We start from the raw sequence: 144,179 nt of genomic DNA on the forward strand, positions 1-144,179 counted from the left end.
AAGAAGGTTTGGGGTTTTTTTGTCTGCCTGTGTTTTAAGGAATGCTTCCACTGATTTTTCTGAAGCAATGCCTGGTAAGGACACCTCGCTAAAAGTTGCCCCCTCTCCTAAATGTGAAGAGAAGAAATATGTGATGTTCCTATGCAGGGAACTAGGGGGGTGCACTCAATCTTCATAATGAAGAAGGGGGAAACCACCTGAAACGTAAAACATGTCAGCTCAGAGGTGGCCACTATCTAGCCAACAGAGTAACCACGGATGGCCTACAGAAACCTTTTTTTCATATCAGTGGTCATTTCCCTAGGGTTTCCCAGTCTAAACATATTGTGTAATGGACACAAGGCTTGTACTTCACGTTGGATCAACTGACTCCTTGGAAGAACATATATTAAGATATCTTTCACTATGTCTCAGATGCACAGCTTCACATTGCTATGGTTATACTGAGAGCAGACTACCAGAGCCACCGGGCTGGTGTAGCCCAGTGGCTGGGAATAAAACGCACTTTTTGCTGGAGTGTGGTAAACTCCACAGAGAGGTGCAGCAGACGGCTGGGAGCACTACCTGCTGAAGTTGTTCCAGCATGAGTCACCACAGGTTTCCTGGTGGCACCCTACTTTTAAGGCAACTTTACGCAGTTCGCTTGCTGTTGTTCATGAGGAAAACAGCCTTTTGCTTAACTCTCTTCTGAGGATTAAGCTAGCATTAAAGAGCCTGAGGCTTGGTCTCCAGCATTTCATGTGGCAAACAAATGGTATGTGGGATGATCTGGACAATCAAATCGCCTTCACACAGTGATCATGTGTATTTTCTTACCTTCTGCGTTGTTCTCTTTCAGGGCCTTACCAGCACAGTAGCCCTAATGAATCCTCTTCCTGAGAAGGTTGGTGTGTTCACATAAGAAGACCAGTAGTGTAAAAGGTCTGTTTCTTAGTAAATTGCCGAAAAATAAGGCACAGAACAAACCAGACATTTTCTAGAGGCTCTCATCTAGTTCATCTTCCCTGGCAATTTAATCCATCCTGTTCATATACTACCTTTCCCAGTAAGAGATGTTACCTGAATTGCCAATCTACTCTTAAGTCTAGACTGTAAAAATCCATTCTGACTCGTCTAAGGTTACACTTAGAACCAAACTGTATACCTATTAAATTTGTCAAAAAAATCTGTCATCGTTTAGATGGGTGTCAGCCCTTAGGCCAAGATAATTCAAACTGCTTTTTCTGTACCAGTTTAAGTATGTCCTACATAAAAGCTCCAACCTCTAGCAAAAGCAGAGGGTGGATCTTGCACGCTAACTGTGGTATGTGTTTTAGGATCTCCACACAGTCACATGATGTCCATTTGATCCTGTTCTTGCCATTGAAAATGTAGAGGGATGACAAGTGAACTGTAGCGTTTAAAGAGGTTGTCACCTGTAGCTGTTTGGTCCTCCACCCCTTCTTTTTCCCCTGACCGAGGTTACAACTGTCTCAGGAGACCGACAGTACAGAATGTGTGAATGATCATCAGCCAGTTTACAGCAGAGTCAGTGAGCTCAGCATAAATTTTTGATACGGGTGAACTTAATAAACTGTTAGGATTTGGACTGACATGGTAACATGTGGACTTGTATTTGATCCACCTAACTCCTGGCTGGGAGATGGTTTTCTGTCTGAGCAGTTGTTGCACAGGTCGCGACACTGCTTATAATGGGCTATGTTTTGCAAACAGCAGCATGCTCTGATAATGTGTTAATCTCCTAGATCCTCAATATCCTCTCAGGAGAGGCACCCCCCTGTTCTCCCCCATTACCTCCTTTAATCTTTCTTAGGTAAAACTGGCTTGGTGAACACAACCTGCCAATACATGGCTATGGGTGATAGTAATTTCAGACACCACAGACAGACCTGGAAGAGGATGCATGTCCACAAGTTAAGGTCTTAAACTGGGGAACAATAGTGACCGACACTGGGCAAGATAGAGCATTTCCCAGATGCAGTTCTCTGTTCCCACCTTTACTGTGGGGTGATTAAGTTACGAATGAAGTTGTTAATGGCCATGAATTAAAGAACCATGTATCAATGCTGGTTTATTCTGACAGGCCTAAAAACTTTGGGGTTATGGCTGCTTCCCAAAAAGCCTAGCCCATCTTGCAGTAGAGTGAGTAAACTCAAAAGAGGGGAGAAAGCTAGACCAAAATAGATGACTGTGAGAGGGAAACATTACAGCCACACCAGCATAAGCCATTCTTGCTCCTGAGTCAGAGTCCTGTGTGAGCATGAGTCAAATCCCTTAACTGTGGCAGCATAACCACAGATTTCTAGCTATAGCACTTTATTGGGGTTCCTAAGCAAAGTCTAAAGAAGGAAAAAACCCTGTATTTAAAAATTCAACAGCTGACAGAATTGAACCTTTTCGAACAGGAGTAAAATCAGGTTCACATCTAGAAAAACTCTTACCTTACAGGTATGCTTTAGTGAGGAAAACTATCTGAAGACATTTGTTCAAAAACAGTCACCTGTATGTAACTGTATGTAACACCTGTATTTAACCTTTTTTACTTTCCCATACTTCATGATGCTGGAAAATTCCTAAGTTCTTTAAAAAAAAAAAAGCATCAGAATGTGCCTGGATACTTGTCACTCAGTGATAGTAGTCGTTTCAGACATACGCACACACAGAGAATTGCATATGTAAAAATCTACTCAATCTAGTATGATGAGCAGAAAACCAAAAAAGAATGGTGTGAAAAAACAGGGACGGCAGAAATGTAGTGATTTTAGTAGGCATGCACTGACTGCGTATTTTCTGTAAAATATGAAGGGAGAAACAGCCATTTTTTTTGGCGACTGTGGGTCACCTAAACTTGAATGAGTTTTTCATATTCTTGTGATTCTGCTTTCCATATGCAAAACTGACAGTTCTTTAAATATATGTAAATAAGTGTTGTTTACAAAGACAGTCTGGTCATAGATGTAATGAATCCAAATAGATTTAGCCTTAGCTCAGTTCAGTGTTATTTTCCAAGCTCCTCTCTTCACATGCAAGAGTCTTGCATTTAGAACAGGCTGCCTGAGGTCATAGACAGGATTTAACGAGTGCAAGCCTGCTTAAGGAGGCCGATTTGAACTGAGTGGATACAGAGCCTTATTTATGACACAAACATAATCTGAATGAAATTGGTTTATGTCTTGTTCGTGTTTAAGAGTACTGTGCTACCCTTATGCAATATTTGCATTGGAAAATAAGAGATTTGCATGGGAGTGAATCACTAAAATTATTCACAAGGCATTACAGGATTTTACAGTGGATCTTTCATAGGGGAATCAGGATGGATACTGTGGCATTGACTTCAATATAAAATTTGGATGCTATATGTGAAATGTTGTTAATTTCTTTTAGTAAAAAGACTGTCTCACCATAATTTTGAATTTAAAATATAAAATATCTTACCTTTTAAATAGTACCTTTTGCTTCGGAACACTTGCAACCTATGTGTCTGCATCATGGTGTTAGTGCAGGCATTGAACATGGATAAACGATTTAGGCAGAATGAGAAAGCAGTGTTTGGAGCACATAAGGTCATCTCTTGAATAGGAGGATTTTCTGCTAGCAGCTGCCACTGCTGAATCTGACCAGTGACTGGAAGGCATCATGCCAGAAGCTAGGACTTAAAAAGATCTTCAGGCTGGGGAGCGCAAAATTGAAATGGAGAGGAGCTGATCAGCTTTTTTTCTAGTTTTAAAGATAGGTCAGGGAGGTGAGTGAGGCAATGATTGATGGGGTTGGCACTTCTGGGTTTGTCTACAGGGGAAAGCTGCACTGAGGTAAATTTAATTAGCTTTGAAGCCAGTATAGTTACTGTAGTGCCTGCCCATGTTATGTACCTTCTCAGTATAGGAGGATGTTTTTCATTTTCAACCTGTCAGTAATATATTCAAGATAAATGGGAAAATCACTCTTACTCTGTCATAGAAGTGTACACATGAAAGTTTGCTCTGGCACAAAGTTAGGGCCAAATCCATGCCAGGAAAGATTTGTCAGAATAGCCTTCCCAGCAAGCCTTCTTAAGACAGAGAGAGCCTGTATGAGAAAGAAGAGTGCTTTACCTATGTAACATAGGCCAGTGCAAAAGTGCAAAATAAGCTGTATGACTTTTGTGTCATGATAAGTGGGTTTCCCCTCAGGTTTTTACCAGTATAAAAAGGATGGAAGACAAAGCACCTCACTGGTCATTTGTACAGCTGCCAAGGGTACTTCTTACACCAACCTCTATGTCTGTTTAAATTCACACCATCTACTTTATTTTATAATATGCCATTCTCAAGACTAGTCCTGCATAAAGCCACCACCAGCCACACTAATGCAATGTTGTGTCTACGCTATGGTTACTAATCATGTTCTAATGCAATAGTGAACACATAGAAAAACACAGGTAACACATGGTTTGCAGAGATACCCTAATGGAGATGACCCTATTGATTTGGACTTTAACCTCAGAGAAACCAACATGCGTCAGCTCTCCTGTGTTAAAAACATAGTCAAGATAAGGTGCTTTAATTTTGCACTGAGGTGAATTTTCCAAGGTCAGTCCCAGGCAAGAGGACAGAGCTGACCTTGCTGAATTAACCTTGTGGTAAAATTAAAGTATCCAGCACTTGGCTGTGTTTCCAGTTTTGTATATCTGACATATATTACTGACTTTTATGCAAAAATACTGTATCTTTTTTTTTAGCAGAAAAGACCTAGTCTTTATAATCTGCTTTTGTGTTACCTCAGAAGCAATTCTGTAGTCCACCCTCCACACAGCACAAAGCTTATTAGAGACCTAAATTCTACATACAACTGAAGTTCACTGTGGACATCTATATATATGACAAGTCTTCTGAAAGAGGTAGCAGTATGTCAGATGTTTCATTACCCTTGGTGATGCAATTTGCGTTTGGAATAATCATGTCTACACAGCTGTTACAACACTGCTGCTTTGCATTCTTGGAAGATTCCGTGGTTTATTGCTTTGGCCCTCTGGTTTTTTCCATGCTGCTCATTGTGAAAGATCCCACCAGAAGGTACTGGAGTATTTCCCATGATTTCTCTCATTTCATCACAATATTCTAAGTGAGCTCCATTTTCAAAGGACTGTTGGACATCATGCAAGAAGCCTTGAAGACCACTGGGAGGTTCCTGGTGCTATTTGTGTATCTTTAGGGACAGGGACAGCTGAAGTTGAGCAGAGACAACTGACTGAACTAATGCATGAAATGGTAAGGCTCAGCAGTGATGCAGAACAGGGACAGGCAGCAATTTCAACAGGGTTTGGGAATATTAACTTTCAAGAGCCTTAAATGGAGAAATTGCCCTGCAACTGTAAGAATGGAACATCTCATAAGAATTTCTCTTGGCACAGTGAAATATACTCATCCGTTTTCATCTGAAGGCTCGCCATTCTCATTTGGTAAATATTTCTGTGGAGAGAAATTCACAGGAAAAATGGACAGGATTATTGTGAAGGAGCTATGTACAACAATTAAAAAACTTATATGAGTTGGCAATGAACAGGCATTTATTGATGAGTTTAAGTATTTGAAGGTAGCTAATTGTGTTTAGGTCATTAATGTGACCAATAAGGCTATTCTCACTTCAGATCATACCTAACAGAAGGCAGCATTTTTCTATGATGTAGCAAAGACAGATGATCACCATGGGAGGCTTACTAATATTAGAATGATGTGATGAGTAGGTCCAAGAAACCTACCTTTTTTAGAAACGTTGGGCTATTTAATACAACTTTTTTTCTTTAAGAGCAAATATGTAAAAAAATAGTGCTATGATTATTCTTATCTGTCTGAAAAACTTAGCATACCCATACACCCATGTTTCCCCTGTTTATGAAGCCTTCCACTGGATACTTAACTAAAGAAAGGATCATTTATGCAGAACCAAGTGGGTAATTTTAGATTGTGCATTAACAATACTCAAAAACTGGGTGCTTGATTGGCAATATCTGCCTCACATGAGAATTATTTCCTCTGTGTTATGCAGATTCTTTCACAGCAAAATAAACAGAGAAACACTGAGACATTTTGAGTAGTAAAAAAAATAGTGATGGTGCATTCCTCCATCTGATCAGGAAGACAACAGTCAGGGATGCCCTACAATTCAAGTGTGAAATTAATGCAGATTTGTGAACAAAATGGATGCCCTCTCAGGGCAGGAGTAGGGAAATTCGTATACATGAAGCGTTTTAATATATCATATCCAAGGATTTTATTGAATTCTGAAATGCTTTTTATATAATCAAACAATGTTACAAAAATCATTTCAGAAGATATAAGTTAGGGCAAAAGAGCAGCAGAAAATATTCTGCGGAACTGTAGAAATACACTATCCCTTCGGGCAGGTGAATGAGTTTATGGGGTCTCACACTATGCACATTCCATTTGTTGCTTTGCAATGTGGAATGTGGAAGGACAAATCTGTACCTGAAAACTGCTGTTAAAAGATGCATTGTCAGAGAAAGGCTGACAGACACAGAGAGCAGGGCTTTGTCTTTGAAAAAAGCATATTTAGACTTACCTGCTCTCTGTTTCCTGCAAAAGCTTTCTGAAGGGTCATGTCCATTTTCCTCTACTCTCTCTCCTCTTAATCATGCTAAATTTAACTTTCTTTCCATTTCTCTATCTTTTTATCACTCTGTTGTGTTGTGTACACAAAATCAGTAAACATGCCATCCCTTCATTTCTTTTCCTTCTTGCGTAGATTGGACAGGTGTTCATCCAGTGTAGGCACCTGCGGCCATGGTTGCTGCAATGTGGCATGGGTGGGAAAGATAAAAAGGAACAGGTAGTCATTGCCGAAGAAATAGCCCCTGTGCCAAGAATAATAAAATATTGTTCTTTCCTTAATTGCGCAATATCCATTCCAAAATAGAGTAATATCTTGAAGTACTCCTGAAGATTTATTTTCTAATTGCCATAGGTCAGTATAAATTCATCTGTTAAATAAACAGAATTCTGCAGTCACCAAGGATAAAAAATGTTCAGAATCTCTGTAGTTATTAAATATTTGTGTAGTCAGAGTTGGGTGATTTATTTTGTAACAACTCAGTCGAAAGCTGAAGGCATAATGAAAATGAGCCAGAAAATTTATTCTAACATTTTCTATTATCCTGTACCTGCTGTTACAGTAAACTTGCCTTTTATTCATTAGGCCACACAGGGCTGACCCAGTGGGTATGTATGACTCTGAGGTAAATGGTAGAATGGGAGAGAAAGGTAACAATGATGAAGGGATGTTCAGCAAACTTCATCTGAGAGTTGTTTAACATTCACAAGAACTGGGACTGAGGTCTTGTACATTGAGGCACTTTAGTGTTCAACTCCAAAGTTAAGTGCTTTGCTTCTATTGTGGGTTCTTCAGAAAAAAAAAAATAAATATCAGTGTCAACTTTCATTAACCAATAGTGAAGTTAGACACTAGCTATTCAAGGAAGATGACATTAGTATGGAGGCCATATGTGTTACAGAGTCAGAAATGGATGGGCATCTTGTTATCCATCAGGAGACATAAATTCAAGAACCGCTGTGAATTTGTGGTGAAGTCTACCCACAGTCAACTCAGTTAGGAATATGTAATCTGAGTCAAGGAACCAACCATGATGCACATAATACCCCTTGAATGCTCCTACCTATGGAAGACAGGAGCACTCCAGCTAATTCTGGAGGCCGCAGAGATGTGCAAAAGTCTTCTTGAAGACTGTGTAAAATGGTGATGCATATGTATTTTGTAACCTTTGACAAAGCGTCTATTATGATAGAAATGTTGTGTATTAGATATAAATGAAAGTGTCTTTATAAGGCATGGCATGCATTAATTCTTAAATGTATTAGTTCTTACCATACTCACTGGAAGAGACAGTGTGATCATAACCAGATTAGCACAGGAAGGCTCCAGTCTAAGTACCACCAATACTGAGAGAATCAGGAGTCAGTAGCTAGCTGTATAAACAAAAGAATTCTATACTTTATAAGTGCATCAACAAAATCAATTACGTTTGATATCTACACCACTCAGATAGGTGGGTAGCCCTTGGCATAATGCTTTATGCTTCAGAAGATATCAGAGGTATTCAAGCATTTGGCACAGCTGCATAATTTGTAACAAATGATACATGTCATAAGATTTGTTGCTTGCTTCAAGTCCTTGGTTGTTAGAGATACACTTGCAACAAGAACCTCTGATGCTGTGCATGTTTAAGCCTTTGGGGCATTCATTTAAAGGCCTGCATGCCATGATTTCCTATATATGGTGATAGAAAGTGAGAAAGTTTCGGCTTGTCCACAGGTTTTGTTGGCACAGCCTGCATAAAAAGAGTGAAACTGGTCAATATTGCAAATGACTTACATAAATTATTTTATTTGAAATGTTTTTCAAACCCTAGAGCAAACAAGCAAATATCATCGACAGGAAAAGTATTTTCTAACACTGGAATTTCACTTACAGATTGTTTGTAATGTATTGTTATTTCTAGAGGTCTCCTACTTTATGATCCAGGAAGAATACTCTCTGTTCAAATTACAGGCTTAATAGCTGCATTGATGATTATCAAAAGTATTTCAGTGAGCCCAAGAGTGAATTTAAAAACCTGCATTGCAAAAACCAGTTTCTTTTCAGGATTTCCTGTCTTTTCGTCACTAGAGCAGAATTCTCAAATGTAAAAGAAATTCTTCACCCACTAGGCAAAGTCTTTTTGAAGCAATCTGTGTACCCAGCTAGCTATTTGCACCAACTCAGCATGTTGAAATCTTTTACCAAATTGGTAGGTTAAGACAAGTTATTTGAAATCAGCTTCAACATATCCCTTCAGATAGCTTTCTTATGGATCATCCATGCCATTATAGCTTTATTGTAGTATGAAACAAATTCATTTTAAGCTTTAAGTTTTGAACACATTTTAAATCCTTAAAAACTTAAAGATTAACATTTTCAAGTGTAGTAAAAATAAAAAATAATACTTAGGTAAAGCAAAGAAAAAGAGATTAAATGAATTTAATTAATAGTTACCTGAATTAGAGAATGATGTCTTGATTTATTTAGTGTGATTCATTTGACGTACAGTAACCTTAAATATCTACTTATAATCGTTACTTCAATGTAAAGCTGTTTAGTTAAGAACTTTAAGTTCTTTCATCAAATTTAACTAAAAATAATAAAAAACCTTCTTAGAATCATAGTCTGGCTTGCAATTTTTGTAAAGCAAATGAATGGTTTGAAGTAATTTTTGTATCTTGAAGATTCAGAGGCTCAGCTGCTTCTTTTCCTCATGATTATATAACAAACTATTTTTTTTTTTTTCAGTTAGGAAAGAAAAATGCAGTATGGATGGCCAGATGTAGAAGTCTGCAGTGCAAAGAACTGTATCAGAACTAATCAACTTGGGCTCCTTTTATTGTCTGTGGGGAAAAAAAAAAAAGGAAAAGGGAAAAAAGAAGAGAAGAGAGAAAAAGCACTTTAAGGCATGATTCATACCACCGTAATGTAGGCATCTAAACTAGGTCAGATTCATTGAGCTCTAAAATGTCTGTTTTTCTCTATGGACAGAGGCATGGTCACCCTAGGGAATGACTAGCTTAGATGTGGATATCTATGTTATCAAGTAAGGTGATATGATTTCCACCCCACGTAACTTTTGTGACCAAGAACAAATATCTATAAAGAAAGAAACACTGCCTCTATAAAAAGGCTTCTAATACAATGATATGTGCTAAAGCTCTTGTTCCATATTCCCTACAATGCCCTAGGTCCTCTAAAACTTAAAGACTGAAAATTCTATCACAAAGGAAAACATGTTATAATACTGCATTATCCTTCATTCTGACTCGTGAAAGTGATTGCTCACTAAACTCAAAACTAACACTTGTCAAGAAGTACATAGCAATGATATAATTAAAGATGTGCATGCAGAATTCAGTGCTGATTAGTATGTGTATTATAATTACTGCATACAGCAGTACATTAGTATATTCATGTATATATACATATATGTGTGTATACACATACTAATAGAATGCTTAAATTATAGATAATAATTGTAGCTAAGAAAAACTGAAAGACAACAGTCAGTCATATAAATGAATAAATTTCATACATTAATAAATGCAGTATATTGGTATGCAAACTAAATATATCTATGAAAATGTAGGGATAAAAACAATAAGAACATGTCTTTGTTTTATTATGAATTTCTGTAGGACTATTCAGGACAATAGAAATACTAGTGATGATATAGTTTCATTGCTAGCTGTGGAAAAGAAAAAGCACTCATTGAAGATTTCTGGTTTGCATTTAGAAAGGAAAATAGACTCTGCATTGCCAAAGTATCATCTATTCTGACATTCTCCTAAGTGGATGGTAAAGAGCATCTATTAATTTTTTTTAACTGGCAGGACCAGATAACTTGATTTAAAGCTTTTGAAAGGAATCTTGTATTGCTGCTCATTGGCAAAAAGCTTTGGCATACTGGAGAAGTCCAACAGGCCTGGAAAAATCTAATGCCGTGTTGATATTTCAACAGCGTAAACAGGATGACCAGGGTAACTGTAGATGAGTTAATTTGACCTTGGTTCCGTGTGAAAGAATGGAACAGCTGATATGGGACCCTGTCCATAAGGAAATAAAACATGGTAACATAATTACTGCTAGTCAACATGACTTTATGTAAAACAGGTTAAGTTAAACAAACTGCATAGTACTTTTATGAGATAAGAATTTTGATTATTTGATTTGTTTAATAAAGGTAACTATGTTGACAAAACCATGTCTTTCAGACTTCTGTTAAGCATTGATACCACATGACACCCTGATTAAAATATTAGCACCAGAACAAACCCAAGAAAACATATTAAATGAGACTAAACTGTATAACTTGGAAATTTAATGTGTAACTGTTAACTGAAACTTACCAAGTAGTGCCAGCGTGGTGCTACAGGGATCCTTTCATGTCTGGGACACTGTTATTCAATGCTTTTACCTATGGCACGAGAAAAAAACCCCCTAAACTAAACTCTAGTAATGCCTCTAAATTATGCAAATTACAAAAGGAGAGAAATTATGAGGACAGATTACAAGCAGGAAGTAATTTTAACTTTCTAGCAAAGCAGAAACAATATAGGTGTTAATATTGCCAATTAAAGGCCATCTTCTTTGGGATGAGGACATATAGATTATGCTTGCAGGACTGAGGGGAGTAATGGCTCTAAAAAAATGGGAAGGCAATGGTGGATGATCAATTTTTAGTGTAAAGTAACATGAAGTTGGCTAATGGGATCCACAGTTTTATTCTGGAAGGGGTCAGAGATGGTCTTCTAATGGGTATGGTGGTCAGACCAAATTAAACTCCCCATAAAGAAAGGCAAAACCAATGAAAGCTATCACCCTACAAACACATATTATTCTGTTTAGGACTATACAAACAGAGCAATTTCTCTGGGATATATTGCAAACACAGTGGATGGAGAAATGGTTAGCGGCGGTTATGTACATCTGCATAAATAAGGCACAGAAGAACAGCAGGGAGTTTTTCATCGCTGTGTTTGGGGAAACAAGACATTGGCTACATTATTTGTAAATAAGATTGCACAACTTTGCTAGCCCTTGTGGTGTTTTTGTTTAGGGGTTTTGGATTTTAGTAAGCACAAAGCAAGCCTCAGAGTGAATCAAGAACCTGAGACAGTGCTGAAATTTTTGAGATGTTTAATGGAAAACCCATCATGACACTGTCCTGCTTATTTCCCTTTCTCCTGGTCCCCCAGGATTTGCTGTGTGAGAGGTGGATTGCTCCCCTGGTCCCTTTTGGGGCAGTCATCATTGGCATGGGAGGACACAGCTGTTCCCCAGCCCTCAATTCCCCCTTCTTCCTCCAGTCTCCCTTTTCCAGGAGCATCAGAGAAAGACACTAATTTTCCACTCCTTTTTCCCTTCCTGTGGTGCTTTAAAAAAGAATGATGATAAAGAATCTCTGTAAGTCTCACCCCACTTTTGTAGTTTGGAAAGGAGAAAGCATATACAAAAACACTTTGATGCTGATTTGATGCCTTTCCTCTCTGATCTGACACATGATCTTCTATCTGAGCAGAAAAACCAGAGGTTTGTCAATCAGCTGCATCTAGTACATCAGTTCATGAAACAGAAGAGCCTACAGCAAAAATGGGTGAGATGTTGGCCAAATGGAGAGAAGTGTCAGGCAGGAGCAAGTATACTAATCTCATGGTTAATGCATGAGATCTGGCAGACTGGGAATGGAGAGGCAAATGTAGGGCAGGAGAGATATCAGGGCTGGGAGACTGCAGGAGTCAAAAAATCACCTAGTCTAATAATCACTGACATTTGTATGGAATGTGATGATCAATGTAGATGAAAAGGGATCAAATAGACAGGTTATAAGTAAAGACTGATGAATAACATCCTCGTCCCTCAGCATGTTCACCACCACACTAAGGATACTGTAGGCTTCTGTTTTTAATCCCTCTTCTAAATAGCCTGTAATTCTGCCCTTTCTGAAACAATGATCCAACAGCTGGTGTCTTCCTTTTTTCTCTGCCATCATCAACAGACCGTCTGCAAGGAGGGAGAAGGGAAAAATGAAATGTCTCCATTTTGCTCCCCCATGGCTTCCCTTGCTGGCTAAGCGTCTGTCCCACAGCTGTCACACAGCACTCGGAGAGCAATGAGCAACTTTAAAGTACAAATGTCTTCCAGTTTTCTGATTTTTAGCAAAATCATCAGGGTTTTGCCCCATAATGCCTAAAATGTTTCTGCAAGTTTTCCGATAAATTCCAAAGTGGTCACATTGTATCCAGACAGGCAAGCAACCAAATGCGTATATTCATCTTGATCATCTAAAAGAGAGGGGCAAGTGTAAGCTAGTTCTCCAGAGCCCCTTTACAGCAAATGGAGAGGGACCATTATTGTCTAACGGAAATATGTCATACCTTTTTTAGGCCATTGTTTTGTGATCATTAATACCAAAGCTTCACACAAATGAACATAACAGATATTAAACATATCTTGAACACTTCTTTTAAAATAAGTTGAATGTTCCTGTTAAATGAGCAGAGCATACATTATTGAGTCCATGCTGGCATTAGGGTTTAATGCTGCCTATTGAAGCTCTAAAGATGCCCTAACTGGCATGAAGGTGAGGGCTGAGAGCAGGTGGCATCCGACCAGGTATAAACTTCCCAGTACAAAGTTAATTCTTTGTAAAAAATTTGAATTACTAGTTGCAATTGTTCAAATGAATACCTACAGCATATGGCTACATATTATCTCCTCCAATATTAACAGAAACGTATACCCAGATTCACTATATTGTGAATATACTCACTGTTAGACTTCAGCTCTACCTGACGAAAGGATGAATAATTCTCCCTTCGTCACTTTGCAGGAACTCTAGATGCTAAAATGCATTAGTCATCCAACTTTTAGACAGCTATGGTTAGCTGAGATGAACACCACCTCACCAAATATGCAGGGAGATTCAATCCAGCTGAGTTAACAGCATCTCTTCACTTATCCCATTACTTATGCATATAACTTAATGGCTACTTGAGGCCTGTATAGGAAGACTTTAATATTATAATGCAGCTCAATCACAAGTTGTGCTGCAGAGAACATCAGATCACTGAACCCTACAGTTTGCTTTAAAATCCATGCTGCTATAACAAATACAACTTGGATTGTGAATATCTATTCTTAAGTGACTCGTTAAGCCTAAGAAAAAGTATAAAATTTATCCAAGAAAACCAAAATAGAATGTGCTTGTTGAGAGAAAATGGGTCTTGTGGACTGTGATGGTTTTCTACAGATATAACATCACTTCTGGAAATGCAGAGTACATTCCTCAGAGTACACATTCTTCATGGGTTGGTGTTGGGGCCACTGTTGTTTACATCTTTGTTGGTGACATGGACAGTGGGACTGAGTGCACCCTCAGCAAGTTCACCGATGACACCAAGCTGTGTGGTGCAGTCAACACACTGGAGGAAAGGGATGCCATCCAGAGGGATTTTGACAGGCTTGAGAGGTAGGCCTGTGCAAACCTCATGAAGTTCAACAAGGCCAAGTGCAAGGTCCCGCACATAGGTCAGGGCAATCCCATGCACGGATACAGGCTGGACGATGGGTGGATTGAGAGCAGCCCTGAGGAGAAGGACTTGGGAGTAGTAGTGAATGGAAAACTGACTATGACCCAGCAATGTGCACTCGCAGCCATGAAAGCCAACCGCATCCTGGACTGCATCAAGAGAAGTGTGGCCAGCAGGTCAAGCGAAGTGATTCTCCCCCTCTATTCTGCTCTTGTGAGACCCTACCTGGAGTACTGTGTCCAGCTCTGGGGCCCCCAGTATAAGAAAGACATGGACCTGCTCAAGTGGGTCCAGAGAAGGGCCACGAAGATGATCAGGGGGCTGGAGCACCTCCCTTATGAGGACAGGCTGAGAGAGTTGGGGTTGTTCAGCCTGGAGGAGAGAAGACTCTGGGCAGACCTAATAGTGATCTTCCAGTACTTAAAGGGGGCCTAAAGGAAAGATGCAGAGGGACTCTTTATCATGAAGTATAGGGATAGAACAAGGGGTAACGTTTTTAAACTGAAAGAGGGTAGATACAGATTAGATGTAAGGAACAAATTCTTCACTGGAACAGGTTGCCCAGAGAAGCTGTGGCTGCCCCCTCCCTGGAAGTGTTCAAGGCCAGGTTGGACGGGGCTTTGAGCAACCTGGTGTAGTGGAAGGTGTCCCTGCCCATAGCAGGGGGGTTAGAACTAGATTGTCTTTAAGACCTCTTCCAACCCAAACCATTCTGTGATTCTATCATTTATGTAAAACACCCCTGGTTTGTACAGTACTAAAAAATTTATAATGAGGGACAGAGATTAATTTACTGAAACTAATGAACTTGAGATAAAATATTGTCAGTTCTGTCAGGTTTTCAAAAAGAAGGGAGCCTCATCAAGTGTTGTGCATTTCTGAGTCTTGCTGAAGCAATTCAGAGGGAGTGGTTTGTAAGATTTTAAGATTTTTTAAATTATTGAAATCCAACTGGAAGCAAGATATCTGTTTAAAATAATACGTTAATTTGATGTATGTGTGCAGAGTGGTTACAAAGTTGAACCTGCACATGGAAAAAGCAAATCAAAATTAATTATAGACAGCCTTCGAAAGTGAGAAACTGAACAACCTTTTTTTTTCCCCAACTGAAAGTAAAAAAGCAATTAAAATCAACAACTCACTGAATTGGGTTGTAAAATTATTTCAGTATTATCAGTCTAAAGGATTGGTAATGTAAGGATGTCTGAGTGTGAATGTTTTGGGGAGTGTGATTTTTAACTTGCTGGTATTTCTTTAAATACAGCTAACACAGGAGGGTAGCAGACAACTGTTGTTTTTAAACTTGATTATCCTACAAGAATATCTAGATCACTTACCCATAGGCATTTTTCAGCAAATGTTCAATTAACAACTTGACAGCCAACCATTGACTTTAAAACTATCTGATCTTTCCACAATCAATAAATCGCATCAGCGTAATTTATACCACTGCGATACAGTTACATGTTTAGCACATTTGTTGTGCTTATGCATTTCTAAACAAAGCAAAGAAGGTAATTGTGTCACAAAGAGGGACACCTTCTCAGGAAATCGTTGCAGAGGAAACTGCTGGGTAGATATATCGGCTGGGAAAGGTAAACCAAAGGCCAAACTACAGTGTAGTCCAGGGATCTCTAACCAGGTCCAAGTTAGTTAGGACAGAAGAAGGTTTTGTTAGCAAACAAACTCAGAACACTTTGTACCAGAAATGAAAGGCCCTTTCAGCTCACTGGAGGGTGTAAGGAAAAGAGGCTTCATTTCTGAGGCTTCTTCCAGGTCCTTATACAACTCCAGTGGAAGCTGGAGTCCAATTGGTTTGGTCACCATATTGGCCTGAATCCTAGCTCACTGATCCACTTCTGTGACAGCTGCTTTTGAGAGATGACAGCAACTCTTGCAATATCTGTGTTTTGGAGTTATTCACCTTTTAAAAATCTACTTCTGTAGCCTTGAAAGATTTTACAAGTCAGCAAAAAGTCTCTCAAAAGACAAGTGCATAGGAATGAAGTGAGGCACCCAGAAACATTTCCTTATTGTATGATTAAATGCAACAAATTAAATTAAAAACATGTTAATTTGCCATGTCTACCTCATTCTCTCCTGTTACAAATGCTGTTCCTTTGCTTAATCAGCAGTTTAACTGAAAGCACTCTCTTCACTTGTATTTGATTTTGTGGTCTCCCACTTCAGTAATGAAAATCTAATGTTCACATGAATATTTTATTAACATTAAGTGACCATTTTGGTTTGTGTCCATGAGCACTCAGGAGAACATGCCTGAATCTTTTTTATTTCTTTTTGTGGAAAATACTTGACAGTAATTTTTTTAGCAAGTTATTATTATTTAGACACAGATGGGAGACTACTGTGCCTCCCATCACAGTAGTGCTTGCTACAACAAGGATCTTGAAGATACCCACTCCTCCTTCTTCTGCCCCACAATCCAGCCATCCATGACAGAGCCTGCACCAGTCAGTGTGGTGTTTAAGCCATGATGCTCACCGACTGGGAGAAGGTTTTATTCAACCTCTCTTGTAGGCACATGAAACTGCAAAAATTCCTAGTGCCAGCAGTTTTGTACTCGTCGTTGTGATGCTTAATCTGTCTGAAATTAATAGTTACACCTAAGCTATACGTCAGAAAAAATATGCTTCCAAAAATATATTGAAGATACTCCACCTCTTCCATCAGCACACGTGTTGCCTTTTGTGCTTTCCCCATGCATACGAGCCCACTAAAATATGAAAGGTTGACACTTTTCAGTTCTCCTTTAAATGCTGAGCATGCCTGCAGTGTCCATCAGTTAGGCAACTGGCAAGCTGAAGTGGCTGCTTGTCAGCAACACCGTTCATGGGACTGCAGAATCGCCTTTCTCCCATTTGACTCCCCACATCGGCAATCCTCCTCCATTCATTGTACATGTACAATATATACATTAAAGAAAACAGAAGGAGGCCCACCATTAATTACTCATCTACACAATGTCTAGCACAATGGGAGCCTGAGGCTGCAGTGAGTTTCCCAGACGCTGTCTAAATAATGCAGATAGATGATAATTCTCCTTGAAAGCAGTCAGACCATTCTGAGGGCAAGCCTTCCTCATTTTATTCACATAAAACTTCCACTGAAGGGGTTTATTGAAAAAAAGCAGGCAAGATTTTCCTCTGTAGTGACTCTATTTCCCCCAAATGTTTCTTTATCTCCCTGGTGGTCTTGCATGTGCAGAAATTAGACCAGCAAATGTCTTGCACGACTAAGAATTGCACCAATAGCTTATCTCAAACACTAAGAGTAATCGACAATTCATAATCCTAGTTTTATACTCTTTATTTTTCACAACCAAATAAGTAGACAGGAAAAGGAAAAAAAAAAAAAAAGAGAGAGAAGGCTGTTTTTTCCCTTTCAGCAGTAATAATCCTGGAGCTATTTATAAGGTGCATATATCGTAGAAATCCAATAAAACAGGACTGGAAGTAAACATGAGATCATCTAAACTATCACACTGCCCTAAGTCAGGACAACTGTACTTGTGTCATTCCCGATAAATATTTGTGCAGCTTAAAATGCTCCAGTGATGGGGACTCTATAAAAATCCCTTGACAATCTACTCCAGGACTGCATTACCCCTGCTGTTAGGAAAATTATCCTGATGTCAAGATAAATGACAGAGGAAGTCAGGCTCCCTTCTGAAGTTGCTTTTTTTTAAGAAAAAAAAAAAAAAAAAAGAAAATGTAGAAGAAAAAGAGTTACTACCTAAAGCAGATGCAAAGGCCATCTGAAACAAAGACAAATAGCCAAATGAATTGTAGGGCAGAGGGGAAAGCTGAATGCCTGGGATTGTTTTGCTGGGAAACAGCCTCCAAGAGCAGTATGAAACAAACAGAAAGAGAGGCTGGAGTAACCTGCCAAGGGAAGAAAGTAAACAGATTTTCAAACAGAATGCTACCTGGAAAGAAACAGAATTGGAAAAAGCAGACCACAGAAAACCCTCTCGTTGGAGTCCTATTGTGTTTGGGCAAATAGGCCTTTGTAAATTTTCTGTAAATATTGCATCAAAACCATACTGACTTCTATCATCGGTCTCTTCTTGAACAGAAATACCCTGGAGGACCCTAGATCTTGGCTATCCATGCAGGTTGGAAAGGTACATTACAAAATCTCTTTAAAAAAAAAAAAAAAGAAAAAAGAAAAAAGGGGCATTGTTTTCAGTGATTCTTAGATATTTACCGTTCTTCTGATACGCAAGAGGGCTATAGACTTCAACTATTGCTTGAAAATATTTGGCTCTAGTGCTTCATGAACCCTTTTTTTTGTTTCTAAACCAGGATCTGTTATATCCTATCAGGCTTTTTTCTTTTAAATAAGCAACAGTATTTTTTTAGATTGGTGATCACTCCCGAAGGAATGAAAGACAGCATCCCCCCGCCCCCCTCCCCAAACCCCCATCATTTAAAACCTATTTGTTGACACCCGCCTCTCTGAGGGGCGCCTGAAGGGCGGCGGGGCCCGCAGCTTTTCCCACTCCCCGCACCTTCGCTTCCCCCTGGCGCCCGATCGGCCGCAGCCGCCCCCGTTACCGCCGCTCCCCGCAGGCCCCGGTCCCCCCGCAGGCCCCGGCAGCCGGCTGGGGCGGCGGGCAGGCCCCGGCAACCCGCACGGCCGGCCCCGGCCCCGCCGCTCCCCGCAGGCCCCGGCCCCCCCGCTCCCCGCAGGCCGCAGCGGTCGCGGCGCTGCCGGCGGGGGGCAGCACCGATGCGTTTGGGAGGCGGGAACGGGGTGGGGTGGGGTGGGGGACGGGGACTCAAACCCAAACCAAAATAAAACTCGCAACCGACAAAAAAAGATGTTCCAGGAAAAAAATCCTGGTGATTGCGACGCGCTGACGCATCTCAGCCCTCAGTGCGTAATTTTCGCACCGGCAGCAGAAGGGGCGGGAGCGGGGCAGGAGCTGGTGCCCCCCCGCCCCGGGAGGTGATTTCCACGGGAGACGGCAGAGGCGCGGAGCCCACCGGGCGGTGGTCCCGGAGGCTCCCCGCCCCGCCTGGCCCGGGCACCGGCCCGCCTGGGGACACGCTGCTGAATCGAGGCGTGTTCCCAAAACGGCCTTTTTTGGGGTACACCTGTCAGGTGAAGAAGAACTGTCTCCCTGTTCAGACCACAGGAACTTTGCTCAGTGTTTTCTCTAAAATACTCGCAAGGTATCAGCCTGCTTATGGACTGCAGGGATCTGAACCTGCCACTTGAAATACAAATTTTGAGGAAGAAATTACCTAAATGCAGAAAATTATCCAAGTCTTTGTCAAAAAATAATAAACTGAAGATAAGGTATGCTCCAGATTTTCCTCGGCTTTATTCCCCTCTCATATAAGAATGTACAAGCTAAAAAGGTTGATATTGTTTCAGTATATATTTTAAACAACTAATAATAATATTAGCTTCGGGAATTACTGAATATGCACGAAGTTGCATAACTGTAACACAAATTTATTTAACCCAGAATTCTCTGAAAATCTGTGGTGCAGTATTTACCCAGCCAAGTAATCTTTACTTAAGAAATAAGTATTTTCAGAGTCTACGATTTCTGAGTATCTTTCCCTCATGTACAAAGCCATCCATAATTGTTTTCATGGGACCAGGGGAAAAAAAAAAAAATGGCAGCAAATTTGTAGCCCCAGTTTAAGGGGGTAGGGCAACTGTATCCCTTAGCATTACTCTGGCTATAGAGGAATAAAACATGCTGTTGAGAGTTACTAAATAAGTAGTATCAACAAACTATTTTATGAAACTATCTGGAAAGATGGCCTGTCCTCCCTTCTAACACAGACTTCACAACTGGGTAGTACCAGAGTCATGGTACATTAGCAGTCAAAGGTTAGAGAGAAAGAAGTTGATGGGAGGGAGTTCATGTCCTCTTAGAGTAAGGTTATGAAATGTATAACCAGAATGACACTGTATCAGAAGTATGCAAATAAATGTACAAGGGAATAAACTGACTTCACCTGTTTATGTAGAAGTTCAAGGACATCAAAATATAAATCACTCTATTTTGTTGGAACACGTAACTGTACTCTTGATAGTATAAGAAAGTGTTGCTGACGCACATAATCTTTCTCTACACTTTTTTCCCATGGCTTCTCTACCATCAGCTCTGTGATCCTGGCAACAGGTAGAAGGCAACAGCCAAGCCAAACATCAAGCACATCCCTTTCAACTCTTACTCCTTGTCCTGAAATTGAAAGATATTTCAAAATGAGATTTAGACTAAGAAAAAACAAAAATGTAATTTTAAAGGATGTGACAAATTTTGAAATTCAACCTACTCATGCATCCAGCCTCTCAGAAAGTGTTTTGTAAGTAGCCCGGCTGGGGCTTTGGACAGTATTTAAATATAGCTACATATTCATAGGTCCTGGTGCTCCAAACTCCCTAATGTGGGGAAAACAAAACAAAACAAAACAACACAACACAACAACAGCTGGACCCTGCATGTGCTAGACTTGTAGAATCAAGCTTCCACATGTAACTAAAACCAGTTGCATACCCCTGGAGGTACTACTTTTATCTGACCATTTAACTACTATTCAGGCAAACAGTCTTCCCAAGCAAAATTCACTGATGGCTTAAGAAGTTCATTGCTGCAAAACACACTGTTGCTGGCTACTGTTTATCATCCATCCATATAGTTCAATAACCAAAACCATGGAGGTAAAATACATTTATACATAAATGAAATAATCACACTTTTTTTTTTTTTTTTTTTTTTTTTTTTTACATATAGCTGAGGAACCCCAAGTACTTGAAGCATGGAAACGTGAAATCAGTAAGGCTCTGTGCCAGCAAAACTGTATTTGCTGTATCTAGATTAAATTTCATCATTTTCATAAGCAAGGTCTATAATTTTCTAGGCATGTCTCTGCCAGTTTAGGGTGGACGGAGGTAGCATCTTATGACTGACATAACTGATGGTAAATGCCCCTCACATAGTATATTTTGATAAATCTGACCATTACCCAGCACAGTTTATTCTTCTTAGAGGGAAAAGGAGATCGCTGAATCAAAGTATGCTGGCAAAAGCATAGTTTAGCAGACAGGAAAGATGCTAACATTAGCACTATTTTGTTTGTCTACTTTGTATATTAGCAAAGCATTCCCAGCAGAGACCTCAAACCAGAAGATAAATGTGGTGAAATAAGAGATGAGGCAGGGTGATATGACAGAAGAAAAGGAATGGGAGAGGTAAAATGTGATCATTTTTTCTTTCATCATGATGGAATTATTCTACAGAGATGATTTAAGCAAACATCCTCTGGCAAATCTATTGCATTTACTGAAGATGCTGCTGTCCCTATTTGTCCACCCCTATGTTCTGCCTGAAATTACTTGGTGGAACAAGACAGCATGTGCTATGCTTCAACTGTCCAAATTCGCAGCCCACTGTACCACTGAAAACCCACTTATTTCAGAATGAAAGCTAATATGCTACACAACGCATAGGAATAGCTGAAGTGTGAGACACGCCAGCCTGTAGAAACAGTGACCTGTAGCTGAGAGGTGGGATGGATGAGTGGTGGTAGTGCATTTATTTTAATTAAATGTCCTTGTAATTACATTGAAACGACCAGGAAAATTTTCCAGAAGGGATATAGTTTTGAAAAGCAATTCAGAGGAGTTCTGAATTAGACAGATCACCTATGTAAACTGAGGTCATTCATTCTAGAGTGTTGGTCATGAAACAATAGTACCTTTTAACCTGAATTTTACGCACACCTGAGTCCCACTTGTGTTCTGTACCAGTTATACATTAAAAAACAAACTCCAAGCATAACTATAGAAAAAATAATACTTGTTATGAATTGGCCGCTGCTAAAAATGAACTGCTAAAGCAGCTCCTTGTATCAATGCCAATACAGAAATAAAAAGTATAAACTTCAACCTTTAATTCTAATCTATCCTAATACCTTTGTCATAGAAATTGTTTGCAAACTTAATTCTGCTGCTACAACCAGTACATCAAACGCAATCAAGAATAACATATATGGAAATATCAAGTAGATGAATTAATATTCATCTTTTTTACATGTCAGAACTAAGAATGCTTGCTCAAGGTCACCAAGCATATTTCATAAACGTCTGGAAAAATCCAAGGGTTTCCAGACAAGGGCTCCTCTTGGTGTTTATGGGCCCAGATCACTCAGAGTGGCAAGAAATTGTTCAGGTAACAAACTCCCCTTATGTCTTCAGTAGTGTGAGTACAGCAGATAGTCTGGCCCATTGCAGTTATAGACAGAACATCAGCTATTCCCAAGTTTTCATATGAAACTTCCCTTACTGAGATCTGTTATGCAATCATTATGCGTAAAATAATTTTACTGTTACCAATTCTGTGCCTTTTTCCAGATACAGAAATCAAAGAACATTACCAGGATTGTAAAGATTGTAAGCAACGTTTTCTGTGAGGAGGTGCACATGTTCAGAAAGGTCAGAGGTAACTTGCCCAAGGTTACGCACTGAATCGCTGCAGGTTGCAGGCATGCTTCTTGCTCCTGCGGAGAGGTCGGTGCCTCAGATCTCCAATTACTTCTCTCCCTCCGCTCCCCCCTTTGTAAAAAAACCCCAACAAACAAACAAACAAAACAAAAAAACCCAACAAACCCCCCCAAACCCCTTAGGTAATTACTACCTTGTATGTAAATGTTAATACTTCCCTGTAAAACGAAGGGACAGGTCCTTCTTCAAAAGCTGCTTTATTGCAGCGTACCGGTATTTACAGTGGTCTTTTCCAATCACACCCCCCCCTCCCGCCCGGTTACAGCTGTTGATTTCTAAATAGGTTATTATGACCCAAACCACGGAGAATTTCGGGCAGGAGGGAGCGGAGCCGGTTACGTGCGGGCTGCGGGCGGCTCCGCCGGCAACACGGCCCGGCCCCCGCCACGGCCCCGCACGGCGGCAGCGGGAGGGAGGTGCCGCATCACTTTCGTCTTTTTACTTTTTCTTTTTCTTTTTTTTTTTTTTTTTTTTTTTCCGCGGTTTTACACGCAAACGCGGCTGCTTCAGCTTCGTCGCAGGCCGACAAACGAATGCACGTCCCGATGGCCCCGCGGGAACGGGCAGCGCGGACGGATGCGCGGGTGACCCCGACCTCGCCTCTCCTCCCGGGCGTGTGCGAAGCGGGGTGGCGGGGGCATGTGGCTGTGATTAGAAACAGCTCGGGCTGGACGTTTTCACCGCAGCCTTCCCCTCCACCCCCCGATTTTTGTTGCCATTACTGCGCTCCCCGCGCCACGCCGCACTCAGCGCTTCGTGAGGAGCCGCGACTGCCCACACCGGGGGGGGCGACAGGCGGGCACCCCGGCCCCACAGCCCCCTCCCGGGCCCCCCGCGCTCCCCCTGCCTTCCCCCGCTCCCACCGCACACAGGAAAAAGGGGACTGGCGAGCCCCCCGCCCCTCCCGCCGCCCACCCCGGCCGGGGCCCCTTCCCCGCCCGCCGCCATTCACCTCCCTGCGGCGGCCCGGAGAAAGGCGCCCATTGATCCCCGCGCACGGCCGGCCCACGGAATAACGCGCGGATCCCCGGTCAACGAGCGAGGCACCTCGGCCGCCCACCCCGGCCAACCCCCGCCCCGCGGGAGGGACCCGCGGAGAACCCGCACGCCGCGTACAGGAGCGCGGGTGACGGCGGAGCCGGGGGCCGCGTTCCCCCCCCCCCACCCCCGCCGCTCGTTCCTTAGTTGCCTCGCCGTGCTGTCATCCCCCGGCGGGGCCGGTTGGTTTCCAGAGGAAACGCGGACGCTGCTCTTATTCACCGCTAACGCGAAACGCCGGGATAAATTAATTTATTTAATTAAAACCAAGTAACAGTGCCCCCCGCCCTCCCTAGGTGGCATTTCCTCGCCGCACGTAAATAGCCGCGGCGGAGGGCGGGAGCAGCCGGGCCCGCACGGCAGCGGCCGGGGGCGGCGGGCGGCGACTCCGCGAGTGTTTCGGGGAGGGGGAGCGAAACGGTGGCGGGGGGTGGCGTGGGGACGGCCACGCACGCCGTGCCGCGTGGGCGCGGGCTGACACACCAGGTGGAGGAGTGCGAGTACGGCGGCGGGGCTGGGGGGGGGAGCCGCCGTGCGTGCGTGTGCGAGGAAAGCTGACGCACACACGCGTGTGTGTGGGTGCGCGGGGGGAGGCGGGCGCACACGCACGCTCGGAAGCTCCGCTCCGGGGGCGGGGGGCCGGCGGGTCGGCAGCACCTGATGGCCGCCGCCAGCTACGCCGGTGCCCCCCCCGCCGTGTCCCGCCCGCCGGGGCTACGGCAGATGGCGAGGACCAGCGCCGGGGACCGCCGTGCCCGCGCCCCCGGCACGCTCCGGGCTGTGTGCGCAGGGAGCAGCGGCCGGGGGGGATGGCGGGGGGAGGCGGGCCCCGCTGCGCTCGAGGGGGGCCGGAGGCTGTGGGCGGGAACGCGCCCTCGCGGAGGGGCGGGAGGGGGGTGGGGGGGCGAGGCTCCCGCCGCCCAACGGCGCGTCGCTGCCTCGCACTTGAGGGCCCGCCCCGCCGCCCCATTGGCGAGCGGAGCCGCCCGTCGCGTGGCGCGGCGGCCAATGCGGGGCGGTGCCGGCGGCGGCCGCGCCCCGCCCCGTCTCGGTGTGTGAGCGTCTCGGTAAGGCGGCGGTCACGTGTTGTTTTGCTCTTTAGTTGGGGCACTCGGTGCGCGATGTGTTACTTACGGCGAAACTCCCGCCGGCGCCGGCAGCAGCCGCGGCGGCAGCAGCAGCAGCAGCGGCCGGGGAGCGGCAGCGGCGCCGCCTCCGGTAGCCGAGCCGGGGAGGACGCCGGGCGGCCGCCGGTAGCACCCGCTGCCTAGGGGCGACGGCGGAGGACCTCGCTGCGGCTCCGGGCGGCCGCGCTCTTCCCGCGAAGGAATAACTTTATTTTTCCCGCTTGCTTCCCTCTCCCGCTCTTTTTCCCGCGGCGCTCGGCCCCCCAGCCCCGCGCGGCGGCGGCGGCGGCGGCAGCGAGAGGAGCCAGGCGGCGCTCCCGCTGCGGGGTCGGGGATGGCGAGCCCCGCCGTGCTGGGGCTACTGCCCCCCCTGAGCTCCCCTCCCGGCCCCAACCTGAACAACAACAACAACAACAACCAGGGCGTGAGGAAGTGCGGGTACCTGCGCAAGCAGAAGCACGGCCACAAGCGCTTCTTCGTGCTGCGGGGCCCGGGCGGCGGGGAGGAGGCGGCGGCGGGCGCGGGGGGCGCCCGGCTGGAGTACTACGAGAGCGAGAAGAAATGGAGGAACAAGTCCGGGGCGCCCAAGCGGGTGATCGCCCTGGACTCCTGCCTCAACATCAACAAGCGGGCGGACGCCAAGCACAAGTACCTCATCGCCCTCTACACCAAGGACGAGTACTTCGCCGTGGCGGCCGAGAACGAGCAGGAGCAGGAGGGCTGGTACCGGGCTCTCACCGACCTGCTCAACGAGGGCAAGGCGGCCTGCCTGGGGTCCCCCCATCGCCACCTTGCCTCCCCCTTCTCTGCCTCCTGCAGCGCGGCCGCCGCCTCCCTGGCCGCCGCCGGCGAGGACCTCAACTACGGGCTGATCACACCGGCCGCCGCTGCCTATCGGGAGGTCTGGCAGGTGACGCTGAAGCCCAAGGGCTTAGGGCAGAGCAAAAACCTCACCGGCGTCCACCGGCTCTGCCTCTCGGCCCGCACCATCGGCTTCGTGCGCCTCAACTGCGAGCTGCCCTCGGTCACGCTGCAGCTGATGAACATCCGCCGTTGCGGCCACTCCGACAGCTTCTTCTTCATCGAGGTGGGGCGCTCGGCGGCCACCGGCCCCGGCGAGCTCTGGATGCAGGCGGACGACTCGGTGGTGGCCCAGAACATCCACGAGACCATCCTGGAGGCCATGAAGGCGCTGAAGGAGCTGTCCGAGTTCCGGCCCCGCAGCAAGAGCCAGTCCTCCTCCTCCTCCTCCTCCGGGGGGGCCGCCGGGCCCGGTGGCGGCGCCTCTGCCACCCACCCCATCACCGTGCCCGGCCGCCGCCACCACCACCTGGTCAACCTGCCTCCCAGCCAGACCGGCCTCCTCCGCCGCTCCCGCACCGACAGCCTCGCCGCCGGTGCCGGCACCAAGTGCACGCCGTGCCGGGTGCGGACGGCCAGCGAGGGCGACGGCTGCCGGGTGGGCTCGGTGGCCGGCAGCCCCATGAGCCCGGGCCCCGTGCGGACCCCCCTCAGCCGCTCGCACACGCTTAGCAGCGGCGGGGGCCGGCAGGCGGGGAAGATGCTGCCGGTGCTGGCCGGCGGCGGCCTCCAGAGCAGCCGCTCCATGTCCATGCCCGCCTCCCACTCGCCCCCCTCCGCCACCAGCCCCATCAGCCTCTCCTCCAGCAGCGGCCTCGGCTCCGAGCCTGCCCACCCCCATCACCCGCAGCGCCCGTCCAGCGGCAGCGCCTCCGTCTCCGGCTCCCCCAGCGACGCCGGCTTCATGTCCTTCGATGAGTACGGCTCCAGCCCGGGCGGCGACTTGCGGCCCTTCTCCTCCTCCTCCACCGCCAGCAACCGCAGCAACACCCCCGAGTCGGTGGCCGAGACCCCCCCGGTGCGGGACCCCGGGGGCGGCACCGACCTCTACGGCTACATGGCGATGGAGCGGCCCCCGAGCGGCCGCCTCTGCTACCGGCCCTGCCCCGACGCCGCGGCCGAGAGGGGCCATCGGAAGCGGACCTACTCCCTGACCACCCCGTGCCGGCAGCGGCCCGCCCCGCCGCAGGTCTCCTCCGCCTCCCTCGACGAGTACACGCTGATGCGGGCCACCTTCGCCGGCAGCGCCGGCCGCCTCTTCCCCTCCTGCCAAGCTGGGGCATCCCCCAAAGTGACCTACACCCCCTACCCCGAGGACTACGGGGACATCGAGATCGGCTCCCACCGCAGCTCCGGCAGCAGCAGCACCAACCTGGGGCCGCCGGCAGGGGGGGGAGGAGGAGGAGGAGGAGGGGGAGATGATGACGGCTACATGCCCATGACCCCCGGCGTGGCCGCAGCCTTAGGACAGGGAAGCCGGGGCAGCGATGACTACATGCCCATGAGCCCCACCAGCGTGTCCGCCCCCAAACAGATCCTGCAGCCCCGGGCGGGGGTGAGTGGCGGGTCCCCCGGGAACGGGAGCAGCTACAAGACCAGCTCGCCCGGGGAGAGCTCCCCCGACGATAGCGGCTATATGCGGATGTGGTGCGGCTCCAAGCTGTCCGTGGAGAGCTCGGACGGGAGGCTGAGTAACGGCGACTATATCAATATGTCCCCTCGGGACCCCCAGCACGGGCCCCAGGCTCCCTCCCTCACCCCCCCGGACTTCTTTTTTGCCCCTTCGGGGCACGGGTCCAACGAGCCCCCCAAGCCCGGCTGCTATTCCTACAGCTCCTTACCCCGCTCCTACAAGAGTCAGGGCCTGGGGAAGGACAGCGACCAGTACGTCTTCATGAACTCCCCGGGGAGGATGATCCCGGAGGAGGCAGTGTGCGGAGCGGGCCAGTCGCCCGCCGGCACCTTCGCCCCCTCCAGCCACACGGTGCCTTCGCCCCTGCGGCACAGCCGGACCGAGAGCTTCCTGAGCCAGCGGTGCCAGCGGGCCGCCCGGCCCAGCCGCCTCTCTTTGGAGACCTTGCGGACGATGCTGCCCAGCATGAACGAGCACCCTCTGCCGCCGGAGCCCAAGAGCCCCGGCGAATACATCAACATCGACTTCGGGGACGCTGCCGTCTATTCTCCCCCCTCGCTGCCCGCCGACAGCCCAGCCTCCTCCCTGGGCTCGGGCACGGGGCAGAGGCGCTCCCCTCTCTCTGACTACATGAACATTGACTTTGGGTCGCAGTCGCCCTCCCAGTCAGGCACAGTCTCGGTGGGCTCCCTGGAAGCGCTCTCACCAGGCTCTTCCTCCAGCACCAGCCAGCCAGATGGGCGCTACCTGAAGGCGGCTGTGGGGGTGGCTTGTTCGTCCAGCCCGTCCGATGGCGGGGATTACACCGAGATGACCTTTGGCATGGCCACCACCCCACCCCAACCCATCGTTCAGAAACCAGAAAGTGCCCGTGTCAACAGCCCCACAGCTGGGGTGAAGAGGCTCACCCTTTCTGGGGTGGAGGCTTTCATTCTCACCAGCCCTCCCCCAGACCCGAACCGGGGAGCCAAGGTCATCCGGGCGGATCCCCAGGGGCGCAGGAGGCACAGCTCGGAAACTTTCTCCTCCACCACCACTGTGACCCCCGTGTCCCCCTCCTTCGCGCACAACCCCAAACGGCACAACTCAGCCTCGGTGGAGAACGTGTCCCTCAGGAAAAGCGAAGGCCTGGAGGAGGAGCAGGGTAGCAGCCCCATGTGCCGGGAGACCTCCGCTGGCTTCCAGAATGGCCTCAACTACATCGCCATCGACGTGGTGGATGGGACCCTGGCAAACTGTGACAAAGCCAGGTTGAAAGCCAGGAACGTCCTGAACGGGGGCGTCAACGGAGTGGAGATGAGCGCCTATGCCAGCATAGACTTTCTGTCTCACAACCTGAAAGAAGCAAGTGCTGTGAAAGGTGAGTAGCTACGTCTGACAGTGCCTGCCATGTGTGTTGGTGCTTAGTGTTTGTTTTTCACCGCGGGGTCGTGTTTTGTTGGCTAGAGCAGTATTCCTCCTCGCTTTCTTAAAATCTTTTCCCCCCCAACATGTCCTGTAATAAACAGTTTTGGAGGAACTTGCGGGCTTTTTATATGAGGAAAAGTTTAATTTGGGGCTATTTCTTCATGTTTGAATTCTACCATGCTATTATTATGAGTGTATATACTTCTGGGTACCCCAATAGAAGCTAATGTTTACACAGTTACTGTGTTTGGGTTGTACTTCAGAGTTTTCTTATGTAAGATCTTGGAAAGTGTTTGGAAAATGCGACCAAAATAGTTTATGTTAATGCAGCTTCTAAATACTATTTAAAAATGTAAAATGATTTAGTTAAAAACCAGGATTCTTGGACTAAGGACATCAGATCACAAAAAAATCCTTGGCTCTCTAGCTGGGAAGGTCAATCATACCAAAATGAGAAGGATAGATTTAATATCTTCGTTTTGAAATACCTTATCTCTTGCAAAAGTTTAACAGTAAATCATGGTGAGCATGGAATGTGAATTTGAAAAAAAATATAATTCTTTCCAGAAGTCACTATATGCGTGAGCTGTTGAATGTTATATCACACATTTTGCTTGAAGGCCCACCCTATGGTGGTGTGTAACTATGTTCCAGCTGGCGGCTCAGTCCCAGTGTGAATGACCAGTTGGTTGGCTTGCTTTTATATGGATTGCAAATGCTCGGTGTTCAAAGACAAAAGCAAACCGAAGAAATCTGAAACTTAGGGTGAGAGAGAATTCAGGTTTTAATTACGTAGCTGTTCCTTTGTTGAGGTGCTAGTTAAGCTGTTTTTAAAAACAAAACAAAAAAAACCCACAAAGAAATACCACGCCTCCACCACCCCCCAAAAAATAGCAGCCTGCCTCCTCTTAGCCAGAATTTGTACAAAAGTGGGGGCTGGTTGAGGAGGGCACAGAACAGCCAGTCTGTCAAGGATTAAAAGTTAATGGTGAGACACTGTAGGGATTCTCTTTGCTCCTGAATTTATGCAAGACATGGTACTTTAAACCCGTGTGCTTACAGAGCTGTAATACATGTTTATGGGTCTAGCTAGGTGAAATGACGTACCACGTAAAAGTAGTTGCTTGGAGGTGAATAGGTATTGCTTCTGTATTCACAGTGCTGATAGAGGTCATCAATGATAAGCAAACAGCCACAGTTTGTAAGAACCACTTGCAGTTTTTTTTTTTCTTCTGTTTTCTTAGTAGCTAGCTGATTTTGAAGAAGAAATATTTTCTCTTTTGATAGGAAGTACAGGAAGATGGAAAAGATGAGAGATCCACCGTTTGCAGAGCAAGCTTTGAACCTAATTAAGACGAGAGGATTGTTGAATGAAATGTCAGAGTTTGAAAGGATGAACGCTTATTCTGAATGACTGGAAGGGTTGAGGGCAGAGCCTTATTTGTTGCTTTTCGTTTTGCTGGGGTCATTTTCAGGATCCCTGTGGCTTGACCTAGACCATTGCGGATGCTGCAGTTCCCTCTCTCCTTGTCCAGCCCTGGGACTGCGCTCCTGGGCACCTACAAACTATCGTGCCCCTGCCTTTGCAAACTGCTTTTTCACAAAAAACGAGTTTTTCTTGAGCCACCTACAGCCCCAACTGCAAACCAAGCCCCATGTTGGGAAAGAGCTATTTCCACAATGTTCACCAAACTGCTGACCCTAAAGGGGGGGGTGGGGGGAGGGGAGCGGGCACCAGTTACCGAGAAAACCTGGAGTGGATGGGAGCATGGCCATCATCCAGGCAAAAAGCAGGAATGAAAGAGTCGGCCGGTCAGATAAGCAGGGGCAACCGGCTGCTGTCCTTACCATCCAGTAAACAAAAGAATAATACAATAAACACAGCCGTGTTCATTTGGTACACGGCGTACAGAGAGAGTTCAGTTCTGCTCTGTATTTGTCAAAAGGTGGTCATAGCCTTACCTTATTTTAATGTTTAATCTGCATGCATATTTATTTTTCCTCTTTCCCCTAAGCTTTTAAACGCAGCCCACATCGACAAGTGGTGCGGGGAAGCTCGTTGAGATTTACTCTTTCTGTAGGAGGCAAGGCTGTCTTCACCACCACCCTGCTTCCCTCAGATGCCTGCATGCCAGCGGGGTGGGCTACGGGGCTCAGGAATTAATGTAGCCAACATCAGGCCAAGGCGGTAAGGAAAAACTTCACACGAGCATCATCAGTCAGCAGTGTGGAGAGTTAGGTACCAAAAATGGGGTTTCAGGTTAATTGCACTTGGGGCAGGCAAACTGGAAAAGTCATAGTGTGATAAAGGAGAAATATATAGCAGACAACTTTGTAGGTGTAAGTCGAATCAAGTCATTAACTTTTGCAAATTTCCCAGTTTCTCTTTTGGTTTTCATTGGGATTTCACACCAAAGTTGTTTACGGAAGGACTTCTGCCACTGTTTAAAAAACCACCAAGTATCGTGCCAGTGTATCTGAATTTCAAACATTGTGATTTGGGAGACTACTAAGAATTTAATGGTTTACAGAGAAACACATATGCAATTTAAAGAAAATTGTATTTTGAGCATAAGCAAGATTATTTTAACACAGTAGTAATTCAGGTAGATTTGAGAGAATCTAATTTTGTAAAAATTAATGGTTTGCACAAGAGACAGCTTATATATAATCCGCATTGTTTACTTAGTTGTTTGCACTTTTTTCAAATTTTATTTTAAAGTGAGAAGCTTTACTCCTTAAAAACTTCTTCAAAAACTGAGAGGTTTCTAGCAATTTTAAAACAATGGAGATTCCACATATATTTAATATTTAGAACAGGAGAATCTCAGAGATACAGGATATACAAACAAGCTCCTTATAATTGCATTCTCAGTAACTACTATTTTGATTTGAGTAAAATACATTTTTAAAAAAACAGTTTGAAATCTTCCTTAAGGTCTGTAGCAGTAGATGTGTTTTTGTGTGGATAAGTGTTTTAAGGGAAATTATTCGTATCATTTAAAGGTGGCTGGTTTTCACGTGTAGCTTGTGTCTCTGCTATCAGTAACTTGCCTCTGCTGTAGGGAGTGCTGTGCTTTTGGAAATCTCTGTCCGTATGATCTTGTGGCAAGAGCAAGTGAGTGCATCCACAGCTGCTGTCAAAACAAAAATTAAAAGGTTGCTTGAAATTATTGGTTCGTTTAGTTTTTCTGTGTTCTAAAAGTGTGCAAATATTTAAGAATTGGAGAAACACTTGCCTTCATCTGATGTGTAAATAAAATAATACTGTTACTGGCTGGTTAAAACTTGTTACTTGCTGATACTTAGCCTTTTGTTCTTAAATTATAACTGCTTTTTTTGCTTAAAAACATATGAACTGTGTATGGTTTTCATTATTTATGGAGATACGTAACACTCATTTTTTCTCATATAGTGTAAATTATTTATTCCAGTATATTTATGACAGATTGCACCCAATAATTATGTGACCTTTTTATGATGGATCTTGGTTCTATTGAAGTCAAATGGGAGTTTTGTCTCTATTTCGGTGGAGTTAAGATTTTACCCTTTGTGTGTAATCATGAAATTCTTAAGTAAAATTCCCATTAAATTTAGTGGGTGTGTAATAGGGAATTTTGCTTAATTGAAAACACCAGAGTTGGATGGGTTATCTTTAATTTTGTTTCCTTTTTCCATTAACAAAATGCTCTGTAACTTGTAAATGTTTCTAGTAGCTGGTCTAGTTTTCTAAAATTGAAGAGATACTATGTGTAATGGTGCAAAAAAACCTGAGGGTTGTTTTCCTCCTGTGTTAGTTTCTTTTGTCTTGATTTATTTAAAGAAGTCGTCATCTTGTAATGCATCTACTTAAGATCGTAATAAGGTGATTTTTGATAATAACGACCCCCCCCCCCCGCCTTGTCAATTAGCTTTTACTTTTGTGAGGGTTTTATGATTGCACCTAAACAATAAAAAGCCTATCTTAAGAAATATCTTTCTGTGTCTTTCTAATGGCATTTTAAATTATTGAAGACATAATCCTTGTTTCCTTTTTCTTTGGGATTACTTTGCACAATGAGTTATATTATTAAGGTGGTTTTTTTCCCCTCTAATATGCCAACTGCCATGAAGTCTTGGTTCTCGGAGCAGGATGAGAATGTTTAATTGTTTCATTTTAAAATGACTTCTTAAAAGTATTGAAAGAACTATATGCTGTGTTAGAAATCTGTACATCTTTTAAAGTTTTTCTGAATAAATTAGTTCTAGTAATTTAATACTCTTACTGGTAAGTTCTGCGAGAACATAAAAATTAACAGCGGAAGGAACTGAACTACCTTTAATACCTTACATAGTTTAATTTTTCTTTTTAACCTCTTATGCTTAGAATTAAAAATTTGAGGTTTCCTTTTACAACCTCTAGAAATTCACATCTTGTCTCTCAGATTGCACTTCACAGCCAACCAAACCCAAATGGTTAGGTCTGAACCTAGCAGTGCCACTCATGAAACGCAAAATGTAAACTGAAGTTATCTAAGATTAAAATGAAGCCTTTGATATTTTAAATTATGCTGATTATACGGATGTCAGCTTTTTACAAGCAGATAGAGTATTAAAATGCGTGACATCTATTAGACTTTTATTTTGCTTTATACTTTAAATTATGTTTAGCTATACTGCTCGTAGAAAGAATGTCATGGTTACTTTGAGTCATTTAAGATAAATTGTTATAGACCAAGTTGAATGGTGGGTTTGTTCTAAAATGAACCAGTACAGTCATTGCTCAAGGCAGAGGAAATGCTTAGGTTGATGATTGCTTCTGATTACTTGATTTCTTTCAAGATAGCTACAGAGACTAACGTTTGCTTGTAAGTAAAATGGATAAAGGAATGTTTGAACAGAAAGAGTATTAGGACATGTTTTTTATGTTGGTGGTGGTTGGTTTTTTTTAATAAGGAGAGAATAATATGGGTTTCTTTACACTTGATTTACTATTATTTTTAAAGAGCATTAATTACACTGGAATGCTGAAGTGGTTTAAAAGTTGAAACGCAGCAAGCATCCACAGAAAAATTAAGCTAGAGTTAGTGTATGTAATCTAACTTTCCTCCCTCTTCAACAGTTAAATGGCAACATAGGCACATTCAGGTATTTTCTGTTTATACCAGACTTTCTCTAAAGCACCATAAATATGTTTCTTTTTAAAGTAATAAACACACAAAGAAATGGCTATATCTGGGATCTTTTTTTTCCCCAATTTGTGGAGCTATAATATGCTTTTGTACTGGTTGTCCATATGTTTTCTCTTTGTGCCTAGGTGTGTTGTGTATTAGTCATGATACACTTCAGCAGAGTTTGTGGAAGTTTTAACATTATGTTGACGACATGTGTGTAATAGCAATTTAAAGTGAGTATAGTGACTGATTTGATAAATTGGGGTGTTTAATTATGAGGGTTTCACAACTCTTTTTATTGTAGTTTCTTACAGTGTTTGCTTAGAAGCAATCTGTGTACACATGGAAATCAGTAGCATCCCTTGAGTTTTTAGAAGAGGTGTAGTGACCCCAAAGTTTAGATAAGTTTTGTTTGTGTGTCTGTTGTCTGGCATGTAGTTATTTTTAAAGTTTTTGTGCATATGTATGTAGGGGGTTAAGAGTGGCAGCCTTGAAAAGCCAACTTAGCTGAGTTGTCCCCTTGCTGACAGTTGTTGTAAAGACTGGTTTTCCTCCTGTAGCCTTTCCAAAGGAAAACTTTTCTTGTTTTTTTACACTCTTGCTTATCTCGACTGCCTTTAGCTATCCAGCATGTGGGTATCTTGGGTTAGTCAGTCCTCCAGGTGCTTTCGAGAACCAGCAGCAGTAAAGAGAAGCAGCAAGGGTGACTGCTCCCACATCTTTTAAACACAAGTTATAAAGTAGCACGAATTTTCCCTGGCATTTCTGTCAGCTATAGAGGTGTCCTGGTTTTGGCTCACGCTATTTTCACTGTTATTCTCATACTAAGTCCAGAACACAGAACTGTACCAGCTACTAGGAAGAAAATTAACTCTATCCCAGCTGAAACCAGGACAACAGGAAACCAGGATTACTGGTTTAGATTGTATTTGCAGTTTCCACGCTAATTTAGGTAGGATGAATCCCTTAGTTGTAGGGTTGTAAGTGTTTGTATTTAAAGCAAGCTTTTAAGGCTTAGTATTACAAGCCCGATCCAAACCACAAAGAAATGAATTTAGAGATTGCTTACATCTTTGTAGAGGCTCACCTAAAAAATAGTGCTAACACATATAGTAACTTTTGGGGCTCACTGAAAGATGGATGTAGTGCGTAATCTCTGTGTTGCCAGTTAGACAGCAATGAATAACTTTCCTGAAAAATAGGAATGATCACAGCAACTAGTCTGGTAAGTGTGTGCACATTTGCATGGAATTGTGCTGTTGCTTGGTAGCTGAGGTGAAAAATGGGCCACTAAACTAGCACTGTTTAGGAAAGATGTTCAATCTGATCATGAGAAATCCCTTTGGGAATCGATTTAAAAGACCAAGAACAATACTCAGAGTTCTGTTACTATCCAGGTTTTTTTACTTTCAAAAAATTTTTTCAAAACAGATGTTCTCAATTTTTCATCAGTGATGACGGCCAAAATTGTGTATAGGCTTATCAAAACCAGTAATTAAAAAATCTAGTTCTTGTGCATGGTGAAGGGCAATACGCTCTGGAAAGAGATGCATTCAAGCTAATAGTGGGGAAGTACTTTCCAAAATAAACATCTTTAATACTAGGATGGCTTTTTGTTTGTTTTCAAATCCAGATTTGCCTGTCTTGGTTAAATAAAAGTTATTTTAGAGTGTGTTTTTTATCTCAGTAAATCAATCACAGAAATGGTTAAGAGGGAAGAAAAAGAAAAACCAAGCCCTAGACCTAAGCCCCCACCTCTGATGGTAACATCTACATTGTAGAAGAGTAATGCAATAGCTTGATTCCATAGATTAGGAATGATTCAGTGTTTTGTTTACATTATTTGTCAATCTCTTCAGCATCCTAGAGGAGAACACTTCCTTCCTGGCAGATGGCAGCCCCAGGGCCATGCACCTGCCATTACAAGCACTACGCACTAGTAATCTACCCCAGCATCGCTGTTGACAAGAGGCTAATGATTGGAGACTGTCTGCCTGACAGCCTAAACAAAATAGGAACATATTTGTCCTTCAGCGAGGGTCTGAGAGATCTTAGGAAGGACAGTCAGGACAGTATACTGAAGAATTGTAATAGAATTTAATTCAGACCTCTTCAGTAGTGTGTGCAGTGTGAGCCACTTTGAAGATGATGCTGCAGAAAACAAACGATGTCTCAAAGAAAGGATTTTCTGTTTCTCTGGCGGAGTGATCACTGACTTTATATTAATAGCTCTGTGTTGGTGGGAGGAAGGCTTGTGTGCGGGAAGCGGGGGGTCGTATGTGCTTGTGCAGGGTTCTGTCTTGTGCTGGTAAATGGGGCCAAAGTGGTGTTGTTAGAGAGTCAGAATGTCTCTTTAATTGTTTGAGTGGTATGTTTGGTGCTTGCATAATGCATTCCCGTTTCAATCATTTGATTTGTAATACTATATGTTTTTATTATGTCATTAGGCCAGCGTGTCTAACTTTACCTTTTGTTCATTTCTCTTACATGTTTATGAGTGCTTGCTTTACTTCTTTGAAATGAGTGTGGGCGATATTGCTAGGGGACGCTACCCAAGGCAAGGGTCTCTTTGAAGTAGGCCAGGATGTTCTTTGCTAAATTTAAAAACTACCCAAATATTACCCAGAGTTTGTAGAGTATTAAGCAGGATTACATGACGCATGGATTAGACATTGTTGAGCTGCTTGTTTTTGTTTGAAGGGGTCAGAAATGGAGGCACTGGGGCTCTAGCATGATGCCAAAACAGCAAACTTGCTGATACCAGAAACAGCCTAAGTTTCTTAGAAACAGTAGAGCACAGTGGAGAATTTTCCAAGCTTTTCCAAGTGATGCTTTAGAAAAATTTGTTTGATATGTGCCATGATGATGAGTGTAAGGTATGAAACTCATTGTTCCATTGGGTCTTAATTTCCAAATCTGTTTCACAGATACTTTAAAGTAGACTAAGAACAACACTGTAAGTGCAACTTCAAGCAGAGGACTTTGCTTCTCTTCAGTCAAAGACAAATCAATAAATCATTCCAGTAACAGTGGGAAAATCATGTCAATGAAATAAGATCTAAGCAGTTTTAGATTTGCCTCTTGCGTTGTGTCCTCCTAGGCAGTGTATTATTTAAAACCAGTGTTTAAGGCAGTCCTAATGTTCGGTTTAACCCCTCATTAAATTGGGTAGCATTCTCAAACGAATGTATGGAATGAGAATTCAGAAGATTTTTTTTTTTGTTTGGATCCAGGCTTTTGCTCACCAGAAGTCATAAGACTGATTGAACAAAGACACCTGACAGTCTTTTGGGGGAGAGTTAGGCTTAACCCTTACGTAGCAGACAGTAGTGTTGAACACTTGCTCAAGAACAAGAAAGCAATAATGATGCTGGCTTAGTCTGCCTTCCCTGATGGAGATAACTGAGGTTATAGAAAGTTATTTGCAATAACTGTTAATGCTACATTTTAGCATTATTTAAAATAAATAAGAATAGAATTGATAAATGGATGCAAACTGCATCAGTTTGCTAGTTAATGCAAAACCCTTTACATCACCAAGTTGACTGCTTCAACTACCGTGGTCTCGCCAGTGCTTGAATTATTGAGAAGTTATGGTATAAATTTCTTCTGTAGTCTTTTTATCATTTTCTCTGATACTGGTTTTTTTTTTTTTTTTTTTTTCAAAAACTCCAGTGAGTGGTTCCAGTTTACTTTAAAAGGCAGACCAAATGTCAGGTTATGTGTCTAACCAAAACTTTCACTGATACCCAAAAGAGACTCCTTGCCAGAGAATTATGAGATTTGGATCTGGAAGATGGAGGTAGAATTCTTCTGTAAGGTGGTTGCACTTGGTTGTGTTAGAATGTCATTCATTTTTTACAATGTAAACATCTGGAAAAGTTTATAGGAGGGTGGATTTGCATCTTTTACAACAGGTTTCAGTCCTGAGCAATTACTTCTGCCAGAATTAATGAAATATAACTATAGGAATACTGTCTCTTTAACATAACAAAAAGTTACTCTTTTATTGTAACAATCTTGTACAGAAACTATTGATAAAGATTTCTGATGGTGATTAATATTAAAAGTTTGTGAACTATGGAAAGTCACTTTATTATAATAATTATTTACAACTAATCAGTTTTGATATAGCATAAAACTGAACATTTATGTTTGGATTTGGAATTAAACTTGTGTAACTTAATACATAATTCCCTGTCATGGTTTAACCCCAGCTGGCAATTAAGTACCACACAGCCGCTCACTTATTCTACCCTGATGGGTTGGGGGAGAGAATTAGAAGAATAAAAGTGAGAAAACTCGTGGGTTGAGATAAAGACAGTTTAACAGGTAAAGCAAAAGCCACGCATGCAAGCACAGCAAAACAAAGAATTCATTCACCACTTCCCATTGGCAGGCAGGTGCTCAGCCATCACCAGGAAAGCAGGGCTCCATCACGAGTAACCATTACCTGGGAAGACAAATGCCATCACTCTGAATGTTCCCCCCCTCCTTCTTCCCCCAGCTTTATATGCTGGGCATGATGTCATATGGTCTGGGATGTCCCTTTGGTCAGTTGGGGTCAGCTGTCCCGGCTGTGTCCCCTCCCAACCCCTTGTGCACCCCCAGCCTGCTCGATGTGGGGTGGGGTGAGGCAGAAAAGGCCTTGACTCTGTGTGAGCACTGCTCAGCAATAACTAAAACATCCCTGTGTTATCAACACTGTTTCCAGCACAAATCCAAAACATAGCCCTTACCATCTACTGTGAAGAAAATTAACTCAATCCCTGCCAAAACCAGCACATTCCCTCAATGATGAAGTTACAGAATTAGGGCTCATGTCTTTAACAATAGTTATAGAGAAATGGCTGTGTGGAGAAGCATTAGGAATAAACATGTAATAAAAAATGTACATGATCCCGAGGCACAGAATACTCAAGAGAATTTGCTATAAACTCAAAATGGTTAGTACTTACTACATTATAATCCCAATACTCTAACAGTTACTCTCACAAATACCACCGAGAGATTCTGACATGCACCAGTGAGTGCTGGTATTACACTGCTTGCTTTTGGATATCTAAAGAAAGGTAACTTACTACACTGTTTTGTTTTAATCTTTAACTGTCAAATTAAAATCCTGTCAATATAAGCTTTTAACTTTAACTGTAGCTGGTGTATTTTTAAATAAATAGTAGATTGTGTGGGTTCTAAATAAATAAATTGGTAGTACTCAGTTGTTGAATGTTAGCCAATAGGATGATTTCCAGATACAAAAGCAGCAATGTATTTTAGCACTAAGTGATTTCTAATCCAGGTCCTCTCTTAATTTTTTTCTGTTAGTATGAATGTTCAAGTCACAGTAAACTAAAAGCTTTGTAAGATACGGTAACATGAGATTGTCAATCCGTTATTTAAAAAAAGAAAAAAAATCATAACATGATAGTAGTGAAATAGCTGGACTTTTTTGTTATTGATTTTTAGTAGAACTAGAATTCAGCCCTCAGGAAGTAAATTGATGGACTTTTATTTTAATAAATGTATACTTGACTATGCTAGGAAGTGGAAACAATAGACTTAGATCTTGCAGCTTGAGTGAGCATGGTCAAACTGGTGTGCCTGGATGCAGAGGGAGCTGGTCTGTGCTGTGAATGAGCTGTGTAGGATGTTTAAATACCATGCTGCTGTTTGATGGAGTTGTTGCGAGAAGTCATTTAGGGAATAATTTCAGACTCGCAGAAGACTCTGGAAATCTTGAGTCTGTTTCATGGGTCACAAACATGGCAAGCTTTAATTTGCCGTACTGGCTGTGTGGGTGCTGTGTTGTCATATTAAGAGAAAATACTGCAACATTTTCTATTCCTCTTACTCCTCAGTAGATGTTTTCCATTTTCTTTGTACTCATAGAATGGCTATTGTCGCTTTTACAATGTGGTAACATTTCAACCATACCATTTTAAAAAACATATTGAGAGTTATTTACATGGTGTTTCTGGTCATGTAGACTCAGGCCTATATTCTACTTATTTTTACTCTGCCAAAGAAAATACTTGTATTGATTTTTACTAATAATTTCCATATCGTTACAGTGCAGCTTGCTCTGTTTCCTTAATTAAACATAGGAAGAACAGAACGTTGATGTTTAAAAAAAAAAAAAAAAAAATGTGCTGGGACTTTAGAACGTGTACCTGGAAAATAGTCAGCTCTTTGGAGGATTGATGTGTAGGAGACAACTTTAGACTCTCCACCTTGAGCAGAGTGAGGTGTAGACATCTTGTCCTTAGTCGAGTATCTTAACTCTGAAGATGTTCTTGGTATTTCCTGTTAGTTTGCTTTAGATCCCAGCCCCTTACCAGGCTTGTCATCTTGAGGCATTTTCCCATTTTGTAAAGGGCTATTTGAGCAGCCGACGCTTCTTCATGCGGCTCTGGAGGCAAAGTTCTATTAAATTCTGAAGATGGCAAAACAGTAGACAAATAAGTCTTTTATTGAAACCGTATGTTAAATTCTTTCTTTGCAATCTTTTAATATTTTTTTTAATCATGTAAACCCATTGTTTTATTGGAGTGTGAAGTGGCTTCATCTCAGTCATTAGTGTAGCTGTGGTTTTGTGTGTATGTGTATGTACCTGAGTAAGATCTTAATTTGGCTTCTGTAAGTCAAAGAAACATTTCACATTTTGGTATGTCTCAAAATATATTAACTTGTTATTTGCATCAGATACAGACAAAGCAAATTCTTATCTGGGAGAAGGAAGTAAAGGGTATTTGATACATAAAGCCTGTTGTCTCATCCTAAAAAGAATTCTATTCAGTAATTGTTAGTTAATCCAGGAGCAGGAAACATGTGTCCAAATTCTGTGATTTAGTTTAGGAAAAACACTGGAAATAAGTGGTACCCATATTAGTACAGGATACAGCATAGTGGGGCTATGACTGTAACTGTCGGATGAACAGCATTGCCATCTGTCTTTTAATTCTGAAATTCTGTTTCTTCATTGGGTCAGATGCTACCAGAGTTTTTTTTTTTCTCCTAGTATGTGTGTTAGTCTTGGTGTATGTGGTGGCACCTTTCTTAAACTTCTCCTCTGCTTTTGTAATGTGGTAACTTTTTATTTGACAGAGGTTTCCAAGATTTTTCATAGCAGTGATGAGATATTAATAGGGAGGCTTGGAACCATTTCTCTTTCTCATGTATTGTCTTGGGTCCCTTTTTGGGCCATTTGTGACCACATAATATCTTTCTGGAATAGTGATAATTAATAGCTTGAATTAATTTTTTCAATGTACTTTAATTAAAAATAGCTACTGGAAATATACTGATATGGTATAAAGTAGTCCATGTACTGTAATTTGGAAAGCTTTGATGTGGAGGAACTAGTCATTTACAGCCTGTTTGTGTTGGTTTTATCTTATGTGTGTTTTATAGAAATTTATGGGTGATTTTGCCCAAGTCTTATTCCTGCTATATAGGAAAGTGTATCTGTTGTCTCTTGTCTCAAACATAGGTGGAATGTGGAAGACACTCTCAAAATTGTTGTGCCTTTTATTAGTGCCTCAGGTTGATTGGTTGGTTGGTTTTTCCTCCTTGTAAACAAGTATCTTGTGACTGCTGCAGAAAAGTTTTGGTAGGGTTGTTTAGCACAGACGCAATGGAATTATTTGCAAGCTGGGGGAGAATATTCCAGAGGAGACCATTTATTCATGCTTTTCCTGACAGGTGTTGTGTAATTCAGCTGTGCTGGGCTTCTGTTTTGGTCTGATGGACACAAAAGTATAATTAAAAGGCAGAAATATCTTCGTCTGAGGCCGCAGGATGACCACAGGACTTCAAAATCTTAGGGGACTTTAATGTAGGTGTTCTGAGTGAAGCTGCTTAATGCCTCCTGTGTTGCACATTCCAGGTCAAGTGTCTCCAGTATGTCCTAAGGGTCCATGTTCCTGTTTTAGATTTCCACATACATGGTGGGTTTTTTGGTCTGGCCAGTATTCTTGCATTTTAAGTAGAACTGAGAGGTTTGGCCCGTTCTGTAGACACCTCATTTGCACCTTATAGGAGCCTACCGAAACAGTCCTCTTAAAATAGGGATCTGGCATCCATAAGTAGTCACTGGAAGGATACAGGTGCCTTTTAAGTATTGAAGAGGCTGGTCAAAGCCAGACTTGAAGATTGGCACAAATCTGTCTTCCCTGACTATAGAGGGAGCCTATACACTTGGCGTAAATGGAACATCTAACTTCCAGAGGTCTGTGGCTTGTGAAATCAAACTTGCTGTGTGGAGTCTATTTTAAGCAGAAGGACTTGAAATGAGACTGATATTCATATGTGGATCAGCTGGCATAGCTAAGTATTCCTGCCTGACCTGGACTGTACTCTAGTTAGTTGATGATGTATTGTACTTGTTCAGTAAATGTGAAATTAAAAGGGATTTGTGTTTTCTCTAGCTATGCAGCTGCTGCACTGTTGGCTGAATGCTTTTCAATATATTTCCTGGTCAATCACAATATGTGAAATATGCAGTCGTATCAGGGCCTTAGCACTTGAAGCAAACTTGGGCTTTAAAGGCACAGATGCCTTGGAGGAAATGCTGGTATTTTGCAATGTATTTCTTCATGTGTGTTGTCTGCGATCTTTCCTTTCCCATTCTTTGCAGAGCATCCTTCTGAAACACCATCTTCACTTTATAAAGTCTCACTTACTGCATGGTATCCTACAGGAAGTTAAAGTTCCTTAATGTGAGGTCCTGAAGTGTTCATCACACCTATTTGAGATGTCCTAAGCAGCTTTAAAGAGCTGGGATGCTGTCAATGGGAGGAAATACACGCAGGTCTTTACATACTGGAAAACCTCCCTGAAGCGTAGGGGAATTCTCTGCTGAGCATCATGGGACTAGAGCCAAACTCTTAAGTATCCCATCTTAAGTGACAAAGATAGTTTTTAATCTGTTTTATAGAAACAGTCCCAGCAACATAATACAATTTCAAAAAGATGACAGTGTCAGTTATATAGTCGTGTGGTCAGATATATTGCTATAAGTAAAATGTATTTTTCAAAAATGCTATATGAGGTACCGATGAGCCTATTTAAGAAAACTAAGTGTCATTGGTTGCTAATAAACATATTTACTGGCAACAAATCAGGGGAGCCATAAAATAAAACAAAACAAAGATACCTGTGTGAGAGCACTTGGGAGAGGAAGGAAAAACAGAACTGGTGAAACAGTAGAGTACAGCTCAGTTTGTGTAAATATTTACTGAGAGCTCTTGTAATTACAGAAGAAAGTGCATCTTGCTCTGGAGTTAGCAATATAGCACATAAATGTTGCTAAAGTTTTTGGTCTTTTTTTTTTTAAAAGTCTCTTTGAAGTTTTGAGAAGAGTGCTGTGAAAGCACACTATACTCTGACAGCATGGTATTTTTCATATTTTAACAAATATTTTTTTTTTTTCTTGGGGAAGGTAACCTTTTGTACTGCAGGTCTGAAAAATGATGAAATAAGTGCTGTTTTCTAAGCTGAGATTCACTGCATGTCTCAGATACTCTTGTTGCTTAGGGTAGGTAAAATTTGACATTCTGCATTCACCTTTTTTAGCTGCCTTTCTTAAAAGTGAAGCTTTAGCATCTGTTTGGTCTTGCAGAGCTAATGAATGTGGGCTTGCTTCACTTTATTTCTGCAGTAAACTATCAGATGAGGAGGATTCAAGGTGCATCTGATGGAGCTGGGAACAATCTCATTCATTCAGTACAATCTGTGTTTCTTGCTTGAGAAAGAAAGTAAAATATGAGTAAATTACCAGAGGAGGTAATTACTCTATATGCTTTCTGCTATCACAAGTTATTTTATGGCCAGCTTCCAATTTTTAAAACTGGTGTTCTCAGAAGATAAATTTTAACAACCAATGTTACTTTTCTAAACAGTTTACTAAGCTTTTTGCCTCTGCTTTCCAACAGAGTATCGGTTAACCTCCAGGAGTGATATATGGATGATATTTATGATGCCCATGTGACAAAAATACATCCTCTCCTTTTATGTTTTAACATAATACTAGCTTCTGTATGCAATACAATCCATATCAGCTTCAGAAAGGAATGTGAATTCATCTCAAGATTAAATTCAGAGCAGGAAGTTACAGGTGCCCCTGTTTGTTTTAAAAATGCAACATAATTTTTTTTTTTTTTTAATTTTTCTAACATATCTTAGAAATGCATTTCATGCAAGGGAGAATACAATCCAGTTTGTAAATAAGAAATCTACAAATAAGTTCTTGGAGACATTGTTTTGTTTTGATTACTAGGGCATTTGTTTATTGAAGGAGTAGTAGGAAATGTCTGCTGGGGGACTCTGTTAGAGAAAGAGTGGCTGTTTTCAAGAAGGCTTATTGGGTTGCTGTAGAGTGATAAGTATTAAGGCTCAAGCAGATGAAGCTGTTGAAATCAACAGGGACAGGGCACCTCGCTAAATTTATGAATCTGGCTTTCAGACAGTATCCACTGTGCCAAGCGTAGCTGTGGGTTGCAAGCCTATAGTCCCAAGGAAGTTAATGAGAGCTCAGCTCATGGTCATTAATGAGCTGGCTAAGAGTACCTTTATAAACATTATCTGGAGAGATGGATCATAGCCCCACTGTGTACCTGAGAAAAGGATAAGATGTTTTGATCATTCCCTGTGGAGGTATTATGAAGTATTTGCTTAAACTCAACTCTTTTGGTTCTGGGCTCTGGGATGTGTCTCCCAAATCCCATGTCTGAACTGTGGGAACAAGGCATGTTCCAGGTCCTGGGTTCATGGCATGGACACTCCAGACCCCTTCTGACTGCATGGAAGGTGACAGAAGGCGGCCCGGGTTTGCATCATCCCCCAACCCCCGTCCTGTCCCCTGGTACTCATCTAGGGGGGAAGCCCAGCCTCAGGCAGGGAGGGAGTCCCTGTGCACTGCAGTGGGTTCTCTGGTGGCTTCCCATAATTATCTTGCTTACAGCTCAGGACTTCAGGGCTATCAGCTGAGCCCACTTGCCTCATTTCAGGTGTAGCCATAATCATTTCTGAGTATCTTAAATTGTGACTGCTTTCTCTGTCTAAATCTAAGACTGAATTTATGTATTTTCATTTTATGTTACATAGATTACATTTAACAGATGCCACAGGGGTAAGGAGTATAGCTGAATACAGCAAGACACATAGATGATTATAAAATAGCAACTGTAATACTCTAAGGAGCAGAAGTAGATCTGTAAATGCTTTTGACCAGTGATAAGCTAAACTTGTAATTCAAACAGTCAGAAATAATGTTCCTGCAGAAATATTTTTAAGGGTTAAAAAAAAATTATTCACAGAAAATAGGTAGTTTCTCATCTTTGTGTTGTGCAGTGTGTCCGTGATGGCATACTGAACCTGGTGATCGCTGGTGGCTGGGTGTCACAAGAAGAATGAGTACTGAGGTGTGTTGCAAATGAAGTGAAGGAATGTGCTCAGGGGTGATGCAGTGAGGAATAGCTTCCTCTGCTTGGAGGAAAACAAGCTGGTTATGGCTTGAGCAGCAACTGGGACCCCTGTCCCTAATGTGTGATGAACTGGTAAAGCTGTGCTTTGGCTTTAGCTCCCCCTCATCATGAAAGGTTTGTAAGTGGTCTGGTAGTATGAGGAAGTTCACCTTTTCACAAGGTTTTGTTCTAATAGCTGTTTCTCACAAATTTAGACTTCCAAATTCTTTTTGCAGTGTTGTTTTCAAGCACTTTTCTGGAGGTTTTTTTTTTTTTTAGTTCTTTAATGTGTTGCTAATGGGAGCAATACGTTTGATAAGTCATAATCACAATTCTATTCAGTTAATCTACTGAAAAATATATTATGCCTATGTTCATGCACGGTGCCTGAAACTATAGTCTCCATTAATAGAGGTTTCTAACAACAGCAATATAAAAACCCCAAAGTTTACAGAATAAAAAACCCTTTAGAATAAGGAGACTCTGGCTTTAGTCATAAAAATATTTTCTCTTTTTTTGGTACAAACATTTGTATATAGAAGCTTGAATTATTAAGTGCAATTAAGAAAGCAAAAAGGTTATGGGCTTAACCTGATTTGTACTGCTGTACTAACAACTCCGAACTACAAGACATAGTTTTACAAGAACTGGGGTAATACTACGTGCAACGAGATTGATAGCTGAAGTGAAACATGTATCAGTTTAATGACTCGGTGATGATACTTCACAAGATCCAAAATTGAGAAAGTAAACTGTTCTTACATTTTCTAAGCAATGTTACCCAAAATGCATCAGCTCATTCTTCTTTCAGTGTGAGAAAAGGATCCTAACCTGATCTCATGGAAAAAAACCTCTTTAAACTTGACAGAACAAACCTCAAAAAAACTAGAGGAAAACCAATTTTCTTTGTGTAAACCTACTGAGAAAGGTTTGGTTAAAATGAAAATAAATTGTAGGAGCTATCTGTGTCAAATATTGAGAACCTATTAGGAAATTATGTAAAAAGAGAATACCTCTTCCCTTTTTTTTTTTTTTTGTCCTAAAGAGCAGACTTTAAGTAAATGGCCAAAATAGAGACCTTGGTAGAGAAACACGTGGATACTTTTTTCTCTCCTCACAGAAAATTTCTTTTCCCTCCCTCTACCACAGTCCATGTACACAGTGCAACTGATTTCCCATCAAAGTGTCAGAAACCTTTTCAGGTAACATAGAGCATAGTTTTTCTCCTCCCAAGAATCCTGCAGAAAGTGTTGGCCAGCTGTACAGGGCTTTTCATCCCGGTTTTGCAGGGTTGTATAGAAGTGCTTGGGCACTGTGTTTTTGAGCCTTTGTGTTGTGCTTTCAGGTTGTAGATAGGAAACATCCGTACGGGGCAATTGCAGTTCCTGTTGCAGCGTGTCTGAATATACAGAATAAAGGAAGGACAACATGTGATGATACATGGACTGTGAATCTTAGCTGTACATGTGAAGTAAGACCTCAGCTTTATTGGGGGCATTAAGCTAACATGTGACATGTCCAGAAGAAGCAGAAGGAAATAATTCTTCTTGCACCCTGTAGTTCAGATGTAAAACTCCATGCTACAGAGTACTAAAGGTTTCCATGAAAGGAAGCAAAATGCAGGAGGTCCTTGGCAGGTAAATCATTAGAAGATAGATGAGAATTTGGGCAAGTATCTCTGTATTCTTGTCTTGATTTGTATAGTCTTGCTTAAGCAGCTGCTTTTGACCCACTGTCAGAGAGAGGAAACTGGATTAGAGGAGTCTTTAGCCTACTTCAGTGCAGCTGTTCTGTGCTGTATTGCTCATGTCACTAAACAGTTTTGGGAGGTTATGGGGTGGTAGTGTCTTTTCATCACAGAACGTGAAGTCTGCAACTTCTTGCCTGGCTTTGTCTTTCCCTTATTGCTCTGTTACTGACTGATTCACACTGACAATGGTGAGAACACAAAAGATTTCTAGAAAAGCATTGACAGAAATTGAAAATCATCCTTTAAAATCTTTTTCTATCTTACTACCAGATGCTCAGAGTTTTAAGTGAGGGTGTGACAACAAGAGAAAGCAGTAGGGAAAAGACTGCCCTCCCATGCATGCTAGGTTGTTCGCCTTAGCCCTTCCCTGCTTTCTTTTTCTCTCCCTTCACTCCCCCTGTGTCCCTTCTGTGAGAAGCAGCATCTCTCTGGACATACCTCTTAACTTGAAAGTCCAAAAGCTGCAGCAGCCAGCCTAACATTTAGTGTGTGACCATCCAGTGCATTTAGAAGGCAGGTTAGATGCATAAATGAATGTATGTAATGCTAGGGGTGTTTCAGTCTCCTTGGTAAACGCTCTGAAAGTCAGTTTGCAAAACAGGTGGGTAGTTGACTGTGAAAGTTGAGAAGAGCCTTGTGTTTTAAAACATGGTGCTCTCTGGAAGATAAATGTCTTCCTCTGGGATGGAAGAATGCTTCAGTCTCCATAAAGACTTTGTAAATCTGAAACCTCTTTTGGTATTAGGTGCCTATGCCCTTTTGGCAATGATGGAGACAGGGATCAGTCTTTCAAAGAGTAACTGCATGAAGTGTTTCTGTTTCCCTGCCCACAATATTTACATGGCTAAAACACTCAACCAGGACTGACCAGCATGCAGTACCTTTCTGGCTGAAAAAAAATCTCAATTCCCTTTCCTCCCTCCCCATTCCTAGCCCATCTTAGCTATATATATTCCTTGGTAGAGTGCTCTCGTTCTTTCTTACTGGAGCTGCTTTCATGGATATCCACTGTAATAGACAGGGAGAGTGAACATGTCTTCCCACAACTTACATGAGTCCTCATCCAACTGTTCCCATGAATATTTAAATTTTTAATATGAATAATTCTTCAATTTCATCACTGGAAAAGACTGCTTTTTCTCCCAAATGAGAGAGAGAGAAAAAGCATGCTTTTAAGCTCTTTGAGAGCTCTCTAACATTGTGTGTTCAGGCATGTGGGTGGAGGTAACCTAGTGGCTCAGAAGCAGCTACTGGACTTTGGTATTGGCCATTGATATCTAGAATGGCAGTCAGGTTCTCACTTGTGGATCTAACCAGAAATCTGATTATACTTTCCCCCCTTTCTGTTACCTGCCTGAAATAGGTCCACCAACATTGATGGTATTTCAGTTGGCAGTTGTGTGGGAATGTTGAGCTCTATTTACAACAGCTCTTCTTTCTTGTCAGATCTTGTTGCCCTTGTTAATGACTACTGATATATATTAGAAGAGGGACAAATATGCCTTTGATATCTCAGCTGAGCATACTTCCTAGCAATTGTAAAGGTGTGTAAAAGGATATGGTCTGTGCTCCTGAAATGAATACCAAGTCATACACCTCACAGACTTGGAGATCTTTCGTAACTCTTACTCATCTGAGCCTAACATGAAATAGGGCAGAAGAACTATTGCTTAGAAGCACCTGTTTTTCCTTGACTATAAGGAGCTAGAATGACTAGCTTCTCATAGGGTGAGTAGGTCAGAGATGTAGAGGTACGCATTGGGGATGGCAGAGGTTAGCTGAGTATTGCCTAGTGTATGCTGTAGAGGCAGATGTGCTAATTCATTTGGTTTTGTTGTGTCTCTGAAGATGGGGTTGGTAGGTAGTTCAGTGTATTAGTCACCAATCCCTTCCTCCCTCGCCCTTCATCACTTGTAAGGTGAGCATGTTGTTTTGCAAAACTGTCTCTTAAGAAACTTCCAGCCTCACTTTGTATGCAAAGTGGTGTCGCTGGAGTTTGCGTGTTGCTGTCAATATGTTCCTGGGAAGAACTGCACTTTCTCATTGATGTGGTGGAAGAAGCTGTAAAAATCAAGCCAACCGCCTAATTGAGGACACCTTTGCAGTGGCAGGTTTTGAATCTGCACTGATAAAGAGATGGTGATGGTTGTAAGGTGGGAGGCAATTTCAGTTGCATGATAAAGGTCATCAACCAAGAACATCACTACTTGTTCTGCAATAGTTAAATCATGTGCATGTGAACTGTTGAGTGGCTCTTTGGCTGGCTGACACAGACTAATCTTTTCAGTGGCAAATTCTCTATATATTTTCCACAGCTGCTTCTGCCTGGGTGTTTCTGTCCCTCTTACAGCCTCCAGATGGAAGGCCAAAAGGACTAAACATTTTTTCCTAGTATTTTGTTTGCTCAGAAAAAGCAGCTTGATTTTTGTTTAATTTCATGTAATGTTTTTGAACAGTTGTATACCCAATTTGCAAGGGAGAAAATAATTGAACAAATCTCAGATAGTACTATGTTGAGGGTTTTTTGTCTGATTTATTTTATCCTTAATCATGGATTAAATCACATTTATACAAACTTGTTTAATAGTACACAGTGGCTGTAGCTCTGAAATTAAGAGATAGCAACTGCATTAAATTAATCCTGGAAAAATGAGCATGTCTACTTTCCTAATTTTAAATTTGAAGTGCCTATTTTTATTATAATTGATACGGGAAATATATTTCTGGACCAGCACTTTATCTATAAATTCATTATAATGACATTTGTAAGTTTAATCCTTTATTTTCCATATAATTACATTTTAATGTTTACTTATTCATAGTACAAAATCTGTAAGTACCTTGACAAAATGATAAGAAACACAAGTTATATCAGATTCTGAAATCAACTAAGCATAGCCCTCCTCACCATCTGTACTTCTACTGTACACTGAGCTGCTTAAACTCTAGTGTAAGACTGCAGGTAAAATAAGTGTTAGTTGTATAAATATAGGGTATCAAATACAGATTACTTCGATTTTTAGTACCTTTGGATAAAAGTTGACACTCATGTAGTGGTTTAGCCCCTGCTGGGGTCTGAGACCACGCGGCTGCTGCCCCTCCCCCACAAAGGGAGTGAAATACAAAGCCCCGAGACTGAGATAAGGAAAGGTTTAATACAACAGAGCAACAGCAACACAACAAACAGTAACAATAAGAATAACAGTGATAACAATGAACAGAGGAAAGTATATACCGATACAGCAAAGAGAGAACCGGCTGCGCCAACCCACGCGATCACCGATTCTTCCCACGCTCGCGCCAGGATGTGATGTCAGCATGATAGATGAATAACCCGGCTAGAGCTTCCCCCCACTGCTGGGAAAACTTAACCCTATCCTGGTTAAACCAGGACATAATCCACCCCTTTATTCTATACCATGTGCGTCACATCCAGCTGCCATTTAGCAATTAGCATTGACAAAGAAAAATTGACAAAAGCACAGTATAACTCACGGTGTGTTTTCACCCACAATCAAGTCCCCTTGTGGTACGCATCATACCTCTCCATCCTTCTGCATCACCCACCAGGTGCACCCAGGTCCTTGAGGAAAAACAATCCTGTGGATGGGTTTGCCTTTGCCCGGCACAGGACTAACCCAGACCATTTTTCCCAGCAGGTCCCTCATGCGCACCACAGGGACTTTATCCCTGTCTACAACATGTGGAAGTTTTGACTGAGCTGGGCCAGCTCGATTGGCAGATCCTCTTGTGTTCACTAACCAAGTGGCCTTTGTCAGATGTGTGTCCCAGTGTTTGAAGGTTCCACCCCCCATTGCTCTCAATGTAGTTTTTAACAGTCCATTGTAGCGCTCGATCTTCCCGGAGGCTGGTGCGTGGTAGGGGATGTGGTAGACCCACTCGATGCCGTGTTCTTCTGCCCAGGCATCTATGAGGTTATTTCGGAAGTGAGTCCCGTTGTCCGACTCAATCCTCTCTGGAGTGCCGTGTCGCCACAGGACTCTCTCTTCAAGGCCCAGGATGGTATTCTGGGCAGTGGCGTGGGATACTGGATAAGTTTCGAGCCACCCAGTGGTTGCTTCCACCATTGTCAGCATGTGGCACTTGCCTCGGTGGGTCTGTGGCAGTGTGATGTAGTCGATCTGCCAGGCCTCTCCATATTTATATTTCATCCATTGATCTTCATTCCGCTGGGGCTTCACCCGTTTGGCTTGTTTGATTGCAGCACACGTCTCACATCCATGGATGATCTCTGCGATGGTGTCAATGGTGAGGTCCACCCCTTGATCTCGAGCCCACCTGTATATTGCATCTCTGCCTTGGTGGCCCGATGTCTCATGGGCCCATGGGGCTATGAACAGTTCACCTTTACGCTGCCAGTCCAAGTCCACCTGAGCCACTTCGATCTTAGCAGCCTGGTCCGCCTGCTGGTTATGTTGATGTTCATCAGTGGCCCGACTCTTGGGTATATGGGCATCCACATGGCGCACCTTCACAACGATGTTCTCCACCCGGGCTGCAATGTCTTGCCATACTTCAGTGGTCCAGATGAGTCTGCCCTTGCGTTGCCAGTTGTTCTGTTTCCATTGCTGCAACCACATCCACAGGGCACTTGCCATCACCCACGAGTCAGTGTAGATATAGAGCCTTGGCCACTTTTCTCGCTCAGCAATCTCCAAAGCCAATTGGATGGCTTTCACTTCTGCGAACTGGCTCGATTCACCTTGTCCCTCAACAGTTTCAGTGGTTTCTCGTATGGGATGCCACACTGCAGCCTTCCATCGTCGATGTTTTCCCGCAATGCGGCAAGACCCATCAGTGAACAGGGCATATTGTTTTTCTTCCTCTGGCAGCTCGTTATATGGTGGGGCCTCCTCAGCACATTTCACCTCTTGTTCTGGTGACATGCCAGCATCTTTGCTCTCTGGCCAGTTTATGATCATTTCTACTAATCCTGGGGGGTCAAGGTTTCCTATTCGAGCCCGTTGTGTTATCAACGCAACCCATTTACTCCACGTGGCATCTGTTGCATGATGTGTGGAGGGAGCCTTTCCTTTGAACATCCATCCCAGCACCGGCAGTTGGGGTGCCAGGAGGAGCTGTGTCTCAGTGCCGACCACTTCTGAGGCAGCTCGAGTTCCTTTGTACGCTGCCAGTATCTCCTTCTCAGTCAGGGTATAGGTAGCTTCAGAGCCTTTGTATCCCTGGCTCCAAAAGCCTAGAGGTTGGCCTCGGGATTCCCCATCTGCTCTTTGCCAAAGACTCCAGGAAGGGTCATTCTCCCCTGCTGTGGTGTAGAGCACGTTCTTAATCTCCTGCCCGGTCCGGACTGGCCCGAGGGCCACTGCCTGGGTAATCTCCTGCTTAATTTGTTCAAAGGCTTGTTGTTGCTCAGGGCCCCATTTAAAATCGTTCTTCTTGCGGGTTACGTGGTAGAGAGGGCTCACAATCAGGCTGTAGTTTCGGATGTGCATCCTCCAGAACCCCACAGCGCCCAGGAAAGACTGAGTCTCTTTTTTGGTGGTTGGTGGGGCCATGGCTGTTATCTTGTTTATCACCTCCATTGGGATGTGGCGACGCCCATCTTGCCATTTTATTCCTAGGAACTGAATCTCCCTTCCAGGCCCCTTAACTTTCTGTTGCTTGATGGCAAAACCAGCCTTCAGGAGGATTTCAATTATCTTCTTTCCTTTCTCAAAGACTTCAGCTATGTCCCCCCATACAATGATATTATCAATGAACTGCAGGTGTTCTGGAGCCCCACCTTTCTCCAGTGCAGTATGGACCAGTCTATGGCAAATGGTGGAGCTGTGTTTCCACCCCTGGGACAATCGATTCCAGGTGTACTGGATACCCCTCCAAGTGAACGCAAACTGCGGCCTGCACTCTGGTGCTATTGGAATGGAGAAAAATGCGTTAGTGATGTCAATCGTGGCGTACCACTTGGCTGCCTTCGACTCCAGCTCATACTGGAGCTCTAGCATGTCCGGCACTGCAGCACTCATCGCTGGCGTAACTTCATTCAGGCCACGGTAGTCCACAGTTAGTCTCCATTCGCCATTAGGTTTTCTCACTGGCCATATAAGGCTGTTGAAAGGTGAGTGAGTCTTGCTGATCACCTTCTGGCTTTCTAGTCGACAGATCAGCTGATGGATGGGGACCAGGGAATCTCGGTTAGTGCGGTACTGCCGCCGGTGCACCGTCTTGGTAGCAATTGGCACTCGCTGCTCTTCGACCTTAAGCAACCCCACCACCGAAGGGTCCTCTGAGAGGCCGGGTAAGGTGGACAATTGCTCAACCTCCTCCAGGGCAGCTATACCAAAGGCCCACCGGTACCCTTTTGGGTCTTTAAAGTACCCTCTCCTGAGGTAGTCTATACCTAGGATGCATGGGGCATCTGGGCCAGTCACAATGGGGTGCTTATGCCAGTCCTTCCCAGTTAAGCTTACTTCAGCTTCTAATAGGGTCAGCTATTGGGACCCCCCTGTCACTCTGGAGATGCAGATGGATTCGACCCCACTGTGGCTTGATGGCATCAAGGTGCACTGTGTGCCAGTGTCTACCAAGGCCTTTTATTCTTGTGGTTCTGATGTGCCAGGCCATCAGATCCACACCTTCCAGTAAATCCGATTATCCCTTTCCTCCACCTGGCTGGAGGCAGGGCTCCTCTAATCCTGCTCACCATCACTCACTTGATCTAAGAGTGACTCCTGCAAGAATGAATTCCTGGTCCCCTCAAGAGGGTCAAGCATACAGTTGGCCATTCTATTCTGTCTGGGGGATTTCCAACTAGACACTGGAGCTGCATCTCTCTTGGAAGACTCCCCTTTCATGGTGGTCTTCCCTTTCAGTTGCTGTACTCGTGCAGCTAGGGCGGAAGTGGGCTGTCCATGCCACCTTCTCATGTTTTGCCCATGGTCATGGAGGAAGAACCACAGGGTGCCCCGTGGTGTGTGTCTTCCACTGCCCTTCTCTTGGGTGGGGAAACGCCTGCTTCTAATAGCTGAGACATCGGCCCGTGCAGGTGGAACACAGGACATGTCCTGTTCCACTTTCTGGAGCCTCTGAGACAGTTCCTCTACAGCTGAAACCAAAGCATGTTGGGAGGAAGGGAGACTTCCCTCATATTGCTGGAGCTGGATAATCACTTCGTCCACTGTCTGAGTCTGGGTGTCTTGCCACCAGGACGCTACTGCTAGTGCTTTGGAATGTCCCTCTGGTCCACTTTGCAGGAACTTCCGCCACATCAACTGTGTGCAAGGGGCCTGATCTGGATCCATTGGTGACTGCTCATCATTCAGATCACCATAGATCATGTCAAACACAGCCATTTCCCTGAGGTTTTGAATGCCTTTCTCCATGTTGGTCCACTTGCCTAACCGACATAGAGCATCATCCTAGCAGGATGTCGCTTCCAAAGGCTGAGGGTTTGAGCCTGTTTCCCTATTGCCTTGTCAATACCAGCCTACTTGGCTAAAGGTCCCACCTGCTTGGCCTCTCTCCCCTCCAATTCCAAACCAGCAGCTCCACTATCCTAGCACTGGAGCAGCCAGGTGCAAATTTGCTCGCCTGGAATGCGGCCGAAATCCTTCTGCATATCTCGCAACTCACTGAGGGATAGAGATCGGATGATTACCTCCGGCTCTTCCTCCTGCTCTTGTGATGGGCCTGGTTCATTATCACCCTGTGCACTGCGAGGGGATTTTTTGGTATATTTGGTTTTCTGTATCGGGGCAACTGATATTGGTACTGCCTGTCCCTCTGGCTCAGCTGCTGTGCTGGTATGGTGGAGGCGACCGGTACTGGCACTGCCTGTCCCCCTGGCCCAGCTGCTGTACCAGCAGGTTCACTTTCAGATCCTGCAGCTCTTTCTCCCCCTTGAGGGCAGTGATCAGTGCTAAGGGTGATGCGGTAAGCATGGGCAAGCCCCCAGCACATCGCAGCAAGTTGCATCTCCCGGGGTTTGTCAGATTGGCAGCACACCTTTTCCAAACACTCCACCAGTTTACCAGGACTCTGCACTTGTTCGGGAGTGAAATCCCAGAACATTGGGGGTGACCACTGACTCAGGTACTTGCCCATCTTCTCCCACATACCTTTTTTTTATAACTATCTGCCCTCAGGGCAGGTTTCCAGGTGGTGCTATTGTTGGAGAAGTACCGCATGGCCCAAAACAAGATCTGGCAGACATTTAGAAAGCATTGTACTGCGAACACAGTGGCCAGGAGCCTCCAGGGATAGCTGAAACTCTCAAACACCGAGAGAATCTCTTCCCCTGGCTCACCCACAGAGGGGGTGAGACCCCAAACAAAAGACCGGGCAGCAAACAGGTAGCGGTGCACCCCCACAAGCAGCGAAACGAGCCCATTATAAGCAGACAGTAACCAGTAGAGCAGAACAAGACCCTTGATACGTTTTCCACCGAGAACAAACACCAGCACTGGGAACACACAGGGGATATAAGGATTAATCCAGCCCCACCACGCAAGCAAATTGGCCAGCATTGCAAACGTTTCTTATCAAACAAATGTAAATAAAAACAGAAAAATTACACCTAACAGATTGCTCTAACACGCCTTCTCCTTTTGTCCTTATCTTAGTCTTCTCCAGCCCCACGTTGGAGTGCCAAAGTTATAATGGTTTAGCCCCTGCTGGGGTCTGAGACCACGTGGCCGCTGCCCCTCCCCCACAAAGGGAGTGAAATACAAAGCCCCGAGACTGAGATAAGGAAAGGTTTAATACAACATAGCAACTGCAACACAACAAACAATATCAATAAGAATAACAGTGATAACAATGAACAGAGGAAAGTATATACCGATACAGCAAAGAGAGAACCGGCTGCGCCAACCCACGCGATCACCGATTCTTCCCGCTCTCTGGCCCTGGACATGACCGTCAGCATGGTATATGAATAACCTGGCTAGAGCTTCCCCCCACTGCTGGGGAAACTTAACCCTATCCTGGCTAAACCAGGACAACTCATTATAAATTGTGGGGCTTTGTCCATGCCATCAGATGGACATTTTAGACTCCCATGTGTATGCTAGGAAAAAAAAAAAAAGTACTTGCAGGTGCTGATATGCAGCATCTTTTTCCAGATAATCTAGTGTTTTGTTTCCCACTTTAGAAAGTAATATCTTTCCCCATGGTTATCTTAATGCAATTCAAGATGTTACGATTTTTAACTATTTGGCGCAAGAATTAAAAGTACTATAAAGCTCCTTTTAATATAAATAACTGTGGCCACAAAATCCCTACTTTACTACTTTAGAGAAATTCAGTGATTTTTTTTTTTATTATCAGTCATAAAGAATCTATGATGACCCAATGCTTGCTTTTCTAAATTCATAAAACAGACATATCAAAACAACATTTTGTACTGTTTCTTAGTGGAATAACATACCAAAAGAGCTAGTTACTTGGGGCAGTATGTCTCCAATTATGATCAACCTTGACTTGTTTAAAAAAACCCAACAACAACATGGCCTTTTCATTTCATGGTTTAACTTGTTTTTCCCATCAAATGTGGAAACATTTTACTTTGGATGGATATTATTCATGGGCTTTATAAACTGTTAGAGCATACTACTTTATGTTTTCCTGTGAAGTGTTGGTAAGGCAAATGTTTAAGCCCTGATTGAAACTTTTTCATGTGGTGATGGCGGAGCTCGGCTTTATTTGGTATGAGCAGTCCCGCTGAGCGGAGCTCACATTCCCTGGAATTACTTATGGAGAGCCATAGCTCAGCACATGAGTTGTTTAGCAGGGTTACCTATGTACTTAATATTAAGGATAGTATTCATTAAATTGCTTAATGAGAGTCAGAGCGAGGTCAAGATTTGGCTCCTGCTGTGCATCCTGGCGAGCAGGCAGGCTGCATTCGCGTTGGGATGCTTAGCCAAATTTATGACCTTACAATGTGTGTATGTGCATCCCACAATCCTTCCTGTGAAGAAGCCCTCGGAGACGGTGGTTCGCACCATCTCCTGTTGGGTGTCGGGGCTAGGTTGGCATGGGTTTAGCACTGTCGGGACCCATGCTGTCCCTCTCCACCCCTCAGCCTCTGCTGCCTGCCTCCCTGGTCCGCTTGCTTACTGACACCAGCTGCTCTGGGTGTAGGGAAGGGGCTGTTGAGGTGCAAGGCTACAACCCGCCCAGGTGCCTGTAAGCCCGTGTCCTGCGGGGTACGGGTATGGGTACAGTGCACAGTGCTGAAGGGTAGGGAGGGCAGTGCAACTTGCTGGTGGGGGGAACACTTGCCTTTTCTGGCTGGCCAGGTGCCTTGCCATGCATCTCCTCCTGGGTGTTGGGGAGCCAAAGACATCTCCCTTCAGGTGGGATGTGGTTCCTTGGTCTGTGCCATCTAATGGCCTGGCCTGATGCCTGCAGACATACACGTTGTTAACTTCCAGATTTGGTTGTATCAATAGGATTGCTCTTCCAGGAAAAGATAGTTAGCGGGATCAGAGCCTTAATCGATTTGGCAGCCAGTGTGGGGAGCAGAAACAAAGGGACGAAGCCACTGAGTGATTTGCCTGGAGTCAGGGCAGAAGCCTGTGGCAGAGTTGGGGGTTCTGTGTCCGATGCCTGATCCGCTCTGGCAGTCGCGCTGCCAGTGGAATAAATTTACTGGTTATTCATAACCAGCAACGTGTTTTGCCATGAGCCACATGAACAGCTGTTTCTGTCTGTATGCTTGTTAGCAGATGAGAATTATTTTTAAGAATTAAGAAAATTTTTATTCATTGCTTACTGACTTTGAAAATCTATAAGCAGACTAGATCTACTTTAATTGACTAACCATTGTATTCTCTTCACAATATATTTAACAAGTCTTTGAGTATTTTGTAGTTTCCTAGCAATTTGTGTGTGTTTATTATCTGATTTATTCCCCAAGAAGCACTGCTGGAATCAGATGACTTTAAGTAGTTTTGGAAACTCAGCAGTGATCATGGATGCTTTTCTTAATAAAGCCCAAAACCAAGAGGAAACTTCAGTATTGACACAGTGCTGGACTTTGTATTTTGATTTGTGCGTGCCCACGGGGAATGAGGTTATCAAAGAATATGTTTGTGTCCTGTAGGAATTTTGTTTGGTTCCTGGATAAAAACAATGTATGCTGGTGTGACTTGCTGTGTAGCATGTAATGTTGACCTGAGACTTGAAATAAGTAAAAGATACTAATCACTGAAGTAAAAATTAACAGTGATTATTGATGTAATTTTTTTTTTTATTTTACTTTAGCATGGAACCTGCAACTTACTTCTTGCAAGTAGGCTTCCTGTGAAGCTGACATTGCTGTTATGTGGATCAAGTAGTTATTTTTTCTTTCTTGATTCAAAGCCATAGGAAATTGTTTCATTATTGAAGACTATGTTTGGGTTAGTTTTTGAATTATGTGTCAGCATTGGATAGACTCATTGGATGGCGTGTTTATTGCATCATAGACTCTTAAGCTTGTGCCCACAGTCCCATTGTCCACCTACAAAACCTTGTGAAAGTGCTTTGAAGCATCGACCACTTCACCTGTTACAGTTTAATTCTGGCTGGAAAGTACCTGTTGTGCTGTAAGAACAATGGCAGGTTTGCTCAGTTGCTAATAATCCTCCGTCATGACCGCACTAGGCTGACATACTTCTGGAAACACACTTATTTGTGTTCTTTGCATGTGCAAAAATATCTTCCTCTGATTTCCCTATCTGTACACATGTTTTTGGTTTTGTTTTTGTTTTTATTTTTATTTATTTGGCTTTCACTTTTATGTGGCTGCTTTTGGGAACCTAAAGTTAGTTGTCAGATTGGTTTTCATTTGAAGGAGGAAAGCAGTAACACAGGGTCAGCATGTATCATTAAACACTTGTTTGCCTACATGATGCATTTATCCTGCTTCCCTGAACAAAAGTTGGAGCAAAGTGGTTTGTTAGGTGGCTCTTCCTCAAAGGAGGAATCTCTGCTCGCTTCCAAGAGCCATCCAACCTGCCACACGTTCTCCCACACAGCTGTACTGGATGGTGGTGGCAGTTTTGGGGCTTCCATGACTGCATCATAAAGCAGTTCAAGTTCTTGATTTGAAACACCCTCCTACTCCAAACAATGAAAGTTTGTTTTCTGAAGATTGAGTGGGTACTTTTGACTTAGTTTCTGATCAGAAAAGTGGCAGCAAATAAATGACAATGGATGGGGGCAATGAGATGCTCTCCTTTTGGTCTTGGCCAGTTATTAATTCATCTCAAGCTGTGTCATGAAATAAAATCCTAAGTAATATACTAAGTATCTGATCCTATAGTGGCTCCAGTTGACTCCAGCAGGACTAATTCCTTAAGTAAACCTTAGCTCTGAGAGATTCAAAAGCAATTCTCACATACATGCCAAGATATGTCAACCTTTGTTTTTGTCTAGACTTGAAGGAAAAGCCTTTGTATTGCTTTATCAGAAGCGTATATGGATTGAAACTTGCAGAGATATGCACTGTGTTTACTTTGACATCCAAGTTTCTTTATAATTTATTTTGGTTTTATGGTCCCAAAGGAATTAAAAATGTACAGGAATACAGATTTCTTGTATCAATATGGTCAAAATTAATGGGTTATGTCCTTTATAGACTTTTCAAAGTTACAGTATTAATTCCCAAAGTGTTCCAGATAGCTTGACTGTTTAGGAAAACTTGTGTAATACATCTTCAAACTAAAATTTTGATCTAACTTGTAAACTTGGGGATGACATACAACAAAAAAAGTTTCTATAAACTATTAAATGAACTAGACACTATTAATAGCATTTAGTATGAATGTAATGTTGCAGCCTGATGTTGTATCAGGATTTACCACTTGGTTGGCACCTTTCGAAATGAAGTGCCAATGCTTTGTCATGTAAAATTTACAGTCTCGGTGTTTTAATCACTACTCTTTGTGCATTGATAACTACTGTTTGTGTACTGCTGCTTTCCAAATATTACAGCAAACAGGAAAAATCTATGCAATAAGCAACATTCTAAGGAAATTTTGATTTTTAATAACCATGTTAACAAATCATCTTAACGTAGTGAGTTAATATAATAATGTCCCCTTATGGTAGTGGCACATACTATTCATTAATTCTTTGCAGTGAAAAAACATGAAAGGAGTCAGCTGCATTCTTTAAAATAGGATGGGTCACTTCGTAATCAGTTTCTATTTTATTGAATAATTCACCTTGACTATTTAAAGCAGCTTTGTAGTCAGTAATCTGGAGAAGATTCCTGCCATTTGCATACCTACCCATATCTTTACTCCTGGAATACTACTTATTCAGTAAGTCAAATAACTAAATTAGAAGGTTCTTTCTATACTTTGCTTATGTTTTTAGAAGACTCTTTCCCTAAAGACAACACAGTCTCAAGAAACCTGTTTCTAATGTCTGGAAATGGACAGCTTTTGATAACACCCAGCTGACTAAAAAACCATTTGAATTTGTACCTACTTTCTGCAACCCCTTTTCCTTTTCACTGATGCAAACAGTGATGGTCACAACTTGAACTGGGGGGATTTTGTGTCGGGTTTTCTAACCAGTTCTGTTTCCTGTGGTTTGCTGATCTGAAGAACACCACCTGAAATGTTCTAAAAAACAGGAGGTGGTATTGGATTGGGGAGTACTCCCTTTATAGCCTCTGCAATATCTTATGATGTATATAGTCTGAAAGCAGTTATTGCAATTTTTTTTCTTCCATGAAAACGCATTCTGAATAATCTCTTTATGGTATTTTTTGTGTTGTTTAAATCATAAATATGTTGGGTTTTTTTTCAGGTTTTATTGACTTTCTTTCATTTTTCTTTTCAGAGTGAAGGAGTTAGTTTTCTCACCATGACCTCAAACAACAGAGTACAACATTCAAAGAAGCTGCTCGGCATATATCTTTTTTGTTTTGGTTTGGGTTTTTTTTGTTGTTGTTGTTTTGTTTTGTTTTGTTTTTTTTTAACTGAAGCTGCTTAAGGTTTACTTTTTGTTGTTGTTGTTATTGTTGGTCCGGACAGTTACTTAACTGTTGTGGACTGAACTGTGCAACAAATCTGGGAGGAAGGGAAAGCAACCTGCCTAACTCATTACCATGGCATCTACGGTATCATTTTGCTGCTGTTTCGACAGAAGTTGGAGATGCTCTTTAGAACATAGGAACTTTTCTGCCGGCCTCTTTAACTAACGGCCAATGCCTTCATTTACTTTTTCTGCAAAGACAAACTGTATTTATTCTTCGGCATATTAGGGGGTTCTGTAACACCTGCTGAAGCAGTAAGATCTGGTATTTACTGGCATAATTTCAAGCCTACCACAGTACTACCTCAGTTCAAAGTAAAGCCGGATTTGTGGTGTTGGTGTACGACAGGACCTTCTTTATCTCTATGCTGAGTCTCTCAAGAACAGTCGTCAGCCTTACTGAACTTGCAACGCGTACAGCTGCTGCTGTTGCTGGGTTGTGAATCACTAGCCGCAGGGTTTACTTCTCAGATGAAGCCTAACCAAGGCACTGAAAAGTCTAAAATGGAATGAAACTCCGTGAATCGGACTTGGGACAGAGGATTCAGAGTAGTTAAAAAAGAAAAAATATAAAAATGTGTAACTGAAGCAACGTAAGTTTAAAACATCAAACTGTATTGGGGGTATCTCTCTGTACCTTTGACACACTTGTTTAATCCTCTCTATGTAGGTGTTTATATAGGTACTTCAGATTGCAGAAGCCTTTTCTTCTATTTACAAGCTCACTTTTGTCAGCTAACCCTGTTCTTAGCTGCATTTCTTGTAACCAAAAATCCACATAGGCATGCTAGGAATGCAGGGATGATAATGGGTATCGAGCAGATTCAAGCACTAATATTAACACAGTATTATCTTGCCATCTAGGAAGTCCTGATATTTGCCTTTTACCAGGAAAGCACCATTGCAGCTGCAGGCATTATTACAGGGAAGAAGAACCATTGCAGTCACTTATCCTGAGTTCTTTTCAAGGCTACCCATGCATCATGTTTCCAGTAGCCTGAAAATCTGAGTGATGTGGTGGCAGCTGTCACAAATGTCACATACAGCTGTTGCACCAGACTAGCAGAATGTCATGCCACCTTGTTTCTTCTTCGATAAATTTGTTGAAGAGTTCATATACATTTTAAGCGTACCTCCCCAGTGCCTGCTCTGGTAGACATGTAAGTATTACTAAGTTATTTGAGTTACGTGAGACTTTTTTTATTCTTTTTTTAAATCATTGTGCTAGGTGGAACCTGTTCTTCACTATTAATAATGCATTATCTTTTGGGATTTTTTTTCTGAGGAAGACGAGAGTCCGTGTCTTACAAATATAATGAATGGCAATGCGGTCTTCCTGCTTACGTGCTGAATTTTTAGAACTGAGGATTGTATTACTAGACAAAGATGAATGTGAACTAATTCCTTCCCTACCCCATGAAACACTTTATTTTTCAGTGTAATTTTGGGGGTCTTAAATCACAGCAATGCATAGGCTACTACAATATTAGAACTAAAATCAATTTAAATATTAATCTGAGGGTTTTTTTAATAATAATAATAATACTATAAATGGTTCTAAGACATTCTAAAATGCTGCTTGTTCAAGTTGAACTAAAAAAACCATACCTTTGACATATTCTGTCTGAACCCCCCCATTAGCACCGAGTGTGGTATCTGCTGAATTTAATGTTTTGAACTTCTATTTTGAAGTAGCCCCCTGTACCAATTAAGAAATCATGCCACTAAAACAAATGGCTAAAATGCATACAGCAACTTCAAAACAAAAACTTGACAATATAGTCAATTCTTCTCTATCCTGTATATTTCACAAAGGCATATGCAATACTTACATTCTTAATTTAGTTTACAGAATGGAACCAAAATGTATAAATGTTACGTTTGCTAAAACTTCACAATGTATATTGGGTCTTTGTACATTTTGCCTGACTTACCTTAAATTTAAAATATTTTTTGCTATATAACCTTAACAGTTATTAAGCAGTGTTTTCTTTTTGGGTACGTATTGTTTCTGGATATCAAGATGTTAAATATATTTCTTGCTATTGTGATATGACAAGAGACTTAACTTATCTTGCTGTGTCTTCCAATGTACACGCTGTATATAAGGATAAATGTGATGCTGCTGGAGACCAGAATAAATGGAACTAGAGTAGTGTATTGTATTTAGTCTGTATTGATCATGGATGCTCTCCTTAATAGCCATATGCAATAAAATACATTATTTATGAAAGGAGTAAAGTATTTGTGTGTCTGTTTTCTCTAGGGCTGGGGTGGTTTTTCTGGTTGTTTACATGAAATTGGTTTATTCCCTCTTTTAAATGGAAACACAGTTTCTCTGAATATTAAACTTACTGCTGTGCACACACCTGTTTTCCTTTTAATGCACATAAGACTCCTGAAAAATCATTAAATCATTTTAACTCTTGTTTAAGAATAAAGAAAAATCAGTATTATAAAGGCAAAGTCTGTATATTTGAGGAAATAACTAGGAGCAGGATTTGGTCTTAATTTTTAATTCCGGTTTTAAAAGTCAGTGGAAAACTATGGGAGTCCTTCTGACAGCTGATCTAGTGGGAACAGACTTGCCCTATACATGCTGTATAGACACACTGGTACAAGGCAAAGGAATCTAATGCTATATGTAGGTATCTTCATCTGCTGGCTTGTGTGCAGGGGCTCTGGGGCACAGTCATAGACACCATGGGGTCACTGTAGCCTAATCTGCCCCTGGTCAGTAGGAATGTCCTGTATACATGTGTAAATGACACTTTTTCAATTTTCCTTGCATCCAGGTAAATAACCTGTGTGAGGGTCACGGACTCATGACAGGGATTGTGGTGATTGAGGGGCAGGGGACAACAACAGTAAGTTCATAAAAAGCTTGATGTCCATTTCACAACAGAGTCTTGCTGAGATCTCCTTTGCTTAAGCTGAGGAGTGTCTGAGTGACATATCTTTGTTGATCACATGCAAGGCCTGCTGGTGGCAGGAGGAGACATGATCTCTCTCTGTACCACATTTAAAGTAATTTGAAGTGAAATCCTGTCTTGGGACATGTTTGTTATATTCTTCTGGCCACATCTACCTCTAAGTGGGTTGGTACTTTCATGGTCACCTTATGTTTTGGGGATGGTTGAAGGACCATACTCATACAACTTTGTCTTAAAAGGACAAAACCTGACTCATTGTGGTTCTTCCTCCAAAAGCAACTTGAATGGAAAAGAGCAATGCTGTCTGTTGCTGCAGCAGGATCATCTGTGGCTGCCAGAGTGTCCATATAAGCCAGAGTACAGACATAAATCATAGATGATGTATATGCTGCCCAAGAGAGAACATTCAGTTCCTTCTCTCATCTGTCCTGACTGTCTTAGCTGCAGACTTAGCTAGGGAAGGTGAAATGGGACACTGTGGATCTTGTGCCTGCATCCTTGAAGAGAAAGAGCAGTTGCTTTAATCTTTCAAATTGCTCTGAAGAAATACAACTATCCAACAGTATCTTCTTTTCTGCTGTCAACGGGGTATGTGAGTGATACCTTACAATACCGTAGAAGAAGAATGTGTTTGATAAGACAATTGGAAATCCAGTGTCATATTCTCTGGTGGGTTCAACTTCTGATAATCGGAGCATAAGGGAAACCTTTGGATACTCAGCCTACTCACAGCACAGTTTGGTGTGATGTATGCTGCTTCCAAGCAGAGCAACATTTGCACTGACCTGAGAGTGGTGCTCTTAAGTCCTTGTCCATTGACTATCCTTCTCAAGGATCTCAAAGCAGTCTATGGCTTCCAGCCTCCTTGGGAACCTTTGTTTACTTTTTGTGGTACAGCACTCAGGGAAGGGTTGATACATGTCCAGGTGTCACCTGAGAATGGAATGAAGTTATCTTGACAAATTACATATGCCCTGGCACTTAGAAGCATTCCTGAATTCTCCAGTTCAGAGTGTCCCTGGAGACCATTATAAAAGGCATCATCTTTCAATAGCCTTTAAATAATGAACATGGGACAAGCAAGTTGCCTTTTTCAACACCTATTCCTACTGTTCAACTTGCTTTCTGTTCTCAAAGAGGATGGGAAGAAGAAAGGGTTCAGGTCTTTGCTACAATAATTCTGAACTCATTTGTGAGTATTCTGAGTGAGGAAATGCAACTTGGAGTCTGCTCTTGGGAGAGGCATTGCTGAATAGTGCAAAGGGAACAGATTTGGCCAGAGCTCCAAGTCTTCATGTTCTGTGGGAGGTGAATCACCTACCAAGTCTTTCAGTATATTACTACTGCTTCAGTCATTCCCAGATGGCTTTTCCACCTTGAAGAACTTCAGCCAGCTCTTGCAGAGATGTCCAGATGCACTGTAAGACTCACCTGACTTGCATCTGGCTTTACCTGGGGGGCAAGAGTCTCTGAAAGGGTCTACAAACAGAGATTAGATTTAATGAATGGGGTTTTTGCTTTTTAGGAGCCACAAATATTTAACTTACAGTTGATGGTAGATATTTCTTATTTAAGAGTATATTTTGTGACATTTAATGGGAATCTGACTTGTCAAAACAGGACTTCATTGAACTATCTCAATGGCCTACCAAAATAATAGGGACAGAAAATATCACCATTCACTTTTGAAAACATAGATCCCAGTTGTTTTGTGGGTTTTTTAATTTATTCTTGTGATGTGTCCAATCTATATATCAGACTAAACATATGTTTTACAATGTTCAAGCTAGGGATGAGGAAACTATGGCCTGTGGGATGAATATGACACATAACATTGTTTCATATGAGCCATGGCCTCATATAATTTTTTTCGTATTATTAAGCAACATAGTGTCATGTGTTGAATGTGTGGCTGCCAAAAGCGTTTGGAAAGCTTACTTGATCCTCAGTATTTCCTTACAGGGCCTCTTTGCATTTTCTCTTTTCCCCTCTGCTTAAAGTGAGTATTAAACACAATCATAAAAGTACATCAGTAAGTACTAAACTGAGTGTAAAAGGTATGTCTAGAAGTTGAGGAGCACGACTGTCAAAATACTAGATCTTGCACAAGGAGGAGGATATAAACATCAGGCTATGTTTGCATATTGTAAATGGAGGAGGCAGAAGATGGAATTAGACACACCTTGAAACATCCATTGATACAAATACGATGAGGATCTAGATAAAGGAACAGAATTTCCTTACTTGCAAACACTTGCTGCAGATGGACCGGTCAAATTGAAATCCCACATTTGACAGGAATTAAACATCAATATATTACTCTGTCTCAACCTTTGAAATTTCTGCTACTGCTCCTAAAATAGTTTTCCTTCTCAATAAGTAAGGATTCTGTCTGAAAATGTGGGTGTACCCAACAATGCAGTTATTACTTCCCCATTCATTCATTACCCTGAGTAAGCTGTATTGCAGAGGTGAACATCCAGGCCTACCATTCTACCTCAGACAAACTCTGACATGGAAATTTTGCCTAAGCAAAAGGGTCCAGACTTAGATCTTGTAATATGACTCAGATTTAAAAAAAAAAAACAAAACAAAAAAAAAAAACTTAAGTGTACCCTTAATTCAAAATATCAGATGAAATGATGAAATGTGTATAAAGGGATGAATTTACTGCATCTCCGCTAGAATATTTTTGTTTGAAAAGTCTGACCTTAAAACAGTAGAGTTAATATATGCTCCTAATTCCTTTAAAAACTTTCACCCAGGCATAATGGCTTTTTTGGACAACTTTGTACACTAAATGACTGTGGAAACGTCTCCCAGGTGTCCCCTATGAGGTCTTCAAGACAGTCTAAATTTGTGGTGCTACAATCCATTATGACCCTATTTGACAGAGCAGTTACTCCTGGAAAAAAAATAGTGATGATTTCTGTAACATCAGCCGTTTACTGGCAATTGACCTGATTTAAATGCAGATGTTAAAGAGAAAGGAACTGGTGAGACTGGTTACTCTCAATTAAAATTCATATCATTTGCTCAGGAGTGCTGTTATCCAACTGCAGATGAAATTCCTTATTCAACATGATGAATCCAAAAAAACAAAGCAACACCATGATCGCCTTCTCTGACAGTTGCGGGCAGTATCATTTCCCATCAGGAGACAGGAGTGCTTTCCATGTATGGGGAGAGGAACCACCCAGCCTGTTACTGAAGACTGGCAACTCCCCCCTGCTGATGAGGCTCAGGGCAGAGAGGGGCCTCCACGCAGGGCTCCCACTGCTCCTCGGGCATTAGGGGTGAAGCTGGTCTGTGTGACAAAGCAGCCTGTTCTCATCGAACCTTTCAGACAAGTATTGTCATCCTGCAAAAGGACCAGAAGGTGCGGGGAGTGGTGTGTTACGCCATTACTTCAGCTGTGTGATAAATCTAGGTGAAGCTGTTACGGTTCATGTGAATGTGTATATGCTTAAACAAGCTACAGAGAGGGGAGAAATAAGGGATACAGCAACTACACTGTCATATCTATCATTTTACATAATCTGACCCAGAGGTAACTGAGAGGTGTTTAGCCCTCCCTACAGAGCAGTGATTACCTGAAATTATCTCACACTTGCCATGGGATCAGGGTATAAACAGAGACTGCGAAGTAAGTTCAGACCAAACTCGCCCTTAGTAGGGTCACCCAGATCACCTACAACACACTCACCGATTGCCCTTTTACTGCTGCCAATTTGCGGTCTAAATATCACAAGCTGTTGCACAAAGATAAACCCTGGGTCTCCAGTCTCATTGGCTGCAGATTAGGAATAGGCCACCATTGCATTCATGGTGATTTACTGCAACTGAAGCTCTGACTCAGAGTCGTTTGAAAGGTTGTTTATATATTTTTATATTTTGTTTTTTAAATCTTATGCCCTCTAAAGGCTTTTCTGTGTTGTGGTATAAGATTGCCTTTGAGCAAGAAATGTAATTATAGTCAGTTATTTATCATGTCCATCAAGCTGTTCTATATGAGTATCTCGATTCTTAAGTGGGATACACGAAAAACACTTTTTTTTTCTAGAATGCCAAACCTTACAATGACTGCCTATTTTCTCAAGGCTAAGCTGCTTTTAAATGACATTTATTTTGTTCCTGTTCAATATGTCAATGGAGGCAGAGTATTTTCATGGCTACTCTGTGCCTTTAGCTAATGAATCAATAAAGCAATCCAATATTAATTTCAGCTACAGATAAATGAATGTTTCTCTAAGGGTTTCAGAAGAGTAAAAGTTAAAATTTAATCTTATTTATCTAAAGATCAAATATTGAAGTGTTTCTACTTTGAGTAGAGTCTTTTCTTAGTAACAGACTTGACAAAAAAGGAGTAATATTTTCCTTCTCTGCCTTTGATGCAGCATGATTAATATACCAGTGCTGGATTCTGTATTATTTTAATCAAATAATGTTTTTTACTATTTCACAGGAAATACTTGGACAATATAAACATTTCATTAATTTATTGATTTTGTCTGTATTTCTCAGAAAGTAACAGACCCCGGGATTTTCCTGTTCTAAAGGAATAAAGAAAATGAGATTTCTAATTGAGCAACTGTAGTCTAATGCCTTCAAAACCAGAAAAGCAGTACTGCCAAGAACTTCAAACCAGCATAATTTTCTTTTTGGAAACCTGCTCTTTAGCTGTTTAACAAGTACACTGGTTATGTGATGTACCTGGAGAATTCCATTGCCGGGTTATATCTGTGATCTTTGCTCTTCATTTACAGACATCTAGATTAGGAGAAACATCCAGGGGTCATGGTCAGAAGAACCTCATTTACGTTTGGACTTGCTTTTACACTCTCTAGCCACTGAACTGTCTGTCCTGTGACAAATTATAAGCTCCAGCAATTCCGTCGTTTTACACCATGATTGACCTCAATTTGATGTGTAAAGCAGCGATGTACCTTCTTGGTATGGGAGGTGCATCATTGTTCTGTGGGTGAAGTTCTCCCATGCTGTTCAGTGAAATGCCCTGGTTCTTCTCTTCTGCAGAAGCAGCACTCTCTTTTTATCAATGAATACTGTGATAAAGGCCTAATTGTACTTGTTACTACACAAGAAATCTCACGTTTTGTGTGCGTTCAAATATAGCTTGACAGATGTCAGTGTACCAATTGACATGTATTTACAGGATGTTGTTTGTTTGTTTTGTTTTGCTAATAAGTGAGTGACTGTTTTAATTGTCCTCTAGCACGGAAGATCCACAAGGCGAAAATCTATTGTCCCTTGAATGAAAACAGAATTTCAAAAAGACCTCCAACTTCTGTCACCCACCAAAGACTTCATCTTAGTGCCTCAGAGCCTGAACTGCTGGCTGTTCGCCTCGCTTAGCGCATCTATTTAAATTGTCACATTAATCTGTGTGACTGAGATCTAGTGAGGGCGAGGGCTCTGCAAAGGGCTTTTTGAACCCCTGTCTCACTGCATTAATCTGCAAGGTAGCTCTGGAAGATGACTGACTCAAGGAAAAGAGAAGTGAAACTTTTTGTATTTCCTTTTGCATTTCAGGTTTTTCAGGAGCCTTTTAAGGGAAGAAATAAAAACCTCCAGTTAAGCACAGAGTGACATGTATCATTATACAGGAAACACCACAGCCTTTATGGTGGTGGGTACCGAACCAAAGCAGTGTAGAAATGGTCGCCGACCTCCCCTGCCGCTGGGACGGGGAGAGCTAATGGGATGGATGCATCAGCTGCTGGGCTCTGCTCAAGCTGCTCCCGCTCCAACCAGCCGCACCAGTGGGGAATGTCACAAAACATCAAACTCAGCGTCGGCTGATTCTTTCCGCCACTGTGCTCTCCCCACTGAGAGGGCAAGAGCGGGACTCTCGAGGTATTTTAGCACCTTCCTCAAAGGCGGCTGCTGGAAGAAAGCAGCCCCTGGCAGTGCCCCCCCCGGCCGGGCCGCACACACAGCTTCCCCGCGAAGAGGCCGCCACTCGCCCCTCCACTCTGCGTGTGTGGCACAGCCATCGCTCAGACTGTGTCTGCCTCATTTTCAGCACTAAAGAGGTTTTATCGGCTGCTTTGCTGTGCTTTCTGGGATCCCCTGCTTGATTTCGATGCATGCCTCCTTGGCGAGAAGCCAGCATTTTGTTTACCTCTTAAAGGAAGATTCATTAATATGTTTTTCCTGTTCTAGTTTGTTTGTGTGTCGTTTACCCTGCGTAGGCAATTTTGCTTTCCTACTCCTTTTTTTTTTTTTTTTTTTTTGTTGGCTGGGGAATGGGGGAGGTTTGTTTTTATCATTGATATATTGGTGAGTTAAGTAATTGTTTGCAAAATGAACCACATACTGTTTGTGGTTTAAGGATTTCTCTTCTTTTTTTAAGTTTCTGAGCCAAGTTTTGCTAGCAGTTCTTTTTATGCAGCCCCACTGAAGTCAATAGAATTGCTTACTTATGACTGAGCATCATATTAAGCCCGCTATAATTTTCGCTCAAGCCTTGTTTAAAAGGGTGTATTTATGTGATATATCCACCACCGCTAGCACCAATGGCCCTGCAAAAGGACTAGATGCAGTGTGAACATTAGCAAATGAAGCCCTGTGTTTCTAAACTGCCAGGATAAGGTAACCTCAGAAATTTAAAAGAAACAATGCTGAAGATCTCAATCTGCATTAATATTATACTGCTGCCAAAAGCGGTGGTGCTATTTTAGAGAAATCAGATTGAGGTTTTTGATGGTGTAGACAGGCAGATCAAACAAAGTGGCAAGAAAGTAATAATTTCACAACTTTCACTGTGCTATCCTACAGAGGGTGTAACTTTTTTTTTGTATTTTTAAATGATAAGATGACAATGAAGTTAGCAGAATTCCTTCCCTTTTTGTTACATGCACCAAATTATCTTTCAAGCTCTCTGTGGCCAGTTTGTTTATTCTGGAGGGGCTGTGAAAGGGGAAGATGCTATTGAGTGACTCTGCTCACAGTGCAGGTAGAGTTGCTGGTTTTAGGGAAGGGAGCGGGAGCAGTGCAGCGGGCAGTGAGCAGTAACCAGTTGATGACTGGGCTTGGAGAGCCCATCAGGTGAAGAGGAATCAGGGAGGCCAGATGCCCAACATATTGCAGGGGCTTACAATGGCCCTTATGTGGTTATTTAAGCATAGGAGTTCATAGAAAGCAAGAAGCGTAGCACACACTTTTCCGTTCCTCATTCCCGGAGCTTAATTAAGTTTGTCCTATAAACTGTCGTTTTGGGATGAAATTATTTTAATCATTTAATCAAATGCATTCAAGGTCAGATTGAGGAGGAACTAATGAATACATTCTGAAAGAAAGACACTTATGTTCAGTGCCACTATGTCGGGGAATGGCTGAGATCAATTTCCTCTTCCTATAAAGCCATAGCACTGGGACTTAAAAGATTTATATCAAAAAAACCCAACTCTCCTCATTTCAGGACAGAAAAAATGTGATTGATTGTCTCCCTCAAATAAAGGAAGTCCTTGTCTAATTAACACCCCCATTTGCTTTCTTTTAAGGTAAAGCATTAAGCGATGCTGCATAATGATCTTTTGTTATATATTCTGTTTCCTCTTCTGCTAGACCAATGAGTCAGTGTCAGCAATGCAACATTTTCCACCAGCCCTGTGACCACAGTGAGGAGGATTTTGAAAGTCGGCTTCCACATTCCCTCCTCAGAAGAGAGACATGTTCCAAAAAAGTGTTAAGTCTCTTTGTCATCCTGACTACCTATGTTTCAAGTTTAAAACCTGTTTCCTTGGTAACTAGACTTGCTAGGCTAGTCTGCTCGCACCATGCATGCAAGGGCACCACATACCGTACAAAGCTTATTGAGCCATTTAGCAAAAACATTTAATGCATTAGATTTTTTGTAGTAATTTTAAAGGGCTCCTGAGAGACAAAAGATAAACTTTCTCTGCTGCTTGCCTTGCCCTGCATAAAATCTTCTGTGTTGCTGGAACGTATCGTGACGGGATGGCAAGAGTCCTTTCGTGAGAGGAAAGTCATTCTTCTGCTGGACTCGCCTCTCCATCACAATTCCTTCCTGGATTCCTCCCAAGTGTGGTCAGCTGCAACACCACTTTACTGTACTTTTTCTGTCTATGACTTCTGCTGTTACGGAAGGCGTTCAAATTTGGCTATTCATGGCATATCTCTGCGCTGTCGTCACATAGCTGTGTGACGGGCAGCTACTTGGATATTCCTGACTGGCAATTTGACTCTCCACACCCAGACAATGTACATTCATAGCGTCTTGGTTGCCTGCCACCTAACCCATCTGTTGGGTTGACTCTTTGCCCATTTAAAAGTCAGTCAGACAGGGGTGTAGGTGCCAAGAAAATGTGAATTGAGAAGGGGAGTCTGCATAACGCTGCTGGCAGAGCATCTTCAGCAAGAGCCTCTTCCTTTGTGGCAGCCATCACTGCCAGATGCCTCCCTACAGTAGGTTACAACTGCTGACATTTGCGTACCAAGAAAAGGATACATGAAGCAGAGAAAAGGGGGGAAGAGTTTTTGGGGTAGCCTTGGCAACTTGCAAGGCAAGCTGTGCTGCTGCAGGTACTCGGCTTGCAGCACAACTAAAAGATGCATGGAGATTGCGGAGTATTAAAAAGTTGCTCAGTAGGAAGGAGAGCACGTCATCAGTGTACTAGGGTGAACCTGAGGGAGCCCATTACACTTGAGAAGATAGCCATTGACCCAACTGAGATAGCTGCAAGATGCCATTAAAGGTATTTCTCCTTCTCTTCCATGTAGGGGGTCTATACAAGATTGTTAGCCCAGCCTGGGGAGTGTTCCTGAATGCAGACTAGAGATTCAAAGATAAGATCTCTTAAGATAGATCAACTCTCTTTTAGCCACAATCGGGTTGTGAAGTGAAGAGGATTAACTCATCTGTGTGTAACCTTTCTAATCCAAATCTGGAGAGTGTCAGGCACATGCATGCTCGCAATACTGTCCATAAATGCATGGTTTACTTCAAGTTTGGCTGTCCTGTAGTACTTTATTTGCAAGGCAAACTTGTGTATCTGTCTTTTTTGCTTGGACAGCCCTTCATTTCTGCCGAATAGGCATTACTGCTGCTGCCCTCTACATCAGAGGAACAGGTAGCCTCTTTCCATCATCATGCAACCTAACTAGTATTTCATGGATAATTTTCTTTTCTGCTCAAACCTAAAAAACATAAATAGACATGTGGGGCTAGTCTGAGCTCCAGAATATTTTAAATAATTCTTTATAAACTGAAGAAAACAATAATCTCAAACCAGGTGAATAGCTCTGTGTGATCTGAATTCAAGTTTCCAGACTTTTTTTGGTTGGTTGGTTGTGGGGTTTTTTGTTATAAACAAAGATGTGGCTTTCCTAGCTACACCATGAAATGCAGTGTGGCACCAGGAGCCCGTAACTACTGCAGAGATGATCTCTCTATTCTTACGAACCTAAGGAAGGAATTTGTGGAAGGCACTGAAAGCAAAGAATTTCCCAGTCTTCTTTTTGAGGGCTTGCTGCAGTGAAAAGATGAACTTTCGGGTACTGGGCAAGATTGTTTTTGTGATCACCCAACTCCTCTTCCATCTTCTGTTATTTTCTCTTTCTGGTGTTTTTTGGCCAATGTCTAAGCCCAAGCAGAGTACCCCAACTTCCACTAACAGTATTATTCAGTAATGTACTGAAGAAGTAATGCACCACAAGTGACGTCTGATGCTATACTCCGCTTTCCCTGATGGCTGCCAGTAATGCTAAGGAATCTGGTGCTCAACATGTTGTCTCTGAGCCAAGAGTTAGGGACCACTGCCTGAAGGGACAAGAAGCAGATTTAGTGTGCCTACTTGTCAGTTAATAGTCAGCCTTATGTTGTGCAGTAACCACTCTACTTGCTCACTACAAGGGAAAATAAAAAACAGTTAGAAGACAGTAAAAATCCCAAGCAATAGCAACAATTCTCCCCCACCCCCTCCTATTTCCAGAAGTGTTAGGCAGCATGCTGCAGCTCTAGACATACCTGGTATCAAGTAGTACGAAAATTATTAGGTGTTGCTTGATGCTTGTGTAGCCTTTGCAACACCTGTCTGCTGCTGTGGTGTGCTAGCCATGTGGCCCACCTTCAGTGCTTCTCTCCCCACCGCTATCCTCTTTGGTCTTACACCTTTGAATCTGTAAGATGTATCCTGCACTGTCCTCTACCTCGTCAGCATGATGGGGATTGACTGGAAGTGGGATCCCTTGCTTGCCCCCCAACCGTGTCACTGAGCCACTCTCCAGGAGGGTGTTGCAGGAGGCTAGGGTGTGTCTTGATGGGGACCAGGGATGTAGGGACAGGGGGACTGGTGGGGGTAAGGTTGTCCATGTTTCCAGAAGAAGGAGAAGAGCAAGAAGCCAGATTGGAAGAGGGGACTTCAGTAAGCCATAGGCTGAGAGAAAGAAAGAAGTGTGGGGAGAAAAGAGGAGGAGACAGGAAGAAGAAGAGAAAGCACTGGAGTTACAGGTCTCATGGTACTACTTTCCTGCAGTCTCTACTCTGGAGTGAAGTCTGCCAGGGAATTCCCATTGTCTGGAAAACAGAGGTGTTAATGAGGAGACATCATACCCTTGTTCTCACCAGGTGCCACCAGCAACGTGGCATTTGGTAGTATCTGTATCATGAAAGATTCAAATGTCAATGTGTAAACCCAAGTATATGCCCAGGTAAGTTGGTTGTGAACAGATCAGTCCGTCCTGGGCAGAGAAAGAAGTGCAGAAGAACAATCAGCATCAGAGAGGAAATACGTAATATTTAGTCTGACTGGTACTAGGACATGTGAAAGTTCTAAGAACTGAAAAAAAAAGTCAAATACTATCCTGGTGTTAATGTGCTGCAGTCCGGTGAATAAAGTTGCAGTCAATGAAAGCAGCCTTTTAAAATAGCACAGCCTAATTCTTCACTCTTCTTCTGTGTACTCTACAGGGACTCTTGCCAGAAGCCGAACTGCTGCTTTTTGGTCCCAGAAAAATATTGTGGAGTCTTTTTTTCCTCCCCTTATTAAAGACTATCCAGAACTTGGCTGAGAAAAACAAATATTCTTTATTTAAACTGTTTGTTAAAATCAGATTAATTATTTTGGCATGTATTTTTCACTAGGTCTTTTTCAACAGCAGTTCTGCTGTATCTATTGGTAGCCATAGATGATGAGTGAACTAAACGATCAGTCTTAACCTAGGTCCATTTCCCATTCTGGATCAAATATTGTTATGCCAGTGATTGCAAAATGCAGCCTTTTGAGCTCCAGATTTGGATATTCAGCATTAACATGGTTAAAACCATTTGTAAACCTGTGTAATATATGTATGCTGCATACTCTCTGCATGTTCTGTATATTTTCTTTGTGTAAGCTCTCTGCAGTCACTTTAATAAATATCCTGCATAAGTAACATCCTCTTACCCATTTACAGCACAGCACTGTGGAGGATGCACTTCCAAAACAGGTCAGTGAATTTGGAGGCTACAGCAAGACAGAATGACTCTCATACCACAGTCATTCACAGCCAAGTTAAGCTAGCAGGCAGCCCTGCTACTGGAATAAGCGGTCCTGCTTTCTCCTTACCCCTGTGCATACTTCCCCCTTGACCCTATGTCATGCCATCCCTGGTGCCACTGCGAGGTTTCATACTGCTGCACGGTGTGCTGGTCAGGGAAATCCATCCAGGAGAAAGCTATGCCAGGAAAAGGGGCTTGGCTAGCTCAAACATGGGTCTGTTCCCTGCTCTGGTCCTCTGCATCCACACTCACCTTCTGATGCCAGAACAAAGGAGAGGGCAATGTTGAGTCAGAAAAAAAATGAAGGTGATGGGAGAATGGGACTGCTTCTTTTGGCCTCAGTGCCAGACCAAAGTGTTTGTGGAACTAAAGCCTCTGAGTGCCAGGTCTGGATCTCTTGAATTAATGTAGTTAAACCATGAATAAAATCTTATTCTGGCAGAGAATTTTCTCTGGCCTACGGTAAGCAACATCCATTGCTTATTCAGTCAGGTTCCTGGAATACAGGCAATAAATATATTTCTTTTTTATTGTTTTTGTAAAAGTTTGTGTAATAGTACTTGACTGTGGCAAGTCTCTTCCAGTCTGAGTCAGGCTACACTCCCTTTTCTTGCACTCCAAACTGAGATATGAGGGATGGACACGCACATTTTCGCACATTTTTGGGGACCTTCCTTCTCCCCATGAATTGACAGTGCCCTGCAGTGGTCACTGCTGGGGTCTTGAGTATTTCCAAGCACAAAGCCTACAGCATGGTGTGCTTGCGTGCGTGTAGTGGGCAGGAGACAACTGGAGACCAGCAGAAATGACTGCCCTTCTGAAAGCTGCTCTGGCTGCTGCCCTTCTCAGAGTGGTTCTTCCCACGGTCTTCCAGTCTGAAAGAAAATGAGGTTAATGTAAGGGTCTGCAGTAAAAGGCGTTTTGTCAGGTACTTGGATGGTTATCATTCAGACACTCGCTGGCTTTGCTAGTGGCGTCTATGCACAGGTAAGCACAGCTTTTGCCCCACACTGTTAGACTAGAGCTGTTTGCACAATACCTCTGAGTGAGGTAACCACATATGAGGCAAGGTCCAGGATGGCCAGTCCTCAGTGGAAATATGTGCAATTTGGCATAAAAATGGAAATCTTCCAAACATTGCACAATCACTTGTTCAGAAATCCCAAATAAAAAAACAATCCAGATGCCCTACGTGTAGGGATGGACTATGGGTTTTACAGGCTGGGTAAGGGCTTAAGAAAGTAAGAAAGAAGTGAGTCCCTGTTCACAAAAGCATCTAGCAGAGGTGGCAGACAGCCCCCAACAAAAACAGGCTGAGCAATGTGTAGCCCAATGCAGCTCAGCTGAAGTGCAGGCATCTCAGGTGCATGGAGGAGATATGTTTGAAGGCATTGCAAATGGTCTTGGGTTTCTGTAGACACCTCTAATTGGACTGTACAGCAATGGGAGACTGGTTTAGTCCTCTGGCTTTGTTCAATAAGAGGAATGTATGGACATCTTATGCTGGAAGAAAACACTTCTATTGATATGCAAAACAGCAGCAGTAGGATGAAAACGCAAATTCTCTTACAAACCACACCAGTCAATGTTAGGGTTGTGAAACATTGAGAATATAGATGTACCACTGAAACATCAGGAAATAAAAGTGCTTTCCCATCTTTACAGCCATTTCCATCCCTCTAAGAACCTTTTTCTATTTCTTTTCTTTTATAGAGTCACACATTCCGCCTCTCCCCCGCTCCCACCCCAGACCTTTTGTTTTACTATATTTGAGTTGGGAAACATCTCTTTTGGTTGTCTGAGAGTTGCTTTCATTTGCAGTTCTACTTTGTTTTGCAAAATCATTCAGGAATTCTTCTTGATCCAAAGGCAATTGTTTAAAAGCATTTCAGTAAAGCCTGTAAGAAGAAAGACATCTATTCTTCTGTTATTCGCTTTCTCTATCATTTTTCTTGTCCTCTGCTTGCCTTTGCTGATGACCATTAATTTGGCCATTTAGAACCCAAGGAAAAGCCTGCTTATGTATTTCCCGAAAAAGCCAGTGTTATTTTCTGTCCTTCGCAAGATGCCACATGTGCAATTTCCTTCCTGCCTCGAGGTCTGAAATCACCACAACAATGCCTTCTGCCATCAAGGTCTCAGAGGCTCCTCTGCAGCAGAACACTTGAACAAACACTTAAAGTTTAGCCTCTCCATAGCCTTATTGAAGGAGGTGAATTATGAATGCACCTTGAAATGCACAGAATTTTTGTATAAACATTCTGAAGATTTGCATTCAAAAGGGAACTAATGAAATTTTTACACTAAAAGTTGCTTTTAACTTGAAATGGCTTTTCAGTTGATAGCAGAATTTCACATCATTTGACATTCCACAAGAAGAAAAACAATAAACTCAAACCCAAGCTTCCAAATGGAATTTTTTTTTCATTCTCACAAAACATGAAAAATTAAGCAAATTGTAGCTGAACTCTTTTTACCCAGGAAGAAAAAAAAAGATCACCATTGGCCCTAAGTCCAAACTAAAAAATACATGAAAATGAAGAGAAAATAAATCTCTGAATTTTCGTTTGTTTGTTTGCTTGCTTTTCCTGTTTTGTGGTATATAAACCAGCCTGAAAGGTCTGAAGATTAGATATGGTGACTCCTGAGACAGAGTCCAAGTCCCCATGTTCAACATGTCTGAGGTCAATATTCAGATTTGTTCAGACAAACCATCCTTTAGAAGGATAGTTTGCAATCCCTGCTTTCTGGAGCTGTAAATCATAGAGTCGCAGAATCACAGAATGATTTGGGGGAATGGACCTTCACCATCTAGTTCCAACCCCCCTGCCATGGGCAGCAACACCTTCCACTAGACCAGGTTGCTCAAAGCCCCGTCCAACCTGGCCTTGAACACTGACAGAGAGGGGGCAGCCACAACTTCTCTGGGCAACCTGGTCTGGTGCCTCACCACCCTTACAGTGAAGAACTTCCTTACATCTAATCTAAATCTACCCCCTTTCAGTTTAAAGCCCCTGCTCCTTGTCCTGTCACTACATGCTCTTGTAAAAAGTCCCTCCCCATCTTTCCTGTAGGCCCCCTTTAAGTACTGGAAGGCCACTATAAGCTCTCCCTGGAGCCTTCTCTTCTCCAGGCTGAACAACCCCAACTCTCAGCCTGTCCTCATAAGGGAGGTGCTTCAGCCCTCTGCTCCATGACTACGTAAGTTTTAAAGTACAGGAAAACCACTTGAAAATCTGTTGCTTTTACCTTAGCATAGTCAGATATATGTCTCCTGTACACCCCTAGAGGTGTTTCTAGGATCACCGTGTGGGCAGGGTATGATGAAACCAGGTTAGAGGCCCAAGGACTGGAGCTGCCTAATGAAGAGCTGTAAATATTTGCATCAGATGAATGCTCTTAGAAATAGATGAGTAACCTGTTTCTGACACAGGGAATTCATCAGGAAGTCTTCACGCAAAGAGTCTGAAAGATCAGGCCCCATGTCATGTGGATTAAGATGTCACATTGTTGTTATCTGGGATGAAGTGTAGGATTTATATAAACATCTTCTTTCCCTTGCTGAGGATCAGCCAATTCAAACAACTTGTATAAGTGGTTTCCATGCTAAAGAGGACTGTGTTTACATCTCCAGCAGCTGTTGCTGTATTTTGGTCCTGTACAAAAACACACTAAAACAAAAACCTATTTAATTTCACATTTGTTACCCTGTTTCCAATCCTTTTGGACATAGTGGCTGCTTTGTTCATCTGGCAGCATAAAACCCAGGCAATTTGGCTAGAGAAGGAATATTCCTGCCTAGCAGGATCCCCAGGTTTTGGGAAGTGGTGTGCTTCCTCTGCCACTTCCTTCCAGAGATGAGAAAGGAAAGGAAAGGAAAGGAAAGGAAAGGAAAGGAAAGGAAAGGAAAGGAAAGGAAAGGAAAGGAAAGGAAAGGAAAGGAAAGGAAAGGAAAGGAAAGGAAAGGAAAGGAAAGGAAAGGAAAGGAAAGGAAAGGAAAGGAAAGGAAAGGAAAGGAAAGGAAAGGAAAGGAAAGGAAAGGAAAGGAAAGGAAAGGAAAGGAAAGGAAAGGAAAGGAAAGGGAAAGGGAAAGGATATTTTTTCCTTCTAGACTGGCTTTATGTGAGCTGTATAGAGACATCTCCTATTGACATCTAACTTAGTCATTGCAGCTCATTTTCTGCCTCTCTCAGTGATAGGGGGGAAGAATCTGGCAGACTCAGATAGCAGGGCTCAGGATTGATCATCACTCTCTTGATATTAAATGACGCAGTGGCTATATCACAGCTTCATTAGGCGCCTCCAGTACGATGACTTGAGAGCAGGGACCTGGGATTGAGGGTTCATAATATATAACTTAAAACCAGTTTCTGGCCACCCTAATCAACTGGACTGTGTTTCCTGAGTGAAGATCAGGGTCCTTATTTCTCTCTTAAGTATGAAATGTTAAGTCCAATTCTTCAGTGTTTTTTTCTTTCCATATACAAATATACAAATCCCTCCTTATGTATCTCTGATACTGTGAGTACTTTAAACTGATACAAGCATAAGGAAGAACATAAGTCTTTATATCTTATTCATTCTGCAATTCATATGACCCTGACAATAATTTTTTCTTTAAGATTTGGAACTGTGTATTAATGAGCCTCATCTTGCCAAGATAATTCAAGTCAGGTCTGATGAAAACCACCTTCGATTTAATTTTTTGTTTGCATTAAATATCCTTTTGAACTTTGGTATGGGTGGCTGACCTTTAGAATAAAAAGCTATACTGGTGCAATGCAGCTAGAAGCATTAAACAAGTATACTGACAGTTAAATGAAAAGTGACTGGCTGGGCTGAGGTACACCTGTCACATTAATGCTGGTGCTCATATGTTTGGGTTCCCCCAGCCCCCCCCACCCCAAAATCTCAGTTATATAAATTTTCAAGGGAGATTTACATCTACAACTCTTGTCTTCAGAGGCACCCCTCATAATATTTAAAGGAAGTCTGGTTCCTTTTCTCTGGAATGCAGGATCAAGAGAGGGCTTATACATTAAAAATGAAAAACTAAATCAAACAACAGTGGCTTATTCTTTAAAGTAAACAGAGCAAAGGCTATCGGTGTCAGCCCCAGCAGCAGTCAGATGCGTGCTGACAAAGAGAGTGAAGAAATTTTTCCTAACGGGAAATTATTGGGGTTTGTTTACTTTTTCCAGGGAGAAAATTATCTTTTTAAATGATGTAGGCTGATCTTCATGATAGTAATAGTAATAGTATTAGTAGTACTAGTAGTACAAGCAGCAACAGTAGTAAAATAATAATAATAATAATAATAATAATAATAATAATAATAATAATCATCCACCAGAAGGCAGACTTGTTTGCAGTAAAACCATTGAACATTATCCAGCTTATGGCCCTGCTTGGATCCCAAGTTCAAAGAGGTCAGTAGAAAATCAGGTGATGCTCTCAGGATCAAGCTCAATGGCAGGATGAGGCAGTGCTTTAGGGAATGACTCCCGGATTTATCATTAATAAGCTGTAGGCGAGGAACTCCAGACCCATGGACAATTTTGCCAATAGGTAAAGCTATTTTGCACAGTCATACTAAAGGACACAGTAATTTACTGACCCTGCTGCTGTTTACCTTGATTCTTTGTGGAAACAAAGCTTCAGTTTCATTTCTCAGACTGCCTGGATTCTATCATCTGTTTTGGGTTTCTTAACCCCATGCTAAATTACTGTGTGTTTGACTACTGTTTGCTCCATCAGGGGTTAACTTCAATGCAACAGAGCATGAAAATGGAGCATGCAATGAAAAACAAAGTCTCTTCTATGAAAATGGCAAAAATCAGAAGGCAAAAATTTCATATAATGTCAGATATGTATCAGACAAGAATTTTAGTAACTTATCAATGGTAACATCATCTTACCAGTGAGAAGTCAGTAATTTCAGGTTTCTTACTCCCTTTTCCTATGCAAGGCTGTTACTATTGCAAAAGAAATAGCCTGGTCTATCTTTATTATGAATCAGGTAGGTGATGCAAAGGAGAGAAAACCTGTCTGAACAGCAGCACTGCAGTGATTTCTGGCAATGGCATCTTGCTATTTGCTCTTGCTTTGGAACCAAGTGCAACAAATACTGCAGGCTTAAATAAAGGTTAGGGGGAGTTGAAGGCAAAGCAGGTTGTATGCTGGGAAGTTCTGGAAGGAAGATGAGTCCCTGAAGGATGGCTCAATGTCATAAAGTTGCTTCTTAGACAGATTTAAGTGTGGTGTCAGACAATGGACACTTTTACAGCTTTGTTGCATCTCCTGCTCCAAAGTCCAGCCTGGCCAGGTTGGGGTGCAGCCCCTCGTCTCCACCTGCTGAAGTGCCAGCAGCGTGAACACACAAGTCTGTGAAAATAACATCACACAGAGGAGTTTTGCTTAGTAACAATGCTCCAGTTCTGTCTTTAGAACAAGCCTGACTGCAAGTGAACAACTTTTATTGGTTACAACGGTTATCTTCTTATTAGTGTTGCTATTTTTTCAGAGTAATGGCAATTTTTCCTGACACATCTGAGCCAAATGAATAACTGCTAGCCCTGAAGGGGCAGACTGCATTTCACCCTTTTACTTCTCTACATCTTTCTTTTCCTGCCCTGACTCTTTCCCACATCTTCTCATTTATTTTCCCACTCAGAAGCATAATTCCCTTCCCTTTCTCTTTAAGCTAACTCCCTCAGCTGGGAAAAAACCAACAACCCTACTTTTTCTATTCCACTGAATTTTAGTATCATTTTAGTAAACTGAATGCACTAAACTTCTTGGTTGTCCCTCTGTGCTACTGGACGAGCCACAGAGCTGGCACAAGCTAAGTGACAGGCGTGGGTGTCCAGACATGACAAGGGAGCACAGGCTTTCTCTTTTCCTGCAGCAAAACAGTTCTTTGGCTCATCCTGCTGAACAAAGCCATACCCCAAAAACTTCATCCCAGTAACATTTTTCCAGTAACATTTTTCTCATCAGCAAAGCCAGTTTAAGAGATTCTGTTTTTTACTATTCCTCTACCTGTTCCCACTCTCTGCAATGTTTCTCCTACTACTTTTTTATCTGTGCTGGTACAACTATTTGTAGAGATGTGTGCAACCCAGATCACTGAAATGATCAAAATCTCTCTTCAAAAGTAGTTTTAAAAAACCCTAAAAATCCCTCTGATCCTTCTAGTGATTGTGATCAGAGCACAGCCCAGAGCAGCCCTACAGTCCTTTCAGTTGGCAGAGCTGGGAAGGCACTGAGCTGCAGCCATGAGCCAGGTGAGTGTGAAAAGAAGGGAACCAAGTGTCCAGGGACAGGGAAGCAACAAACTATTTTACACTGCTTTGCCATTAGAGAAAACAAATGTCTAAGTTATGTGGATTTAGTTTTTGTTTTCAGTAAAGGCTGCAGTGAACACAACTGGGTAATGTTCAGCAATAGATGAAGCAGAACTTCTAACCACTGATGTAAGTACAAATTTTTTCAGTGACAGCAAGAGGCTAAGGACATCAAGGTGACAGCTGTGTTTTCAGCTTTGATCATATAAATTGCAAACTCGTGCCAGCTGGGAAGAGTTCAGCCTTTCCTGGGATCCAACTTTAACAAAGAAGCAATTTTTCTGTGGGACGTTGTGGGCCTTTTTTGTTACACCTGACTGACCTGTACTTAGAAAATATATATTAAAGAACATTTTCTAGGTTTGGAATGAAAGAAGTGCTCATCATCATAGCCGCGATTGCTTGGCATAGGAGAATGTGAAGTACAGTATGATGTTCTCCAAAATCCAGATTGAGGAAACCTTCACACCTACTATCTCCTTTGTCTAGTGTTATGTCCACCCTCAGTCAACAACACATAATAAGCCACTTCACACTGTAATATATATGCTTGTATAAAATACAGTTCTCAGATGTTTACATGAGATACAGATTTTTGTTTGTAAAGAATATATACACTGGGAGCTGAATTCTTTGAACACCAGGCAGGAGGGAACATTGTCTCCCCAGGGGGTTAATGAGTTGTTTATATTAAATACAGAACAGTCCCTAGCAAGTTTCTGTTTACAGCGAGATGACTCCACCTGAAAGGGACATTAATAAATCTCAAGGTTAGATGGGGAGGGCCAATAATCCTTCAGGAGAAGCGTCAAAATTATCACTCTGAGTAAATTGCAGATCACAGGTAGCTGTGGTGGGGTAAAGGTTTGAGTTTGAATATGATCTCAACAGGAGTCTTTATCTTCAACAAGATTTTCTTCTGAGAGTGGAAGAGTTTCATCCTAAGAGTAGAGTGCATGGAAGCATCTTAGCAGTATTTGAAGCAAAAAAGAAAAATGTCATTGAGTGGATCTAAAGTACAGACATACATAATCATTATTCCCTTCTATTTCTTTGAATTTGAATTTCAACCAAGTAATCAGTGTGTATCTATTTGAACCATAGTAAATAGCTGGTTTTTGTAACTGTTTCTGCATCTACTTCTGTACCTGTTTCATAATGTCTGTCTTGGGATAAAGTTGATTTAAGGGTAACTCAAACACCAAGGCATTTTTTCCTCTGGATGTGGTGACCCTTAAGTCTTGGGTTGTTTATCACTTTTCTGTTCCATCACCACAGTGAACATGTTTTGGAGGACTGAAGAGTTAGTGCTCCTTCTCTAATTTATTAAAATAATTTGAAACATAGAGCAAATAAAATCTCTTTCAATAAGCAGTGTTAGCCAGAGTCTTAAAGTCTTTCATTGATACAAGAGAGAGCTTGTGCTGAACCCTAGATACGACTGGAAACAAAGATGTGTCAAGGAACTGGTCACAGATGAACAATATTCTCCTAGTAAGAGATTAAAAGAAATTTGTTTAAAATCTCAAACACATGATTAAATAAGCAAATAAAGAACAATGCAGTGCAGGCTAGTTGTTATTAACATATATAACAGTAATAAAGAACGTATTAGATCTGTAATTGTGAATAATAAACAAAAAGGAAGAATAGACTTTTTACAAGAAAATACTTTTTACAAGGGCATAGTGATAGGTAATAGCTTTAAACTGAGAGAGGGTAGATTTACACTAAAGTAAGAAATTACTCACTGTGAGAGTGATGAGACACTGGAACAGGTTGCCCAGAGAAGCTGTGGCTGCCCCCTCCCTGGAAGTGTTCAAGGCCAGGTTGGACGGGGCTTTGAGCAACCTGGTCTAGTGGAAGGTGTCCCTGCCCATGGCAGGGGGGTTGGAACTAGATGGTCTTTAAAGATCCCTTCCAACCCAAACCATTCTATGTTTCTATGATAATATTTATTCTAGAAATTGCTGTAGGTGTATGACATTTATGATGCATTCTACCTAACTTAACCTCAGTTCAGCATTTGAGTTTCAAGGTTTTAGGGCCTGTGAGATGGGAATCTAATCAGGAATACAGGTTCAGTGCCAGAGGGGACAGACCTCTCCTTTGTTTACAATCAGAGCTGCTTTCTGACCTTCACCCATTGAAAGCTCTCATTCAGCTTTAAAAATCTGAATGTTCTCACTGCCGATGCTTTCTAGACATCTTATTTCTTGTTACCATGACTAAAGCTAAGCTAGGCACAGTTTACAACTGTTACTCATGCTTTGCTCAGCTGTTACTAATACTGTTATCTCAGACTATTTCTAATGCTATCTTATACTATTCAATATACTAAGGTCTATTAAAAGAGTTAAGGTTAAATTTTTGATCTGTACCTCAACCTTAGCAAAATCCTTTTGGAAAGCTTCTGTGGAGGTTAGAATTCATTTTTGCTCTCTTTGAACAGGTCTGTCGAGCTCTTTCTTGTAGAAAACAAGAGCTTCCAAGGAGTCATAAAAAGCTTTGTAATTTTTATGAATAGAACCATGGTAGTGACATTATAAAGGCTAAAAAATATCAAAGATACATACCCTAATGCTTTAGGATCACTGTTACCTAGGTGGAATTCAGAAAAAACAGTATCTGCGAGGTTATTTCATCTATCTTAGAAGATCTTGGAAGAATTTCTTTGGCTATTTGGTCTGCTGCTTTGAACTATTGTAGGCATTATTGGGCTATGAAGACTTATTTTTCAAGCCCCAAGAAACATGCAAGTCATCACTAAAAACTAGCAAAGGTATAAAATATGTGCTATCAAAACTTCAAAGCAAGGAGAAAAAAAAGTAGCTGCAACTGTGTGGTTCACAGGAGAATTATTTTCCTAATGTGACTGATTTGGCAAGGAGAGTTCTTAGATGCTGCTGTGATGGGAAAGAGCATAAAACACGAAGGCTGTTGGTGCTGGCAGAGGGGTATGTTACCAGGTCACATTAGCCAACATTAGCAGAAACTTAATAGAATCAACATTTTGTTGTTGGGCAAGTGAGAAATTAACCATGTGGGGACACATGGATATCGCCTAGTTACTTTGGATGACACCTAGTTTACTACACAATTTTAGCAAGGTCTGTAAGTGGAAGCAATTTTGTAGGGGAAGAGGTGCTAGAAAGCTAGGAGAGATGTTTTGCTGACGACTGGTCAAAACAGGTTATACTACTGCTTTCTGGTTTGTTCTAGCGGAGATCTTCCTGTGTTTATAAATATTCCATGTTAGACAACTTGTTAAAAGTGAAAGCTTTTGTGTTTGTGAATATAAATCCCCAGATGAGATAGGGATAAAAAGATTTAACAAATAGAGATAAGACTGAACATTCAGGAAATAAGAGCAAATGAAGATGTGAAAGTAGGAATGCAGTAAAAATGTACCCTGTTTGGACATCTTGAAGAAGTTGTTCAGGAGAGAGTTAGCAGGAAATTACAATATTACTAGGGAATTTTTTTAACCAGCCAAAAAATTAATGCATTTTGAAACTGGGTTCTGTGTGGTTTTGAATTAACCCTGTGTGGTTTTGCATAGAACCCTGCTGGCTTAATCCAGGGATGTAAACAATGAATGAAATCGATCCATCATATTTGTCCTTTAAATAAAAAACATGTTTTCTCATCTTGCATAATACCCTTCGCCTTTTTTTTTTTTTTTCTTTCCCTCTCAGGGTCTAAAGACCATATTTGAAACAGTTTTCTATCTGTTAGTAGGACTTTGTCCTTTTTCCCTTTCCCATAACTCACAATCGACCCTGAATCAGGTTCCAAGAACAATTGGGACTGTTTTACAAAATCAATAGAAATGGTTTATTGCTTGTTTTCCTTGCAGAGCTGCTTTATTTCCTTGTTTCTTACTGTGCTGCTGTCCTATGATTTTTATTTTTTTTTTTTTTTTGTAATTAGGAGACTAGTAACCAATGACGTAAATTGTCTTGTTGTTCCTTTTCTACTTTGTTAAAGGAAAAATCAAAATATAGGTTCTTAGGAAAATTGCTTTGTGCAGGTAACAAAAAGAACTTCTTTCATTGCTCCTGGGTAGAGGAAGGTGGATGGAAGAAATGAGTGCAGGGGACTTTCCTTCCTTTGAGGCTTTGTTCCTCCCTCTGGATACTTAACCAATAGCCTGATAAGGAAGACAGGCTTTACTGCTAGTTTATGAAGAACCTGTTCCCACATGTACAGAGCATCTCCTGTCCTATAAAGTGTGAAGAAATGTATCAGATATGCCTGAACTGCAATCAGGTCGTAACTCTGGCACTGTGAGTAGTCATTACTTCTGGGTGTCCATCATCTTACAAAGGTGGGCTCAAAGATACTTATATTGAGATAAGGGAAAATTTTGGCCTTTAAAAGTCTAAGGGAGTTTTGGTGCTGACTTGACTGGAGTCAGGATTTCACCTTAAATATTTGGCCTGTTGAATGTCCTAAATTCCACCGTAGAGCAGATGCTTTCCAGTCTTTCTCTACTGGCTAATGTCCCCAGATCTTGTAGATCCCTGCAAGACTTTAATTCCCTATTCCTCTTTGTCACATGTCCTATAAGCTACTTTCTTTGAAAACTACTTTGAAAATAGGTGGACTCTGCACACAGGTGTTAGACTGATGCAGATTCTGAGTTGGCAGCCTTCTTGTGATAGGGGCTATTTATTTATTACTGATTAAATCAAACATCAGACCTGACAACAAAGTCTACTTATCATTTTAGCCTCCAGAAAAAGAAACTGGAATTTAATTTTATTATGAGTTTGCCTTAGAATCATTTCATTCAGATTCATGGCCCTGCACTCATGTATTGATATTCAAGAGATTAATCTTATTTTAAATGACAGGTGAAAGTCTTCAGATCAGGCATAAGGTACATAACTATCTGTGCAGCAAGTCTCCAAATGGATCCTTCCTAGATAATTAACAGATTTCAAGGCAGTGACACACTGATAATAATTCATTCTAGAGTTCAGATACACACTTGATTGACTTTAATTTAAATATGTTAAGATAATAGTAATAATAAATTCTACAATTCAGGTATTCTAAGAGCTTAAAGGCAAGCATCAGTTTGTTCCACACCTCCTAGCAGATTAGTTTTCTAATATATCTGTTTTTTAATGAAAGTGCAGTGGCGAAGCTGTAATTAGGGTTATCTGCCAAATGTTCTTACGCCTATTTACATTATAAGATTCAGCTGAAACTGACACATATTAGGTACTTCCAAAATACAAGCCAGATTTATACAGCACACAGAGAGAATGAGACATTTTTAATTTGAGGTGGAGACTCCTGTTCATCATAAGTCTTCCTCTGTCTTTTTATCACAATGAGCTTCATTTAATAAGTATGAATAGCTGTATTGATTAAGTAGGATACGAGCATACCAAATCTCCTACCACAAGGCTGAATGGTCTAACTGCTTGGCTATTAAAAAGAAAACAAACCTGGGCACCATCATTTCTTCCTCTGAGTAGTCAAGGAGGGACATGTGGGCACCGGTCGGACTGGGTCCTAGAGGAGACTTTGGTGTTTAGTCAAGTGATCTCCAAACAGTCTTTGAGAGGATGCCCATCGCCACCACAATGGTGGCCCCTCTAAACATATGGAACAACATTTCAGATATCTCAATAAGCTTTTACCAGCAAATATGGATGTTCTCAGCACTTGTCTTATGTGCACAGTGGGTCATTATATTGATCATCAAAGCACAATTTTCTTACTTGTTTTTTAGGCCTAATCTGCAATTTTATACTTCACCTCACCTGCAGTATGACTGGCAACAGTCAACTGTTCTGCATATGCATAACTCACTTTTTTTCGTCATCTTGTGTCCCATCTTTTATGCAACAGAAATGAAAGAGGTGCTACCGGTGTGCCTACTTCTGGTGGCAACAATGTGGAGCTCAGCTCTGTGTTGCCAACTGGTGCTGAATGTGGTTCTGATACCGACCACAGCAAGGGTTCCTGGAGCCGCACCTCCCTTTAAATGCCAGGATACACCTTCACAGAAAGAGCAAGCTGCTCTTTTACCATGGCTCTACCTTATCCCTTACCCACTCCTACTTACTAGTCCCAGAGCATCTTTTGCAAGTACACATTGTTCTATATTTATGTGGTGGGCACCCTTTAGTAAATTGGAGGACTTGTGAGCAAGTGCTCTATAGGGCCTTTGGAAAGTATTTTAGTTATTGACAAGAGTAAAGGGAGGATAGATAGCTGAGGTGGGGAAAACCTCCAAAATATAGCTTAAGAAAAAAACTACCTCATGACAAGAATTTTTGATAAAGGGAAGGAAATGTGTCAAAATTTGATTCGTGCTTTTTTCAGACTTCATGCATTTAGACAATCTTGAGTCTGAATAGTCAAAACCTTATAACAGAAAAGAAATCCAAATAATTATTCACATTGATAACAGGAAATTATATGATTCTTATATATGATTCTAGCTCTGGGAACTCAGTGAGAACTGTGCCTTAGGGTTTCACTTTGTACCTCCTGGTATAACCATAAATATTTCATGAAAGAAGTTTGGTCACAAAAATATTGGTTAAAAAAATTATGAAAAAGTTATGAAAAGCCAGATGTTTTCCTCAGAATGGTGAATAAATGAGTCTGTTTCTGATCTTACTGATGTTGGGGTAAATGTGGAGAAACTCTAGTGAGGACACAGAATTACATTTACATTCATGCAAAACCAGGGAGAAATCAGAATCAATAATATTATACTTTTCTATTTTAGAAAAGATTGACAATATTGTCAATATTTACTACAGTTATAGTTCTTAAGGAACTGTGCCTTGACCTCCTATCTTTAGTGATTAGTCCAATGATCTCAATTAAAGCAAAGAAAGTTATTTAGCATTATGTTTACTAAAAATAGAACCTATCCTTATGGACTTAGACAGATTGAACTATGCTTCAGGTGGTGAAAGGACAGACTTCTCTGGCATGATGTCATTACTGAGCTATTTCTGAGACAAAACTTGCATGTGAAAAAAACACCCCATTTATTTTATACTGCTCAGGACCTTAAAAGAAATCACTATTGTCACCTACCTGTCTTTTCCTGTTTTTCTGTCCACCGTCCTACCTGCCTACCACATGGAGAGGATTAGAAATGAATATTCTTTATTTCTTAGACTTATAAATAGATTTGTTCTGTCTGCCTTTCTTCTGATTGCACATCAGCAAGTGATTGCAATTGTTTCAGCATAGATTATTTTTGCACAGTAAATCCTATAGTCAAACTAAGCAACTTTCAAACTTTCACCTTTTTTTTAAGAAAAATTTCTGCATATTTTTTTTTCTTGTTTTAAATCTCTAGAAATCCTTTCTCTAACCTTTTCTGAAAAACATCAATGTCTATAATGCTAGACCTAAAATCATCAGCTTTCTTACTGTGGCAATTAAGCTGCTCTGTGATTAGCAGCGGGTTATGCAATAGAATAGAAGACATTGCACATACTGTTTTGCTTTTTCTCTAAGGGCTGATAAAGTAACCTTTTATGTCATCAAGGACAGGAGCACCTTAACACCTAATAACAAATATAGATCTGTGGTCCTATAGAAAATACAATTGCCATAAATACCTTTTTTTTTTTTTTTTTCAGTAACTAATGTGTGTGTAACTTATTACTCAGTCCAAAGCTTTTGGAAGTGAAAATCTTTTTCACTGGAAAACATTCTTGATAACTCCTGTATATAAATATCTATTATTAATGTGCTACCAGTGCTGTGAAACAAAATAAACAATCAGAAACTGGATGAAGCATCATTAAGAGAAAATAGGTAGAGCGCTGTTAAATTTATAATATAGTGAACTAGAACTCAAGCCCTCAAAGACATTTAAGTGCTTAGCTCCTACTGGTTTCAGTAGGAATCAGGCATTCAAATACATTTTTAGAATTTGGGACTGTGCAGGTAGTGTAATGAGTACAAGGTAAGTGCAATAAATGAATATTTAACACAAAATTTTTACTTTGACAGGTTTATTTCTTCAGTCGATATTTATTTTTTAGCAGTTTCATCATACATCATAGCCTAGCATGATATATCAGTAGGACACGGCTTTTACACCAGGCTAGATATATTTGTATCAAGATTTCTTATGTTTTGAGGGTTTTCATAACTTTATTTTCAGACCTCTCCTTGGACTAAGCCTTGGGTGAAGTAAACCTCAACCCAGCAACTGCATTTAATTTCAAAAATTCATTCTTAAGTACCTGGATCTCCCCTTTCTTTTACATCTTTAGAAGGTGACAAGATGGCATCACCGACCTCGTTCTGCTAACACCAGAGCAAAATCTCTCCAGCTGTGTTACTTTATCTTCTTATGCTGGCACCCCCTTCTCATCCTCCTCCTTCTACCCCCGATCTGTCCCTCTGGCTAAATGTTTGCAGGTTAGGAAATGAATGAGGTAGCATTTGCTCTCTAACACTCTGTGATTTGATTCCACAAATAGTTTCCCAGGCACAGAGTCCATCTAAGATCAATGAGATCATTCACATAAGCAAATAAAGATTTGTAGGATCAGGCCCTTGATCTCCTCCTCTCTTCTCTTGGGACTAATGTCCTTTCCCAGCACCACCATAACAACACTCTTTGGCATCTCTTTCTCTTATTGTTTTCCTGCCAATTTGCCCATTCAATCTTTTATTTCATCCCTTAAATTCCTTGAAAGCCCCATCTGTCTTTTTCCTTCCCAAAGGCTGGGGATTTTTAAACAGTGAAAACTCAGGTAAAATTAATTAAAATGGTTGATTCCTCTTATGTTTAATTGCTAGAACATGATCTCTTCTCTGAAGCCTGATGTGTTAGTACATGCTTTCTCCAGAGGCTTTCTATCCTGAAATGATTCAGCTCCCATGATCGCTGTGCCACAGAGAACTATCATTATCATTGAACAATCCCTCCTCCATTTCTGTACATCTATACACATCAAAAGCATCATTTTTACAGTGAGTTGCATCATGTGATGTCAGAGCTTTAAAGAAAACAGTTTCTTAGTGGGAAATATAGAGAAAACATCAAAGAGCCCAGGGCTGCTTCATTTGAAATCAATAGAGATTTGGCCACTGACTTCAGTGGGAACAGAATTAGGTCCCAAGACTACAACAGCATGGCCCCAGAGGAGCTGATTTGCACAAACATGTCTTATTAAAAGAAATAATAAATTCCCCAAAGCAGTAGGGAGAAGACCATATAACTATTTAAATGCTTTCCCCTGTACTACCTGTACCTTTACACTTTGTTGCCCTCACTCAGTCCTTTCTATGGTGAGCTGGGAAAAGGACCCCCAGAAAATCTCTCTCTTACCAGAGAGGTATTTTCAAATGAGAGCCCTGGGAGATCAGTGACAAGAGGATCTCATAGGAGAGGGCTCTAGGGGAATTTGAAGGAAAAGGTGTGGAGCCAGAGACTGTGGGGAGGGTCACAGAGGAAATGGGCTTCTGTGCTTCCTTTCTATTTTGACAATTAGAAGTTAGGGCTTGACATATTTTTGTTTTTTTTTTAAAGCCTGCAAATGATACTCAGTTGTCATGTAGGCACCTGCGAATATACAGAGTTTCTAACAAAGGACCCATGAGGACCCCAAACGCCTCCCACACTTGCTCTGGAAGACTTCTGAAGTGGAGGAGATTCTTTTGCAAAGACCAGGTGTAAAAGACCCAAAGACCCAAAGAGGGCCGTGAGCAGATTCCCTTCCCATCATAATATAGCTGAGCACAGGCTATGTGTGTGAGTAGTTAAGAGTTGAGGTAGGGGTCTGCATGCAGACAATGAGCCATCATGTCAGCTATTTTAATCTGACTATATGGTCAACAGACAACTAGCTAGACTCAATATACCTTCAGTTAGAAAAATCCAGCAAGTACCCCTATAGACTTGGCCACAGGTATCTTTGTAGACAGGCCATAGAGGTGTCATATTCATCCTGAGATCCTTTATATGGAAAAGATAAGAAGAGCTGCCTCCTTGCACAGCCCATCACACTTTCAGGCCAGTATCTCATCCTTGCTCTTGTTATTGTCTGTGACACCTCCTGTGAGCTGTCCTTTCCCCTTGTGAATGGAGATGGGATTGGATTCTGTGAATGCCAATCCAGTGAGGCTAAATACCATGACAGATAGATAGAAAATCATCAGATATAAGCCACAAGATTTGGAAATCTACCCAAATCTAGTCCTGCCATTTACCTTAATATATTATGTTTTATTCTGTTGCATTATCGCTAAATGGCTAAGTAAGCCCTATGATGGCATTATTTGTTACTGGAAAATTATTGGCTACATGGATGTGTTTCAGTATGGAGAAGTCAAAAAAATGTGTAAAAATTGTGAACTAGCTGTTCCTGGGCTTACAACCATTATATTCCCAATGGACATGTTGACAAAGACTTTAATGGTCATGAACCAGCTATTTCTGTGCTCATGGCTATTAGAAAGTCTCCACTGAGAAGCCAAAGGAGTTTATAATGGTCATGAACCAGCTATTTCTGAGTTCATGGCTATTACAGATTCCAAAGAAATGCCAGTGAAGTTTATCATGTTCATGAGCTGCGTCTTTCTGTCTCACAGTAACTATAAACTCTGCTGAGAAAGTGAAAGAGTTTGTAATGGTCACACATGAGCTATTTCTAGTCTCAGTGCTATTACTAACTCAGATAAGAAGCCAAAAGTTCACAAAGTGGTATTTCTTTTGCCCCTGGCAAACTCCATGCAGAAACTGATAAAGCCACTAATGTTTCTCAGAAATCCACACTCTAATTCACAATAACACCTCTCAGAGTACTACAGTGGTGCAAAGTCTCTCCTCTGCTCAGAGCCACTGTGGCAACTTGCCAGGAGCCTGAGGGCTGCAACTCATTTATATATGCATTTACATAAATTTACATGAATTTTGTGTCAATTTGTATTCCGTCAATGTTGCATTGAAACCTATACTGAAGAGAATAAATAACATATAGCTAACTAACACTAATACTATTTTTCAATTTTTCATTATATTTCTTTCACTCTCATTTTCTTTGCAGCTTTCCAGTACCTGTTCCTTAGCTGGATTGACTTTCAGTCTTGGAGACAGTCTGTTTTACAGGGTAAAGAAAAACCCTGTTTCATCTACATTTGATGGCAGAGCAGCAGAGAGTTGTGGCTTTGGCAAATTGCTTATGCTGTACACTTAGCAATCTCCCCAACCACCAGTGACTAATATACATATTAAAGAGGGCAGTGCTAGCACAGTCCCTTGCTGACCTCCACATGTGACCCTCTCAGAATATTAATGAGATTTTAAACATACACATTTTTAAATCCTGAAGATCAGAATAGGTCTTTTTGTATGAAAATTACTGCTAAGGTAGAGTTTTAGAGATAAAAATAACTCAGTGGACTGAATTAGTCATTTAATAGCAAAGGTCCCCTTTGTGACAGGATCTATTAGGAATTAATGGACTTTGATGCCATTATGTACCTTTGCCTTCTCTTAAGGATGCACAGTTTATATAATGCTTCTTTATTCTTCAGTGCAGCTTTCAGCAAAGGTCACTATGATTTCAGATAATTATCTGTATGAACCACAACCTCATATTCCACTTTCTGCCATCCTCATGAAGCCACTAACTTTGAGATGAGAAGAGTTCTCCACTTGTTGCTTGAGGGTATGACAATATTTTAAAGTGGAGATGGATTTAAATCTTGTGTGATTTTGACGAGGTCAGGAATCAACAAACAGCTTTAAAGACTCAAGATCCCTCTGCAATTACCTAGCACTCAAATGGCTGATAACACTTACTTAAGAAGCCTTGCTAGGGTGGGAGAAGGTGGCGGAAGAGGCTACAGCTAGCTGTGATTAGCTTCAGTGTTTGTAGGTGTTGCAAGTGCAGTTTATGTTGGCTGTTTAAAACCTATTTTTAAAAATGTGTTCAGTTTTCTGCTGCTATAGTCTAGTTAGTACATAGCTTGTGCCGGTGAACAGCTACAGCAATAAAACCATTTTTTAACTGCATTGCTCATTTGAGTGACCAGGCATTCACATCTAGGCCTGTATCGCTGAAGTACTTGTAATATACTACTCTTCACCAGAAGTGGAAGATTTAAAACTTATGTTTCAGATTGCAGAGAAAAAACATTAAACATACTGGGTAAGAATTTACTGCGTCGGACCAAAAGTCCTTTAATCCAGGACGTTGTCTGGTGGTGTGGAAGTCTTTTAGATCTATTCTTCAGTGTAAGCCAACAAGAATGGTGCCTGGGCACAGGTGCACAAGGAAAAGAAAAGCAATATGGTTGCCATATTGTGAGGTTTCCTGTGTTTGGTATCCAACTGTCTTGCAATCTTTGGAATAAGGACTGCCTGGTATCAGTATCTCAGCATGGAACAGTCCTGATGGATTTTTATTCCATGACTTTCTTTAATTGCTTTTTCAACCCATTTGCAGCCCTGTCCTCCTAATTTTACGTTAGAAGGAATAGTGAAGAAATATTTGTTTCCTTTCTCTGAAGAGTCTGTGGGAGTGAAACACAAAGGAGGATAGAGACAGGGAGCCTTTAAGCCAATTGAACATACACAAGTCCATGGGACCAGACGGGAAGCACCCAAGGGTGCTTGTGGAGCTGTTTGCTGTCCTTATGAGGTCCCTCTCTGTCATCTTTGAGAGCTCATGGCAGTTGGGGGAGGTTCCTGATGACTGGAAAATCTGTCCTTGGAGATATTAAAAACTCAGGGGTTTGGACTGGATGATCTGCAGAAATCCCTTTCTAAGTGCACGATTCTGGAGCTCTGTGTGCCTGTACAGTGATGTGCATATGGGAGTCTGTCAGTTTTTCAAAATACTTTGTAGTGTATGTCTGATTCATCACCTGGGTGAAGGAAATTCCACAGGCAGACAAAGCTGAATTGTTTAATTGTAAATTACATGAACACTAACATTAAGTGGAAAATCTAAGCAAGTCGATATGCAGTGTTAGATAGAGCTTTGTGTAGATATATTATTATGCTAAAACTATACCTTGCTCCTCATGAACTCAAAATGATTTGCAGACATTAGTCTCAGAGTCATTCTGTGGGGAAGGGAAGTGTTCTGCTTGCAGACACAGGTAAAGAGAAGCACCACATGGCTGCATGACTGAAGTAGGGCTGCAGAAGTAGGAAGATTAGGCTAGGTCAGTGGGGATGCCACAGTGTAGAGGAGAAGGCAGAAGGCGATGGCAGAAGTTTGTCTTAGGTGCCTCTGTTCAAAGTGCAAGCCACAATAGCATCTTTTGCTGCAGTAAGCATCTTTGAGAGAAGAATGAGAAGGCAGGGTAAGAGGTCTCTCCCACTACCTCTCCTCCTGACCACCAGCAGAGGTTTGTAGGCTGCCAAGGAACAGAGCCCACACACTGCTGCAGCTGTCTGCTTATGATATGGAGGATGTTGTGCCTTCTTCAGGTGGGGTGCTCTCCAGAGCTCCAGCTGAGTCACTTAGGGTGGCTGCCAGTCTTGTACACTAAGAGACTGGCATTTTCTCCTGAATGGGGCCCTTCAGGGGACTAGCCTTCCCGTTTTAAAAGATGTCCTGCATTTCAGTGTTGCACAGGGAAAGAGAAGATTGGATTAGTCAGTCAAATGATCAGACATTCACAGTGCAATGTTAAGCAATGTAAGTGTTGATTAAATATTGCTCTAAGGGCAGAATTCAGCTGGGAGAAATCCTTTAACAAAAAGTAACTATCAAGCTCAGAAGAAATAAGGTTATTCTTTTTGTGTTGTCTGAAGATTACATTGAACTGAATGCTTTGAAAAAAATAATCATGGATGTGGCTTTGTGTTTCAGATTGCTGCTTAAAACATAATATTGTTTCACAGTTCTGCTTTGTAATCCATACAAGAAATTTCAGGCAAGCAAGGAAACTTCAGTTAACAGCTATATAAAGAGCAAATGGTTGACGCACCCACACATCTGAGGGTCAGTTGTGAAATGAGTGAGTACTATGTACAAGGTAGAATTTTGATGTGTGGTGTCCAGACAGCTTCTTCTGTCAGAGCCAGGATGTTTTAAGAGAGGATCTTTACTGGAGCTCTCTGTAAATCTCCACCTGGCTCAGTCGCTCATGGCTAGAGAAGAACTGCAGCTCCTTGCTGGGTCTGGAGCTCTGGCTGAATCTGGAGAGAGAAATGGGCTCCCCTGTATCTCCAGGTATTGACATGGGGAGGGTGACAGAGGACAGGGGTAAAATACTCATTATAAAAAAATATGTGGTCAGATTCTCCCAGTTTCCATGCTGACACACTGCTTGAAGGCTGAAGGATCTGGCTAGAGAAAGGTGGGGAGTGTGGGGGGGTAAGCCAGGATGGTACCAGGAGTGCTCACTCACTCAGAGCAACAGTTGAGTAATTTGATCTAAGCTTTTTGATATAACATTTGCTGAATGTCATTTAATTTATCAAAGCCACATTATGACTTGAAATCAAGGTCTATATACTTGATAACAGCCAACAGCAGTTTATATTTTATGTAACTCCTTTAAAACCAAAAATTGTTATATTTCTTTGCAGACTTTATACCGAAACAATCAAATCATTGCTGAAACATGAGAAACTAAACTAGAAATGTGTTGCCCCAGAGAACTGTAACTAGATTCCCCTCTGTGCTCAACTACTTTTGGTACATGGAGATTGCTACTTTCCATATGTGTAACACAGGCTAAAAACTTGCTGTATGGGAACAACACTTGCTACTTGCTGTATATGTAGTATCTGGGATAAGTTGGTCCTGTGCAATGCAAAACAGATAGAAGTGACACGGATCTGAGACTGGGCTGAATCACAATTTTTGTATTTTCAGTCAGCTGACTTCTTACAGTCTCTTGTGGACTGTGACTGACCACTGACTCAGTAGGCACATTCTGACGAGAAGCCAGGGTACACCTACTGAAAGGTAGAAGCTATCAGTTTGTGGAAGGAGTGGACAAATTATTTTGCATGTATCAGATAGCAGTGACTACCATAAGACATATCACAATATTTCACAGAATCACAGAATCATCTAGGTTGGAAAGGACCTTGAAGATCATCCAGTCCAACTGTTAACCTAGCACTGACAGATCCCAACTACACCATATCCCTAAGTGCTATGTCAACCCACCTCTTAAACACCTCCAGGGATGGGGACTCCACCACCTCCCTGGGCAGCCCATTCCAACGCCTAACAACCCGTTCTGTAAAGAAATACTTCCTAATATCCAGTCTAAACCTTCCCTGGTGCAACTTGAGGCCATTACCTCTTGTCCTATCACTTATTATTCGGTTAAAGAGACTCATCCCCAGCTCTCTGCAACCTCCTTTCAGGTAGTTGTAGAGGGCGATGAGGTCTCCCCTCAGCCTCCTCTTCTCCAGACTAAACAACCCCAGTTCCCTCAGCTGCTCCTCGTACGACATGTGCTCCAGACCCTTCACCAGCTTCGTTGCCCTTCTCTGGACACGCTCGAGTAATTCAATGTCCTTTTTGTAGTGAGGGGCCCAAAACTGAACACAGTCATCGAGGTGCGGCCTCACCAGTGGTGAGTACAGGGGTAAGATCACTTCCCTGTCCCTGCTGGCCACGCTATTTCTGATACAAGCCAGGATGCCGTTGGCCTTCTTGGCCACCTGGGCACACTGCTGGCTCATGTTCAGCCGGCTGTCAATCAAGAGTGTGTCTGTTGGTTACAGAAGACTGTCAGATGGAGGCCTGCATACAAATGGAACAGATGATTAAAATAAGACTAATTTGACTCAAAAAAAAAAGTTGAGAAAAGATTTGTAGTAAGAAATGTGAAAATACAGTAAATAACTTTTTCTGTAAAGGCAACAAAAATATTTTCATCCACTGTCATGCCAATATATCACTTGATTGTGATGGGAAATAAGAAGCACTAGCTTCCCAGCTTCATGTAGCTAGAATGATACATCTTTTGCGGACGAGGCTTTATCATATTAGCATTCTTTCAGTTAAAAAAAAAAAATTAAAAATTTATTTGAGAGAATTTTTTTTTTCCCTGTGGCCACGGATGCCTCAAACCATGGAAATATACAACTGTTACTGATAGCTCTTGTCCTTATGCTACTGATGGAACTGCAGTACTGTGTCATCACAGAAACAGTCCTGTAGACATAACCAGGGGAATGATGAGCTGTAGTGCAAGGCTGGGAACTATGGTCTGGGACAGGGAAGGTGGGAACTGCTTAAGCCAATTTTAGCAAGGCTGAAAGATTTCAGGGACTATATCAACCTGTTGTCATGATTGCATAACAATGTTAAGGCTTGTACCCATATATGCTGCAGCTGAAAGGATCTCAGAAATATTTTCTATTTCAGTCTCTTGTTCCTTAGCAGAGAATTGTCAAGTTCTCTGTTCTTTATGAATGATGCAAAGGACAAGTCTAACTGCTACTTCTATTTATTTCACAAAATGCTCGAAGTTATTATGTTATAACTTTAAGTTGTAATGATATGCTTTGTATGTACCAAAGTCCATAACAGGAAGTATAAGTTTAAGTAAAGGATCGTTGATAAATTATTTGGTAAGAAAGGTTGCTCTTATCTGAAGAAAAATGATGACAAAGCAGAACAAATAAAAAGGGATTTCTCTCCTGTGTGTATGTTAACTCTTAAGTTCCCGATGTCATATTTAATTACAGCAAAAATTATGTTATTCTGTCTTGCCCATGTTCCTTGAAAGGCTTTTCAGGCAACCATAAGCATTACTGAAGGATTAGAAAATAACCAAGGACTTTGTATGGATTTCTGGATTTTAGGATAAATGTTTTATACTGAGAAATTCTGTAAACTATGTGCAACTACTTCAGGAGTCAGTCCAATATTCTACCTTCAAATTCTATTATATTAATTTTTTGAAATAGCTGGAACATTTATTCCAACTTCTCCTGCATCAGAAGAAATTTTTTTTAGGTACTGACAGTCAGACCTACTAAAAATGGTGAATGATGAGCCCAAATTAGAGCAAACTTTTTGCACACTGAAAGAATTTTTATGAATCAGGTAAAGTGAGGTATTGAAATGTATACATACTGACCATAAATCCCATCGAAATAACATGCTGAAACTAAGGGTAATTGAAGTGTATATATGAAGGCAACTGAAACGTACACTAAAGAGAATAGTGTCTTTAAAATGACACTCTTTCAGCGGTGGATTTTCAATTAATATGGTTGCTCTTTAGTTATTTTTCAGAAGTGTGATTACTTAAGTAATTATTTTTGGGTTTTGCTTTTTTTTTTTTTTTTAATTGCAGAGATATTTCTTCTTTTCCCCAAGAAAATGCAGTATATTCTCTCTAACAAGAATTTATAGTGTTCAGTATCTTACAGGGTAGAGCCCTATTGGCAGACTACAACCACCAGGATAGTTCTCTACAGTTCTTTGCTGATAGTGCAATGAAGTGCTCTGTTTATTTTAGACCTCACATCACACTTGTCTCCAAAGTATCTCAGCAGCTCAATGTTTGAACTTATCTCCCTGTGAAAAGCAAGATTGTTTCTTCTTATGCATGTACTAGTGTTTTATCCAGGGTAGTTTGTGATACGTCAAGATATGAAATTTCCACTGCTTCCCTTAGGAGTCTGTTTTACCCTAGCAGATCTCCCTGGCAAGTAGTTTTTGCCTGAGATGCAGGCTGACTGATTTCAAGCTGATAGTCCGAATTGTTTCTTCACTATTTGTAAGCTTTCTGGAAACCTCATGTATGCACCCTGAATGCAAAAATGTATTAATTGGGAAATAAAAACATCTTAAGCAGCATCTTCTGCTGAATGCCCCAACAACATTACTAGGTCATGAGAGTATGGAAATTCAATGAGTGGTGACTCATGTGCCTCTGAGCTCCCATTCTGTCAGCAGTTTCCATTCTTCTGCTTAGCTGATGTAAACAACAATGAATCTATGCTGATTTACTAAAGGAGAATTTGGCACTGCAGTGTTTTTGTCTTCCTAGATTTCATGTTAAATTTTGTTTGTTTTCTTCCCCTTGTGTTACATCTTTTGTCTGTTGTGGCTAAGACCCAGGATGCAACAGCACAACAGTAACTTCCAGGCAGGACAGCTGCTGATTTACTTATTCTGAGGCACAGAAACACAAGAAATAGAAACACTGAGGATTAGGGAATCAGAGCTTGCTTCACACATTCTGGATCCAAGAGCAGGATCCCAGCTCCACACCAAGGGAAGACATGAAGGAGTAGCATCTCCCATGCGTTGTTAGCCAAGGAAAGGAAACATGTGGGCAGCTGAGGACCAGAGACTTAGGGAGCTCTGAGTTCTCTCTCCCCCTGCCCCAGGTATCTCTGGAGCAGCCTTTCAGTCTGTCTTGCCCCTGTGGAAAATCAGAAGCATCAAATACTACTTTCTAAACTGGTCTGTGATTCTGGACATAAAGAAATAAAAATAAAAAACTGGCAAGCATGTTGTGTTGTTCCTATGATTGCATGTTTGAGTGTATTCAAATAAGAGTATCATTGCTGTTAAAAAGAGATCAGAGAGGATTACAAAGTATTTTGACATAATAATAGCTAATCAGCTGGGCAGACTCAGACTGCCTTGATCAGTAGAAAAGGTAATGGGATTACTAGAAATAAATAAATAAAAAGGGCAGGCTACTCACAGTACCTGCAAAAGCAGATGTCAGGCTTTGGGAATATATGATAATACTCACAAAGATTGTTTTTTAGAGACTTCACCAGCTATTTCCCTCTAAAATCTGTGGAATGTGGCGATGAAACTTGGGAAGTTCTTGGGATCCAATAATGTATGCTTTTGACTAAATAAATCCAGTAATGAGAGAGCACCATTACAGCAAACTGGTTTTGGTCTTTCCTCTTAGTGCTTGAGCAAAGCAGGAGGTACAAGTGTTAAATATTTGATATTGATCACCACGATTCAATCTGCTGAAAGTAATCTGAGCGGTCAGTCCCAGTGCTGGCTAGATTGGCTGTCACTTGGCAATGGTGCTGGCGGATGAGGATGTTATTGATTGTAGTTCATGTTGTTTACGCATTTCTCTGAAACAGTTAATTTTAGCACAGTGGGAAAGAATGTCTTGCTACATGTGGGACAGTCAGAATGAATGGCTTCATGGAATTTTTAATTACTTTCTTTTATACTATCATCAATTAATAAATGCAGGAGCAGTTTTGCTACTGTCAGAAGACACTTTCAATGTTATTTGAAGAGGATGACTACAAAAAGCCAATTAAAATGAATATTTCTGTTAAGAAGATTCTCTTCACGATAGTGTACACATTTTTTTCTTCTTGCTCTTCAACAGGGAATGAAATCTCTTTAATGGTGCACTGCATGGGGTATTCCCTTTGTGATCTGAATGCACTGTAGCTCCTTAGAGATGCATTCCTGCACCCTTGTGCAAGTTAAAGCGTGCTGATGCTTTTCACTATAGTACCAAGAAGCTCTTGAGCTGACAATATTTCTATTCTCAATGACTTTTACAAGACATAGCACATCTATTTTCAGTACAGAGTGTCTTATTTTTTTGGTACCTCTATGGCCCTGCTGCCCCTTCCCGTTACTATTTCATCTGAGTACCTTATGATCGTCATTATCTGGAGGTTCAAAATGTTCCAGTGAAGTGCCACGATCCCTGACAGAGAACTGAGGCGCAAGCTCAAATCAGCCGAAGTCTGTATCTTTATTAGTAGTCCAGCGACTGCTTGTCCTGCTGAATTGCTAGGGTGCTTCCTGCCCTGGTTCTGGCCTAAATCAGCTGGCACTTTCCCAGTCTCTGGGAATGCCGTGGGAGCTTTATAGGGCTGGGATCATTTCCTATAGGCTGTCTGTGTCTGGGTGTTATGGGTCTGGGATGATTTCCCATATATTGTCTGAGTGTGAGCAAGATCTTCTGGAGGCCAAGAGCATTCAGGTGTGTGAACATGATCAGTTGTAGGCCAGTTGGTCTTGATGCCAGAGTACAGCTCATGGCATGTTTAATTCCCTAGTACAAACATGGTGTCCTGTCAAATCCCTCAGACCCCTGCTCACACAATGATTCAAGTAAAGTAGTGCTTGTGTAAATAAACACTACTTGAAAGGTCTAACTACTGTCATAAATTGGGACATACCTATTGACACTTGTGACAATGACAAGTGCCACAATGGTGTCTATAGAATATAAAAGTGATGTAATAATATTACTAATATAAGATCACCTAGGTTACAAAACTTTGTTACTAAACTTCTTGCCCTGAGGAAATGCAAATAAATGACCTTGTGCTTACTGAGTTACCTAAAGACAATACAGGCTGCGGCAATACAGATGAATGACAGGTACATTTCAATAACGTCTCTGTTCATGCATATGATCCCACCAAAGAAGAGTGGAGACAAATAGCTTCTAATGCAAATAAGAAACCAAGAGGGTTAGGTTGCTGTGATTTAGTATGTTTTCTCCAGAACAAAGAGACTTTCTGAAGCTTCAGTGAAGTATCATTTAGACTGCAAAGCTCTCTGGTGGCAGTTTGCAGTAGGGGCTCGGCTTGTGTTCATGAAAGTGATTAAAATGGAAGATATCAGCGGTATAGTATAAACCTTTTGTGAATAAGATCCAATAAAGCATCTTAGTCCTACTGTGCTGTCTTAGTTATGAAGTCCAATAATATTCACAGGGTTCAGTCCTCATAAACTCCCTGTCCTTAGTACAAAGGTTCATTAAAGAGGGATAGCACTAACACTGTTTTACAGCTGATCCACATAAATAAAATGTAAACAAAGTGCAACTAGCTAGAGCTTATTTTCTCAGCTGTATTCTGGTGCTTTTTAATTTCAGAGAAAATTGAACTGAACAGGGAAATTACTAAGCTATTTTTATGTGAAATCTATCAAAGTATTTATTTGGAAAAAATAAGGTACATACTCTTTTCTAAAGTTCTGAACTCTCTTCTTTCTTGGTTATTTTACACTTGCATGAAGCTTCTTTCAGTGCTGATAAACACAACAAATCTCAAAATTATTTAAACAGAAACTGATCAGGATGATATCACAGTGAGGTATAATAATTCTTTTGTTTTTGCAGATGGGGTAACTCATGAAGATAGATGCTAAATGGACTTAAATTAGCCAATATTTTGGTGATAAATTCCATGTTCTTAGGATTTGGTCCTGTTTTCTTAGTGACAGTAATATCAATGCTGATTGAAAATATACTAATTCAACAAACTGAACTCTCCAACTCATGAAAAGGGATTAATTAATGAAATGATTTACAAGCTCCAAGCCACAGCTCCTTCTCCTCCCACAAAACCTCAAACTCTTATCAAACATCTGCCTTCCCCAAAATACAATTCCATAGCTCCTACACATATCCTTTTCCTTGCTTTGCTGTGACTACATCACTTACTGTCTTCTCATTATCTCATTATCATGCTCACTTACATGACCTAGCTTGCTGCTTGATGGACTAGAGGCATCAGTGCTTGCCCTGGAGCTACATACACACTGTTTGGCTGGTCTGAGCCAAAGATGTAACTGGTATGTAGATATGTACTGAATATATGTGGTATATATACAGATATTTCTCAATGCCAGCAATTTCTGATGTTATGGGAGCCAAAGAACTGGCTTTTTAGGTATAACCATGCCTCCTGGTCATTTACTGTCCAAGCAACAGTCAGTCCATTGATACGGGAGCTGGCTGCATCTGAGCTCCTGCATTGTAAATATAGTTAATGCAAGGATGTAGGGAACAAGCTATACTGAAACAGACCATAGGAGTCTGATAAGCTCGCTATCCTCTCTCTGACACAGTCCAGTAACTGATGATGAGGGGAGGGTATAAGAACAAGAGGTGTATAATGAATGCTCCTTAGCTATGCCTTTCATTAGCAGTGGGCTAGAGTCCACCTGTCACAAAGGTGATATCTTGCCTTTTAGTAGCTCACAGTAGCTTTTCCTTCTGTGAGTCTGCGAAGCTAGTTTTAAAGCTATGTATATTTTTGACTTTCCACCATCCGGCAGCAACCAAAAGTCCCATAGTTTAATTACGTGCCACATGAAAAAAAACAAACTCACTTGTTTTGAAAAAACAATAACTTTTGTACTATAACATTCCCTCTTCAATCCTCTATGCCATTCCTGTCTCTTAAGACTTCTGTCGTATTCTTCTGCCTCCTTCTCAGGCTGAGAGGTCACAGGCAACTTAATTTCCTCTCACAGAGTAGCCCTTTTACACCCTTACCAGTCTCTGTTTCCTTTCTGCGAGCCTTTCCTGGGCTATCTCATAATTTCTCGGGGTGATAGCCTGGAATTGCATGGAACTTCCAAAATACAGTGGTGTCATGGATTTATACTATTGAGCATGGAGGACATTTGGATTTTTATAGGTGGAGATCAATTATCAGGTCCAGATTTACCTGAGGTTATGTCTGCAACCCCTTTCTTTTCACTTATTACCCATCCCTCTGCTGTAGAACTTCCTGATGTGGCATTTGCTTTCTTGCGTCAACTCATACGGACAATGAATCAAAGCCACAACTGTCTGAATCTGGCCCCAGTAGGGTTCATTTGATAGTTTATGTAGGCATTTCCTAAAAGAGAGCAAATTGCTCCTGCTGCTGACCCTGGTCAAAGATGATTTCTGGTAAAATAGAATGACCTGAGCAGAGATGGCAATCCATCACATTTTTTGCCTTTCAGCAGGGTGGATTTCTGCCCACCCCATGCCCTCAAATACAAAGCCAAACCAGGAGATTGTGAAGGGCTACTAAGCGAACAGAGATACGGGCTACCTGAGGAGAGAATAATTTTCCTGATCTAACAAAGTCTACTCTGCACTGAGAAGTAATCCATGCAAAGAAGCTGCATGTGAGGTTGTTCTATCCACCACAGTCACATATAATGTTCTTGAAGAGCATTCATATGCCTCAGTTTTTCCTAAACCTGACAGAATTGGGATCATTAACTATTTTTTTTCATATCACATCAGCTGACATTGTTAGTCTGTACAGTGTTTCTAAACACATGTCCATGAAATCTCTCAGAGGGGTTATAATGTCTCACAAATTCATCACTTTTTGAAGAAGCTTTCTATTTTTTTCTTTTCCTCCCAGGGATGATTTTTGCAGTGGGTGATCAGGAGGCATGAAATGCTGAAAAGAAAAGGTAGACAGAAATATGCCATTGTGGATCACATGATTTCTTTAATTTTCTGAGAAAGTGCTCTAATGCAACTGTGTAGTGTTTAATTGTATTTACTGATACTTCCTCATACGTATTTCATTATTCTAAAGGCTTTAATAATATAAATACAGTATTCTGTGACAGGAATAAAGAGGTAAAATATATGATAGAAAACACAAAAGCTGTCAAAAGTGCTGTACAGATCACTTTTTTCTTTATTGTGATTTACAAAGCAAGCATATAAGATGCTTTACTACAGATGCTGAGCAGCTTCATTCAGCACTTTGATGTGTTCAAGCTAATATGTTATTCTGCTCTACTAATTTGTTGTTATTTTAGAAGCAGATTTTACTCTCAGTTAATTAATATAAGTGAATATGCATAGCATTGTTTTCCTGCACTGGGAGATGTTACTGAAAATAGGTGTCTCTGGTTGAAGGAAAATAGTAAGTGCCTGAAAAAACAGTGTAAAGGTAAAAATGCAGCTAGGAGCTAAATCTCTCTGTAGGATGTTTCTGGGGCATCTACCATTCTTACCTCCTTACTGATGGAGCTTTGAAATTCTTAGCAATTTCCAGCTCTCAGTGTAAGTAGCATAAAGCTATTAACATATGCTCTGATAAGAGGACCAAAACAATTGTATCAGAGGAATAACACAGCATGCCTTCTGGAGTGCAGGATAAGTGCTGCCTTCACACATCAGATTCATCAGGACACAGTGAGGTATCTAATAGCAACACATTCCTGCTCTTTGTCTCTCTTATGTGCATGTTCTCATACACAAATACCTACAAAAGACTCCTCAAAGTTTCCATTGATCAGTCAATGCTTGTGAGCATGAGTCACCGCTCCCTGTAGTATTTTTAGGGGCCAGCTTGCTGTAGAGTTATCCACAGAGCAGGATAGATTGGCTTTACAGTTACTGAAACCTTGCTTTGATTTGGCTTTTATTTAAATTTACATCTGTGACATCACATCTATAGAACAATCTATTAAAAAAAAAAAAAGGGAAAAAAAGAGATACAGGAAGGAAGAGAAGAATAATAGATCCAAAGGGAGAAAACCATATCGCTTTTGCCCATACCATTTACATCTTTTTCTCATCCCTTTTACTTGTCTTATGTGACTAGTCCGGACTGTGATAAGAGTTTTTCTACTTCCCCTTCTGGCAGTCTTCCTCTGTTCCAAATATTCACTAATATCTCTTTCAAGCAACATCTTTCCTTAGTCTTTTTATTCCTTTTCTTGGACTTTGGCTGCTGTGTATGTTTTCAGGGCCAAAAGATGCATTCCTCCAAGTGTACTCCTCACAAGCTGGGAGACTTGTTACGCCCTTTGACCAGGAAAACTGGGATGACAGTAATTGTACTGCAACTTTCTGGATATTCTCCATCTCCAGATAGATGACTTTACTATGGCTGTTCTCCTGTTAAGCCAGGTAACACTATGAACTCCAGCCAGATAAACACCCGTGGCAGAAAAATGTGTTATATCTGACGGATACAGCTCTGTCAGGAAAAGCTGAAAAGTCTTGGTATACACACAGTGATCCTGACTAAAGTTGCTCTGACCCCAGCTGCGGGATGTAGCTCTACTATTCCACTGTAACATTTGCTACGACATCAGTGTTTACAGAAAGTGTATATTGATATAACATATTGGTCTTTATGTACCAATGGCACATTGTACTTTGCTTCATGTACTTTGGTTCAGGGTAAACACAAGGTATATCTACTTCTAGTTGTCAGGGAACTGTAAATTTGGAACAGGTAAAAAACTCCCAAACCTGACTGTCTTGGGTGGTGACTCAGAACCTGTTGGTATGGTTCACCCCTCTTTGCTGGGATGAGGAGAGTGTTTTCTTTGTATACAGAGTGTGCATGACTACGCATGATGGACTTCATGCAGAGCAGTTTAACCACGTATCTAATCTTGCCTAGAGGGAAGAGTGTTTTTTATAGTGTGTGTATTCATTCTTTTATTCGTTTAGCTCTGTGTTTCTGCACTAGTGGGTAGGCATAAATCTTTATATTGTATTCTTTGAATAATACTAGAAATGTTGTCACCCAAGTTTATTATGTCCCATATTACTCTATAAACACAAGGAATTTCAAAATCAGACATGTAACTTGTAACAATTTGGGTATGTATGTGCAAACAGGTCACTGAACATGCATTATATTGTAAAAGCTAATTTTTGCATTTATTTTCTGGTTTTTTAATGATTTCTTCTACTTTTTAATGTTATCTGTCATTTTTAATGGAAAATGTGACAAGTCATAATTACAAACAAGAAGATAGTGCTAATATTTCTCACACATGATGCCTGGCATGACCCCCTATATTCAAGCGCCCCCTCATCAATATGTGTACCTCTGTAGTGCTAACAAAAATTCTCCAAGTATCAATCTTCAGCCTAGTGGTGGACTAAGCAAGCAAGACAAGTGGCTATATTCACTTTTCCAGACTAAATATCTCTGGAGCAACTCTGTTGGCTTAGGATTTGTGGAAAGGTTGATCAGCTTCACAACATGTGGAGATGCCCCATGGTGTGAAAAATATAACTTTCCCTTCTGCCTACAAACTCAAACTGCAATCTCTGCCTCCAGATCCAAACCTTCTCAGCATTTGTGAAGCTGGGATAAGGCTTGGAGCTTGTTTCTGTTTCAGACTTTGGAGTTTTTCATCCTTTCCTTTGAACTCTGCTGACCTCATCAGTTCAAAGTGGACACTTTGAACATGAAAGCCTTAAAATTCTAATTAAACTGGCTGGCAAAGGAATGTGAAAAATCTCAGCAAGACTGTGGGGCTGAGATTGATAAAACTTGGATTTAGTTTGTAATTTAAAAGGCAGGTTGTGTTAGGATTAAAAGCTGAATCAAATTCTTGCTACCTCAGAGCCTGCATTTTCACTTACTTTAGTTGTAAGGGCCAAGATAACTAAACAGTAGAAAGGAAGCTTTGTTCGATCCTCATTCAGGTGAACGCAAACCATTTCCTGCTTATCTTACTTCCTCAGCATCATGTCATGGCTTGCTCACAATTACTTGACCATACTGGAGACCAGGCAAGATCACTTCTTTTGTGACTCTCCTCTCCGATGCAGGTAGACTTGTAACAATTCCTTGCACCCAAACAGGGAATCACTTTGTTGCGCCTCATGGCTCAAGGAAGACCTACCATACTTCCTGCCGTAGACCAGCTTGGCTACATTGTTAAGACTTACCCAGATGAAATTACTGATTAAAATCCTATAAACCTTAGTGGGTCACTACTGTAGGGTTTCAAGATGCCATCTCACTTCCCTCTGGGAGAGAATGGGGGAAGGAAGGGCATGCTTGGTCACTCCCATCCTGATCCAAGGTTCCCACTTTTCAGGATGGAGAGGAGCAGGCAGAGGCACCTGCCCTCTGCCTTTCAGGTTACAGCCATGTGGCTCTGGTGCACAGCAGGCTGTGGGCAACTCTTGTTCTGAGAGGTAACTCTCAAATGAGTGTTTTCATTTATTTTTCTGGGTGTGCAAGTAAAAGCTTTCTGCATTTGCATTTGCAAAACACTCTTCAATATTCTTTCCAGGGCAACCCACATGAAAATGAAAGTTACCTCTGATTTCTTGTCTGCCCTCACTTACCAAAGCCTCTAAATCCACTTTGTTTACATTAAAAATGGAACCCCTAAAATCCCTTTTGATGAAATCTTCTCAACACATTATGACTCACTCAAGATCTTCCAGAAGGCATTGGACATCCCAGGAACCAAGTCCAGATCATCAGGTAGTATGAACTGGAATTGGTGAATAATTTCATTACATCAGTGAATTTATATCTGGTCTATGGTAACTATGTGCCAAACAGTATTTCCCTCTATTTTTTTTTTCCTTTCCTAGAGATGACTTGGTCAAGGAAAAGCTGCATTTTGCTGAAGACTGCTGAAGATCTTCAGATCCTGAATGAAAGTAGTTGCTGATTCCCCAAGAGAAACCCTGGGTGGCTGGTGCTTTTGGCCTGTGAAACAGTTTGAAACCCTGGGTCAGTGTTTGGTTCTGACACCATTACTTTTAATCTCTAGTTTTACAGCATGATAGTGCTAAGGGCATAGCATTTGCCTCTGCTGACTAAGGGTAATAGAGATTGAGTACTGAAGTCCTGTGTGCTGCAAATTGCTTTAGCCCCGCTATCTGATGCTGTGCATTACACTCCTTACTCTCAAAAGAGTTTGCATTTGTCTTCCTTGCCTTTTTTAGAGGTGGCTTGAGACATTTCAGAAAACTGCATGTTAGGTGACTTATTTCCACAGATTCACATTCCACTCCGTCTCTGATTCATTTGCCGCAGGAGATCAGCAAATCAGTAACTGCCTGGCAAAGTCCTCACGACTAAATCATGCAGGGTGGGCATGCAAGGTACATGAGGCATGGCTGAGGCTTCAGGGTTGAGGCAGTCCAGGACTATAGGATCTGAATGGAGAGATTAATCTGATGACTCTTAATTAAGAAATGCATAAGCAGTGCTGGGAACAGTGCCTTGTTTACTCTCTCACTGCCCCCTACCACTCACATTGTTGGGTACCCAGGCTTAGACTGGATGGATGGAAAATGACCATCCCCTTACCTTGCCTCCGTGGGAGTGGGGGTTCCAGGGGGAAGGGGGCAGTGCTGGGAAGAAGATGAAGTCTATTCCAGTCCTGGTTTAAGAAGGCTGGATCCCACCCTGGGGCTGGCTCAGGTAGGGAGAATGACTCAGAGCATATCTAAGTGAGGCAGGAAAGCCTCACCACCAAAGCGCAGTGGTGGAGAGCAGGGAGTGTCTCTGGAGGGTTAGTGGGGTTCCCAAGGGTAAGCCCTGATTTACTTGCTTGGCTGTACCACAGAGCACATCAAAGTCCTGTTTCCCTGATGATGTGGTTCCCCCCTGAGTTTCCTTTCCCTGAGTGCAGGCTGGTGTCACTATGAGGTAGGCGTTACTCAGATATGAGGTCAGGGCACAGCCAAGGCATGCCCTGACTCCTGGGCACGCAGAAGCTCCTCTGCGTGTGGCTGGACAGTAAAGCTACATGAAGCTGCCGGAGCAATGGAGCTGCACATTTACCTTAGAGGCAGAGTATGTACCTTCATGTGGGAAGTCAGCCTAGAAGTGTGTTTAAACAGGACAGAGGAATTTATGCCTTTCTCTTCCTGTATTTCATGACACTAACTGGGTTTTCCTCTAAGAGTAGGCACCCAACAGAAAGGCAGACAGCAGTATAAGCAACTGAAGTCCTAGGTTTCCTCAGATAGAAAGGACGATGGTTCCTCCTCCCAGGAAAATGTCTGGTTTTGTTTTTCTATATTACTTTGATGTTAACACCCAGAAAGCAGAGGCTAGTAGCCTGGTTTTACCCTTTCCCACTGAAAGTCGGCCTCGTCTTTGCCTGCTCTGCCTCAGGTCTCACTGTCTTGGCTACAGGGTGGCCCATATTTTCATTCCCAAAGATGTATCAGTGTGCTCTGGATCCTGTTATAACACCCTGCTGGGACACTGAGCCTCAAGAAGAAGAGAGCTCAGTCTCTTACAGACCTAAACAGTATACTAAGTACAGTAACTCACACTATTTACTGCTTTCATTTAGTACTCTGATCTGCTAACTGTCATCATAACCCTATTTTTCCATCCTTCACCCTTCATTGTCTTAACTGAATCTGATAAGCAGTGAGCTTCTGAGGTAGACGACGAACTGTTTGGATGTTTCTCTTTAGAAAGAGGCAGAGAAAATGCCTGCTCTTGAAGACTGACTTTGGGTGTTTGGTGTCACAGGTGCAGTGGCTCAGGAATACCTTTCAGAATAACCATCTGATGTAAGACCAGTTGAACAAGATCACCAGGGCATAGCAAAATTTGATCTCATGCTGTTAAGACTTCTGCCAGTCAACATTTTAGGCCTGCAAGCAGTCATTCCTCGTCTTTTCATTTAAAAAGCAGGCAGTGCCTCTGGCCACCACGAAGCCGGTCACCACAAACCAGCATCTCTAACAACTCTTGTGTTGTTATCAGATGTTGAGTTGGCAGTTGACAGTCTTGATGATCCTGATCCTGCCTCTCCACCACATGTATATTTAAACTGTGTATTAAGTTCCTGCATGCATCCCCTGTATGACATTAATTCTGATTTAAAAAATAATAATGGTTTGCCATCTGTCAAAACTCTAACCACTTCACTTCCCAGGGATGTATCCATGACACGCAGAGGGATATATGCCTGTACTACGTGGAGGAGGCAGAGACACCGACCTACTTATTTAGAAGGGACAGATCTGAGTGTTGATCCCTGGATAAGATGAGAAAGACTCAGTAAAGAGAGACAGGTAATGTGTGCCATTGTTCCGCCTTATAACCACAGTAGCAAGAATTCAGTGGTTAACATAGGGAGATCGTATCTCCCTTTGGTGCTTTTCAGAAGCACTTGCTGATCCTTCCTTGGCTGTATGGAAAGTTTAAGTCCTGGTGTCCTGCTGCCCAAGGAGCAGGTGAAACTATCCCTCAGTGAGGAACACAGGTTAGGTGTGCTGGGCTGCTGAAAAGTGCCTGCATTAGCGTGCCTAAATCTTTCCCCGAGGAAACGAGTGATGTGAAACAGGTCCCTCATATACTTCAAAGTGCTTCAAAGTAAGTTGGGCACTTAACTGCTATGACTACCTAACATATTTAGGAGCTTTAAAGAAATCCAGTTAAACAATTCAAGTACTTGGAATTTCTGACTGCTAATCTGGAGTAAGTTTATTGTACAGGTATTAAAGCAGAGTTCAAAATCCCTCTTTTTATCCAGGTTTCCACTTGTGTGAGTGAGTGTGTATGTGTGTTCAGATTCTGGAGAAAACTCAAGCTGAACTGACCCCGATTATCTGCTGTTTGAAGCACAGAGTTACTTTTTTTCTGAAATGGTGGTACTGTTTTATCAATCCATTTGCAGTCTGTGGCAAGAAAAGGCACCAATAAATCAAATTTACATCTTATATTGTGCCCCAGGAACATCACTATGTTGTTATCCTCTTCAAATACTATCTTTTGTCCAAAAGTTATGCTTTTTTCCCCCCTTGAACTTCAATTAAAAAATGCTTTTTAGGTCAAAATCTCAATCTCATTAGCAACAGCAATCTCTCTCAAAACTCGATACTAGTGTACATAGCACAAGTGAAATCTTATAGGATCATCTTTATCATCATATTGTTTCTGCAGTAGTGACAAAACACAACTGATATCCTGTGAATCTCAAGGTCTGTATATTTAGTACAGTTTTTTTAAAGAGCAGGGCATTCTAACCCTGCTAAATTCCTTGAATAGAAACATCCAGGCGAGGTTTTGTATTAAAGCTTTTTTTTGCTTTTTTTTTCCTCCTGTGATGATTTTGCAGGCTGGAAATGCAGGAGTTAACTAGTTTAAATTTTGTATGAAGTCTAATAAGCGATTGAACTTAGAGTAAACAACAGTCCGAGTTACATAGTTTTCTTTTTATTAGCTGACCTTGCAAGCTAATAAATTCATCCTGTATTTTTCTGCTACTGCCAATTTGCAGCATACAGGAAACTAATCTTGTACAATAACTACCTTCCTGTACTCAGTTCTTAAATGGAGCCAAATGGATTGGTGGCGGAAGAGCTCCCCAGCAGTTCCTGTGAAACAGTGCTGAGCACAGCAAGACCTGACAGAGGCTGCTTGCTATTATTGACTTTGACAATGTAATTATGTTCTCATTTACCTCCCTAGCACTTAAGGAAAAGAACCCCACCAAATAAATCCCCCCCAGTATAACAACTACAACAATTTTAATGTCAAATTAGATGTGAGATATGTATTTGTAACTTGCTAAATATATAGAAATAGCTCTGATTTCTGAGAGGGTAAAACACATTAGCAGTGGCCATTATGGGTCTTTCATATGTATCTGGCTGCTGCAGCAACACTTTGTTCCAGACACAAAGGCTCATGCTCAGCAGTGAGTTAATAAAGGATCTGTATTCAGATTAGAAACTCGTATGTGCTCTTTAGCATTAAAGACAGACTACCATTAACATAGTATACTACAGTATACTGCAAATGAATCTAGGATCGCTTATTTAGGGTCTGAGCTCTTTCTTTCAAGTTTAGAGATGTCCATGGGTATTTTGCATACTTATGAGTGGTTTCATCTTGCATGTACTGAACTCAGTTGCAAGACCTACTGAAGACTTCGCTGTTGCAAGGCCAAATGTGTGAGCAGATCCCCAGTGTGCTGTAGCACCGTGGACACATGCAGGTGGAGGGCATGTGCCTGTACAAACCTGATATTACCACTCTGCCCCGTGTGGGGAAAGACTTTCCAAAGGGAAGTCCCTGATTCAGTCGAGTGAGGTAACTGTCTGGTCAATATGGAAATTAATGTGGAAAAGCTTTATTTTTTTTGATGTGTCATGAAGTGCTTTTACAACTAGTGCCCCTCTTTTCAGCCCCCCTGTCCCCCAACAAAATCAAGAAAAGGACCCATTGAAATAAACCAGAACAAACTATTTGAATGACATTTTTGAAAAATGTGTTTGATTATATAGTTTCCCCCCTCTAGTTCTTGATTATGCCTGACTCCTTCTTCATTTACCCTCTCAGAAAAGGTTAAACACTAAGTATGGTTCACATATTGCTCTCCAGGGAAAGAGACCATGATAGCTTCCGAGCTGTGGCTGTCATTATTGTAAAGCATTTATGAGAAATCACACAAGCTACTCCACTAAAATGGATACATTTCTCTGCAGGAACATTTATTTGGGCTCTGTACCAGCTGTAGCTATGAATACAGCTGGGTGGATAGAAAAGGACAGAAAATAGAAATGAATTTCCATGTTCCTTCTGCATCTTCTTTTAATTTGTGATTTTTTAAAATTTAAAAATGATAACTGGAAGCTGAACTCAGCTCCTGGAGTTCAGTATTCCCCTTCAAATGAAAAGAAAATGTGTTTTATGCACACAGATCTTGGGTAAAGGTTTCTGGATCTGTTAGGTAAAATGGTGCATTCAAGAGAAATGAGCAATTTGGATAGAGGTCTTTTCAATTAGTGACTTAATGGACATTTTCTATTGGGTATAATGGGATATCCTCTTAAAAACTCTCCACAGGAACAATTGCTGTTGTGACTCTGGAAATGAGACAGTTAATGATGGTTAGGAAGGTGGCCTGTAGATAAAACTGAAACATACACCATTAATTTAATTCAAATATGGGAATATTTGTTGTTAAGTAAAGGTATCTACTGTACATTGCTGGCTTAATCTTCACCCTTTAACCTTCATCACTGAGTATCTTTAAGCTCTCAGGACAAGTGTCCTAAATACATGTACTTTGCTTTGCAATCAGGGTGGTCTGAATCCACACTCAGACACTAATGGCACCATAACTCAATTCCCACACATCCTGGTTCATCCACATATCATGTCCATCCTAACTGAGACAAGGGCTCTGTAGAAGATGATATGTGATCCTGTAATTAAAGATACTGTAAAAACCAGACTGCAAAAGCAATGTTAGTTCTGGTCTCTCTCAACGTTTGAATTGACTTTGCAAGCTTAAAATTCTTTAAAAGGTGTAAGGTTTTTTTACCTAAAAATAAGCTGATAAAACACCCACAGGAAAAAGCAGCCCCTTTCCCATAGATATCTAATCAGACAGAATCATACTGGGTTCTCATCTGGGATTTACTAAACAGTGTTTGGACTCCTGTCTGCCTAGGTTTCTGTTGTATCATCTAATGATAAAGCCAGTGGCAGCTGTGAGCCCTTAATGGCTGTTTAGGTAGCTGATTAGACTAGAATGGAATAGAACAATGTATTTTGTCACACACTGCACAGACATGTCCTCTGGGTTCCGTTTCAAGTTCTGGAAAAGAGCACACTATATACAATCTTCCCTATGCAAACAGCATGTCTCCATCCCTGTTCTCCTCCTACCCAACAGTCATTCAACACAGCTCCTGTTCTTCAACTCAGTTTCCTTCTCTCCAAATCAGGCTCCCTGTTAGCCCACCTTTTGCCACCTTCTTCCACTCTTCCTCCCTGTCTCTCTCCCCAGCTCTGTGTCCAACCCCCAGCTCATATCTACAGGTTCAAATCTTCTCCTGGTCTATGATGCCTACTTGATGCTCATCTACCTCTCATCCAGCACTATCTTCCCCCACACCTGGAGGCTATCAAGAGAAGAAGGAATGGGGTCTCACTCTCTGTACCAGGGACTGCCCCTTGCAGTTGAGTGCAGCAACCCTCCTTGCAGGTGAAAGTGATCCCAGAGGTTATATTTGCTCTGCAAAAAAGTGCAAACACAGTTTGACTATGTGGAGGACCTCTTATGAAAAGCTCAGTGAAAATGGACTCTTCTGTTCATCCAAAGCTTCTGAACTCCATCACAATCCTCGTCAACTCAGTGCAGTCCTCGTAAGATCAAAATTTCCCAGATTCTTTTATGACACTGAAAGTTTTCTTGGGGATAGCAAAAGACAGCAGAACGACTCAAATGCATTTCAAGCCTTCACTCTGAAGTACATGAAAAAGACTAAAGATTGACAGTAAAATGACTTTAAAATTATTTTCTAAATAGGGAAAAATGTGTATTTTCATGATATTTTTCTTGGAAACTGTCAAACCCTTAGCAGAAATGCGTCCTGATACTTTCATGGGGCAAGTGTATAATGTATATCTGAAAAGTAAAAACCATAAAACTGTATATCTGAATGGCTCATTTAGTAATTCACTGAAAACATTATCTTGTAATGGGTATTTGGGCCACCTTAAACATAATTGGTATTCAGTTTCTGTCTATAATATTTATGGAACACTGTTATGGATGGGTACATTCGCACACGACTACAGGAACTGTACTGTCACACCTGTCAGATATATTGTACACATGTTCAAGATGTTATGTCTTTAGCTTTCCCTGAACCTCTAAGACACACATTTACTTGTTTTCGTACAATTCCATCTTTATAGTTCACTGCACTTTCCCTCTATACTTTTCAAATCCTGCAATATCTTGTTTAATCTGAATTGACAAGAACAGAACACTGTGTTCTAAGTGGAACCCTACCAGGGAAATTTATTATTCTCATCATTATCACTGTCTTACACACAGAGAAAACCTGCCGCGAATGCTATTCTAGGGGCTTATTTAACTTCTTAGAGTCAGGAACAGAGAGGCACTCCCTTCCCTGTCTATCAAACCAAATTCTGTCTCTCTGTTGCATCCAAAACCACATCTGGGTGCAAGAGTTTCTAATCCTTTATTTTCAAAGGAATAATAGTTCAATTGTCTGCTGGTTTGAGTCAATCTTACTAGCTCCAATGAACAGTTTTGCAGTGTTGTGGGTAGATTTCTTCTAGCATTTTGGAATTTCTTAAGCAAACCTGTGTCTGTTTTGACTAAAACTGTGATCTGACTCCTAATTATTCATTGAATAATTTACATGGACCCTGAAACTCACTACCATTTACCCACCAGCATGGATATTTATTACTTCAAATAGTGCCTAATTTATTTTAGTCATCAATGGCAAATAATTCCATTAACTTTCCTTATTTTACTGTGTTAATATCATACCATATTAAAACTATTTTAACTGCTGAAAGACCCCCCAAACACAGGAGACTCTATGGAAAACAAAGGCAATTCATTACAGTGAGTTAAGAATAACTAAGAAGTTCTGAGACTCTGTGCTAATGATTTCAGGTATTTAGCTAGATATCTTGGACTAAAACCTTTATTTTTTTGTGCTTTGTTTTGGCACCAGTGCAAAAAAAAAGCATGAAATGGTGCCATTCCAATTTAGTTGCATTTTACCCTCCTTTTGCTGAGTTGTACATGATTCAGCCAAATGCAGATAATCAGCCTCTGTACTTTTCCCAGTGACCCTGATTTGCAGGTACTGTGGCAGGACAGATATGTCTCTTCCTCTGTATGAAGTTAAAAATGAGTCTTTCTTTGAATGCTGAAAGCTGACTCTCTCACTTTCAGACTTCTGAGACCTACTGTGAACTTAGCAAGTCGTCTGTGGTGGGGAACTGATCTGTCACAACACATGAGGATAAGCCCCATCTGTGCTCCCTGAAGCCATCAGTTTGGAGTTCTAAGTTAGTACATTTCTGCTTCCCTACTCTGGGAGTTGTCCAAGATATTGGATAAATAAGAACTGTGAGGCCCCACATTTCTAGGATTCTCTTTGGTCCATAACTACATTTATTAAGTATTTATTTCACACATGCTCTGTTATGATGCTTCCTGTCCTGTCCTGTCCTGCATGAATCTAATCTCCCCTTGCCCTGGAACAGCATGGATTTTCTGTATCTCACAAAGGAAGGCTTAGAAACATAGTCTGAGTATTTGAAAATCTGTTCCCTACTAGCTCAGACTGTCATTATCAGAGATAAAATTCTGGCCCTCTCAGTGGTAGAACTTCCACTTCAGGATCATTTTCTCTCCTGATTTATGCTGCCTACTTACTTGGGTCTCTTGTTCTCTGTACATATCTGCAAAGAAAGGTGGCAGCAATATTTTTTGAAGTTCAGTTTAGTTTCAGATGGGTTCTGCAACACCTACTTTAGCTACTACAATACCTGAGTGTTTGGTACCCTGAAGGCAAAATTCTGATAACTCAAGAAAATGGATGAAATGCCATTGAAATGCACAACAGGTGATGAAATCCTGGGCACAGGCCATGAAGTAGCTTCAGACTGGGTGCTGTGGTTAAAAAAGATGTTTACCTGTGGGTTATACAGAAGATTAGAAGGAAGAAAATGCATGTAAGCACACAAGAATTTTTGATAATGCTTAGCTGAACTACACTTACTCTCCAAGATATCACAACACTTTCTAGAAACAAAACAATATTCCCTTCAGTGTTGAGTACTGATATGAATGTATGATAAGGTGCTATGACTTTCTGGAATCACTGCAGTGAGTTGTGAATTATTCATGAAATTAAAAATCCCAACTAATTCACAGCATTAGACATTTCTGGCAAGTGACATATAATGCTGGAAGAAAAAACATACACTACATATTAATCCAGAAAAACCTTTCTTATCCCTTAAATCACTGGACCCATACTGTTTTCCTCACCCTCAGGCATGCTGGTACTTTAAGCCTTTAGAAGTGATTTTTTTTTCACATATCAGGATTTAGATATTGTGATTCTGTGCTGTGAATAGGTTAGACTATAAATGGCTCAGAAAGTAGCAACTAAAAAGTCTTGGGAAAAAAACAAAAAGTAGTCAGTAGAGATTCACACCTGCTTTTATATTATTTTTTCTATAAATAAAGCACAGATACAATGTTTTTTTCTCATTTTTATAGTGGAAAAAAAGTGTTAGTAGGTGCAATGAAGGAGTAGGAAATCATGTAAACGGTTTGATCAGTAAACACGCATATTTTGCAGGGAAGTCATTGCTCAGATTCAGTTTCAAACCCCTCAAACCTAGAGAATACTCTCATTTGCTGTAAATTGCAAATGAATTCCACTTTTGCATAGTTTTCATCTTAAAAGTGGATCATTTCCAGTAGAGGTGTGTCAGTTGTCAAGTTAAATCATTATAACTGATCTTTTTGACTTTGCAGGGATTTGCAGGCAGTTTACTCTTTTGTGAATGTTTGCTGAAATATGAAAATCCTGAAAGGTGAGAAACAAAACTGGGAAAATGTTATGAAAACTATTCAAATCTTTACACAGCTCCACACTCTTAAAGGATGTATATGCTGCCATTTACAGTCCCTTTGTACAGTCCCATATTTTGTATCTGTTCCACAGCCATTTTACTCAAAGGTGTTACCAACTGCTTGAAAAATCAGTGGAGGTATATTATTGTAAAACTGGAGCTCTGCAGTGGGGAGTCATGTTCATTTTCTAACACATGAAAGTAAGATAAACAGATGAGTGCTTCCTTAATATCAGATCTTTTTATTCTTCATGAAAAAAATGAACCACCATTATTCCAAGTAAAAGAGCAGTTACATTTAATCAATTACTCTGTTCCCTAGTTTTCTGAGCTCTTCAGGAACATAAACACATCCTGAAATCGCCCTTTTGCAGCTCAGTGCATTCTCTTTCATGTTCATTTTTCTTCTTTCAGTCTTTTCCTCCAGAAAGAGGCACTTCTCTGGAGTAGCTCTTGTCTTTTCAACATTAGGACACAGGACAAATGATGAGTGGTACCTCATTTGAGGACAATGTCCTTATCAAAAGTCAGATCTCTGGGAAGAGCTTCAGAAGGCTCATACCAGCTCTTGAGCCTTCAAGGTTTGCTTTTTCAAGTGTCTTCTTACTTCAGGGTGCTCATTTTTGAGAAGAGATGTGAAAAAACTGCACAATGAAAAAGAAAAGAAAAAGAAAAGAACTCAGAAAGACTCACAGGTGACAGTGTACAACTGCCAACTACTTCTCAGAAACCCCTTTTTTCATATAATGCGTTGATGAATTCCCATGTGCTTTGACCTAGGTTGTTTTGGAAGTCCTGGGCTTCTGAGAATTGTTCATTCAGTCCTATCTAGGCCAGATTCAGTAGGATGTGGATGCTGGTATATCAAAGCAAATCTAGACGTAGAAGCACCCCTGGAGCCAGGCACTGCTTGAAAGAAGAGCAAGGAAAGGCTAAAAGAGTATTAGGAAAAAAGAGGGCAGAAAAGGAGCTCTGATAACATGCCTGTTATGAGGAACTGGAGACCATTCTTTAGCAAACGCTGCCATCTGAAAAGCAGAGTGCTGCGACAGGAGCACAGAGGCTGTGGTCAGCTCCCCATGAAAAAAGCCTGCCTTCAACAAGCTGCCCAGACCTTTCTCAACATTGTTTATTTGATATGGGGATCTAACAGGAGAGAATTTGTCAGGGCAATCAAAAACTCCATCCCCAGCAACTTGGGATGTTACAGAAATGTTGCATACAGGCAATCACACTCAACCCAGAGGAGAGTTCTCATTCTCCTTGCAGCTCAGTTCCCATGGCTCCATATTCATCTCATTTCTTTAATTCTCTTTGTCTAGAAAACATTTATAACAAGCAGTCCTCACCCTTCTCTTCAACAGTAGACCACTGGACAAATGTTACCTGGACCCTGGTTTTCATATAATGTGAATATGAAAATCAAATTTCTGTAGAATCTGCTGCAAAGGAAAACTTTGAACATTATTTATGTGCTATTTCACAGTATAACTGCAAGGAAAACTACTACTGTGAAGCATTCAGACTATTTTGGGCAGAGTTGAATACCTTGTTTGAATCTTTTTATGTTTTCTGGGTAATAAATATCTCCCTGCAGAAAGACAACTTACATGTTTAAGTATGCAATTACTGTCCTGCTGCTTGCCAACTATCTCACCTACCTAAAATCAACAGAATTTCCCAAATGTTTAATCTATTCTGGGAGAAATAATACGGACATTATCACATCTGGAGTCATAGGAAATAGCATTCCAAATCTACAGAAATGAAAACTATCATCACAGAAAAAGATGAAGGAGATGTCTGCACTGGAGCAGCTCTGTGTAACCTAGCTAACACAGCCATGGCTAACAGTATGCTGTGCAGCAGGACAGGGCTCAGCTGAAAATCTCATCTGCACCCTGGCTAAAAGTCAGTCTCCTTCCTACAGGGACTGCTGGGATCAAGTGTTTCGATGAAATCAGTACCTGTGTTAACTTCTTTCATGTGTATCTGTAAATGCATCTTTAAACTCTAATGTAAATGTTCCCTAGGAAGAGGAGTCAATGGGTACTTGTTTTTCCAATTCCCTTGCCATTTTACTTGCCATTCCTCAGTCTGTGCGAGAGGAGAGGCATGTAGAGAGCATCTCAAACATCATGAACTGCAGGGGAGAGAAGGAGGGATGGAAGAAAGCAGCTGAAGAGCTGTTTTAGGAACTGAGGTGGCCATGCTTTCAGATAACTGTGAAAGCAGAGTTGTGAAAAGGTACTTTTCCAGTGAATGCGGAAAAGGTGAAAAATGTCTGTATCACTCTGGAGGCCAAAGAGACTTACGTAAACAGTTGGTTTGGAGCACCTTTTCCTGCATGGGACAAAATCCCATTTTCCCTTAATCTGCATGGTACAGAGATCACACCTTATAGAATTGTCCTACAGGATGCCTATTTTAGTATGAACCCCAAACATTAACCCTGTGGGTGATGGCAAAGATACATGATATACAGGAGTTTGCAAGTACTCTTTTTTTTTTTTTTTTTTCCCCATAGTCCTCCTATGCTTTAAACCTTGAATCCTGTTCTTGTTTAATTGTTTAGGCTAGCATTGAGAAAGCAATACTTTACCTCTGCTTTTTGTTAGTGAGAAAATGTGCTCTCAGCAGACCTAAATGCTCTATCTACTCCTTAACAATGATTATGCTGATGATGACATTCAGCAGAGTTTTGTTTTCCACTATGCTTTAGTAGTTGAGAAATTATATTGGCAAAAATAATGGCAGTCAGGCAGTTTGTTAGCCTAACTTTCTACCTCAGATTTTGCATAATTTTAAGTACCAATGCTATGGCTAATGGCAAGTAAAATCAGAACAGTGATCTTTGGCAGAACCAAATAGTCTCACTGGGTTTTTTAGCAAAGGCTTGCAATGAAGAAGCACAATCACAAAGCTTCATTGACACTGTGATTACCTAGGACAATAGATTGTTAGGAAGAAAAGTGGAATGTTTATGAGAGTTAAGGTGCCACACCTAGATTTAAATTAATAGATCAGCATGATATTCCTGCGTAGATATAGCCTAAAACATCAGAGATACCAGGCAAAACAAGCCAGGCAAGATGCAGGGTTGGTAGCTTGAGAGGATGCACAGTAGTCCCCCTTTCCCAGAGGCTGTAGACCTCAACAGTAGTTAATGGCAGCTTCTTCTCGTTCTGGTATTCAGTGTCTTCTCTGATCCACAAATTTGATTTGACTTTTGAAATAAATTCTAAAAATAATTTAATTTTCAAGTCCTCGAAGAAGAATATGCAAACTTTCTTAATATTTTTCTCCTCAAACAGCATCAGCTTTTACCTTCACGATGTAATCCTTAGAACTGTACAACTTGTTTATTAGCAATGTCTTTTTTTTCTGAAAAGAAATGTTAACCCTGATCCAGCTGAAACTACTCAATATGTTCCTTTCTTTTCTTTCAGGGCTTTATTTCTACTATAGATCAGTATAAGAAATGAACAGAAAGCTGTAGAATATATAATTTGCAATTACTCTTTTTGAACTAGTAATTTCAATTTTCCTAGTGCAGAGTGTTGTCAGTTATAGATGCACTAAACCTTCTTGGCATGAACACAGTATTATGCACCAGTGTGTGCCAGTTTGAATTGACATGGCGTATGACATACCCTGAACAGGACTGTGTTGTGTTTAACAGAAAGCAGACGTGGGCTACCATGATATATAACCTGCAGGTCTAATTTCTGCCATCAGTCAAACTATTCACCAGGAAATTGAGCCATGCCATGGAAATCTATTTTTATTTACTTGGAGAGATTTCAGGTGCTTGATGTGTAGGGAGCTGTTAAAGGTGGGTATTTCATTAAATACTTTTCTTTCCTTCTTTTCATGGTTTGTGTAGAGCCAAAATCTCACAGCTGGAGAAGGTTTTCTCCCTTTTTTTTAAAAAAAAGATCATAATTTTGAAAGTTAATCCAGCTCTGAGGGGGAATAGTCAGCATATCCCCTTAACCATAGGCTCAGATGTTCTGCATTGACTGCTGTTTTGACATTCTTGGATGGAAATCCATCACTTAATACTCAAACGTGATGCACATACTGGTTCTCTGGCATGCCTTCGCCTATGACCATCTGTTGGGGTGGCACTATGCCCAATCAAAACAACTCTCTGCCAGTTTCAAGAGGGCATAGGTATTAACCAAATATAGATTTAGAAAGATAGCTAGCAAAATGCTAGAGATGTCATTTTAGCTGCAAGACTATTTCTCTTGCTGTTAGGCAATCCCAGACTGGGCCCATACACTTCAGAATAAGCCTTGCGGGCACACTGTAAACTTATCCCAGACATATCTGTTTATATACATATATACAAGGGTAATAAAATATTAACTAGAAAATGTCTACATATTAATTTTTCTCTGATAGAGACTGGTGCAGACTTGGGGAAAACTCCTTTTCAAGATCCAGCCATTGTAAACAAATAAATTATTGTCTTTTTAAATAGATGTAGCTGTTTGTCATACCTATCTCCCTTTTAAAATTAATGCATTGACATTAGACAGATACTGTAAAAAGGATTTCAGAATTTTTACTTGAACAGCAATTAGGGCTCACTTGAAAGATATATGCTACTGGGTTGCTCAGAAAAGCCACATTCTCTGGATGAATTTAGAACACAAAAATATTCATGACAAGTGAAACTTGAGTCAGGTTGTGTATGAATGCAACTGTGGTTTGAACTTTGCAAAGCTGCTATCAAAAGGTAAGGTGTCATTTTAGGACAAAATCAGAAGTTAAAATTTTCAAGACTTGTAGAACAAAAATTTTGATAATGAGCTAGTTTTATTTGCAGCTTGTAAGAGGAACAGGACCTACTGCTATTGCCAATGCAGAAGCCTTTAGTCATGCAGGTGATGAATAAGTAACAGCTAGTATTAATAAATATTTACACCATTTATATCTTCATCTGTTTTGAGCAGTTTAAAACCATAGGAAAATAAAATTCCTATCCAGCTGAATTTAAAATAAATTGTACCACATGAGTAAATAACATAGACAAGCTGAAAAGTGGATGGGAAGGAGACTAAGAAAGTGAAATAGTGGGAAAAGGATAGAAAAAGTAAAACTAGGCTTACCACAGGACAGAATGATATGACCTCAAAGACAGAAGCAAGGAACCTGAATCTGATGTGGAAGAAGGAAGGTTATAAAAAGATTGGGAAAGCAACCTGCACATTAGTATAGAAAATAGGTGAATAGGCTCCTCTATGACACTAGCAGCAGAACATAAATGGGAAAGTGAGGTGCAAGAGTCTGGGACAAAATAATTGCAGAAGCACAAAATTGTGAGAGAGAACTGAAATTCCTTTCTTTTTCAATGGAGAGAAGCTATGCTTTATAAAGCTTATAAAAGATCTGAAGGCAGAAGAATGGGAGAGAGATTATAATGAAGAAAAAAACTAGTCAAAATAGTAGACATATCCCAACATGATGGGTCTGAAAGTTTCCCGCCCAACCAGGAAGTTCCCAAGAAAGTGGAAAAGTGTGCTCTTGTAAATCCAGATATTCACCGAAGAGATTCACCGAAGAGAACATTTCTAGTCAGTTACTGCAAAAGTGAAATTTGAAGATTAGCTGAGGATTCCTTTAAGCAGCAGCCGTTGCTTGGTCTGTGAGCTCTTCTCTGGAAACATTTACATGCACACCACTCTTTTACAATACTGTGCTAACTGTGTGGTCGTCATACCTGCTCTTACATGTAGAATAGGCTTGTAAACACTGAGGCCAAGATATGATCTTTACCTGCTCTTTTATTTGGCCTGTGTATCTCCTTTTACACACTGTTTTACCTCTTGAACTAGTTTTGGACTTCCTTTCGCAAGAGCTGACTACCATTGACACCATCCCTTCTGAAAGGCTGGAGCAGAATATTATCTGTACATTTGCTCTGAGGAAGGTCAATGGGACAGTTCGAGCACTTGTCATTAAGATAATAGTTACCTGTCTATTGCAACAGACTATACATCTACAGGCTCCTATTATGGGCTGCAACTTTGTGGTGCTGATAGCCATATGAACACAGAACAAAGAGATGGTCCTTGTAGCACAACAGTTATAATCTAAATGCCTCTTAAAAGCACATATGTGTTCTAGTATTTCACTGACTGCTGAACTGGGCTCTAATTCTCAGTGTTTTGATTTTTCTTGACAAGAGACTGAAAGCTGTTATTTGTTCTTTGAGATGTAGCTTCTCTCTGACAGAGGCTTGGAAAAGAGGGTCAGGATTTGCTGCAGCCCCATGTCTTTGAGTCCAGAGCACATACCCAACACCAACACTTCTGACTGCTCTCTTCAGTGCGGCGGGGTGTGGGAAAGGGTACACTACCTTATGAAGAGAAGATCAGCTGGGAGATAGTCTAGAGAGGGATGACAGACAGAAGCCCCACAAGGGGACAGTGTCTGTTGTCCATGGGTGCAAGAATAAAGGTAATAAAGAGTTTTGGTAAAGCAGCAGGCACAAGTGCTTATTGCTGTACTTACAACTGTCCTACTGCACAGTCTTCACAGAGGGAAATATCCAGCAACAATTAAATAATTAAATATTGACAAATGTTGACTCATCTTCCCTTGAAAAGAACAAGTAGAAATGTCTAGAATGTATAAGAGGTGATTCATTTATCTTGATCCCTGAGAGGCAAACATAGAATTCATCTATGAGAACAGGTGCCATTCATTATTCCAATATTATTTCTTGTTATAATCTATTTACCTTGACCTATCACATCTTCATAAACCTGTATTGAAATAAGCATCTGTTTTAAATTCCCATTGGATATGTTTGACAAAAAGATTTATCAACAGAGGGAATTAAAAGCTGCAGCTGAGCCGGAAAAAAGAAAGTGTGTCAAAGTTAGAATGCGTAACTTTTTTCTTTGATGGTGTTTGAAAATGTTTACAAATAGATTTGCAGCTTTTGGAAAAACTATTTATTTGTAAAGAGTATAGCGTCAATACAAAACCAGTGACTTCTGTCTTAGAGTGATTATAAAGACAAAATGATTTATTAAAAAATATGTATGTGTATTGATACCCTTATCTATATCTTTGGCATAGCTCTGCATAAAGGTACCTCTGATTTGCATAAATATATTTGATTGACATGTATTTCTAATCTATAATTTCAAGTAGAAGAATTTTATATTTTCTTAAATCTTGCAAGGGAAAACATCCTTAAGGTGAAATTCTCTCTCTGTTTTTGAAAGATGAAACCACTTTCCAGATAAAAAGGAAAGAAAAAGGAGAGTCTCAGTTTTGTCTCTAAATTACAGGTCTGTGCCTTCTAACAGCTGCATAAACTCAATTCCCATCTGTAACTTACAATTGTTTATTCTATGTCAAAAATAAAGTATTAGCTACTGCTATAGAAACATGTACTGACAAAGTTAGAAAGCTATAATTAATTCCATTCATTATGGTATTCCCATCTATAACAATGTATGTAGTTCAATGTTTCATAGCATTACAATAGTCAGTAGAGTTTTTCATGCCATGTGAGAGGGCCATAACCTTTTGCAATCTCAGTCCATCGAAGGTTGGGAAAAACAGGATATAAAGTTCTCTCTAAACGAGCACTCTTATGTGTTACACAATCATTTCTTAATGTTTAAAAACAACTCAGAAAGGCAGATCAAGAAAAAGTGGTTGCACTGCAAAGCAAGTGCAATTATAAAGACCAGAAGTATATCACATGGGTATTTATGGTGGGCTCAGCACAGTGCTGAGCTATACCTCAGACCCTGGGAACATGAAGGAGGATATATGTTCCTAAAATCATTATAAAATTTAAGAGCACTTAGACTCCTGTAGGAATGTTGTGAGGGAATGGTATGTTTCTTTACTAGAAGGTGGCTGCCAAGCAGGATCACCGAGTGCTTAATCACCCTTATATTAAAGCTGAGACACATGAACTGAAACAGTTATTATAGGGAATAATTAGAGATCAAATTAAAAGCATTAGAACTGGCAATAAGATCAAAGCAAAGCATTCCCTGTGAGAAATGGACGTGAAGTTGCTCAGAACAGGTAGAAGTAAATATTGTATTCTTTAAAGTGAAAGTGCTTAAGAACAGTTAAGCTGCAGCAAATGAAAACTACACACAGAGTCAGATAATAAGGGCAAATACCTGCCTGTAGCAAATGTGAGGGCAGGTGCACAACACCGTCAAGGAGAAGTGATTCTATTTTGAATAAAACTTGAAATTTTGCAAAGCAAAAAACAGCAAATGCCAAGCAAACCCTGCAGGCTCTTAGTTTAAAAAGGGAAAGACATAGCAATTTACCAGAGAACCATACACAGAATATCACAAAGATCATCAGTTCAGAGACTTGTAGGCTGAAAAGAGAAAGTATCTGATGATTCTCCGCCCTGTGAGGAAAGTGTCTGCAAAAGATGGTGTTGTGAGGAAATCAGAAGTCAAGGAATATCTGGACTAGCTTGTTGCCCTTCATGCTAGAACTAATAGTCCTAGATCATCTAGAAAAAATATTAGTTTTCAAGGAGAGAGTCATTGGCAATCTATTAAGATAATACCTCTCTCAGTTGTATCAAAAATATGTATAACTGCTGAGTATTCTCCTTTCATAGATACAATAATGAGAAGACAATGAAGAGATACCAAAGTTGAGAGTTTGTTTCTTGGTACTGTCCAGAACGCTGTGCAAGGCAAAGGGACATGAATAAACAACATGAGCAGGTTCAGGGGACAGATCCCCTGGCAGTAGTCAGGCTGGGGAGTGGGACATTTTCAGAAGACCAGAGGAGACCTGGGATTTTGAAGCATTAGTTACTCAATGTGTTCTACAAGAGGGAGAGAACACTTTCCTTTTTAAGACTGTCAGGTTGTCTTCCCTGCTCTATCAGGTTGTATTAACTAGCTGTATCAGCTGGTAATGAATGTGTGATTTCCATTTGATTTTCAAAAAGAATACAAAGTCAGTGTAGCAGTGGGTGCTGACTGCTGACTGCCATGATATTGAATGGTAAAAAGCACAGCATCTGGTAACTCTGACCCATGACATATCACTAGTTCAAGAAATAAAGACCAGTATATTTTGCTTGCATGTGTCATGCCAGTAGTATAATGACTGGTACCATTAAAATAGTAAAAATTTAATCAATGTATATATATCAAAACAAATTATTTCAGGGAAACAATAACTGCAGTGGCACATATCATGCTCAATATCTAAATCAATGCTATTGAGCTGAGCTAACAATAAATCAAATCTGCAGAATCAATTCCTCTACTGGAAATGAAATCATTAACATTCAAATACAAAAGCATATGCTATTTGTGTGATTTCTTTTGGCAATTTGTGTTTATTTCATTCTAGGATGTTCACTATCTGGTAGTTAAGGACACTGTCCCCTTATTTATGCTTAACATGGTATGTGAAGCAAAGTATGAGGTGCATCCCATAGCACTTTCAGAACAGGTTATGCTGCTATTGTGTAGATCTGGGTTTAAGAAAGATTAACAATGCTTCAGCATGTTTAGGGCTTCTGGGGCTAGAAGACATAATGGTGGAGTAGGCAAGAATAGTCCAAGAATGCAAGTCCTGAGTACAAAAATATAGGCAGGTTTCTGGGTGCTGAGTTTTTCCTGAAGCATCATTTGTCATTTCTGCTTCACAGTTCTTTGCACAATGAAAGATGCAGCGCAGACATCACAGAGACAGCAAGGGCTAGAAGGTGTCACGGAGGGATCTTCTCACCACAGTGCTCAGGGGCCAGGCACAAAAGCTTTACAGTCAGGACCCAGTATCTATGGCAAGAATGGAGAGGGAAGGGTATGAAGGAAGGTAGGGTCAAAACCAGATGGACAGCAAGAAAATAATAACATTAAGCAAACTCTTGCACTTGCTGTACAGCCTTTTGCTCTCTCAGTCTCATTGTACTGCTCATGGGGGTAATGAGCTGCTCTAGCAATTCTGAAATGTTTCTGGTAGGGACACATACAGAAAACTGATCATCTGGCATGACCTCCAAATCCCAGGATAACTGTTGGATGAAACTTCCCCTGTCAATCTTGCTACCTTCCAAAGTGCCATGATCCCATTTAGGACTGCTATCTTGTACTATGAGAGGACATAGAACACGAGGGTCATATTTCAGGAGAAACTACTCTGTGTGTAGTCAAATATCTCAGGAATACAAGAGCTTCATAGGACTTTTGCACATATCTCTTCCCTGAAACTCTTTCTTTCTACAAAATGACATTTCTAATTAAATGTATGAGTAGTAATATTGCAGTCAGATCCTGTGCAACTGTTTTAAATCAAGCCTTTTCTTCAGAAAACAACCTCTTTTTTCCTAATCTTGGTTCTCAAAATGACTGCACTACCTCATTTTCATGAAGTGAGGGATCTCTTTTAGCCAACTAAAAATTTGGTTTATAGTCTAGTAGAGACTCTCACTATTTCTATAATCAGTAAAGAGATGTGAAATGTCTCTTGGACATACTTATTTTTTTCCATTGACTGTAAAGGGAGTTGATTCAACTAGCTTAGAATAAATGCCTAGCTTTTAGATGACTAAAATTAAACTTTTTAAGCCGTTTGACTACAAAGGTAGCAGGATTCACTGAAGAGACGTGTGCTTTAGAGTTCCTAAAATAAACTACTGGTAGACATGGTCACATTTCTAAAACTGAACAGGTAAACATCTTCAAGTAAAAACAAGTGGCTTAATTAAAAAGTTACTATTAAAAAAGTTAAAGACATGCTTAAGCTTTAGCTAACAGAAAAAAATAGAAGAAAGGAAGAAGAAAACTGATCTCTTAGTTTTCTTTGTAACAAAGCAAGCTAAGGGCTGTTTTTCATTTCTTTACCATCAGAAGAAATAAAGCAATAAAATGAAAAGATAAACTGGAGCAAAGAAATGGAGGCTTAGTGTGTTTTATCTTGTATACAAGTGAAGACAAATTCAACACCAGTAAATTTCAGAGGGCTGTATGAAACCTAGCTGTATTAAGCCTTGCCTAGAATTATATACAAGAGCGACCTACAGTAGGCAGCTCTGGATAGCAGGCTGTAGGCACTGCACACTGCTGTCTTGAATTTATATGCTGCAGCAGTCTTGACGCATAAGGTAGGTAGGTGGTCTGAGTATGACTCCTGCAGCTTTTCCGGATACCACCCATATCTGCACTGCTGTTTGTTCCCAAGTGTGTTTGACCTCATATGCTTACTGCTTTCAATCTTCACTTTAGAAAAGGGCAAAGAAAACTAAATACGTATGTTAAGACAGAGTTGCAATACAATACAAGCCAAGAAACAGGTATCAGGAAAAGAGCATTACCATTTCTCTTGTCTTTTGCTAAGGAACAAGAGAAATGAGGGGCAGATGTGGTTCTACCTGAGCAGGGGAATGAACCTGGAAAAGCCTGCTTATTGGGATACGAAATTAATTCTGTGTAGAACGGAACCAAATGTACATGCAGATTTTCTCTTTCTCTCCTTCTCTCCTTCCCCCCATGTCCCCCACCTGACTGGATATTGCTTTGGCCTCTCTCCAGCTGCAGCAGAAGGGAGCAGAAAAAAAGGACTCCCAAACCTACCTGCACCGCCCAGTAAGTTCATATCTGCTGAAACTGGTTGGACAAATTCTCCTGAATTTAAAGTGTCCTTTGAGATCTACGGCTTCAGACACATGCAGAAAAAGCCAATCTGATATGGAGATTGATGTTGTTGTTGCCTAGCGTACAGCTTCTCCTCTGTAAATGCCCCTGTCACAGCTGAGCTATCGGACAGTTGTCTGTGAGGAAAGCTCTTGTCTCAGAAGCAATCCAGCTTGGATAGCCAAAGAATTCAATTTTAAACAAAAAAACTGATCTAGGAAGAGCAGAAAAACTTAAATAGAAACCCTCAAAATATTTCTGTTTCCGTGAAAGTAGCCTTTGGTAACAAAATAAAATAGGGCAGAAAATATGGAAAATATATACAAAAATGAATTACAGAAGAATGCGTTAACATAAGTCTTTCCAGAGTCAGAATAAATCCCGGGTAAGCAAGCAGCAGAAAAAAGGCTACATCATTTAGCCATAACTTTCTGCCTGCATTCTTGGGATGTGGATTCCAAATGCTTCCACCTGCCTGCCACTGAAGAGCCCTTCTGCCCTTCTCACTTAGCATTATAGTCATTGAATGATATTTGGTATATAGTTCCCTACTACATACATCTCTTTACTGAATAAAAGCAGGCCAAGCAGCATGATGGAGTGCAGGCCTTTTGAACATCCAGATGGCTTAATTGTCAGCTCACCCTCTGGCTCTGGTTTGGACCACTCCAGCTAGCTCTCCCAAGACAATAGCCACTGTGCTCCAAGGGTAGCTCAAAAAAAGCATTGTGGATCAATCTGTCCCTCAACACCATCCCTGAAGTCTCAGACAACTTTATATGCCCTCCTGTCACATGCTGGATCATGCAATACCAACCCCGAGTTTCACTCATCCTGCCAGGCTGTGACACAGCCCTCACACCATTTTAGAAATCTTGGAATTAATAGATGCATTTAGAACAGTGCTCATGCCTTAGGGTCTCAGGGACACCACTCAGGAGTCAGAAGGGATGCTGAGCCAATTAAGAAGTCAGCCTGATATGCAGATAGAGAGCCTTACACAGTGAGGGCATGAGTCAGCCCATGCCATTTGGTTTTAATCCTGTGGATAGCCCCCTCTTCCATTTGGCATCATGGACATAGTCAAAGATGACAACTACCATTTCCTTTTTTCTAGCCTGAAGTCTATTATTGACTCTTCCATGTCCACATGGTTTGAAAGGATGATTTATCTGAGTCTTGTCAGTAGAGGGGAGAAGCAATCAGCAGGTTATATTAAGTGAAACCAGCACTGCAGTCATGTAGCACAGCCCTAATTCATGAAAGTGGCTTTGGTCAGGTGCTTAAATTCATTCTCTCCAGGCGAATCCCTTAGGCTCTGCTGGAATGTTAAAGTGCTATCAGTTCAGGTCCAAGGGGACAGAAATGTTCATCTGTTTGTAGGATATTGAGATATTCAAATATTTCACCTCCATCTCTACTGAAATCAGTAAATGTTAGGAGTGATCACCTTGACTGAAAAATCAAGCCTGCTTGCTGGTGAGCATATCTACACTGCTTTCAAACACACCAACCTCCTACATAATATCCTCCTCCATCTCAAATTGCAGAAAGTACTGAAAAATTGGTATTTGCCTGTTTTTTTCCTAGCTCAGAAATAAGAACACATGAAAAATATGCTCTTTCCAGGAAAGATTTCACCATTTTTCTGGCTTTTTAAAAAAAATTTTAATCATAGCAGAATGGATTATAGCTTGACCTAGAATATTTGTTTGTCCTTTAGCACTGCTGGTTGAACGGTTAATTCTTGCATAATGCACCATGGTAAAATGAGGAATTCATCTCTTGCATTTATGTTACCCTGCTGCCCTAGCAGATGTCCAGTTACAGCTGCATATCCCCTCTGCATTCCCTCTTCAAAAACATCCCAAGTCTTTCTGTTGCTGTTACACTTCTTTCCAAACAGTGCAGCATCAAGAAATATGCGTCAGTAGAAGCTCTGACAAAGATTTCACTATAGTCAGCTGTGAAGGTTGTTACTGTGAGACAAGTTAGTGACAGCTCTCTAGCAAGTGTGCCTTCAGGTTTATTGGTGCCAAAAGTGCTGGAAAGTGAGAAAACTGGTTAAATGCACTCAGATATTCTGGCTATGCCAGGCTTTACATTATGCCGCACTTCAGTAATCAACAATTTCCTGTAATATTTGAAATATTACTCATTTTTAGTATTTGAAAATGACTTTTCAACTTTGTGGGCAAATTGATATGTTTCTGGAAGAACACAAATAGCTACCAAAAAATATTGACATAGGAATGTTAATTTATTTGGGTAGTTCAAGCATCTTTTGGTACCCAAGTTCCCTCAAGGTGATCTCTTTGTATCTTCTTGAAATATGTTTTTAAAATGTCAGTGAAACACAATACATTTTTGGTCTCTCTATTTATCCACTGAAATCACCAAAAATCTTCATAGTCTTTAGAAATGGGGGGGGGGGGGGCTTGAATATATTTATTTTGTTGTAATTAGTATAAAACACACTCATACCTAGATGTGAACGCTGTATTTCTTGTACAAAAAAAAGGCTAAAGCAAAAAGGGGTGGAATTCTGTGACCTAAATATCCATGCAGGCACATATTCTAATACCTGTTGTGCTCATGTAAATCCAGAGTAATTCAATGCATTGATGAGAGGCCAGAATTTGCTCTGTGCTGTGTTGTTTCTTTGTCTATATGTGTTTGAAGCCTCACATAAAAGGCTCAACATTAGTTTTAGCACCCACAGACCCACTGAAATCAATGAATTGGTGTCTGTCCACATCAGGTCTGAATCTGGATATCGCAATCAACTTTTATGAGGCTCTTGACAGTGCATTTAGGTGATCCTGTTGGTTAGTATTAGGACTAACACATACAGTAGACACATTCCAAACTACATGTGCTGTATTTATTGTACAGCACAAAATATGCAGTCCAGGATTCTACAATATAGATAATTTAAGCCACATGTAGTTCAGTGACTGTAAAGCTTGGTGTATTTGATCTCAAAACCCAATTAGAGCAGTTTGCTTGCTTTGATCTATGTGGAATGCTGTAGTATACACATTATAAAACTGGCTTCCAAAAGTTATTGGGGTAGTAAACACTAATAATCTAGATATTTTGTATTCTTGAGTTCCAAAACGAAATTGTGCATAAGAGTAGCAATAGGTTATTGTGGGTGTGACATTTAAAATTAAGTTAAGTCTCACGGAATCCCCTGAAGAAGGAATGTGATTGGAGGGAGAAAGACATGAGCACTCGCGGCACTGACACCTTTGGAGATGAGCTTGCTTCCCCTGGAATTTCTCCATAACTGTCAGGGCATCCAGTTAGCAGTTTTACTTACTTATTAACACACTTCATAAGAAGCTGCATTCTGAGCCTACACTGATGTAGAGCAATAAGGAGCCTGACTTTGAGGATATTTAGAAGGGAGGGAAACAGAGGCAGGCAGGTGGCTTAGGCTGATCTAGAAATCTACATCTACATCACTCGGGAATCAAGTTTTGGGGCTTGGATGGTAAGACTACCTCTCCCTGAAGAGAAGGAAACCTTCTTTTGGTTCTCAAAGAACAAGTTTGAGTTGCCAAGGTATCTCACAGAAACCACTGAAAAAGGTAATCCTCAGCTCCTTCTGAATCAAGGCATCTTTCAGGACTGCTGCTGGTAATGCAGCAGCTCTAGCACAGAGAAAAGAAGACAACCTCCTGCCTCCTTGCTTGACCCTGGGATATAGCATATTGGCTGGGTGAACTGGAGAAGATTGAGTGGAGCCACTGTTAATGACCTAATAGGTACCATCAATCTCTCAATCTATGTAGATTCTTTCCTCAGTCCCATTTTATAAAAAAAAATTGCAGCAACAAGCCAGTGCTCTTAGGTGATCCCCCTTCTCATGTGTTGTGGTTTTTTTTTTTTTTCTTCACTAGGAATGGTTTCCCTCTGGAAAAAAAACCCCAAAACCTAATGTACATAATTCTAGATAGAGCAGCTTGGGGAGCACAAATATAACTGAGATGCAGATCTGCTTAAAGTACTGTCATAAAAATGATGACAGTTAAATGCGACAGCCTCCACAATTTTTTGAGGGGTGTTTTATGCAGAGAAAGATTTACAAATCCGTGTGGTAGCAAGCACTCTTTGTATTTTTTTTATAGCTGATTCATATGGTACTTACATACCTGTGATATCTATATTATAAAAATGGTTCTGTGTATATGCTTGGCACTTACAAATTGTAATGGAGAAAAGATGATTAATTGCACAGCAGAACTCTTTGACAATTTGCTGAACCTGTGCATCACTGACATAAATCTTTCTCCCAAGTGCCTTGACTATCATTAACTTGAAAAATCAGCCAAGCAAAAACCTTTACGAGTGGGTTCATGGAAATAGAGACACATATTTTGTAGCTATGGTATGCAGCAGACATGTGGGAACAGGAGAATTATCTGCAGCAGGATAGTAGGTCTTGCATATTTTTCAGTAATGCTCCGCTTCTTAGGGCTGGTACTTATCTGGACCCTTGTACTATACTTGGTATGTCTTGTTTTGCTGGGCTATGGTGGCCTGCTATGTGGAATTTTTTTCTCTCCTTTGCAAGTGCCCTCAATTAAAGCAGATGAATTAATTTCCTTCTGTGGCCTCAAAGAGGCCTGTGCTCTCTCTGCTGCTCCTCAGGAATTCAACATCCACAAGCTGCATTCACTTAACTACACTTCCATCTGAATAGCAAATGTTTTGTTTCCTCACTTGAGATTCTTTGTTACAGAAGAGGTTGGGAACCTTCAGCCCAAGAGCTGGAATATACATTGAAGAGTCTTGGAGGAAGGGTTCTTGTTTTATGTTTTAAACCTGTGTAAGTGCTGGAATAAAACTAATTCTCTAAAAAATGGCCAATTCAATAATGGATGGCTTAGTATTGAAAACCTGATTTTGTATTTGGGCAGACTTGTCTGGGCCAAACCTGACTAAAATGAAAAGGACATTTGACATTGATAATCTTTGCATGAAAATTGACTAATTCAAATGAGCTAAATCATATTAATAATTCAGGTGAAAAAAATCTAGATGTAATTGTAACGTATGCACCATTCAGAGAGACTCATACTATGGTTTATTCATTGCATGTCTCCATTTTTTATGTTCATGTGCAAGGACACTGGTATTCACTAGAATCATCTAAATCTTGATTCATTTCTGGTTTCATGTCTCCTCCTGAACCACCTTACTTGAGAACAGAAAATAATTTTTGTAAAAAATGAAATACTTTGCTGAGATGTAGAACAGAAATTATAGTATGTTTGAGATGTTTCAAGTATTTCAAGAAAATACTGACTTTTTTTGGAAAGACCTAAAATGAACTTTCATCCAACCTGCTTAAGTTGAAAACTCAAAGTTAGGAGCCAAGTCGTCTTTTGGCATTTATCCATTGCTTGCTTACTTCTGATACAGCTCCATTAATGCTCTTCTGTAACACCAGATTTCCCTTTATTATGCTCAGATCAGTTTCTTGAGCAAAGATTACTCAGTCAACAGCTGCTTGTGGAAGGCAAACATTTGCACAAAGATCAAGGCCAGTCCACTAAAATATCTACATATGTAGATGGAAAAACTAAAAGCTAACACGTTTTCTCTTTTCCATATAAAACCCCTGGATTCAAGACCACTGGCTTCTAGGGTGAGAGAAGACTGTCATTTGCAACAGCCAGCATGTGTAGTGAGTACAAGAATGTCAATATGCTGTTGCCAAGGCTTAAGAATGTCATTGTTGTCAGACAGCATCCTTCCATCATGTACACAGCTCATTAAAAAGTGAGTGACTTTAAGTCTGGGTATTATAAAGTTTACTCACTTCTCATATACACTGAATGGTTGAGGTTTACTTATTTTTATATTTATTGTCATATCATGAGCAGAAACATGGTAAAGAGACTGGGTATCATTTTTGTAATATAGAGCATTAAGTAATTAGGGCTATCAGATGGGAAAAATAGCATTACTTCAATGAATTTCACTTTATAATAAGCAAGAGATTAATTACATGATTTTATTTTTAATTAGGCATATTTCCTTCCACTATGAATTAGTTTTAGATTTAAAAAATTAAATATAGTGGAAAAGTATTATGAACATGAATACACTTCCATTATTTCCACTGAAATCATCTGTAAAACTAAAAGATTCCAGCAACTGCACCAGTGTATTATCAGAAGCAGTCACATACCACAACTATCTCAGTGTAGATGCTATTTGACTTTTTTATCAAGATTCAGGTAGCCATTTTGTACTCCTTTTTTCATCTGATCATGAAGTGAGAATATTTATTTCAGTATTCAGCCAGTTCCCTTGTGAGTCCCTGGTTTGTAATCAGTAATATTCTGATTTTATAGTGAGAGGAGCCTTTCGTGTGGATGTGCCGGCATGCAAGGATGAAAAACCTCCCACGGGAACCAGCCTCCTAACCTTCTTTTAACTAGCCAGCACCTACCTATCATTTCCTAATGCACAGTATGAACTTTACTCACATCTGAGGTTGGCCTGCTCTGAGCTCCAGCATCCCACTGCAGGTTACAACATGCTCATAGGTTGTACTCATAAACTTGCTATTTAGTCTGTGGGATAAAATATTGAGACCCATCAGACAAGTACTGCTGCAGATAGGCCATTGCTAAAGGTTAGGTATGATCTCGTGTGCATCTTCAAGATCACAACCGAGACATTTTAGAACCTGGGAGACGTTGGCTTTTCTTCCCACACGCTAGGACGTCTTTCTAGTACGCAGTAGAGGATTCCTAGGTAATTTCATGGTACACGCACACAGAGCCTGGTGACTAACAGAAGGGTGGGATGGGACACCAGCATCACCTTTTGATTTGGTTTCCTCCCCAGTGAGACACTCTTTTCACCCCACCTGTCATGTGTCTGGAGGTTCTGTGCCTATAAATTGCCCTTCAGCTTTGAGGCACCTTCTCTAAATAAGTTCTAGTCAGTAAAAGGGCATTTTGGGTGCAACTCATCTGACCAGAGGTAGACGTCAGTATCTGGTGAGACAAACTGTGGTCTAGGGATGCTCATGAAATTCACTGCATTTCATTGCATGAAAGGGGAGCCTACATTGTCTGTCTCAGGTACAGATGTTGACAGTGCAGATGTCTTAAAAGTTTCTCACCTGATGCAACTGTTAACAGAGGTGTTAAATCACAAGCCCAGATTTACTGAGGAAATCCTATAAGCTGAGATGCCTTGTTTTCCTCTAACACCCTTAGTATCAGCATTTATGTGTCACATACTCCTCTATCCACGTCTTAGCTGGTCACATGTGGGCTGTCCCCATGCAGAGTAGCAGGTAATAAAAAAAATTCCTCATTCCCCATCTGTGCTTCTGCCAGAGGCATATGCTTGTTCAGGAAAGCAAATTCCAAGTGTATTTAAGCCTGCCTACTCTGATGGAGACAAGAAACATTTGTTTTACCCTAAACTACTCATCCCCCTCCTCTGCCCGTCTGAGAGTCTTCTCCCTTTGTTGCTGCTGTGACTGAGAACAGGATGTGCAGCAGAGTAGTTGCTGCTTGGGGTGACTGTCAGCAGCATCACTAACACTCATTGCCTCCTTCTCTCTTCCCAACACGATTAGTGAAAAAAAGCCTTGCTTTTCAAGGATTTCCTCTGGCCCTGTGACAGTAAGAAAACCCAAGCTTTCCCTCCCAGTATACAGGCACATTGGAGCTGTCGGTCTATACGTGAAAAATAGACATGGGAGAGAAAATGAAGTTATTTTCCTGAGGATAGCCAGAGTGCAGTGCAACTGCTCATTCCCAAGTAGAGTTTACCATGTACAGATATGTGTAGAGACGTACACCTAAAAAATACTAATGCATACGCCTAACTTCAGGCATAGCAGTAGTTCCACCTCTGTATACCTGGCCCTAAGCAGGCCATAGTCTTAAGTCAGGTCTCTAAATCATGCGACTGACTCATGCACTGGGTGACTAAGAAAGGAAAGAATTTAGAGATGCTATTTGATTTTATTTTGTGTTGGTTTAGGGATTCTAAAAGTTATAGGAAATATTTTGGTCATGGCATCTGCCCTTGCAACTTTGTGACAGAAATGAAAAGTGAAATGCCTGTGTAGTCCATTGTTTCCAGGAACTGGACTTTAAGAAGAACATATGCTATCAAGAAGCTTTTTTATATATACATGTATATAAATATGAGTGTGTGTGTGCATGTATACAAAACACAAGATGATGGTCAAGATGCCCTGATTCGTGTGGGACTGCAGATTAAGCATGGGACTGTTTTCAGAAATTTCATTACATAAGTTATACAGCTAAGGTCTATGATGTCAAGAAAGGTCCTTGGAATAGAATTTTGTGATGCATAAATAATGATGTAAATGATTATTATTGATAAAATATCACCATCATACTATTGGACTCATCATAAAATAGATCCAGCAACCTGCCAGTGCTGGCATACTAACAGCTAGAGTACAGGAGGTCAGCATTCATCTCTATGTTTCTAACTCTTAGAAAAAATCAGAAGGAGAAAAAAGAAATTACATAGAGGGTAGAGAAAGAGTGAGCCTGATGAAAATACCCACATGCAATATAATAATAGATGTATGTAGCATCTCTTCCTTGGTTTTTAGAGATCAAGGAACATAGCCTAGAATATGCAAGAAGGTCTATTGAAAGCTATTGATTTTGGAAAGTACCTTGGACTTAAGAGTGACTTCAAACAGACAGATTTGGAGCAGCTGAGTTCAGGTGAGATGGCAAATTCCAGGTTGTAGGAAACTGGAACATCTGAAGAGAAGCAGATAAACATTTAGAGAAATCAGGGTTTTCATATCATGAGGAAACAATATGATGAAGGAAAGACTTGAGTTTTTCTTTCCATAATAAAAATGCTCTCTTTGAAATTGCTTGTTAGCCAGTCATCAAAATAATATTATTCGGAATGTATATACACACACACACAAATGTATACATACACATATAAAGTCCTTGTTTGACTAGAATATATTGGCATCTTGAAGAGTGAATAATATACAAATCATTTGTATATTATTACCCTATAACATTTGTATATTATTACCCTATAACATAATCATATGTATATCATTACCCTATTGAAGTCCTTTAAGACTTCAGGAAAACAAACGCCTGAACAAAGTAGATGAATTAGGAAACAGCGACCCTGTTCTTTTGATCTAAGCTACAATTTATTGATGGAAAAGCCTGTGGCAATGACATAAAGCAGTTTGTTTCAATATAGTTGATGCACAATGCAAGTGCACTTTTAACACAGATAACTAGAAATAGATACTTTATTGGCATCTGCATGTATTTCAGTAAAAAGACAGAAGAAGAATGTGGAAGGATGCTGCATGTTTAAATTCATAATCCTCTTTATCCACAAGACAGGCACAGCTAAACCTCACACAGTACAGATCACCAAGTGATTTAGCATACAAACACCATTACTACATGGGACAGGAAACACACTTCAACTGAAGTTTTCTCTCTGTCTTTAACATCCTCCTGCAAGTACCCTCAACAGGTATGTGCATTTACCCTTTGGAGGTCATGCATGCCTCTGGTGTGGCCTGAGGCATCATGTGCCAATTTAAACTTTGTCAGTTCTCTGTAAAAAGTTCAAACACTTCCAGTGCTTGCTACTGTACACCAGGTACAAAGGGCCTAATGTCCCAGGTAAATTATTAATCCTCATCTTTCATAAACAAAAATGTTCCGTATTTTTAGTAAACAGATCTGTAAAACGCAGAGGTAGTAGGGCCAAAAGGCTCATGAACCCTTCAACTTTGTCATCTTGGGTGTGGTATTTCCTTTCTCTGCCCAGTGTCCTCATGTGCAAAATGGAGGTAATAATACTTAACACAATTAGTTAATGCTTCCACAGTGTTCTGAGCATGGTAATCTCTGTGTAGGCGCTTATCTGTTACTGATAGGTTGCAATTAAATAGCCCTTACTATGCAAAAGGTTTTTCTGTTTACTACAAATTTGATATCTGGAGAATAAAAACCAGCTCTCTGAATGGATCAGCCTGCAGTTCCAGGGAGCAAACTGGGAAGTAGAGCAAGAAACTTTGAATTATTTGAATCACTTAAATCTGATAATGGACTTAATTCCTTGAAACTTGGCTAGTCACTTTTTTATTCTTCTTTTTTTTTTTTTTTTAAACCTGAATTTTAATTACTTAAATAAAAGCAGTTTCCCTTACTCCCAGCTCCCTTCCATGCTCTCATGGTTGGCTCATCTCCATAGTCCCCTGATCTTTCTGCTTTTCTCTGTCGCCTATTTTATCCCCTCCTTCCTCTTTTTCCTTCTTTCTCTCTCCAGGCTGGTCCCTTCTAAGGGTTGCTGCTGTTGTTCTTCAGGTTACTGGAGCACCAATGGGTCGTATTCAGGCCACTTAATACAGCAGCAATTATGTGGCCTGTCTGTGTCTAACCATCTTCTGTCTCTTAGTGTTTTCTGTTCCTGCTACCACAGGCACCCCAGGCCAGGACATCTCCCTGATGTATGGCGTGGTGTTTATAACCATTTCAGTGAAAGGGATTCTGCAGCTCAGCTGTGTGTTTGCTTTTCTTGACTGATGTGTTAAAGAGGTTCACAGTGACCTATTCATAGCCATACCTAGGTCTCTTCCTAGAGCAGTTCTCGTTAATTTACATTCAGGTGTGAATATCTGAAGTTTGGGATTTTTCATATTCAGAATGTCAGTTTGTTCCTTTCCTGAGAAGCAGTTCACAGATGGAGTTGTGATGTTAGTTTCTGCTGAAGTATAACTTCTCAGAAGTATTTTTGTTTTGTATAACGTGTTTGATTTCCCATTTGCAAAGCTAGGCCAAATAAACCATTAATTAAGAGATTACTGAAAGAGAGAGAAAACATGGAAAAGATAAAATATAAAATATGTCAGAGTTCAGAAATCTTTTTTTTTTCTTAACAATGTTTCAAAAAAATTATATTTAGTGCCAATGAAAACTACTGCTTTGGCGATACGGTATGCCACTCAGTGGCTAACAAACTCAGCTAGGTATAAACCAGGAACCCAGCTGTCAAAGGATACATCGACCTTTCCTTAGCAATCATCCCTTCCAAACCTGTTTGTTGATTCAGGCATAGGGTGTTTGCCTGGGAACTAGTGAATAGATATTCCTTGGCAGGATAATATCTGGAAAGAGAGAGGTTTCGGTTTCATAATGAAATGAGAAAGCTGAAAGGACTCTACTGAAAGATAAATTACATCACTTTTTGTGAAGGAGAGGTTTCTAGAATGAATTATTCAATACTAACAATGTAGACTTTGAAAACAGGATAATTTCCACAAATATCATGCTTATATAAATCTATCTCTACACACACACAGAGAAATACACACATATAGATGCAGATAGACAATCATGCATGAACACACATAGTACGTGTTTTTGTAAAGATATCTCATATATTACATGGTTTGGCCCTCTAAAAAATGAAGTGGTCATTCTTAAGTGTATAACAAAAGGGAAAAACTCTGAAATATTCAGTGAAATTCTGTGTAATCTTAATATGGCTTTTAAACTTTGCTTGGTGTTTTCTTATGCCTCTTATGTATTACAATTTGTCAAGATTAGTGTGCAGGTAAATAGTAAATTTAAATGAATCCTTTGGCATTAAATATATAAACAAACTTGCACAAAGTAATTATAAGGACAAAATGATCTTCTCTGGTTCTAAAACAGAATGACATGCGTATGCAGAGTCATGCTGCAGAGAAAGATATTATCAGTTTTAATTAAAACTGGGTCAAGATGGCCAAGGTTTTCTTTTGGTTGACCTCACTTGTCTTTTCCCTGGCAAAATCAAAACCACCCCAGATTTTCCTAGGATGCAGTATGGTCTGCTTTGCATTTCCCAACTCCCTCTTATGCATTTGTAGCAATTTCAGATAAAATTAATTGTCCCTTTCCTCTTCTTTCTCCAGATAATCTGACCCTATTTGTAGGAATACAAGTGGAAAGACATGCTGGCAACCAGGCAAACAAATGAGCAGAAGGACCACCCGGACCCTGGGGTCGGCAGAGCACGCCTGTGTACTGTTAGGTGGTTGCAGAGTGAGCAGCAAGGGTGGGAGAGGTCTGTGGCGCCTCACGATGGGAGGAAGCTGGATGTTTCCAGAGTGGGGAGGAGGTGAGAGGAGAAAATAGGCATCTCTGAGGTCAGTTAAGTGGCTTAAAGGAGGTGGATGCTGTCGAGAAAGAGTTCCTTGGGGAAGGGAATAGGTAAGTAGCTGGGAGAGATTTTAAGGGTGGAGTGAATAACAGCGAAAGAGAATATAGGGGACCTGAGGAAAGACATGAAGGATGATGGTGGTGGGTGGGAACTGGGATGACAACTGCTGCAGGGGCAGAATGAAAAAATTGTAAGCTGTTTGATGCAGTTTCCTTACATTAGGTCCTTGCTAAATTTTGACAGTATCTTACCATAAAATCAGAGCAAGACATAAAGCTGAGCTGCACTGTGCTCTATACTCTGGACCCCAATATCTTATTAATGTGAGAGCAGGTCTTGTTTTTGAATTTGGAGCTTCCATCAGACCCACAGCCTGTACTAGTCCTGCTATTTTAACTTTCCTACTTGTTTTTAACTGGATAATTGAGAAAGGGCTTAAGAAGCAGTTTGTCTAGTCCATTACCAATTTGTCTAGCATAAGATACTTCTGGACT

At 41.1% G+C, this 144,179-nt stretch overlaps 1 protein-coding gene and 1 long non-coding RNA gene across 3 annotated transcripts; one reads left to right on the forward strand and one right to left on the reverse strand.

Annotated features, from left to right (window-relative positions):
* Positions 1-8,293: 8,293 nt before the first annotated feature.
* LOC141940200 (uncharacterized) lies at positions 8,294-23,792 on the reverse strand. The gene is made up of 4 exons (XR_012627914.1): positions 23,626-23,792; positions 10,944-11,011; positions 9,046-9,434; positions 8,294-8,341 (listed from the first exon to the last, which is right to left on the reverse strand). It is a non-coding gene; the product is annotated as an uncharacterized LOC141940200 (long non-coding RNA).
* Positions 23,793-24,806: 1,014 nt separating this feature from the next.
* Positions 24,807-63,358, forward strand: IRS2 (insulin receptor substrate 2). Of its 2 annotated transcripts, none has more exons than XM_074859291.1 (2): positions 24,807-28,692; positions 60,923-63,358. In XM_074859291.1, exons 1-2 carry the CDS (start codon positions 25,173-25,175, stop codon positions 60,925-60,927), a joined length of 3,525 nt encoding a protein of 1,174 aa, XP_074715392.1. In that variant the 5' UTR covers positions 24,807-25,172; the 3' UTR covers positions 60,928-63,358. The 2 variants fall into 2 exon arrangements, with proteins under 2 accessions (XP_074715392.1, XP_074715391.1); XM_074859290.1 differs by lacking the exon at positions 60,923-63,358 and adding an exon at positions 30,027-32,713.
* Positions 63,359-144,179: the final 80,821 nt, after the last annotated feature.

Source organism: Strix uralensis, chromosome 2 (genome assembly GCF_047716275.1).
Source record: "Strix uralensis isolate ZFMK-TIS-50842 chromosome 2, bStrUra1, whole genome shotgun sequence".
Classification (NCBI taxonomy): Eukaryota; Metazoa; Chordata; class Aves; order Strigiformes; family Strigidae; genus Strix; species Strix uralensis.

Excerpts from the sequence above, each read along its gene's own strand:
- IRS2 (XM_074859290.1), top strand. The coding sequence starts at position 25,173 with ATGGCGAGCCCCGCCGTGCTGGGGCTACTGCCCCCCCTGAGCTCCCCT. Across the intron at positions 28,693-30,026 it reads AGAAGCAAGTGCTGTGAAAG|GAAGTACAGGAAGATGGAAA; the intron begins GTGAGTAGCTAC and ends CTCTTTTGATAG.